Here is a 142,873-nt window from a genome sequence, read left to right as displayed (position 1 = left end):
TCCCATATGTATTGCTGATCAGTTTTATATTAGCAAAGAGTAAAAGTAAATAACTGATTTCAAGCAATATAAAACCTAGAAGATTTAGGGACTCTGATACAGAGTTTGTCTTTTCTGCAGTGATTTTAATTTTGAGAATTCTTTTCTTGGTCGTAGGAATATAAATAATATTTCTACTTTGTCTCACAGGGTTGGAAATACCAAGTAAGGAATTAACGTATATGATGCTGGAAACTTGTAGAGGCTCATGACTGAAAGGCCTGAAACAGATGTATCTTCCAAGTTCTTACCAAGAAAATGACTGTGAGGGCAATGATGGGTCAAGAAGACCAGTGGAAAACTCCCTAGGAGAGAGCCATAGAAAATGTACACTTCAGAAGAGAGATGTAATCAGAGAACTCAAAAAAGGAATATATATAATGTATGCCCTCAGAAGGGTAAAAAGATTTTTATTCATGTGCATGAGATTACTCAGATAGATGGTCATATATACCAGTGCCTTGAATGCAAGCAAAACTTCTGTGAAAACTTAGCTCTTATTATGTGTGAGAGAACCCATACTGGGGAGAAACCTTATAAATGTGATATGTGTGAGAAAACCTTTGTCCAAAGCTCAGATCTTATTTCACACCAGAGGATCCACAATTACGAGAAACCTTATAAATGTAGCAAATGTGAGAAGAGCTTTTGGCATCACTTAGCGCTTTCAGGACATCAGAGAACACATGCAGGTAAAAAATTCTATACATGTGACATTTGTGGCAAGAATTTTGGTCAGAGTTCTGATCTGCTTGTCCACCAGCGAAGCCATACTGGCGAGAAACCGTATCTATGTAGTGAGTGTGACAAATGCTTCAGTAGAAGTACAAACCTCATAAGGCATCGAAGAACTCACACAGGTGAGAAACCATTTAAGTGTCTCGAGTGTGAAAAAGCTTTTAGTGGGAAATCAGATCTTATTAGCCACCAGAGAACTCACACTGGGGAAAGGCCCTACAAATGTAATAAGTGTGAGAAAAGTTACCGACACCGTTCAGCCTTCATTGTACATAAAAGAGTTCATACTGGGGAGAAGCCCTATAAGTGTGGTGCCTGTGAAAAATGCTTTGGCCAGAAATCAGACCTTATCGTGCACCAGAGAGTCCACACAGGTGAGAAGCCGTATAAATGCCTGGAATGTATGAGAAGTTTTACTCGGAGTGCCAACCTAATTAGGCACCAGGCAACTCACACTCACACTTTTAAATGCCTAGAATATGAAAAAAGTTTTAACTGTAGCTCAGATCTTATTGTACATCAGAGAATTCACATGGAAGAGAAACCACATCAGTGGTCTGCATGTGAGAGTGGCTTCCTCCTAGGTATGGACTTTGTTGCCCAACAGAAAATGAGAACTCAAACAGAGGAGCTACACTACAAATACACTGTATGTGATAAAAGCTTCCACCAGAGCTCAGCCCTTCTTCAACATCAGACAGTACACATTGGTGAAAAACCGTTTGTCTGTAATGTGAGTGAAAAAGGTCTTGAGCTTAGCCCTCCCCATGCATCAGAAGCCTCACAGATGTCTTGACCAGGCGAGAAGCTGTAATACCAATATTAAAAATTATTTATGTATCAGAGAACTCATTAAGATGAAGACAAATCTCAGACTTTGCTCAGAGCTCAGAATTCAGTGGGGACCAGAGAGCCTGCAATTGGAAGTATGAGAAATTCTTTGCCCGGAGAGCTGCCCTAACAGAACACCTCATCCTCACTCCAGTGAGAAATCTACAGATGCCCAGAGTTTTTGAAAACTTTCCGTCTGAGCTCAAATTTGATCACTCACAAGAGGATTCATACAAGTGGGAAACCTTACAAATGCACTGAGTGTGAGAGAGCTTTCTACTAATGCTCAGCCCTTCTCGTTGTAAGAGAATTCACACCGGAGAACAACTTTTTAAATGCCTTCAGTGTCAGTCATGCTGCAGACAGTATGAACATCTCATTGGACCTCAGAAAACCCACCCTGGGGAGAAGCCCCAGCAAGTGTGAAAAAAGCTTCTAACAAAACTCTGACTTACCCATCAGAGAAGCCATACTGGTGAAAAATTGTATATTTGTCTTAAGTATGGCAAAAGCATTCATTGGAGAGCCTTACTTGGGTTTGCACCCAAAAAAAAAAAAAAAAAAAAAAACCAATCTGAGGAAAGACTGCAAATGTCTGAATGAAGAGTGCTTGTCAATGATCCACTCTTGTGGTACATCAGGGAACTCACATAAGTGAAAAAACCCATACTTACCTTGAGTCTGAGAAAACCTTTGGTAGAAGCTCCTGTCTTATCAGGCCCCAAAAAACCTGTTCTGCAGTGAGAGATTTAATTGTGGGTGAGAATCTATGTACATATAATATGTATGAGAAGAACTGTTCTCATAATTAGTTGACTCATATGGTAGAGAGGACTTTACATGAAATCAGTATGAAAATAGTTTTTTAGATACCCAGAAGCTTGTTCTGGGAGAAGCTAGGGCAGGTCAGAGTAGACCTGATGGGTAACTCAGGTAAAGATGCTTTTCTTTTATCTGAACCACTTAATGATTGCTTTACTTTTACTTTTTAAAAAATTCAGAAATCCAATAAAGGAAAGGACTGTAACCTTATGATAGAAGGTGTGGCATGTGTTACTGTTGGGGGAAAGGAGTATATTGACTTTGCCTTGGTTGATATTTTTATGCTTGTCTAGGATGGGACTAGAGTGTTGATAGTAACATGGCAGCCTTTTGCTGGCAGTGAAATGAACTAAGAAGCTAGGGAGTAGCTATCCTAGATCAAAACTCTCCCAATAGTTTTCCCTTTGCAGGAGCAATCTTATAAAGAGACAGCATACTCAGCTTTTTACTTAGTGTCAGTTGAGGCATACTCTCAAAAGTTTTTTCCCCTAAAATATCTTTCAAGTTATTGCTGGTATTTGGAATTTCAAGTTTAGAAATTCATTTCTTTTTAACTCAGAGTGCAAATTTCATATAATGGTTATGATGGTTTTAGTGTCCATATTTTTGTGACTTCACTTATCATCTCCTACAGCAATAGACACCCACAGTCAGCTCCTAGTAAAATGGCTACAGGAAAACTGAAAGAAAAGTTTAAGCCTGAGTAGGCATAGAGTAAAAAACGCATAATGATGCATTATTAATATAAGAGTAAGGCTTTTTTTATTTTGAGTATCCTGACTCCAAACCTAGTGTTCTTTTCACTCCATTATCCTGCTGTTTATAGCAAATCAAGACCCATAATGATACGTCTTTCATTTATTTCAGTTCTGCCAAGGAAAGAGAAAATACCTTTTAATCCCAGGGAAAGGATTGCAATCACCGCATTATAAGGTATATGGCATGGAATGCAGAATTCTAAATACTAGAAGGGAAAAGTAGTTGGCAGATTCATCAGAGGCTTAAGGATAACTACTTGTTTCCAATTTAAAAGTGTAATTAGGATTGTCTTTAATGATCTCTAGGAATACTATAATTAATCCAGAGATCTATCAATGGTCACATCTCAGTTTTTTTCTTCCCTCAGATTCAAAGACGTGTAATACCAATACTTCAGATTCCTATAGTATTTGGGACTTTGTAGACTAGTGAATAGATATTTTGTTGCTAGTCCAAATCCTCTGATTTTGGTTTGATTTGTCCTAGCAGATCCCTGAGCTTCAGAGAGTATTGCCATTTGGATTCATGGAGTTGGCAAACTGCTACACTGCTACCTTGTGTATGGCTCTAAGCTTTGATCCTAATGACTGGTTGATGATCATGATATTAGGGCCAGTGAATATAGCTCCTGGTGATAATAAGGATTCTAGGGTATTTTTTTTTTCTTTTAGAAAAAGATCCTGGAAGTTTATTTGATCTGACATGTTTTTGTAATATTTAGAAATAGCTCTTGTACCATGAAAAGTTGCCCAGTATGATAAGACACACAAGATGTATTTTTTTCTCTTTGGTGAAAATCATGCCTATCACTAGTATATGTTTGACATTTGTAGTATACTTAAAATAGTATTGGGTGTGAGGCATGGTGGTGATGAAAAGTAGTCCTTACGGCTACTTGTTAGTCATTAGAGAGAACATGGAGAAGGGGTCAAAGTTGGTATCATTAACAGGGCAATGACTTGACCCTTCTTTCAACTGATCTTACTGGTAGTTGTCTCTAGTTTTTAAGTAAATTAAGGATGGACCATCCCTCAAACAGAGAACTTTGGGGGTATGAAACAAGGCTGAAGGCTTTTAACCATGGGAGAAAAAGGTGTTGGTATTATTCATATAGCATAACCTGAGGTTGGAGAGGACCACTTGGGAGCCTGTAACCAAAACTAGAAGGTAACTTCTGGGATGGACGGAGGTTCCCTTGAAGCAGTGCCAACCTAAATCTACCTCAGGTAAGTAGTTAGATTAACTTTTTCAAGATTTCAGACCAAACAAGACAACTTGTATTCAGTTGATGTATTCCTATGCTTTAATGTTTTTGTTTGCCCTTAATTCGTAAATAAACATTTGTTCTGAAAAACTCCATTTCTGTCTCCACTGTACTGAGAGAAACAGCATTTCCTCTACACTTGCATTAGAATGAAGTGGTTAATAATGTGATACTTAGACCTGGAGGTAGAGATAACCATTGGACCATCTCTATAATTCCAGCAATTTTGGATGCTGAGGCAGAGAGGAACAGAAGGAATATTGTCTGTGCTCCGCTCTGGACATTGGATCCTTTTGGAACCTCTGCACTGCATTCCTTAAATAGGGCTAATAGTTTGAACTGACCATGTTTGAGGCCCTGCTGAAATTCATTAGCAGCAAAACCATCTATGGTTTTTTTGTGTGAGTGACACCGTCAAAATTAGGGAAGATTTTAAATTTATAATTCCTAGTGAAATCCACATTTGGTTCCAGTTCTTCCCTTCTTATTTGTTGAATTAGAGTGGGATGGAGATGGTATAAAAATAGTTGCTCTAATTTACCCACCATTATAAAGTTTGTCCTAGTTTATGTCTGTCTGCTCTACCAACAGAATAGATGCCAGAGTTTTAAGTGGCTTTCATTGTGAGAAGAGGATAAGAAGGAGGTATGATGTGGATGAAACAGGAAAGGGAAAAGGTACAGCTTTAAGTTTGTTTTTTCCTCCTGAGATTCATATAGAGTTGTGTACGTAGAACAAGATTTGCAGCCTTCATGCATATTTTTCTAACTTAAAGTGATATTACTCCCAACATTGAAGTGGACTATTGTGAGAAATATTTCTGGGAAAAATAATAACCGTGACCCCCAGAAGTAACTGAAAGAGAAATGATGTGTGCTTCAGTGTCTCTGGAGAAGTAGACAGGGAAAAGTGCTATCCAGCACACACACCATAAGTGTTTCTTGAAATGGTCTTTACATTGTTTACTGAGAAAAGAATCTCATAGTGCAATTGAAGCTTCTTTGTCCCTGAAACATCAGCTTGTGTCATCACTTTCCCCAGGCAGGGATTTGGATTTTAAATGAGTGAGAGAAGCTGAAAGCAGTTAACACTTGCAGAGGGAATCCTTCCATCTGGCAAAGGAAACTTAAAAAGTTGGGATAGGCTGGGTGTGGTAGCTCACGCCTGTAATCCCAGCACTTTGGGAGGCCGAGGCAGGCGGATCACAAGGTCAAGAGATGGAGACCATCCTGGCCAACACCTTATTCTTTGAAAAAGCTAATAAAAAAGATAGTCCCCTAGACAGAAAAGTTAATAGAAAATAACAAAAAGATAATGCAGAGAATCAGTAAAACCAACACCTTATTATTCTTTGAAAAAGCTAATAAAAAAGGTAGTCCCCTAGACAGGACAGTTAATAGGAAAAGCAGGAAAAAATAATTAAGATTTTTAAGTGGTGACATTTATGTATCTAAGACACTTGATGCAGACACTTAGATAGACTTGAGCAGAATGAAGCCAAACATGGTGGCTCATACCTGTAACCCAGTACTTTGGGAAGTGGAGGCAGGTGGATTGCTTGAGCTCAGGAGTTTGAGACCAGACTGGGTAACATGGCAAGACCCTGTCTCTACGAAAATTAGCCAGGCATGGTAGTGCCCACCTGTAGTCCTAGCTACTCTGGAGGCTGAGGTGGCAGGATCGCTTGTGCCCAGGAGGTAGAGGCTGCAGAAAGCTGAGATTGTGCCACTGCACTCCAGCCTGGGTGACAGAGCCAGACCCTGTCTCAAAAAAAAAAAAAAAAAAAAACTTAACCCGAATGGCATAAAGATTGAGCTGTATGATTGTTTTCCCTTAGAATACTGACTTTGTGGCCCCTTCATTGCTGTAATAGGTTCTGCTTCTGAAACTCAAGAGCTACAAAAAAAAAAAAAAAAAAAAACCCAGTACCCCTTTTGCTACTTTCTGCTATCTCCTTTCCCAGATGCAAGAACACAGACCAGTCTAAGAGCATGACAAATGGATTTAGGAAATGGAGATGGGCTGCAAATGCTGCTAAGTAATACAAATGCCATTGCAACATACACACTTAGCTCACTTCCAATTGAACTCAAATGCATGAGACTCCAAAGTGACAAGAGCAATCTTCTCCACCAAATAAAAACCTAGAAGTTAACCATACAGCAGAGTCAGTTTGGAAAGTAAGTCACAACCTATAGGGTTAAATAAAGCCCATCTGATGAGAATTTATGATTTTCAGGGCATGACTCTCCAAACCCCTTAGGAATTTAGGCAGGATAAAAAAATTGGAGTTTAGTCCTCACAGGTAATAATCACTAAATTGCAGAATTTTAAAAAACAGGTTATAGAAGTTGATCCTGCAGTTATGCAGCTTATAAAGTGTTGGAATGATTTCAACACATGGCATCCTGGGAATTGTTTTATTTTATTTTATTTTATTTATTTTTTGAGACAAGGTGTGTGTCTGTTGCCCAGCTGGAGTACGGTGGTGCAGTCTCTGTATACTGCAACTTTCACTTCCCAGGCTCCAGCCATTCTCCCACCTCAGCCTCCTGAGTAGCTGGGACTACAGGGACGAGTCACCACGCCCAGCTAATTTTTATAGAGATGGGGATTTTACTATGTTGTCCAGCTGGACTTGAACTCCTGAGCCCAAGCTGAAGTGATCTGCCCACCTCGGCCTTCCAAAGTGCTGGGATTACAGAACTAAGTCACTGCACCTGCATGCTTCTCTTTTTTAAGCTAGACTTGATGTCATGGGGAATGTCATTCTCTTTGTGAGCTATGCTCATATTTTCATTGTGAGTCTCAAGCAGAGGCCCATATGCCTACTAATAACCCACTTCTCCTTGGTGCACATGTTAGTGGCTTGTATTATAGGAATCCCCAAGGATTCTTAAGCTTTGGTCTTGAGAACTCTCATAAATTATGTTATTTTTAAGACAAATAGCTACACAGTGTCACGTGGCCTTTCCATCTGTTAGACAAGCCACATAAGCATTCTTTATGCCATCATCATTGGCCTTTGTAACCCCTATTGATCAGTGTTCAAAACTAGAAAACCATTGTGTGCCCTTTACTCTTTTTTGTTTGAATTCTTAATTACTCATATTTTCTAACTTAATTTTATCTCAATTACAGCCCTCAAGAATGAGACTCTATCCAGATACATTGTGAAATCTTGCTCTGTTTTGCTAACGGATAATTTTATTAGGTGATTCTTTCTCACATTCGTGGTGTTTCACATTCATGACATTTCCCCTGCTGGGTTTTATGTGCTGGACGAGTGGGTATAGATGCGTCCCCTCTACAGACATCACATGCAAATACAGCACCTTCACAGGTCAGGCCCCTAATTCAAAATGAACCCTGGGGCCGGACACGGTGGCTCATGCCTGTAATCCCAGCATTTTGGGAGGCTGAGGCAGGCAGATGACCTGAGGTTGGGAGTTCGAGACCAACCTGACCAACATGGAGAAACCCCATCTCTACTAAAAACACAAAATTAGCCAGGCGTGGTGGTGCATTCCTGTATCCCAGCTCCTCGGGAGGCTGAGGCAGGATAATCACTTGAACCCGGGAGGCAAAGGTTGCAGTGAGCTGAGATCACACCATTGCACTCCAGCCTGGGTAACGAGTGAAACTCCATCTTCAAAAAAAAAAGCCCTGGGATGAAAGCAACTAAAGAGACCATCATTTTGACCCTGTATTTCATTTTTTCCTGTGGGCTTGATATGATTGTTTCCTTCAGTCTAGGTTATTTTTCAAAAACTGAACCTGTTTTTGAATACTAAGAAGTTCATTGGAGTGAACTTTGCCTTTTTAAGTCCTGTGGTACTTCTTCGCAATGACAACCACCTCCACAGATTTTGGGCATCTGCTTTGAGAAAATGAGAAATCAACAACCAAAAAGAATGCAGTTCAATAATCATAATTAATTCAATTAAAAATATAATTATCTCGGCCGGGCACGGTGGCTCATGCCTGTAATCCCAGCATTTTGGGAGGCCGAGGCGGGCAGATCACGAGGTCAGGAGATCGAGACCATCCTGGCTAACACAGTGAAACCCCATCTCTACTAAAAATACAAAAAATTAGCCAGGCGACATGGCGGGCGCCTGTAGTCCCAGCTACTCGGGAGGCTGAGGCAGGAGAATGGCGTGAACCCCGGGGGGCGGAGCCTGCAGTGAGCCGAGATCGCACCACTGCACTCCAGCCTGGGCGACAGCGAGACTCTGCCTCAAAAAAAAATAATAAAATAAAATATGTATATATGTGTGTGTGTATATATATAATCATCTCAACTAATAAAGAATAAAACCTGATCATCCAGGCCAGACACAGTGGCTCAAACCTATAATCCAGCACTTTGAGAGGCCGAGGTGGGCAGATCACCTGAGGTCAGGAATTCGAGCCCAGCCTGACCAACATGTAGAAACCCCATCTCTACTAAGAATATAAAATTAAGTGGGCATGGTGGCACATGCCTGTAATCCCAGCTACTTGGGAGGCTGAGGCAGGAGAATCGTTTGAACCCGGGAGGCAGAGGTTGCGGTGAGCCGAGATCACTCCATTGCACTCCAGCCTGGGCAACAAGAGCGAAACTCCATCTCAATAAAACAAAAAAACCATAATCATCCATATTGTCTTGTCCTTAGAAAAATAAATCATAATTCTTCAAGCAGGAAAATAATATATACTAGTAAGAAAATTAAAATAATTGTTCTGAGTGAAAAAAGCCAATACTAAAGGTTATATACTGTATGATTCCATTAATAACATTCTTAAAATGATATAGAAATAGAGAACAGCTTAGTGGTTGTCATGTATAAGGGTTGGGGAGTGAGGTGGGTATAATTATCCAAGGGTACATGATGGATGCATGTGGTGATAGAAATGTTCTGTAGCTTGGCTGTATCATTGTCAATATCCAGGTTGTATGATTGTACTAATTTTGCAAAATACTAGTTACCACTGGAAGAAACTGGGATTTCTCTGTATGATTTCTTACAACTGCATGTGAATCCACATTTATCTCAACACTTAAAGGTTAAAAATTTTGAAACATTACATTTAAAACGTCTCTTTTGATCATCCTTCCTTAAATCAGTCACTTAATTCCTTTCCAAAGACAGTTTTATCACATTGTCATGTGTCCTTCCACAGACACTTGATATATATGCACATAAAAATATTAAGTAATATTTGGTAAGATGTAGAAATACAGTTGCACGATCTCACTTTACACTTATATGTATGTTTCCAAGAAAGAAAAATGCAGAAATGAGGAGAGATGATATCACTAGGTAGGTGTATAGTAACAAATAGACAATATATGAAACAATAATGGTAAGTGATTTACACAGAGTGAACAGCCTATTGAACAATAATATCACAAAATTTGAGAGGAAAGTTGTAAGACAAAAGTGTTCTAGTGTCATTCTATTGGGAGAATTGTAAACATTGATTAATTTTAATTATTTAATTATGGGTCTTAATTTATGACAAATGCAAAAAGTAATAGATATAGAATATAGAGCTTCTAAACAAATGGGACACAAAAATTGATTTTGAAGAAAAAAAACAAAGTACAGCCATCTCTCAGTATGCAGCAAATTGTTTCCAGGACCCTGTGGTATACCAAAATCTGGACTTACTCAAGTCCAGCAGTCAGCCCTGCAGAACCACGGAAACTAAAAGGCAGCCCTCCCTGTAGGCAGGTTTCACATCCCACAAAGACTGTATTTTCCATTTGTGTCTAGTAGGAAAAAATTCATGTAACAATGGACCTTGGTAATTCAAACCAGTGTGGTTCAAAGGTCAACTGTATGGCCATAAAAGACAAAAAATGAATCATATTTTATACTGAAAAAAATATTTTATATTGAAAAGAGAAAACTGAGTTCTAAGCTTGCAGTGGGAAAAGCTAAAAATCAACCTAAGTTACACCAGAGAATTTTCTAAAGACTCAGAAATTTATGACCATAGGTACTTCTGGATGTGAGGGATAATTGGTGAAGGGCTAAAATAAAGAAGAATGTATAAAAGCTGTCTCTCTCTCTGTCTTTCCAACCCTGGCAGAAAGAGGATGAAACAGATAGTATCTTGAATGAATGACACAAGGCACAGATGATGTGATGGGTAGCATGGAGTGGGAGGATGGAAATAGAATTATCACACAAATTTATTCATGCTAGCTACAAAATCGTGGCAGTCTTATCCAACTCTACTGCCAGATTTCAGGCTAGGCAGTCCTTACCTTCCAGGCATGTCATTGAAAGAGTTCTACTTGGTAAATCTGACCAAGTGAAGAGGAGAGATGTAAAGAAACGAACATCATCAATGCCGAAAACATGGCCCTGCCACATTATCCTCTAGTGAAGATCACTGTCAACAAGCCCCACTACATTTTAAATATTGCCAGTTTTTGTTTTGTCTTGTTTGAGATGGAGTCTTGCTCTGTCGTCCTGGCTGGAGTGCAGTGGCACAATCTCTGCTCACTGCAACCTCCACCTACTGGGCTCAAGCAGTTCTCCTGCGTCAGCCTCCTGAGTAGCTGGGATTTCAGGGATGCGCCAACATGCCCGGCTAATTTTTATATTCTTAGTAGAGACGAAGTTTCCCCATATTGGCCAGGCTGGTCTTGAACTCCTGACTTCAAGGGATCCACCCACCTCTGCCTCCCAAAGTGCTAGGATTACAGGACAGGCGTGAGCCATCGTGCCTGGCCTGCTGCCAGTTTTTAGCCTATGATTTTTAAACATGGATAGATCAAATAAGAAACACCAGGCATCTGAAAGAAATCTGAAATAAATGGATCGGAGAGAGAACCATGGATGACAGAATATTCAAGGAGAAAGTTATCAGTATGCACACACAATTAATAAAAGTTACGCATAAATGAAACAAGGAAAAGATGTTGATATTAGAAATATGATAGCAAAAATGAAAAATTCAGTAAATGTTTGGAAAATAAAGATGAGGTTTCAGACGAAAAGAATTTTGATAATAAGAAAGAGAAAAAAAGAATGTTAGAGGAACAGACCAGGAATCTCCAATGCCAAAGTATTTGGAATTCCAGAGAAAACAGTTCATTACATAAAGAAAAGAAATCTTAACCCTGAAGAATATGTTTTCAAATTGAAAGACCTGCCAATAGGCTGGGTGCGATAACTCAACGCCTGTAATTCTAGCACTTTGGGAGGCTGAAACCGGTGGATCACTTGATGTCAGGCGTTCCAGACCAGCCTGGGCAGCATGGCGAAATCCCATCTCTATTAAAAATACAATAGTTAGCTGGGCATGGTGGCACACACCTGTAGTCCCAGCTACTCAGGAGACTGAGGTGAGAGGATTACCTGAGCCCAGGAGATCAAGGCTGCAGTGAGCCATGCACTCCAGCCTGGGTGATAGAGTGAGATTCTGTCTCAGAAAAAAAAAAAAAAAAAAAAAAAAGGAAAGAAAGACCTAATATCTCAGAACTGTGGATAAAATGGACCCAATTAAGGCATGTCATCTTGAAATTCAAAACACTACGATGAAGAGTAGATTTTATTCACTTCCTCACAGAAAGATACAGATAATATACCAAAACTTAGGAATGAAAATTTTCTTCTTATAGCAACATTGAAAGCTATAAAGCAGTGATCATGCCTTTAAAATACAGAAGTAAAATGTTTTGTGGCCTACAATTCCTTAACCCATCAGATTTTTAATTAAATTTGAGGGTGGGCCAGGCGTGGTGGCTCACGTCTGTAATTCCAGCACCTTAGGAGGCCGAGGCGGGCGGATCACCTGACATCAGGAGTTTGAGACCAACCTGGCCAGCATGGTGAAATCCTGTCTCTACTAAAAATACAAAAATTTGCTGATTGCAGTGGTGCACACCTGTAATCCCAACTACTCGGGAGGCTGAGGCAGGAGAATCGCTTGAGCCTGGGAGGCGGAGGTTGCAGTGAGCTGAGATGGCGCCACTGCACTCCAGCCTGGACAACAGAGTGAAACCCTGTCTCAAAAAAAAAAAAAAAAAAGGGTAACAAAAAAAAATTAAAGGTCTCAAAAATATATCCCAAATGCACATTTTCTTAGAGAAAATTTGACAGAGTTTCTTGTTGCCCAGGCTGGAGTGCAATGCCACAATCTGGGCTCACTGCAACCTCCGCCTCTCAAGTTCAAGCGAATCTTGTGCCTCAGCCTCCCGAGTAGCTGGGATTACAGGCATGTGCCACCACGCCCAGCTAATTTTTGTATTTTTAGTAGAGACAGGGTTTCACCATGTTGGCCAGGCTGGTCTTGAACTCCTGACCTAAGGTGATCCACCCGCCTTGGCCTCCCAATTTGATGAGATTACAGGTGTGAGCCACTGCGCCTGGCCAAGAAAAATATTGAGTGATATGATCCATTGAATTGAGTGAAGAAACCAAGCCACAAGAAGATATGAGATAGAGGGAAAAGGAGATTTAGTACTGCAGAAACACAAAATAAATATCCAAAATAATGATAGGAGAGTTACTGGAAGAGAATGAAATCTAGACACAGACCTTACAACTTTCACAAAATTTAACTGAAAATGGATTATAGGCCTAATCTGTAAAACACAAAACTATAAAACTTCGACAAGATGATGTAGGAGAAAATCTAGGCACGCTTGATTTGATGATGATTTTTTTTTAGGAGTTTTGCTCTTGTTGCCCAGGCTGGAGTGCAATGGTGCCACCTCTGCTCACTGCACCCTCTGCCTCCCAGGTTCAAGCAATTCTCCTGCCTCAGCCTCCTGAGTAGCTGGGATTACAGGCATGCGCCACCATGCCCAGCTAATTTTGAGTTTTTAGTAGAGATGGGATTTCACCATCTTGGTCAGGCTGGTCTCGAACTCCTGACTTCAGCTTGATCCACCTGCCTCAGCCTCTTAAAGTGCTGGGATTAGAGGTGTGAGCCACCACGCCTGGGCAATGGTGATTTTTTTTTAGACACAACTCCAAAAGCACAATCCATGAAAGACATAACTGGTAAGTTGAACTCCATTAAAATTGAAAACTTCTCTGTGAAAGATCGTGTTAAGAATGAAAAGACAAGCCACATATTGAGAGAAAATGCTGGCAAACCATGTATTGATAAAGAACCTGTATTCAAAATGTACAAAGAAGGCTTTAAAAATTCACTAACAGAACAACCCAATTTTTAAAATGGCAAAAGATCTAAACAGACACCTCACCAAAAAAGATATACAGTTGACAAATTACCATATGAAAAGATACTCAACATTGTATGCCATTAGGGAACAAAATTAAACCAACAATGAAATAGCATTACACACTATTAGAATGTCAAAAATCCAAAACACTGACACCACCAAATGCTGGCCAAGATATGCAACAGTAGAAATTCTCATTCATTGCTGATAGGAAAAAGCCATATGATACAGCCACTTTGGAAGACATTTTTGCAGTTTCTTTTAAAGCTAAACATAATCTTAACATATGATGCAGCCATCCTGTTCCTTAATATTTACCCAAATGAGTTAAAAACATATGTCCACACAATAACCTGCATACAGATGTTTATAGCAACTTTATTTATAATTGCCAAAACTTGGAAGTAACCAAGAAGTCCTTCACTAGGCAAATGGATAAACAAACTGTAGTACATCTAAACAATGGAATATTCAGCAATAAAAAGGAATGAGCTATCAAGCCACAAAAAAGACATGGGGGAACCTTAAACGCATTCTTCTAAGTGAATGAAGCCAATCTTAAGGGGCTACATACTATATACCTTCAACTATATGACATTCTGAAAAGGATAAAACTATTAGAAGACAGTAAAATGATCAATGTTTTCCAGAATGGGGGTGAGTTGGGGGAGGGACAAATAGAGCACCGGGAATTTTTAGGTCAGTGAAACTATTTTTATGATACTGTAATGGTAGATATGTTACATTATACATTTGTTAAAACCCCTATAATGTACAACACAAAGACTGAACCCTAATGTGAACTATGGGCTTTAGTTAAATAATAATGTATCAATCTTGGCTCATCAGTTGTAATAAATGTATCACACTAATGTAATATATTAATAGAAGAAACTGTGGGGTGGTGTGGGGGCATATAGAATTTCTCTGTACTTTCTGCTCAAGTTATCTATAAACCTAAAAGTACTTCAAATAAAGTCTATTCGCCAGGAGTGGTGTCTCACATCTGTAATCCCAGCACTTCGGGAGGCCGAGGTGGGCAGATCACCTGAGTTCGGGAGTTCGAGACCAACCAGACCAACATGGAGAAACCCCGTCTCTACTAAAAATACAAAATTAGCTGGGTATGGTGGCACATGCCTGTGATCCCAGCTACTGGGGAGGCTGAGGCAGAATAATCGCTTGAACCGGGGAGGCGGAAGTTGTGGTGAGCTGAGATTGCACCATTGCACTCCAACCTGGTCAACAAGAGCAAAATGCGGTCTCAAAAAAAAAAAGAAAAAGAAAAAAGAAAGGAAAAAATAAAGTCTATTAATTAACATTTTTAAATTTTATTAAAAGATGAAGTCAAAAAATATAATATTTTAATGGTTGCTGAAATAGTTGTGTCCTTCTTAAAATAAAAATACTGATTTTCAGATATAAAGACTGACACAATAACTGTCAACAAATTGATTGCAAAAAAGATTTTGTCTCTGGCCTTAAATACCTTCATCATTAAGTGGTATTATATTATACTCTATGAGAAAAATTAAAGGCTCTGAAGATGTTATGCCTTTCCTATCTATTTCATCTTTACATATCCACTACTCATCTTTATACTGCTAGAAGTTAAGATTAAGAATCTAGTAACACTTTCCCTTATCTGATTTATTTTCTTTCTTTCTTTATCTTTTCTTTCTTTCTTTCTTTTTTCTTTCTTTCTTTCTTTCTTCCTTCCTTTCTTTCTTTCTTTCTCTTTCTTTCTTTTTTCTTTCTTTCTTTCTCTCTCTCTTTCTTTCTTTACTTTTTTCTTTTTTTTTTTTTTAAACAAAGTCCCTGTCTTTTGCCCAGACTGGAGTGCAGTGGTGCGAACATGGCTCGCTGTAGCCTCTGCCTCCAGGGTTCAAGTGATCCTCAGCCTCCTGAGTAGCTGGGCCTACAGGCATGCGCCACCACACCCAGCTCATTTTTTTAAAATTTTTTGTAGAGATGGGGTTTCGCCATGTTGCCCAGACTGGTCTCAAACTCCTAGGCTCAAGCCATCCACCTGCCTTGGCCTCCCAAAGTGCTGGGATTACAGACATGAGCCACTGCTCCAGGCCCACACAATATTTTAACTTCTGTTTGTGAACTACCCATACCCCTTATAGTTCTCTTGGAAACTCCTTTGGATAACCCTGATTTAATTTTGTTTGTTCAAGGTTCATACCTGAAAATAAAAACTAAAACTATCAATCAAGCTAAGCCAAAATTGACATATTCACTATTGGTATTTGAACCTCTTCCAGAAGCTAAATCAGCAAACAGCTAAATCAGTGTCTTCGACTGGAGGTGAAGACAGCCACAGTACAGGCCAAACCCTATTTTTCTAAAAAAATTAACTTCCCATCTCTTCCTTACTGATTTCTGCAGGTTCCTCTGGGGTGCATTCTGGTTTACCACAGAAAGCTAAAGAAATCTAATTTTGCTTATCTGTAAGTGTGCTCCTTGCTGGCCTTTGGCTGGTGGGCTTTTGCATTAAGTGTAATATTCTTTAAGTAAAATTATTAAACTTGTGAAAAAAACAGAAGAAAATCTTTGAGATCTAGTGCTAAACTAAGAGTTCTTAGACTTGACACAAAAAGTACAATCCATAAAAGTAAAAATTGGTAAATTTGCCAGATCTCTTGGTGTAATGATTAGCACTCTGGACTTTGAATCCAGGATTCACTGGGACCTGATGATCTTCATTCCTCAAAACTGTGAAGGACATCAAAACTAAAAATATATGTATGAGAAACTGGCATAGCCAAGAGGAGCCTAAGGAGATATGACAACTAAATGTGGTACCTTGGATTGGATCTTGGAACATAAAAAAGACATTAGGTAAAAACTAAGGAAATATGAATGCTACATCTATTAATAATAATGTGATAATAATGTAACAATTAGTTCGATTGTAACAAATGATTATACTGATATAATATGTTAATAATAGAAGAAATTATAATAAGAAGAAATAAAAGGCATCCAAATTGGAAAGGAAAAGGTAAAACCATCTCTATTCACAGATAACAGAATCCTCTGTGAAGAAAATCTCAAAGAATCCACAAAAGGCTACTTGAGCTGCTAAACTAATTTAGCAAAGTTTCCATTTTCAAGATCAACACACACCAATCGGTTGTGTTAATATACACCAACAATGAACAATCAGAAAGGGGAAATTAACAACCAAGTCCATTTATAATAACATCTAAAATAATTAACTGTTTAGGAATAAATCTAACCAAGAAGCTAAAGGACATGTATACTGAAAACTACAAAACATTGCTGAAAAAAATTTAAAAAAAATAAATGGAAAGACATCCCACATTCATGGATAGGAATACTTAATATTCCACTGCTAACACTACCCAAACTGATCTACAGATTTAATGCAGTCTCTACTAAAAATCCAACAGCCCTTTTCACCTAAATGGAAAAGCAGATTCTCAAGTGCATATGGAATTGCAAGGAGCCATTAACAGCCAAACCAATCTTGAAAAATAAGAATAAAATTAAAGGATTCAAACTTCCTGACCTGACTGAAACTTACTATGACACTCCAGTAATCAAAACTGTATAGTATTGGCATATGAAGATACAGGTCCATGGAATAGAATAGTGTCCAGAAATAAATCCTCAGATATATGACTAACTCATTTTTGATAGGGTGGCAAGAGAATTCAATGCGGAAAGGAGAGCCTTTTCAAGAAATGGTGCTAGAGACCCACATATTGTGAACTAAAGTTCTCTGAAAAGAGATTTACAGGAAAGTAACTTTTGTCCAGTGAACAGTTTGCAAACAGGGAGATGCAGCAGGCTTCAAAAACAAAGGTGTGTTCCAGAGGACAAAGAGAGGATTTTATAGCAAACGTTCCCGCCGAGGTTCCCAATTAGTCCGTTTATGCAGATTAAAGATTGAAATTTGCTTTAGTTCCCATGGGTTGATGCAGCTGAGTTCTGATTCATCAATACAGCTGAGCCCTGATTTGTTGGTACAGGTGAACTCTGATTGGTTGGCTCAGATGAGCTCTGAAATTTCCTAAGTTAAACAGAGATAGCGTTTTCAAGGAATCTCAGCGTACCAGTGTGACCTCTAGTCAATAAAAGGCCACTTGGCTCTATTTTAAATCTAGGCCCAATTAGCCATTTAAGGTCCATCTTAAAGGTTGGTTCTTTAAGGTTCACATTTGTTCACAATGTGAAAGATTCAAGTTAGACCCTTACTTTATATCATACACAAAAATTAAACTCAAGAGCGAAAACTATAAAACTTTTAGAAAAAGAATTGGGGGGAAATCTTTATGACATTGGATTTGACGATTTCTTAAATATGACAGACACCAAAAGTCCAGGCAGCAAAATAAATAAATAAATTGGACTTCATCAAAATTAATAACTTTTGTGTATCACAGTACACTATCATAGAAAGTAAAAGACAACCTACAGAATGGTAAAAGATATTTGCAAATTATATCTCTGATAAGAGATTCATATCCAAAATGTATAAAGAACTCCTACAACTCAGTAGCAAAAACAACTAGTTTTAAAGTGGGCAATGGACTTGAATAAACATTCCTCCAAAGAAATGTTAGGCTAGTCCTAGTATCTAATATCTAAGAAGTCTTTGTCTAATGTCAGGTCACAAAATTCTTCTCATGCTTTCTTCTAAAAGTTTTAATAGCTAATTTAGATTTTACATTTAGGTCTATGATTCATATTAAGTTAATTTTTATATACAGCATGAAGTTTTGGTGAAGGCTTGTTATTTTTACATACAGATGCTGAATTGTTTCAAAAGCAGTTGTTAAAAATACTTTATGTGGGGTGCAGTGGTTCATGCCTATGATCCCAACACTTCAGGAGACAAAGGCAGGAGGCTGCTTGAGCTCAGGAGTTTGAAACTAGCCTGGGCAACATAATGAGACCCCATCCTTACAAAAAAATGAAAATTAGCCTGGCATGGTGGTGCACACCTGTAAGTCCCAGCTACTTGGGAGGTTGAAATAGGAGGATCACTTGAGCCCAGGATATGGAAGCTGCAGTGAGCCATGATCATGCCACTGCACTCCAGGCTGAGTGACAGAATGTGACCCTGTCTCAAAAAAACAAACAACAGCAACAACAAAATACTTTATTTTTTCTCCATTGAATTTCCGTTGCACCTTTATCAAAAATCAATTGCCCACATTCACATAACAGTGTGTGTTCAAAAAGGCCTTTTCAAGTTTCACTGAAGATGCTACATTCAGAGTTTCATCCCTGAACTGTTTCTGATCTGTACTGTTTTCCAGTGCCATCTGTTTACCCACTGCTACCTCTTTGACTGTAAACGGCCTGTGATTCAGTTAGTATGTTAAAAAAAAAAGTAATCTTCAATAAAAATGCATATCTGAATCAGGAATTATGGCTGTAGATGCTGCTAAAAGAGACAAAGCTGCTCATGAGCAACTGTCTTCTGAATCTGTGTTTGACTTTGTATTTCTTTGCTTGTTATCTTTTCTATGGCAAAAAGTTATACTTTATTATTTTTTTGGTCCATTTTCTTTTTTAAAGAATAGAAAATTCCAGAACGTTTTTGTTGTTCTTTTTTGTGGCACTTCTCAAGAAACCTATCAAAGATCATGATGCTTTGAAAACCGGGAGAAATAAGGCCAGGTACATGCTCTCTGTTGTTCATCTTTGAACTGAGCATTAAATCTCTGCACAACGTGTATAATTTTGAAAGCATCCTTTTTTTTTTTTTTTTTTTTTTTTGAGACAGTCTTGCTCTGTCACCCAGGCTGGAGTGCAATGGCGTGATCTTGGCTCACTGCAACCTCCACCTCCTGAGTTCAAGCGATCCTTCTGCCTCAGTCTCCTGAGTAGCTGGGACTACAGGCACACGCCACCATGCCTGGATAATTTTTGTATTTTTAGTAGAGACAGGGGTGTCACCATATTGGCCAGGCTGGTCTCAAACTCCTGACCTCATGATCCGCCCACGTCAGCCTCCCAAAGTGCTGGGATTACAGGCGTGAGCCACTGTGCCCGGCCAAAAGCATCATTTTCTATAATGTCAGTCTGTCAATTTTAAATATATTCTTCATTCTATATTGACATGATTAGAACATTAATATGCAGACAGATTTTTAAAGAAAATGAGGATATGATGGAGTCCGTTGAGTTTTTGACACTAAAAGAATAAGTGAATTATTCTTAAATCTCTTAATATTTTTAGCTATGATGTTATGATTAAAATTATTGATTTTGTATGAGTTGACAATTTTCTTATTCATTTCCATTTTACATAGTAAATGGCCTTGCTCTAGATACCACACACATATTTTTGATAATATCATTCCAAACTCTTTCCTCTGTCTCTACTCCAAATAAAGTAGTATAATTTTCAAGGAAAAAAAATCAACTATGTGTATTTGTATGTGTCTATTTATGTATTCTCTGTTCTATTTCACTGGTTTGTGAGTCTATCTTTTCACTAATACCAAACTTTTTTTGCTGGCGGGCGGGGGGGATGGAGTCTTGCTCCGTTGACCAGGCTGGAGTGCAGTGGCACGAACTCTGCTCGCTGCAACCTCCGCCTCCCAGGTTGAAGCCATTCTCCTGCCTCAGCCTCCTGAGTAGCTGGGATTACAGGCATGTGCCACCATGCCCGGCTAATTTTTGTATTTTTAGTAGAGACCAGGTTTCACCGTGTTGGTCAGGCTGGTCTCGAACTCCTGACCTTGTGATCCACCCACCTTGGTCTCCCAAGTGCTGGGATTACAGGTGTTAGCCACCGCGCCCAGCCACCAAACTTTTAATGACTGTTTCTTTATAATAATTTTTATAATAGCTAGCTTGAGACCTCCAATTGTGTTCTTTTTCAAAATTGTTTTGGCCATTCTGATTCTTTGCCTTTCCGTATAAATTTCCGAATCATCTTGTATACATATACAAATAAAATAATGATGGGTTTTAATTTAAATTGGGTTACATTCATAGATCAGTTTGTGAGAACTAACATCTAAACTGTGTTTAGTCTTCCAATCTATGAACATGGTATATCCCTCCATTAATTTATCTGTTCTTTGATTTAGGTCTATAACACTTTGTAAATTTTAATATACAGACTCTGCACATGTTTATTAGATTTATATCTAAGTAATTTAATATTTTGGAGCTTCTGTACATAGTAAGTTTTAAAATTTTAGTTTCCAATTATTCAATGATAGTATATATGGTATTGATTTTTTATGATGAATTTGTATTCTGCAAACTCATTACTTATTGGTGCTAAGAATTTTTTTATTTTTTTGAGATGGAGTTTCACTCTTGTTGCCCAGGCTGGAGTGCAATGGTGCAATCTCAGCTCACTGCAGCGTCTGTCTCCCAGGTTCAAGCGATTCTCCTGCCACAGCATCCCAAGTGTGGGTGGAAACGTAAACCGACTGTCTTCAAGCTGACCCTTGAAGCAGGGATTAGGGAGCGCGAGCCCCCTGGACCCAAGCTCTGTCCGCCCCGAGGGACCACTGCACCACAGTCCCCAGACAGCGCGGCGCTCCTGGGCTAGCGCGCTGCGATTCCCAAAGAGCCAATGTCTGTCACCCGCACCTGCAGGAAGAGGGGCTAGAGCCCTGTCGCCGGGTCCTCAAACTAGAGAGTAAAAAATCAGCATCGACTAAACACACCGTCCGGCGGCACGAAAACACGTCAGGCAGTCTGGATCTTGGCACCACACTGGAAGGGTGAGGTCCCGCGGCGCTGCGCGGGTGAATGAGAAAGTTCTTGGGCTGGGAACCCGGCTACCGGGAGGCCCGCTGTGCGTTAAGGAACCTTCCCTGGCAACTTGCCTTTAGGGTCCGGACAGCGCGGAGGGACGGGTCCCGTGTGCCCGGGAACCCAAATCTGAGACCTCCAGCAGTTAAGCAGGAACGGGAGATGAAGCAGCCGGGTGGGCCTATCAGTCCTGATGCCCGGGCTCCTCTTTCACAGGGTTTATTTTCCTTTGGTGTCTCCCAAGCCCTCGCTAAGGCAAGTGATAAATGAGGTGGCTGGACGAGAAACTGGAGGGGATGGGGGTGGCAGAGCTGGGGCTGGGGACGCTCTTTGGGGTTGTCGCTATACCTCAGTGGTCCTTAGTGCCAATGTGCTGGGCGCTGGCTGTCTAGAAGGGCTCCAGGACCCCGGAGGACCCGTGCACATCATTCGTCCCTGACGGCCACCTGTCACCAGAACACTGTGCACTTCGCGCGGGGTCTCATCGGCAGCCAACGAAAACTCCTTGGAGGCAGTACCCAGCTCGAAAGCCCAGGTCCAGCCACATCACTCACCAAAGGTAGTTCTACATGGAGAAGACTGATCCCTCGACGCCGCTTTCCTAGGGGGACCAGGAGCTTTCGGAGAAGCCCGCCAGCTGCTGGCTCTCTAAGACCCTGCAGTGTTCAATACATTGATGTGTTTCGCCCCACGCCCTTCCACAGATAGCCAGGAGGTCACCCTGCAGGAGCCTGGTGACCATCAAGATTGCTTCCCCTGACCTCATCCAAGTGAGCCAGTTTCCAGTGCAAAAGCCAACTTTGAGCTAAGCACCCTTAAAGTTTCCAGACCCTTGTGGCACAAAAAATCAAACTGAGGCCCTCAGAGATGCAAAAAAATGAAGGTGGAAGACCCAATATTCCCTGAGCCAGGACAGGAAAACAAGTCTCCAGGAGACCAGATATTCGGCATTCAACTGTGATGGCCAATGGAATCCCTGTTTATTTGGTGCCCGAGTCCCTTGAAGCCAAACCTCCACTCCCAGAGCTCAGATGACCACTGGAATAAGAAGTCTCATCATCCCTCCAAGAGCCCCTTGACCAGCATATTCACGAGTGGTCCCCTCAGCTCCAACAGAAATGACATTGGCAGCTCCTACAGCTCTACTGGAAACATTTCAAAGGCAGGGAAGAGAGGAGGTCCCAGTTTGCAGTTTCACATCCCTCCTGATCTGCTCCTGATGTCTAAAGTACTCAGTATCCTCTTCCCCTAAAAAAGGCACAGAAGAGCTTGAACCCAGGAGGCTGAGGTTGCAGTGAGCTTAGATCGTGCCACTGAACTCCAGCCTGGTGTCAGAGCAAGACTGTCTCTCAAAAACAAACAAACAAATAAACAAACAAACAAACAAACAAAAAGGCACAGAAAAACATCTGTCGACAGTTTGCTGTATAGGGATTAAACAATGAGGTTCAGGCTGCAGACACTCCCTCACAGAAGAAAACAAAGCAAAACTCAAGGAATGCGTCGCCCACATCTGTTAGTTCTGGGCCCTGTGAAGGCAAAACTTTGCTACTGCCTTCTAAGCCATAGGGGGAGGGTATCCTGTCTTCAACTCCCCAACTTGGTTATGCAGTCACCGCAGAAAACTTGGACAAGAAAGCTGCACTCTGGTAGATCAACGAAGTCATAAAGGAGCAGACTGAGGCCACCAATCACTGTCCCTGAGACTGTGCCTGCCACTCAGCCCATCCTTTCTGTCACCCTACCTGCTGCTGGGACTGCTCCATTTCCAACTACCCCTCCATTTGTGAGCACTAATCCAAGCTGGAGAGCTTGAAAGTGATGCAGAATACCCCAGGCCCACCGGCCTTCCTATAATCCACTGGAGGGATAACCTGTGTGGCTGCTTTGCCTCAGGAGACATCCAGCTTGCTGACCCCTTTGGTGTCCTCGAAGTCAGAGACACTTCTAGGCACCTCTTCAGACTTGAGGCCAACAGTCACTTACTCCTGGTTGACTCCTGCTTCTACCACATTACTCATCACTGACCCCACCAAGTCACCTCTGACCCCTCAGGCTGACAGGTCTGCCAAGCTCCCAACCACACCTGCTCTAAACCAATTCCTGTAAGCATCCCAACCCTTAATTCTCCTACATATACAGATCCTTCTGGATCTTCTGATCCATCTATATTTAGGCTAGTACAGAAGCCCAATCTAAAAGAAAGAAAGAAGGCCACTTGGGATCTCCCACACAACCACCTGACAGTGAGGCCAGTGGCTCAGCATTTGGTAGCACAGCCCCATGAGCCTTCCTTTTGGAGAAATGCCAATCCTAAGGCACTGGTGCTCTAGGATAGGTCTGTCTAGCTCAGTCAGGAGTTCCATTTCTGGAGCATTCTTCAGTGAAGCAGGCCCTAGTAGGACCACTGGTGCGGTCAGCCCTTTGGGGTATACTTGGTCCTGAACATCCAGGATCCTTTATTCAGGGCACATGATTTCCCTTCAAAGGAGACAGCACCACAGAGTAAGCCTGGGTTTCGAAACCTCTTCACTGCTGCCTCAGTCAGAGTGTCCTGCTTAGAGTGGGCCAGTTAAGCAGCAGAAGTGCCCCTAGGGAGCCAATGCTCCCTGACTAGGGTTCAGTGGGACAAGGACCTGTCAGAGCACCAGCACCTTCATTTTCCATCAGTTTGGGATATAAGACAAGAGCTCAGCCACAGCTGCAAGCCCAGAAGCAACAACCTTTGGGAAATTTCCACAACTTTTCTGCCCATGCTATTGACATTTCTCTTTTTATTTATTTTTTATTTTTTGAGACAGCATCCCTCTGCCACCCAGGCTGGAGTGCAGTGGTGCGATCTCAGTTCACTGCAGCCTCTGCCTCCCAGATTCAAGTGATTCTCCTACCTCAACCTCCCGAGTAGCTGGGATTACAAGCGCCCGCCACCACACCCAGCTAATTTTTGTATTTTTAGCAGAGAAGGAATTTCACCATGTTTGCCAGGCTGGTCTCAAACTCCTGACCTCAAGTGATCCACCCAGCTCAGCTTCCCAAAGTGCTGGGATTACAGGCGTGAGCCACCATGCCTGGCCGACATTTCTCTTTTCAATATGTAAGCTCAGATAGGAGTCTTAACTTCCTGCTTTTCCCTGGGAATATGCTTGCCTGAAGAAAAGGGAAGACAGTCTTTCCTCACTTGCATCTTGGGGGTGGGAAATTGCATTTGCCTTTAATCTTTCCCTTCCTTGGTCTGGCTTTAAAGTGTGGTTTTCTTCCTCTGGCTTTTTTTGATGGGGTTTCGCCAGATTGGCCAGGCTGGTCTCAAACTCTTGGCCTTAAGTGATCCGCCCACCTTGGCCTCCCAAAGTGCAGGGATTACAAGTGTAAGCCACCAGGCCCAGCCCCCTCTGGCTTCGTAGGGAGCCTGTTTGTCCACATTTCACTAATTGTTCATACACAGTCCTTGGAGGAGCTGTTTCTAAGAAAATCTTGAATCTAGCTTATCCTTGGGAAACACTGATCATCCCCTGAGAGACACCGTGGATGCTGCTCCTGCTGAATCACTTCCTCCCACCAAGTCTGCACTGTCCCTTAGAAAGATGATGCTCAGGCCGGGCGCGGTGGCTCACGCCTGTAATCCCAGCACTTTGGGAGGCTGAGGAGGGTGGATCACCTGAGGTTGGGAGTTTGAGACCAGCCTGACCAACAAGGAGAAACCCTGTCTCCACTAAAAATGCAAAATTAGCCGGGCATGGTGGCATATGCCTGTAATCCCAGCCACCCGGGAGGCTGAGGCAGGAGAATCACTTGACCTGGGATGCAGAGGTTGCAGTGAGCCGAGATTGTGCCATTGCACTCCAGCCTGGGCAACAAGAGTGAAACTCCATCTCAAAAAAAAAAAAAAAAAAAAAAAACAACCAAGAAAAGAAAAGAAAAATGATGTTCCATCCCCATCCTCTCTCTGCCCATTTAGCCTTAAACACCTAGAGGTTTAAGGCTGTTAGCCTGGAAAACATCAGTCAGATTCCTTGCTCCTTGAGAAAGAACCTCTTAGACAGTTTTCCTACGATTTTGGAGTGGGCTGAATGCCCATTGCTGCTTACAGCTGTTACCTCCCCTTCCTTCCCCATCTGTTTTATTAGACTCATCTCTGTCTCCCCTGGTTTGCTTATGAAAAGGCTTTCTCTTGTGACTTTGTCTGACATTTGTGTGTATTTGCTCTTTGAGTTGGAGGAGGAATTGACTTGCATGAAAACTGATAAATTAGTTTTACACTGCCTCCATAATAAATCACCTGAAGCTTGGCAGCTTAAAACACCACCCGTTTATTATTTCACAGCACTTTGAGCCAGGAATCTGGGCACAGAGTATTCCAACTGGGTGCTCTGCTCAGGACCTCACGAGGCCAAAGTCAAGGTGTTAGCTGGGCTGGACTCGTATTTGGAGGCTTGTAAAAAAATTCTGCTTCCAAGATCGTTCAGATTGCTTGCATTTTTCAGTTTCTAGTATTCTTATAACTAAGGTTCTTGACTCATGGACTCCTTTATCTTAAGGCCAGCAATGGCTTGTCAAGTCTTTTTCTTTTTTCAAATATCTGGTTTCTCTTCCTTCTGCATCACTCTGAATTCAAAGTTCTCTGCTTATCTCTGCTTATAAGGGTTCATGTGATTAGACTAGGCCCACCCAGAAATCCAAGATGATCTTCCTATTATAAGATTCACAACGTTAGTTACGTTTGCAATGTCTATTTTGCCATGAAATGCTGCACATTTGCAAGTTATAGGGATTAAGACTTAGATATTTTTGAGGGAGTCATTCTGTCTACCAAAGATGGTATGTTGGTAAGAACTGAACTTTACTTCTTAACATATTCTGGGGCCAAGTTTTCAGGATAAAGAAAGGAGCACCATTTTATGTCTTCAAATATGAATTTCTGAATTGTCAAACCATGCATTGATTTTCATCAGTGAGGGTTTAGGAAACAGAGGAAACAGAGAAGGAATAGGGGCATGGCTGACCCTTGCTTCTTTTTCTCTTGGTTCTTGTCCATCTTTTTGACCTCAGTACAGCCTATATTACCCCTAGTGTGTGTTAAGAATTCTGAATTAATGAACATACTTTGGAATAATTGTCTTTTGTTTTGGGATAGAGTCTTGATCTGTTGCCCAGGCTGGAGTGCAGTGGCGCAATCTCGGCTCACTCTGCCTCCCAGGTTCAAGTGATTCTCCTGCCTCAGTATCCTGAGTAGCTGGGATTACAGGCATGTGCCATCATGCCTGGCAATTTTTTTTTTGTTGTTTTTTGTATTTTTAGTAGAGATGGGGTTTCACCATGTTGGCCAGGCTGGTCTTGAACTCCTGACATCAAGTGATCTGCCCGCCTTGGCCTCCCAAAGTGGGGGGATTAGAGGCATTCGCCACCATGACCGGCCTAATTGTCTTTTTAACACTTAAAGACCTTTCTCCTAACTTAGAATTATCCCCCATGCCCATACTCTCCCAAATAGGACAGGCTTGTTAGCTAGGTGGCAGCTTCCTGGATCATCTCAGCTCTGTAACCAGTGAAAATTCTAAGTTTGGATGGGGCATATTTATTTTCGCTTTTACCATTTTGATTTTCAAAAAAAAAACACGAAAAACATCCCAAGAACATTGAGGTTTGTTCTCTGTCCCTGAAGAGCATATATCCTAGTTGGTAACAAAATACCATGTCTTCAATATGACTGTAAAAACCTAGAAGTCTGTAATAAAGCATGAATACTAAAATAACTACCCAGATGTCTATAACTGAGGTGTGCATGATATAATGTAGTCATTTGGAGGACCTGGAGATTCATCCAGTCTGCAAAGAGAAAAACCTGTGGGGAAAGACTTGGGCCTGAAAGGGTGGGCAGGATTCGGATAGACATCAAGGAGAAATAAATTAGTCAGCAACTCAAAAACCACGTGAGGCATTTCAACATCAAGTTCATATAGGGAATTGCTTGCTCAGGTTTTAGAAATCTAAAACACAAAAAGGTAACACAGAGTTGAAAACTGCAGCAAACAGCTCCCACCCACTATGGTGGGGAATAAAGGAAAGGAGTTGGTATCAGAAACTAGAAAGTGAGAAGAGAGATCCCGGCATGTGGGCTTAGACCTCTGAAGAGAAAGTGCATCCTGGCTGCTGTCAGTACCTCAGGAGCTCCTAGGATTGGGGTCTTGTGGAGCTGAGACTCAGTATCTGAAAAGGAGACACTTCCTAGATGACCCTGGCATCTCTGAAGGTGCAATGAGCCTGGGTCTGCAGACACCTTTCAAAATCTGGAAAGTGGAACAAACTGTTCTATCACTGCCAGGGTGAAGGGCTGTTGCCCTGTAATAAAGTAACAGAGAACGAACAGGCTCCTGGGGCCCTCTAGTGTCAGAATCTAACAGGGAACCGCAAGCAAAAGAGAAATATGTTTTGCAGAGCCCAAGCCCCGCATCTCAAAGCCCAGTACTTGAGGGTGGATTCAGGGCTGGGACACAATCATGTGATAACTGGCATATATGACAACTGGCATCATTTTTATATTGAATTTGTGTGTTTATGTGAGTTTTCCTACTACAAGTTACCCCCACTGCAAGAAGTTTTAAAAGTTATTTCCAGACCTTATTGCAGAGGTAAACTTATACCTTTACATGTTTGTTGCAAAGTAAATTGAATAGAAATTAGAAAATGATTTAAAATGTCTTATAAAATTCCTTTTTCCCTGCGCTTAAGATCCAAATCTGAACTTCAGAAGACCTGAGCTCTAGATCTGCCTCAGTTATTGGAATATGTAGTGCTCATGCAAATATATACTGCTTATTCCCTCACACAACCCTAAAACCAGCAACACATTGCTTTACCCCATGGTCCTCAATGTTTCTTCCCGTATCCCAAATTATCATGCTAATTTTGACAATATACAGATGATTTTTTTAAAAAAATTAAATCATATTAGTAAACAAGTTATTTTAACATTTGTCTAAGAATTATAATAAACACAATTTATGACATAGAAATATGACCTGTGCACTTCCAAATTTCTCCAAATGCTAAACTGCTCATATCAGACTTCCACTGAAGTTTTTGTTATAGAAGACTAGATAATAACAATTACTATACTTATACTATCTCTTCTAGGATATAATGGAAGCACTAAGATTTAAAATTCTATCAGGCTTCCACTTGATCCAATTTTATAACTACTTAACTAAGATTATTTGCATTGAATAAGAGATAATTCAGAATTAGTTCACACAAGGGACCAAAGAATTCCTTACTATGGTTTCAGATCTTTGGATTGAGTTTTATTTGAAAGCTCAACTAACCCTAAGTGCGGGTTATATCTACCTTCAGGGTTTTCAAATGGGAGTGGAGGGGAGGAATACAGCAATTAGGAGAGAATAACTTGGCATTGTAAATGGAGAGTGTGTTAGGTCCTGGAAATCACTCAAGAGAACAAGCACTTGGGGAACATTCGTATATACTCTCCAAAGAAGGGCGAGCAAATGGAAGTCTTTGGAACATGAAATGCCCCTGGAGTTCATGAGAATGTTTCGGACTCTGACTGTGAGATGGCAGAACTATGCTTGAGCCAACCATTCCACTTTCAGGTGGGGGAGACAAGTCACTTGTTCTCATCAGGTACATCTTTCTAGTATTTCTATTGGACTTTATTTCCATTTAAGGTGTACTGAAACTTCTGAAGTCTTCAGATTCAGCAAGTCTATCAAAGTCAAAAGGCTTTTTGGAGCAAGATCTGGATCAGAATGGAATTGTTCTAGGGAAATCATTTGTCTTTTATCCTAAGTTTCTTCAGGTCCTCACAGGACAACTATGGATTCTAGATTTCTGAGCCCACCTAGCTTAACCTTCCTTAGTGATCTGATATTCCAGGGAAACATATTGTCCTGGGCCTTTCCCAAGTGGCCCTATTAGAACAGGAGCATGTGGATCCTCTTTCCAAAAGCCGCATGTGATCTTCGCTTCAATATACTTTGTTGGTTGTATGCATTTTATTTTCCTTTATATATAAAATATAAAATAAATATAAAATGCATACAACAAATTTTTAATTTTTAAAAAAATAGAGATGAGGTCTCACTATGTTGGCCAGGATGGTTCTGAACTCCGGCTTCAAGCAATCCTCCCACCTTGGCCTCCCCAAGTGCTGGGATTAAAGGCATGAGCCACGATGCCTGGCTCATTTTATTTTCTTACGTAACTAAGTTTTTCTCAGCAAGCAGACCTCCAGTTATCATAATTTTTCCTCATGGGAACTCATCTGGCTTTGTGAAGAACAAATAGTACTTTCAGGATTTTCTGTAAGACGTTTGGCCCATTTTCTGTATAAATGCAACTTTCATGTGCATGGCTCAGATCATCATCTATTTTGGGAAGTTTTTTTTCTCCATATTAAGTGGAGCAAACATTGTCCAGACTTTGATTTCATTCTGTTGTCATGCCACTAACTCTGCTGAAGGCTTTAAAAGTCACTTCAAATTGGGTGTTTTCTGTATGCATAGATTGTTTCCAGTTTGTATATATTTAATATGATCTGAAAGTGCTTCTTCTATATTTTTTTCAGCCAATTCAGCATATTTAATTTCTTTTTCCTCCAACAGGTTTTCAACAAACACTTGAGGTCGCATGATAAATTAGTTTCTCCAATGATTCTTTTGATGAATCATGAAAGAATGTCCATTTTCTTAAAAAAAAAAAGGGAAAAAAAGACTGTCCATATTCTAACTTATTATATACAATTCTAATTTACACCATCCATATTATCCTCTCCAAGTATAGCAGCGAGATTGGTCAGATTTATCCACTCTTGAGAAACTTGATCTAACATTCCTTATCAGTAGCATTTCTTGCATATGCACCATAGAATCCTTAGCCAAGAGACCCATTGGCCTTTGTTTAATGGTGTGTGTGTGTGTTTGCACACATGTGTGTGGTAGCATTGAATTCCAAAGAAAAAACTAAACAAGCCAACCAGAAGTCCAACATGGAATATAGTGATCCATAGAAAAGGGCATTCTACATTGAGCTACCAACCCAAATCTCTGAAAATGGCAAATACAGAATTCTTGGTCGTTAAATAGATTATGAGGTTTGTCTATTCCTAAATAATAGACATTTACATCCTTCCGAGATGGTATCTTCATCCAATCCCAGGGAGCACCTCTTCTCAAAACTCCCCATAATTGCTGTTGAAAGATCTATCCAGTCTCTTTTGTCTGTTTCAGCCTAGGTTCTCAGAGAGACATCTTTTAAAGACAAAGATGGATATATCAAAACTCCAACAAGCCATTCCAAAATATCATAAACAAAGAAGCCACCCTAACTTGCCTGTTTAATATTGCAAACCACATACCTCCCACTCCCTGGTCCCCTTACCCTGCTTGACTTTTTCTTTGCTCCGTAGAACTTATTACCTTCAAACATATACAATTTACTTATTTGTGTTTATTATGTGTTTCTCCCCAGCTTGAAAAATCCACCCTAGTCTCTGCTGTGTACTGTTGATGTATCCAAATGGCTAGAACTATGCCTAGCTTTTAGCAGACACTCAATAACTGTTAGTTGGGAGACTAAACGAATAGGGGACAACCAAGAGTCAACAATTCAAAGTTGAGGATATCATCCTAATGTAACCTGACTCCTGGGCTTAAATGTCACTGAAAGGACTAGAAAGACAAATAGGGTAGTGAATATCACCACATCCACCCACCCCCTACCCATCATCGTACTTCCAAGGTCAACCCACATATGCTTAAGAAAATGAGAAAAACAGGAACAAGTTTAGAAAATCCTAATATTCAGAATAAAACCCAGAAGAAAATGATTAGAAGGTATACATACTGGAGAATGAGGGGAAGGCAGAAAGAAAAAGAGGAAGCAGGAAGACAGGCAGAAAAGAAATGAAATAAAATCTGTCACCAGCTTACTCTTTAAAACACAAATATAAAGTATGATCGCAATTTCAGGCTCACAGTTTGGTGGTCAAGCACTAATGCATAGGAGTTTCTGGTTTCGTGTCCTGGGGTTTGGCCCCTTAAAGTACTATCCCTTAATATTTGTATCAGATTTTCCAGTAAATGGTTTTCCCCTCTGCTCTTGCTGGTGTCTCATTTAATATATTTTCTTCTATGCAACAGCCTTCCAGTGGCTTCTCTCTCAACGGAACTATCAGTGAAAACTTCCTTATTGAACCGAAAATAAATTCTGTCTGATGTCTTTCCTTTGATTCTACTCATACTTATTTTGCAAAACGCACCAGTCCCGCATCCTGCTCTCCACCCAATTAACACTCTTATGTTCCTCTCTAAGAATAATATCTGTATTATTATAAACCTCTGTGTTTTGTTGTTGTTGTTGTTTGAAATGGAGTCTTGCTCTGTCACCCACGCTGGAGTGCAGTGGCGCGATCTCGGCCCACTGCAACCTCTGCTCCCTGGGTTCAAGCAATTCTCCTGCCTCAGCCTCCCAAGTAGCTGGGATTACAGGCGCCCGCCATCACGCTCGGCTAATTTTTGTGTTTTTAGTAGAGACGGGTTTCACCATGTTGGCCAGGCTGATCTGGAACTCCTGACTTCGTGATCCGCCCGCCTCAGCCTCCCACAGTGCTGGGATTACAGCGTGAGCCATGGCGCCAAGCCTCTAAACCTCTGTTTTTAAAACATATTAACATAGGAACAACGAGAGTCAAAAAATAGGAAAACATTTTTCCAATACACGGAGAAGTAGCTTCCTTTCTAATGTATGGTTTAGACTGAAAAAAAGTAAAATAATCTTGTTCGAATGGAGATCTTCCACCACATTCATTTCTGTGGCACAATTGGTTAGCGCGTTCGGCTGTTAACCGTAGGGTGGGCGGTTTGAGCCTCGAGTGCTGGAATTTCTTGAGAAATGGTATTTTCTTCAGGGATTGTGTCTGGCAAATTAAATGAAAATCCAACCATTATTCTTCCCCTGGTGTTCCTTGGGTATCTTCATTTCCTTGTTTCTTGATTAAATTTACCAAGCTCCTTCTAAATGCCAGTAGATATGAAAGCAAATCCCATCTTTCTGAACCACTTGTTTTGTTTCCAGACTCCATCTCTCTCATGTGCTGGTCCATCCAGTAGAGGCCCCACAGCAAAAAGCAGCAGAAGTCACTCGGCCAAGGTCTTTCAGAGCTTGCCCTCTACACTGAGCTGGCGTTGCCTCTACCTGAATCAGTTCCTTGGGTCAGGCTTTGGACGTCACAAAAGACCACGAATGAAAGGGGTGGAGACCTCTAGCTAGGATATCTACAGGTTTCCTGTGACTGATATTTTCCTAAATTATCAGACTCTCAATTTTTTTCTTGCTAACAAAATGAATACCAAAGATGGTCTCTCTTAGACTCTGCAATTCCGCTTCTGAAAATTTTTACACAATAGCTATATTTGTACAACTAAAATTGACTCATGTCGGCATCATTCTTTTAAACACTTAAAAGAAAAAAAGATTAGAAGAAGCTGCACATCCATGCATAAAGTCCTGATTAAATAACCAATGATAATTGACACAATGTAATTGGAGGCAAAGGTGAAAAACAAAAAGAAGTTCTCTGAATTCATTTGCAGCCAATGTGCTGGGGGAGCTCACTGGAGTGTGCTAACCCTGATAGCCCAGGTCAGCCACAGACTGGCCACTACAATAACTGCCGAAGGTGGCTGGGCACACACCACGCAGCTGCAAAAGACATTGCCAGGTTTCCGATGGCCTCTCCCCTCCGCCTGCCTTCGTGTCTCCAGTTAACAAGGGGTGCGAAAAAAGTGTGGTTTCAAGGGCCCTGGTAACAGAAGATTGAAAATTTTTCATTTTCAATCTCGGCTCACTGCAACCTCCGCCTCCCGGGTTCAAGCAGCGATTCTCCTGCATCAGCTTCCTGCGTAGCTGGGATTACAGGCGCCCGCCATTACACCAGACTAATTTTTGTATTTTTAGTAGAGACAGGGTTTCACCATGTTGCCCAGGCTGGTCTCGAACTCCTAACCTCAAGTGATCCACCAGGCTTGGCCTCCCAAAGTGTTGAGATTACAGGCCTGAGCCACCACAACCGGCCAATTTTCATTTTCTTTAATATTCTGTCAGGTATTGATTTCAAGATGGGAGCCGAGCCCGCGGCTGTAATCTCAGCACTTTGGGAGGCCAAGGTGGGTGGATCTCTTGAGAACAGGAGTTCGAGAGCAGCCTGGGGAACACAGTGAGCCCTCGTCTCTACAAAAAATATTTTAAAAATTAGCTGGGCGTGATGGTGCATGCCTGTGGTCCCAGCTACTCAGGAAACTGAGGTGGGAGGATCGCTTGAGCCCAGAAGATGGAGGCTGCAGTGAGCCAGGATCGTGCCACTACATTCCAGCCTGGGTGATAAAGTGAGACCCTGTCTCAAAAAATAAAAGGGGGGTGGGCAGGGACCAGCAGATCTAATACTGGATCTTAAGCAATTCACTAAAATTCACATTAAGCCTCCTGGGGAACTGAGCATGTCCCTAGACTTCCACCAAAGGATTTTCCCCTCATAATTCTATTGTAATATAACAAGACAAATTGCAGGGAGATAGGTTTGATGAGGAATCACAAAAAAAGGAATTTCAGAGTAGCTGTAAATACGACATTTGAATGTTTTTAGGGCAGGGCGTGGTGGCTCATGCCTGTAATCAGAATACTTTGGGAGGCTGAGGCGGGAGGATTGCTTGAGCCCAGGAGCTCAAGGCCAGCCTGAGCAACATAGAGAGACCCTGTCTCTGAAAAAAAAAAAAAAAAAAAAGTTTTTAGGCACCTAGACATACCCTATTAAAGCCCTCTTACTCTACCAGGAGTCCCACCTCAACTTATTTGGAAAGAAATCAGCCCACTCCATTGCCATCAAATGCAGAGTCCCAGCTTCTCAGTCAGGAGTGAAACTAAGTTGAATCAGAGTATACACTGCAACCACAGGATCATGACTGAGAATTATTACTGTTTGCTATTCTTGATGCTAGATAAAATAAATCCACTCATATTGGCAGGTACACTTCATTCTCTAGTCTATAACGTGCATTTCTCATGAGTTTCACGTAATAAGCATTCACCATATGCACACTGGGAAAAGCTGGGGAAAAGGTGGGGAACAAACGATAAAATATTAAGAGGCAAATTGAGTCATATCTCTGAGCTCAGTTTTAATGGGGGAATAACAATATTATATAGTTGTGGATTAAATGAGTTACTTCATATAAAAAAACAAAGTGCTGTTTAAACAGAAACAAAATTGTGGATGTAAAAAAATTATTTTCCTTGGGAGGCCAAGGCGGTTGGATCACGAGGTCAGCAGATTGAGACCATCCTGGCTAACACGGTGAAACCCCATCTCCACTAAAAATACAAAAAATTCTCCGGGCGTGGTGGCGGGTACCTGTAGTCCCAGCTACTCTGGAGGCCGAGGCAGGAGAATGGCGTGAGCCCGGGAGGCAGAGCTTGCAGCAAGCCGAGATCGCGCCACTGCACTCCAGCCTGGGCGACAGAGCGAGACTCTGTCTCAAAAACACAAACAAAATTATTTTCCTACCCTCAATGGGCTTAAAGTCAAGATGAAAGTTCCTAGGATATTTTCTTCCACCCACTTATTCTCATCCCTCACTCCACCTGTGACTTACTCAGCTTGCCTGGCCGCAGGTGTGAGCTCTTTGTACAGAACTGTTTTGGAGATGGACCCTGAAATACCAGCCCTTGAACATACCGTTATCTAATGCTGTCCACCCTGGGAATGCAATTTCTTTCTTCATTCAAGAAAGTCTTAAATAAAACCCCAGTATGTCTACTGTACTTTCTAAGCTGTTAGCAACTAGAGGGAAAGTTTCTTCTTCGCTTTGTTATCTCTTTATCTAGCAGAAGTAGCAATGGGCACTTGGAATTCTGAATAAATGAATATGCCAGCCTGTCAAATTCTGATTCTGGATTTTTCTGTTTCACTTGAAGACATCAATGACCTGATGTCTTCACATGAAACAAACCCACAAGAAATAAAAACAGAAACAAGACAGAAGTTTCTAAATGGAAACGTAGTTTGTGTGCCAAGTATAAGAGGTATGTGGGTTGTGAGAAATGTTACACCAGCTTTACTGTATGGTCCTTTTTATTCTCCCCAGGAAAGTGCACCTATCAAGATCATAAGGTGGTTAGGGTATTTTACAGCCAAAGTAGACAAATCCACTCTACCCCATAAAACACAGATCATCACATTGACAGATGAAAAACAAAAACAGCACAAGCAAAATACAAATTATAATCATACTCTACCACTTCCTGAAACAGCCTGGAAAATGATCAGAATTTTGATCTACGTGAGACTGTGTAGACTGTTTATTGTGACACCTAGGTTTTCAGTTCCTTTTAGTGGCTAACACTGATTCTTTCAAGCCCACAGGGCTGCTTTGCCTCAGCCCCACCATATATAAGTGCACCTGAGGTGCACTGGTTCTCTACCAGGCTTTGCCCACCTTTACAATGGTTCCAACTCAACACTCCACCCACGAAGCATTGTTTGCAATTGTGGGAGCACTCCAGACTCTTTCAGACTTATTATTCTCCCAGTTTACTTTGTAGGAATGATCTGGAAAACTTGGTGAGGACTGACTCACCACTGAAGACTGTGATCATCAATCAGGTTCCCACTGAGAGAGGACTCTATGACCTGCCATGGCTCCCATTTCACCCCTTATATGCATCTACCACGATGCCTATCTTATACTAGTGGCCTGTAAAACTCTTAATACTAAGATGTGTTATTACCTACTGTCACTCTTTCCTCAAACAATGGCTTAGAAAATGCTGACCTAAGATAACTGATTGATAAACTGGGCTAAGATATTAGACAAAAATTAAATAGAAAAATAAAATCCAGGTTAAACAGTAAGGTGGGTGGCAGGGGGAGGGGGGCTGTAAGATCAGGAGATGAAGGTGAAGGGAACACAAGGAGATAAAAGTTGGAACTTGTCCAATGACCCCCCTCAACAAACATAAAAAGGCATATAAAAATATTTTTATTTCGTATAAATACATTAGGAAGAAATGTTATTTCTTCCCAATCCAGTCCACCCCATTAACTGTCAATTTTTCCTACATAAAAAAGATGCTAATACCACCCTCACCTGTGACTGCTAAACAGAGAAAGATTGCCTGGACTAGGCATTATCCCTCTAGTTGGAAATAAAGGCCCTTCCAGGGGACAGGAAGTGGGATTTTTAGGGGACCCTACAGACGTAGGCAGCCAAGAGTCAAACAAAACAAGCATATGCAATAGTCATAATCATGCTAGTATGACAGTATGAATTAGGTGACTCAGCCAGGCACATACAGGAGTTCCGAGTGGGGATAGTGGAAGCCCACAAAAATTCCACGTTTGGGCCATCAGTAGAGACACTTGGTCTGAGAAACACAGTAAAATGTCTGCCTGGGTAGTCACGATCATTCTAGTATGAGGTAGACAGGAAGCAGAGCAGGGCCAGGAAACGGAAGGGGCCACCCAGGCCCTCAGGAGTCCCTGACAAGGGAAGGTCCCTCCATGCTCCCTGAGGGTGGCGGGGCTCCAAAGATCCTGGCCAGGAGCCCTTTGTTGGAGCGGGCCTTGTCCTGGGCAGTCGCCAGGCGAGCCCGTTCACGCCCCCCTGGCCGTGCTGCTTTCCGGGCCCTCAGTTCCTGCTCAGTAGGACGCTGGGCAAATGTCCAGGAGCCATCTGGGCGAGCAGGGTCCCCATCGGCCGCAAGAAAGCGTTGTCCCCGTTCCACACTTTGAAGATAGAAGTCGGTCTCACGCTTGGCCTGAGCAACCTCCGCTCTCAAGCGCTGCCTGCGCACCTGGCGCTCAAAGGCAAGGTGCTCGCTGAGGTGGGACCAGGTGAAACGGTGCAAGTACTGTGGGCAGAAAAGAAGAAAAGATCAGGATAGTGCAGATTAGGGAGAAAGATGAGACTGGGGGACAAGGCCAATAAGAGGCCATGGGGATACTTGGGCCAGAGTTGGGGAGAAGGGAGGGTGAGAGGTGTGGCAGAAAGATCTATTTCCTCACCTTGAGGTTCCAAAGATCATAACGGAAGGGGCTGCGCCTGCGGGCACCCATAGGCGTGTTGTGTAGACTGGCCGCCACGCGCTTGGCTATGCGTTTGTCACGGAACTCCACCCATCCCTCGGTGTAGTCCTTGCTGTAGGACCGCTTTTTCCCTCCGGCAGCTGTTGCTGCCTTCTTCTTGCGTCTCACGAACCGGTCTGCGCGCCAAAGACGAAGACCCGTCAAGGACGCCTATGCAGCACTCACTCAAAAGCACCTCCCACTGCCTGCAACGTTCTTCACATCTGCCAGTGGGAGTCCCACCTGAAGAGTTTTTGCCCAGGAGGGAGGGAACTGTAAATCGCACCCTTTCCTCTAGCTAACTCAATTCTTTCCTTAATTGTCCACTCCTTAATCTGGCCGGCCCTGAACGCTACTTAAAACCAGCACAAGTCCTCAGCCTCAATGTAAAATTGAGGGTGGAAAGAGGAGGGGCGGTTGATCAAATAGTTTCTTGACCTAGGCAGCAATGCTAAAGGGTTATGTTCAGTTTTGTAGAAAAGCTGACGAGACTTTTACTCAGGTTGTACTCATGTAACAAACCAGTAAACAGGTCCGGAAAGAGAGGTGAGCAGAGCCGGGATGAGAACACAAATACTAACAATCCGAGAACTAAAGAGCCACCAGCCACACTGCGCTACCCACTCTTCCCATATCCCCTCCGCCCACCCACCCCAGCATCCTCGCAGACTGATTCACCAGCCAGAAGCCGAGCACCGCACTCCCCACCCCCAAAATCCAGCAACTCGTGCCTCAGCCCCACGCAGCGAAGCAACAGGACATTTATGCTTGCACCCCGCCAGCGAGCGACAACCTCCTCCTGTCACCGTCAGGGCCTGCATACTTACCCTCAGCCTGAAAGAAGACGCGTCCGACCTCGCCGTAGGCGCTGAGAAGGTTGCGGACGTGTAGGGGCCGGAAGCGCGGCGGGATATGGCCCAGATACACAATACCTGGCACTACACGCTTTTTGCTGCCACAGGCCGCTTCTTCGGATTCCTCCTGCTCCTCCTCCGCGTCTAGTGTCTGTTCTGTTCCTTCCAGCGGCTCTTGCTCCGTTCCGGCCTTCTCCGATTTCTCTGCCTCCATGTTGACTGACACGAGCAGCACGACGGCCGTAAAGTGCCTTGCTTGCCAACTGACGCAAAACGCGTGCGACGGCCTGAGACGAGGGGTCGGGGCCAAGGCGGTGATGACAAATGAATACAGTCGGGTCCAGGGGAAGGCCGAAAGGAGAGGGCGGAAGTGGGGTGTCAGGTCGGAATCCTGATTCAGAGCGTGGAAGCGGGATGGGAAATTTGGGTTAGGCTCAGGTTCCCGGTCAGATCTCCAACTCAGGACAGGCAGAACTAGAAAAGGCAGATCCCCAAATATAACCTACCCTATAGAACGCCTTGTCGAGACGCTAAAAGGCGGGTTGATGCCGGCTTTTTAGGGAATTTTGCTGAACAAATTTAGGGAAGTTTCTATGTGTTCTAGCGATCAAAATAGCATTTTACCCAAGGGCCCCTGGTGCAATTCCAGCTGAGGAATGACTCACCTTTTAAAGTTTATAAATTTCATTTAGAAATTTTGAGTTTTGAAGTTTTAACTATTTCTGGAAATTTACCTCGGAACTTTGAATATTTTAAAATTTAATTTTGAAAACAATTTAATTTTGGAACTTTAATTAGATTTATTTTTTGAAAATTTAAGTTGCGAACTTCAGTTTAATATTTTACAATTAGGCGGGGCGCGGTGGCTCAAGCCTGTAATCCAGCATTTGGGAGGCGAGGCGGGCGGATCACGAGTCAGGAGATCGAGACATCTGGCTAACACGGTGAAACTGTCTCTACTAAAATACAAAAATTAGCTGGCGTGTTGGGGGCCTGTAGTCCAGCTATCGGGAGGCTGAGGCAGGAGAATGGCGTGAACCGGGAGGCGGAGCTTGCAGTGAGCCGAGATGGCCACTGCACTCCAGCCTGGGGACAAGAAAGACTCGTCTCAAAAAAAAAAAAAAAAAAAAAAAAAAAATATTTTACAATTGATTTTGTGAATGTCTGAAAATTTAAATGTGTGACAATTATTTGAAGAATTTGTTTGGCATATATTACACATATGTATTGATACATTATCCATATGCATACTTATGTTGCAAATACTTGTCAAAGGCGCACAAGCCTCCAATTCTGGAGACCCCCGGGCGGCGCGCTTATTTCTGCTCTCCCTGAGTCTGTCCTCAGATTCCCCATCAGATCACAAACCACTTTTCCTTCTATGACCTACGCAACCACAGAACCGACCGGGCCACGGCGGTCCTCCTCCCACCAGGCGGCCTGCGGACCATCCCTAAGCCAAGCTCAGGGCAGTTTTCCCCGCGCGGGCTCGGGTCCTCAGTCTCTTATCGTCGCCCGAGGGCGCGACCAGCAGGGGGCGCCGTCCCCACCCGTGAGGCTTTTCAGTTCTTCCCATCCGCGCCAGCGACAAGCTGACTGCAAAGGACAGTGCTGGGAACCGCGTACAAATAATCCGATTAGCTTTCTGGAAGCAGCCCGGGGCGAGTTTGAGGACTATCAATATAAACCCGCCCTTGCTGCGGCCTGACGAAATTTCCCATCTCGCTCCAAGAGCGCAGAGTAGCCCAGAGGATGGAAGCAGGGAGTAAATGTGTCCACTATTAAAATCAGAGATGACAGTTTTTGCCAGTCCCCAAGTATATTTCTGAAGTAACAGGGCCCCGCACTCTTTCACGGAGTGTCTAAAAGTCTAATAATAGACTTCTCGAATTCAAACACGCCTGTTTCATTAACTTTATTGAAGAGAACTTTCTGTCAGGTGTCCACTGCTCCTTTTTTGAAGAGGAGCGGGGTACGATGAGAGCGATAAACTCCGTCTATTGCTATTTAATTATAAACACTGACATCTTCAAAACACGGTACAGTTAATGAAATGAGAACACGTGTTGGGGGAGCTTTAAAAGATCGGGAGCTAGGGGAGGGGCATGATGGATGCAAGAGTGTCCGTCAGTTGTGCCAGTGTGGTGGCTAATGGTAGTTCTTCATGCTATTTTATCTACTTTGTATATATTTGAAATTATCATTAATAAAATGTTTATTCACACCGAGTATCAATATAACAGGGGGTGCTAAAAGACCGTGGAACCGCCAAAAAAAAATATGAAGCCTTGGGGCAGCGTGTTCTTCCCGTTTCCCACGTTCCTCATGATCCCTTCTCAACTTGGTGAAAATCGAGTCCCACTCGACTGTCCGTGAAGCAACCCTTGTTAGCAATTTTCAAGGTGGATTATTTTCCTTCTCTGAGCGTCTTACAAATTCACGTGTAAGCAAGATGCACACTGCGTTCTCCAAGTTTCCTTATTTCAGGCCCAGAAGAGACCCTTTTAAAAAGGGAACTCCTCCGAGCCGGATTCGAACCAGCGACCTAAGGATGACTATATTCAAACCCCTACAGTCCTCCGCTCTACCAGCTGAGCTCTCGAAGGATGTTATTGCATACTTTTTGGATACTTTAGAGTTTACCTATTGCTTTTGACTATCCTGTATTCTTGTTCATTTTGAAAATATAGGGAAACCTGAGGAAATTTTCGAGGATATTAGAAATGTTTCAAAATGTTCTAAAATGTTCTCATCTGAGCAGGGATAGTGACTAAACAAGTATATGAACAATTCCCTTGAACATTTAAAATTTGTGGGTTTTACTGTAAAAATGTTTCACATAGGTCCAAAAAAATAAAAAATAAATAAATAAACAAAAACACACAAATATTCCATGTCCTGCTCCCTTAGAATAGATAGGACCATTGCCCTTATTGCGCGTGTTGTCCAGCTGTCCTGTCCGCTTAGCACCTCCTCTCTCCATAGGAAGTGAATAATAAAGACAAGGTTATCTTAGACAACTGGGTTGAAGCGGGGGGAGCTACCGCCTTGAAGCGAAGTTACTGCCCAGTTCATTTTGGAAACATTGAGATTCTCCTTTCTGAAGGGCAAGGAAAATTACACAATTCGTATAATTTGTAATTTGTGTTCGAGATACAAAACATGAGAAGTGCGTTGTGTGTGTACATATGTTTAGGAATTGAGCGGCTCATATAATATTGCACAATTGTAATGGGACAAATAAATGAAACACAACACTTCTCCCTCCCCCCACGATTTAAAAAAGAAATATAACATTCTATTTACAGGTGTCAACCTAAATAACAAAGAGAAGCTCTCTGAAAGAAAATGATGTTTATTTGGGAATAGAGCATTGCAATGAAAATACAAGTGCCATAGGAAACTATGTATATTCAGGGAGGTAAAGGAAGACAAAGGTGTTTGTTTGTTTGTTTGTTTTTGAGTTGGAGTCTGGCTGTGTCGCCCAGGCTGGAGTGCAATGGCGCAATCTCGGCTCACTGCAACCTCTGTCTTCCGGGTTCAAGCAATTCTCTTGCCTCAGCCTCCCGAGTAGCTGGAATTACAGATGCCCGCCACCACGCCCGGCTAATTTTTGTATTTTTAGTAGAGACAGGGTTTCACCATGTTGGCCAGGCTGGTCTCCAGTTCCTGACCTCATGATCCGCCCGCCTGACCTCATGATCCAGAATATAAAGTGCTGGGATTACAGGCGTGAGCCACCGATCCCAGCGATATAGATTTTTAAGGGAAAAAATGAGAAGGATTATATAACGGTGTTGAAGTAATGATCGTCTGCTACAAAGATGGATAGCAAAGAGGAAGCTAGTCCCAGGTTGGACAGGCAGTTGTGGGGCAGATGTCCTTGCAGAAGTATTTTTTGTGTAAGATTGTGATGGCCTATGCAAGGTTGTGGTTTTTGCAGTCTTTTGTGATAGTTTTTGTTATCAAGCATGGCCTTTTCCAGCTCTATTAATTAGCGTTTTTAGTTTGTTTTGTGTGTTTGTGTGTTTTAACAATAGTGACTCCATTTTGATTCTGACAGTTTTCACAAAAGTATGTTGTCATGCTTTGCTAATAAGTGCCTATCATGGTATTCAGCTTCCTGGTGCCTAACACAGAAATGAACACCAATGGGAAAAACGGGAAGGCATCTGGAGAGACTTTTCTTTTTTATAAAATTATTAAAATATATGGAAATTATAAATTGTGAAATTTATGGAAATGAGTGTTGGTGAATTTATTTATAAGAGATCATCACTTATTACAGTTAAAGTTCTCCATAATTGTAATCTTGACAAAAATACCGTTTTTTTTTTCAAAAGATCCTCTCTAGCGTTTCCCATGAGAAATATCTGCGGCAACATAACTAATATTTAATTCAGTTATTCAATTCATTGCCATGAGAAACTAAGAATATATGGTCTGGTAAATTCCTTTCCAATAATGTAACCTAGTCGGGGAAAATACGAGAAGCCAGAGAAGAGAAATGAGCAGATTCTTATGAGATGGTCTCCGCCCATATGAAGTGTACTAACTGAGCCTTGGACACCAAATGTGAAAACAGTTGACCAACCCTGCCATTTCACCACCAAACCCCAGGATCTCAGTTCACATGCTTTCTCAAATAAAAGCTTCACTAATTTTCACAGGGGGCAGCAAACATCCAGAAAAAAAATGCTCAGTATGTTTCTCATCAGTTGCTGCTATGCTCAGGAGCTCCCAGAGCCTCCTGCCTCTCAGTGACACGGTACTATAGAGTTGATTTTGATCAGGAAGAACTCCTATAGCTAATCTCATCAATTATTTTCTTTACCTATAAACTAATCTTAGCATAAGAATCCCACCTCCGGGCTGTTAAATTTGGAATTTCATTTGCCTGAAATGCTCTTTCCTCCTATAATCCCCAAGATTTGCCTCCTGGGAATACAAGAACAAGTAACTAGTACCTTTCCGCACTAGATTTCTGTATCACTTTGTGGGAAGACTTCCTTCTTCCTCTTCTTACAGAATCTGGTGTCAGAACTACCATTCTATTTATTCCCTCTTGTTGCAGACACAAGTTCAAAATGGGTTTATGGCTAAATCTAACTATCTGAAATAATTCTTGGAGATGTATCATTATCACTTGATTACAATCTCACCCTGTACCTTCTCTATTGTTTTAGCACCTTTTCAACTTGTCAATTGAATCCTACCTAGATGGTTTTAACTTCTCTTGAAGCTTACAGACCACTATAATATTCCTATGGAATAAAAAGGAACAAACTATTGGTAAACGTAACAACAGGGATGAAACTCATCTGCATTATGCTGAATTTAAAAAGCCAGATACAAAAGGCTACATACTATATTATTCCTATGATATTCTTGCAAGGGCAAAACTATAGGGACAGAAAATATCCATAGTTGCTGCTGGAGAAGATAGGGGAGAAATTAAGTATAAAAGAAACATGGTGATTCAGTAAGAACAAAATAGAAAAAGAGGAAGAGGAAGAAGAAGGAGAAGGAGGAGGAGAGGAGGAAGAAGAGGAGAAAGAAAGAAGGAAGAAAGAAGAAGAAACAACATCTTTCTTCTTTCCTCCTGGGAGGCTAGGCCTGGTGTCATGCCTATAATGGCTTAAGCCCAGGAGTTTCAGCCTGCAGTAAGATACGATGGAAGAACAGCACTCCAGCCTGGGCAACAGAGCATGACCCTGTCTATTAAAAAAAAGAAGAAGAAGAAGGAGAAGGAGGAGAAGAAAAAGAAGAAACATGCAGAAATTTGGGCGTAGGGTGATATTATTATTCTATATCTTGATTGTAATGGTGATAACATGACTGTGTATATTTGACAAAATTTGCTACACTAAGGAGAATGTACATTAAAAATGATGACTTTACTGTATGTAAATTGTACCTTAATCTAAAAAATGGGAAGAGTAACTTTCAAAAAATTAAAGTAGAAGAAAAGTAAAGTGTAGCTTAGAATTTAATTTTAAAATCAATGTAATCAGTGTAATCACTTTATTATCAGACTAAAAAGGAAAAGCCATATGATTATTCCAATAGGTATAGAAAAAAAATTGACAAAATTCGGATACATATGTTAGAATTTCTGCAAACTATAAAAGACATATTTAAGAATTCAACAGCTAATATATTTAGTGGTGAAAAACTGAATGTTTTGGCCCTAACATAAGGTCCAGAGCAAGGATGTCCACTCTCACAACTTCTATTCAGCATTATCCTAGAGATTCTAGTCAGTGCAATAACGCAAGAGAAAGAAAAAAATATAGATTAAAAGGAAAAAGTGAGACAATCTTTATTTGCATGTAACATTATTGTCTACGAGAAAATACTGAGGAAACTTCTACAAAGCTACTACAACTGATGAGTAAGCTTACCAAAACTGCAGGGCACAAATATAATAAATTGTAATTACATTTATTAATAGATTGTTAACAATAAATAGTTAGAAGTTGAAATATAAAATACCATTTGAAATAGTATAAAAAATATGGAACATTTAGAGATAAATTTACTAAGATGCAATGAAAGCAATGCATTGTTTCCAGAACAGAAAATTTAAACAATTTTCAGATATCAATTGCAATTCTTTCAAATTGATTGATACATTTAATGCCATGACAATCAAATCTCAGTGATTTTTTTTAGAAATTGGCAAGCCGAATATAAAATGTATAAAATGTATACGGTCAAAAGATGCAAAATATCCAAAACAATTTTGCAGAACAAAGTTGGAAGAACACTACCTGGTTTCAAAACTTACAACAAAGCTACACAGAGTCTAGAGATAAACTTACATGATTATGATTAATTGATTTTTTGACAGAGGTGCCAAGGTAATTCTACAGGAAAAAGATAATATTTGCAAAATGATGCTAGAAAACCTGAATATCCATATGCTAATAAATGAACTTAGACCCTTACATCACACAATGTACAAACATTAATTCAAAATGAATCAAAGACTTAAATGCAGGGACTAGAACAACAAAACCTCTAAAAGAAAACATAGAAGAAACTCTTTGTGACTTTAGATTAAGCAAAAAGATTTTAAATGGGACACAAAAGCATAAACCATAAAGGAAAAAATAAGTTGAATTTCATCAAAGTTTAACAAAAAATCTGCTCTTCAAAAGATACTGTTAAGAAAAGACAAGTCAGGCCAGGCATGGTAGCTCACGCCTGTAATCCCAGCACTTTGGAAGGCTGAGGCTGGCAGATTGCTTGAGTCCAGGAGTTCAAGATCAGCCTGGGCAACACAGCGAAATCCCCTCTCTACCAAAAAAAAAAAAAAAAAAAAAAAAAGTCAAGTCACAGATTAGAAAAAGATACTTGGAAAACACTTCCCTGATGAAGGACTTATAACCAGAACATACAACATTACAACATACTCTTGCAACTCAATAATAAGACCAGACAATACATTTTTTTAAATGGACAAATGATTTGGACAGATATTTTACAAAAGAAGCTGTACTGATGGCCAATAAGCATGATAAGATATGTAACATCACTATTCATTAGGGAGATGTAAATTAAAGCCACAATGAGATACTTTACACACCTCAGAGAATGGCTAAAGTTAAAAAAAAAAATGGTGAGAAATTAACAGTGCCGAGTGCCGATGATGATGTGAAATAACTGAAATTCTCATATATTGCTGGTGGGAATACAAACTGGTCCACCTTGAAAAACACTTGTCAGTTTTTAAAAATGAAATTATACATATATTTGCCATAACACTACATGAATATTTATAGTAGCTTTATGCATAACTGCCAAAAACTGGAAACATCCAAGTATCTATCAGCTGGTGATGGATAAGTTTTAGTAAATCCACATAATGGAATTCTGCTCAACAATAAAAGGAATTAACTACTAATATATGCCACATTGATAATTAATTTTTTTGAGACAGAATTTTGCTCTTGTTGCCCAGGCTGGAGTGCAGTGGCGCAATCTCGGCTCACTGCAACCTCTGCCTCCCCGGTGCAAGCGATTCTCCTGCCTCAGCCTCCCGAGTAGCTGGGATTACAGGAGCCCGCCACCATGCCAGGCTAATTTTTTGTATTTTTAGTAGAGAGGGGGTTTCGCCACGTTGGTCAGGCTGGTCTCGAACTTCTGACCTCAGGTGATTTGCCCGCCTCAGCCTCCCAAAGTGTTGGGATTACAGGCGTGAGCCACCGTGCCCGGCCTGATTTTGGTTTTTATACTTTTGTCTTTTCTCTAATTGCATAAATGAAATAATTTGGGACCAGGCACCATGGCTCATGCCTGTAATCCCAGCACTTTGGGAGGCTGGGGCGGGTGGATCACTTGAGGTCAGGAGTTGGAGACCAGCCCGGAGAACACGGCGAAACCCCGTCTCTACAAAAATTAGCCGAGTGTGGTGGCACGTGCCTGTAGTCTCAGCTACTCGGGAGGCTGAGGTTGGAGGATAACTTGAACCCGGGAGGCGGAGGTTGCTATGAGCCGAGATCGCACCACTGCACTCTTTAGAACCTGGGTGACAGATTGAGACCCTGTCTTAAAATAAAAAAAAAAAATCGAATGTATCCCTTTGTAGTTCTTTTTTTTTTTTTTTTTTTTTTTGAGACGAGTTTTGCTCTGTCACCCAGGTTAGAGTGCAGTGGTGCGATCTCGGCTCACCCCAATCTCCGCCTCCCGGGTTCAAGCGATCCTCCTGCCTCAGCCTCCCAAATAGCTGGGGTTACAGGCTCCTGCTACCGCACTCGGCTAGTTTTTGTCTTTTTTAATAACGATGGTGTTTCACCATATTGGCCAGGCTGGTCTCGAACTCCCGACCTCAGGTGATCTGCTCTCCTCAGTCTTCCAAAGTATTGGGATTACAGGCGTGAGCCACAGCGCCCAGTCAATGATTGACTTTCCTTACGTAACATAATGCTTTAAGATTTATCAATGTGGTGGCCCTTTCGGAGGCCGAGGCAGGCGGATCACCCGAGTTCAGGAGTTGGAGGCCAGCCTGCCCAACGTGGCGAAACCCCCTCTCTACTAAAAATATAAAAAATTAGCCGGGCGTGGTGGCGGGCGCCTGTAATCCCAGCTACTCGGGAGGCTGAGGCAGGAGAATCGCTTGCACCGGGGAGGCAGAGGTTGCAGTGAGCCGAGACTGCGCCACTGCACTGCAGCCTGGGCGACAAGAGCGAAATTCTGCCTCAAAAAAAAAAAAAAAAAAAAAAAAAATTATCAATGTGGCATATAGTAGTAGTTAATTCCTTTTATTGTTAGCAGAATTCCATTATGTGGATTTACTACAACTTATCCATTCACTAGCTGATAGATCCTGTCCCTACTAAAAATAAAAAATTAGCCGGGCGTGGTGGCACATGCCTTTAATCCCAGCTACTCGGGAGGCTGAGGCTCGGAAGACTGAGGCAGGAGAACCGCTTGAATACGGGAGATGGATGTTGCAGTGAGCCGATATCGTGCCATTGCACTCCAGCCTGGGCAACAAGAGCAAAACTCCGTCTCATAAAAAAAATAAAAATAAAAAAAATAAGTCAGATCAGGGTTGCCAGGGGCTGAGAATGGATAGCAGCGATCGACTGTAAAAGGGCATGAGACAGTTTTGGGAAGCAAAGGATATGTGTTTGTGTTTGTGTTGGTTACATCCAGCATACATTTGCCTGAACTTGCTGAAATGCGCACTTTCTCAACACTTATAGACAGCTGTCAATTTTTTAAATTTTAAATGCACGCTTTGAAAGTTTTACTTGTACAAAACCGTGACTTATAAAGTAAAAAAATACTTTATAAGGTGTACTTTATAGGTTGGTGCAAAAGTAATTGCGGTTTTGCCAGTAAAAGATGGGAAAAACCACAATTACTTTTTGCCATCTTTTACTGGCAAAACCGCAATTACTTTTGCACCAACCTACTATATGACTAAGAAACCTTGTCTCTACTAAAAATACAAAAATTAGCCGGGCATGGTGGCGCATGCCTGTAATTCAAGCTACACGGAAGGCTGAGGCGGGAGAATCACTTGAACCAGGGAAGCGGAGGTTGCAGTGAGCAGAGATGCTACCACTGCACTCCATCCAGCCTGGGAGACAGAGGGAAACTGTCTCAAAAACATAAATAAAAAATAAATAAATAAATAAATAAATACTCAGAAAAACACAGAACCAAATAAATGAGAGATATAACATATTTATGGATCAGAAGATTTGATACTGTGGAGCTGCCAAGTCCCTCCAGTTAATTTATGGATTCAACACAATCCCAATAAATATCCCAGTGGGTTGGGGTTTTTTTTGTAAAAATGGGCAAGATTATTTTACAAAATTCACTCGGAACACAAATAACTCAGAATAACAGCAGCCATCTTAAATAAGAATAACAAAGTTGGAGGACACACACTATAAGTTTTCAAGATTTATTTAAAAATTAAGTAATCAAGACAAAATGTGTTGGTGTAAGGACAGGCCTGCAGATCAATGGGACAAACTAGAGAGCCAGGAAGCGGACTCACACACATATTGACAATTGATTTTTGAGAAAGCTGTCAAAATAATTCAACGGAAAAAGGATAGGCGTTCAATAATTGGTACTGGTACAATTGGACATTCATGTATTTAAAAAAATCTATGGCCCCACGTCAGCAACATATTTAGTAATTAAAACTTTATCATAAAATTGTAAAACTTCTAGAAGAAAATTTGTGTGACCTTTGGTTAGGCAAAAAATTCTTTAAATGAACACACACAGATACAAAGCTATAAAAATATAAATTAATAAATTAGACTTAATCAAATTTAAATGTTTGCTTTTTAAAAGACACTGCTTAGGCCAGGCACAGTGGCTCACACCTGCAATCCCACCACTTTGCGAGGCAGATGTGGGAAGATCACCTGAGGTCAGGAGTTCGAGACCAGCCTGGCCAACGTGGTGAAACTCAGTCTCTACTAAAAATACAAAAACCGGCTGGCATTGTGGCAGGTACCTTCATTGGGCATTGGAGCGGGTGCCTGTTGTCCCAGGTTCTTGGGAGGCTGAGGCAGGAGAATCACTTGAATCCGGGAGGCAGAGTTTACAGCAAGTGGAGATGTAGCCACTGCACTCCAGCCTGGGCAACAGAGCGAGACTCCATCTCAAAACAAAAACAAAAACAAAAAATAAATCAAATAAAAAGTAAAAACAAACAAAAACAAAATATTGTCTAAGATTTAGGAGAACTAAAAGAACTATTTGTTATTTTACCCATAATAATTATGTTCTAATGTATTATACAACAATACAAGTTTGTTTTCACCATATTTTGTCTCCAATGCTTTTGTTCTGATGTTTTCATATTATGTACAATATTTTTAATTGCACTAAGTTTCAGATTTGGGAAACTTGCCTAGGTGCTTTTATGAAAATCAACATAGAAACTACTGCAATCCTTTATCAATGAAGGGACCACCATGGTTCAGAGATGCTAGACTTCCAACTGGCTCATGTTCTAATGGACCTTTGTGTTGTCTCCCGTAAGGAAAAGCTAAGTGTATTTGGCTTTTAGGAAGGAGAGCAGCCAGAATAATTGGTGGCCCTATGGTGCACTATGATGGTCATATGGTCATTCTGATCCACAGTCTTCTAGTAATGTAGAACGTGTAGATTGTAGTTCTTACTTCCTCAGAAATAGATGTGGACATATGACACATTTGTTTTGGAAAATGAGGTGTCCCTTCCAGATGTTTGAGAGTCAGTGAGCAATCCATCAGGTCCCTTTTTACCTTACCTTGACAAAATAATTGATTATTTTGATTGTAGAGGATCTACAAATCAGGGTTTTTTAGTGAAATAGAGACCACCAACCAAATCATGATAGGTTTTTATGACACAGAAATAGGAGTTTATGGTTATAAGCCACTATGATTTGGCGTGGGGGAGAGGAATTACTTATTATTGAAGCATAAGCTAACCTATCCAGATGAATACATCCAGGAAATTCAAAAGTATGAATTCATTAAGAAGCCCAGATTACTTTCTAGGTAAATACCCAACAAAATTGTGTGAACTTGAGCACTAAGAGATATTCTAAAAGTGTTCATAGAAAACACGTTTTTAAATACACATACATATTTTAATATATTAATATCAATATTTCCCAAGAAAAAGCTTAGTGAAGTATTGCCAATGGTCTACATACAGCTTAATGTCACTTTATATTATGATAAGCTTAGGAAAATGTCTAAAGTTTCTTTGGTTCTTTGTGGTAGAACTCTAGAACATTTAAATGTATTGAGCTAAAAGTAGGAAAAATTTCAAAATTGGAATGAACACAGATCTAAAATTGGGACTTTAAAATACTATGGCAGTTTTTCAAGCCTGGAAAGTTCAGTCATTAGGATTACAGCAAAAATAATTATTAGACACAAGAGGCATTTCACCTACTTTGTCTCTTGCCCCCATATGCAGCCATAGTGACTGTCCTTGTTCTCCTTTTCTCCCTTGCCACAGCACCCGCAATTCAGATTGCTTTCCTTTTTCCCTCATAGCTTCTACCAACGATTTGCTTCTTTGGGGACAGATCTTCCCTAAGACAAATAGAAAATTGTAGCATGAATCACCAAATCTTAGCCTCTTAAATCCTTGCTGTTCCTGAAAATTACCATGCAAGATCATTTCTTAATGTTGAGTTTTATGCCTAATTATTATTAGTAAATAGACTGAGCATCATGTTCTATGGAAAGTTACATGACTATCTTATATACGCATGCTGTATCTGGTCTAAAGTTTCTATTTTCATGGCTAAAATAGCTACAAGGAACTTGCTCATTGTCTTGTCTTCTACTTTTATTCCCAATGGCAGGCAGGGCTTCCTAATACTCCTAACTCTTTCTAATCCAGCAGTAGTTCTTCAACATCAGTGTTCCTTTTGTACAACACTGGTTTCAGTTCTAGGAACATCTCAGGCTCTCTAAGATATCTGAGCCTTTTTTAAACTGTTTATTCTCCCAGGAATGACCTGGAAAATGTATTGACCACTGACCAACTTTTATTATTATTATTATTATTACTATTATTATTATTATTGTGTGTGTGTATGTGAGACGGAGTTTCGCTCTTTTGCCCAGGCTGGAGTGAAGTGGTGCGATCTTGGCTCACTGCAACCTCCGCCTCCTGGGTTCAAGTGATTCTCCTGCCTCAGCCTCCCTAGTAGCTGGGATTACAGGCATGTGCCACCACGCCCGACTAATTTTTGTATTTTTAGTAGAGACGAGGTTTCACCATGTTGGCTAGGCTGGTCTTGAACTCCTGACCTCAAGTGATCCACCCACCTCAGCCTCCTAAACTGCTAAGATTACAGGCACGAGCCACAGCACCTGGCCACTGACCAACTTTGAAGACCAAGGATCAAAGATCAACTCCACATTGAAGATGTTGGAGCCTCACCATATTACCTCTGGTGTCCCACCAAGAAGCCCTACCCATTATCCCCCTGACCTTCACCATGTCAATGTCCACCAGGCTGATTTCTACCAGCCAGTACTTTCATCTCATTGCATGAGAGCTTTCCCCACCTGCTGATCACACTTTGCCCACATTCATGGCAGGCCAGATGTTCCACTAAATTGGGGGTTTAGAACAGCTCCCAGGCAATTTTTGGTAAATGGTGTATGACTATCCCAGCTCCCTTACCCTTGAAGTTTGATCATTTTTAGGCATATTTTCAACATTGTTTCCCAGAGTTCCTCTTCTGAGGATTAAGAGGGGTTAAGAAGGATTAAGCTCGAATAGCCCAGAGTGGTATTCCTTGGTTTCTTTTCTTTTCTTTTTCACTTTGTTTTTTCCACACCAGTGTTTTCTGGATTAAACCACTTGCCCCTAAATCCTTGAATAAACCACCCCACCCCACCCCAGAAAAAAACAGTAGGTTTTTGAAAGGTTATCCAATATGCTGTGGAAGAATAGGTAAGTAGTCAGGGGCAGAAGCAGGAAGGCAAGATTGATTCAGGTGAAAATTACAATGTCTCCAAAAGGAGTTGTGGCAGTAAGAGTGGTGAGATGCTGTAAGGTCATGGATATGCAGTGAAGATAGAAGCAACAGAATCACCCAATAAATTGATGTGGAATGCGACAGAAAGACGACTCAGGATGACTCCCAGGTATCTGACCAGAGAACTTTGAAAGATGGAAGGGAGTGAGGGTGACTGTGGGTGGGACAGATTTTGGAGGGAATGAGATAAGGAGTCCAGTTTTGATGATTACTAGCTTCTAAGTGGAGATGATGAGTAGGTAGGAATTCATCAGTCTGCAGTTTGTGGGAGAGTCTGGGCTGGAGATACAATAATGTGAGTTATCTGCACAGAAACAGGTTTAAGTTCATGACTCTGGAGGAGACTCTCAAAGAATTGGGTGTAAACAGATAACAGAAGAGGACTAAGAACTAAAGCCTGGGGAGAAAAACAATATTAAGGAGTCAGGGAGAAGAGGAAGAACCAGTAAAGAAGACTAGGAAGAAGCTATCAATGAGGAAGGAGTAACTCAAAGTGTGATGCCCCAGAAGCCAAATGAAGAAAATATACCAAGGAGAACTGAGCATCCCAATCTAATGCTTCTACTGATGAACCATGTAAGAAAAGGCAGAGAATTGATCATTAGATTAGCAACAGTGAGGTCCATGGGAACTTTGAAAAGAGCCGTTTATGTTGAGATGAGAGACAAATTGGAGTAGGTTTAACACAGAGGACAGGCTGGATGCAGTGGCTCAAGCCTGTAATCCCAGCACTTTGGGAGGCCAAGTCAGGAGGTTCGCTTGAGACCAGGAGTTGGAGACCAGCCTGGGCAACGTGGAGAGAGCCCATCTCTACAAAAATTAGCCACAGGTGTGGTGGCACACACCTGTAGTCCTGGCTACTCAGGAGGCTGAAGTGGGAGAATAGCTTAAGCTGAGGAGGTTGAGGCTGCAGTGAGCCGATATCACGCCACTGCACTGCAGCCTGAGTAACAGAGCCAGAACCTGTCTAAAAAAAAAAAAAAAAAAAAAAGACTGAGTGCAAAGACAAGAAAGACCAAAGACCATTCTTTCAAGACATGTGAAGCAGTAGCTGCCAGAGGATAAACAGTAAAGAAAGGTTTATTTCAAGATCAGGGAGGCTGGGTACGGTGGTTCACGCCTGTAATCCCAACACTGGAGGCCAAGGCGGGTGGATCATGAGGTCGGGAGATCGAGACCATCCTGATTAACACGGTGAAACTCTGTCTCTACTAAAAATGCAAAAAATTAGCCGGGCGTGGTGGCGGGCACCGGTAGTCCCAGCTACTCGGGAGGCTGAGGCAGGAGAATGGCGTGAACCTGGGAAACAGAGCTTGCAGTGAGCCGAGATTGCACTACTGCACTCCAGCCTGGGCAACAGAGCGAGACTCCGTCTCAAAAAAAAAAAAAAAAAATCAGGGAGAAGTTTATTTCACTACCAAAGGATAACAAGTCCAGAAAGGTTAATTTCAAGGTCAGTTAATTTCAGCCAGTCGCGGTGTAATTCCAACACTTTGAGACGCTGAGGCAGGCAGATCACCAGAGGTCAGGAGTTCAAGACCAGCCTGTCCAACATGGTGAAACCCAGTGTCTATTAAAAATACAAAAAAAATTTAGCCAGGTGTGGTAGTGGGTGCCTGTAATCCCAGTCCCTCCAGAGGATGAGGCAGGAGAATTGCCGGAACCCAGGAGGCAGAGGTTGCAGTGAGCCGAGATGGCACCACTGCACTTCATCCTGGGCGAGAGAGTGAGACTCTGTCTCAAAAAAAAAAAAAAATTCCAGAAAATGTCAGACACTGTGGTGTGTGCCTGTAATCCCAGCTACTTACGAGGCTAAGGCAGGATAGCTGGAGCCCAGGAGTTCAAGTCCAGCCTGGGCAACATAACGAGACCTCCCTGCCCCCATATCCCTCCCTCTCAAAACAAAACAAAATATCAGGAAGAAAGTCCCATTAAATATACTAAAATGAAAACTTTTTCCTTTTTTCCACAGTCTCTCTCTTGATTTATCATGGTGTTTTATTTGCTATTTAATGTCATTCTAAGTAAAAATTAAACTTTTACATTATTAGTTTTACTGTTAATCTTTGTTGTTCAGTGCCAATTTTAAATGCAAATACAAGGATATTTAATTCCTATTTGGAATCACTGATATTCCACAATTTATATTCAATAGCTCAATACAAGCCTATATATTTAGTTCTTACCCCAACAGTGGAAACACTGCCTAAAACTAACTCATTAATTAATTCACACACATTCTACCAATACTATCTTTGGCTTACTGATAAGGAAAGACTAAAAGGAAAAAGAACTATGGGTTGCCCTATCTTTCCATTTCCTCCTCTGTCAATATTTTCAGTGTAAGTGATTAGTTTATGCAGGGACGTAACTTGAATAAACAAGGATATGATGGGCTTTTTCTTAGACCTTGCCATTGCCTTCTTTCTGCACCCTAAGCAAGTTTTGGTTTGAACATAAACTGTGGCCTCTGGGGGCTGTCAGCACCTCCACTTCTTTTAGTCACAGAGGTAACATGTTTATATGTGCTTTGAGTCTTAGCATCATGGTTCCCCCAAATTTTGTGCTCATGGGGCATTGCCAATGCTGTATGTGAAAAGAGTGGCAAGGAATTGAGGCTGCCACCTGACCTGTCTCCTCTGTTCATGTGAAGGCTCCATTGTCCCACTGGACAACACATTCAAAACACAAATTCAACGATTATATTATCATGAATCTCAAGATGGCAACAACAGAGTATTAAACCAAGAGCTGATCTTTCTGAACACAAAGCCCTGTGCAACTGCACAGGCTGCATATGCATAAAGCCAGCCTTGAATGTAAAATATCAGGAAGTGAGGGGGCAGAGGAGATGATGTAGGAATGATAATCAGGACAACAGCTGGAGTGTCATCCTTGAGAATGGGATGGGATCTAGTGCCCAGGAGGACAAATACAATTATGTAAGAGTATCTGTAAAATCAATACCTCTACTAACTTGTTTAATCAAAGTAAATTGTCCATTAGCTTGGCATACAAATAGGGATCCACCATTCACACTTGATCCTGAACCTCTCTTTCTGACAGACCTTTGCTTCCTTGACAGCCTCTATTTAGGAGGCTAGAATAGTCTCTGGACTCAGACTAGCATCTTCCACGATGCAAGACAGTGGCAACAATCACTTTTTAGAAACCTAGAATGTTTCTAAATGAATGTTTCCATTTCTGCTGCCAGCATAGTACATCAGTATCACCCTTCACTGTCTCTCATGTAACCTTTTAGATAACCTCTCTCCCTTTCCCCCAAACTCCTTTTCCATCCCCCTTTCCAACAGTATTCCCCACTCTCATGGTGCTACTAAATGTTTTATAAAAAACAAATCTAAGAGGGTAACTATATTTGATAAACAGCTGTAAAGCCTATCTATTGCCCTCAGAATAAAGAAAAAAGTCTTGGAAGTCTTAGCCAGAGCAATCAGGCAAGAGAAAGAAATAAAAAGCATCCAAGCTGGGCGTGGTGGCTCACGCCTGTAATCCCAGCACTTTGGGAGGCCGAGGTGGGCAGATCACAGGAAGTCAGGAGTTTGAGACCAGCCTGACCCCATGGAGAGACCCTGTCTCTACTAAAAATACAAAATTAGGTGGGCGTGGTGGCACATGCCTGTAATCCCAGCTACTCCGGAGGCTGAGGCGGGAGAATCACTTGAACCCGGAGGTGGAGGTTGCAGTGAGCTGAGATCTCACCATTGCACTCCAGCCTGGGCAATAAGAGTGAAACTCTGTCTCAGGAAAAAAAAAAAAAAGCATCCAAATAGGAAAAGAATAAGCCAAATTTTCTCCCTTTGCAAATGACATAATACGATACTCAGAAAACCTTAAAGGCGTCTAGAACTGATGAACTACCTTGATAAAGTTTCAGGAAACAAAATCAATGTACAAAAATCAATAGCATTTCTATACACCAATAAGGTCAAGCTGAGAGCCAAATCAAGAATGCAATCCCATTTACAATAGCCACAAAAAGAATAAAATACCTAGGAATACAGCTAACTAAGGAGGTGAAAGATCGCTACAAGAAGAATTACAAAACACTGCTGAAAGAAATCAGAGGTGACACAAACAAATGAAAAAACATTCCATGCTCATGGATAGGAAGAATCAATATTGTTAAAATGGCCATACTGCTCAAAGCACTTTACAGGTTCACTGCTATTTCTATCAAATTACCAACATCGTTTTCCCCAATTAGAAATTAGAGAAAACTATTTTAAAATTTATATGAAATCAAGCTGGGCACGGTGGCTCACGCCTGTAATCCCAGCACTTTGGGAGGCTGAGGTGGGCGGATCACCTAAGATCAGGAGTTTGAGACCAGCCTGGCCAACATGGTGAAACCCTATCTCTACTAGAAACACAAAAAACAGATGGGTGTGGTGGTTCACGCCTGTAATCTCAGCTACTCGGGAGGCTGAGGCAGGAGAATCGCTTGAACCTGGGAGGCAGAGGTTGCAGTGAGCCAAGATTGTGCCACTGCACTCCAGCCTGGGTGACAGAGCGAGACTCCATCTCTAAATAAATAAATAAAATAAAATCATATGAAATTAAAAAGAGCCCAAATAGCCAAAGCAATACTAAGCAAAAAGAACAAAGCCAGAGGCATCACACTACTCACCTTCAAACTATACTGCAAAGCTACAAGTAACCAAAACAGCATGGTACTGGTACAAAAACAGACACATAAACCTGTGGAACAAGATAGAGAACACAGAAATAAAGCCGCACAACTATAACCATCGAATCTTTGACAAAGTTGACAAAATAACAAGCAATGGAGAATGGGCTGTGTTCAACAAATGGTGCTGGAATAACTGGCTACCCATGTGCAGAAGATTGAAATTGGACCCATACCTTTCACCATATACAAAAATTAACTCAAGATGGATTCAAGATTTAAATGTAAGACCTCCAACTATACAAATCCTAAAAGAAAATCTACGAAATACCATTCTGGACATCAACCTTGGCAAGTAATTTATGACTAAGTCTCCAAAACCATTTGCAACAAAAACCAAAATTGTTAAGGAGAATGTAATTAAACTAAGGAGCTTCTGCCCAACAAAAGAAACTATCAAGGGGCCCAGTTCACTGGCTCACACTCGTAATCCCAACACTTTGGGAGGTGGAAGTGTGTGGATTACTTGAGGTTAGGAGTTCAAAACCAGCCTGGCCAGTATGGCAAAATCCCATCTCTACTAAAAATACAAAAATCAGCCAGGCATGTGGCACACTCCTGTAGTCCCAGCTACTCAGGAGGCTGAGGCATGAGAATCACTTGAACCTGGAAGGCCAAAATTGCAGTGTGCCGAGGTCACACCACTGCACTCCAGCCAGGGCAACAGAGTGAGACTCTGTCTCCAAACAAACAAAACAAAACAAAACAAAACAAACAAACAAAAAACCATCAACAGAGTAAATAGGCAGTCTACGGAATGGAGAAAATATTCACAAATTATGCATCCAACATAGCTCTAATGCCAAGGATTCATAAGGAACTTAAATAATTCCATGAGCAAAAAACAAATAACTCCAATAAAAAATGGGCAAGAGACATGAACAGAAACTTTTCAAAAGAAGACATACATGCAGCCAACAAATATATGAAAAATGTTCAACATCACTAGAGAAACACAAATCAAACCTCAATGAGCTACCATTTCACATCAGTCAGAATGGCTGTTATTAAAACATCAAAAATAATGGATATATGGCAAGGTTGCAGAGAAAAGGGAATGCTTACATTCCCACTGTCGGTGGGAATGTAAATTAATTCAGCTACTGTGCAAAGCAGTTTGGAAATTTCCCAGATAACTTGGAACTACCATTTGACTCATCAATCCTACTACTGAGGATATACCCAAAGGAAAATAAATCATTCTTCCAAAAAGACACATGCATCAGCATGTTCGTTGCAGCACTATTCACAATAGCAAAGACACGGAATCAACCTACATACCACTAAGGGTGGAATAAAGAAAATGTGGTACATATACACCATGGAATACAACACAGCCATGAAAAAGTACAAAGTCCCGTCCTTTGCAGCAACATGGGTGCAGCTGCAGGCCACTACTGTAAGTGGATTAACTCAGGAACAGAAAACCAAATACCTCATGTTCTCTCACTTGTATGTAGGGAGCTAAATATCAAGTACACACAGACACAAAGGTGAGAACAATAGACTCTGGGAACTACTAGAGGCAGGAGGATGGGAGTAGGATGAGGGTTGAAAAACTATCGGGTACTATGATTACTACCTTGGTGATGGGAACATTCACACACCAAAACCCAGCGACACGCAATTTAGTCACGAAACAAATCTGCCTATGTAGCCCCTGAACCGAAAATTTAAAAATAAAAAAGTTCTCAATTTTTATTCTTCATTTTCTGTACCTAAAGAATAAAAAAGTATTGGCCAGGCGCGGTGGTTCACTCCTGTAATCCCAGCACTGTGGGAGGCCGAGGCGGAGGAATACTTGAATCCAGGAGTTCGAGACTAGTTTGGCCGACATAGCGGGACCCTCCCACCACACCCGTCGTCTCTCCAAAAATAGCTAGGGGTGGTGACTCGCGCTTGTAGTCCCAGCTACTCGGGAGTCTGAGGTGGGAGGATCGCTTGAGCCCAGGAAGTCCAGTGAGCCGAGATTGCGCTGCTGCACTCCAGCCTGCGCGACAGAGCGAGATTGTCTAAAACAACAACAACAAAACCACACAGAGAAACAGAGAGAGAGACAGAAGAAAAGTAACAAGATAACAGAGGACCCCAAAAGTCATCGTATATCCTAACCTCCAATAAAAACTGAAATGAAAACCTTGGGGCCAGAGTGCTCCTGTCATTCCCCACACCTCCCACGCGCCTTCTTAACTGAACTCCGTTGCGGGCGTTGGCTGTGGTTTGCTGGTCGAACGTCAACTCGGGTCGGGGATGGAGAGGGGAAGTGGGAGTAAAAACTGCATTTAATGATCAGTAGCGGGAAATAAGAACGGCATCGAGAAACCAAGAGCCAGCCAGCAAGAGACTCAGGGAGGGAGTGGAGGTGAAGAGTGTTGCGAGGTACACAAATTTCACAAGGAAAAAGTGAAGCCTCAGACTTCCTGGAAACGCTGCTTTTCATCTACGCAGGTGCCCTTCGGTGAAGCTACCACGTTTCTAGTTTATTCCTAAAATTTTTTACGCATGTAACCAAAAATGGTTTACTTGCGCATGTTTGAGCATAAAGAGCCGTCTGACACATTTTTTTGTCTAGATCCTCATTTTCATAAAGAACGTATTTTCTGGAATTATGATTTTCATAAAGAACGTATTTTCTGGAGTTATGAGCCTGATAGGTCAAAACTGTCGTCCTTCGAGCCGGATTCGAACCAGCGACCTAAGGATACCTTGTTTAATGAACCTACAGTCCTCCGCTCTACCAACTGAGCTATCGAAGGACACACAATCTTACACTCTCTAGACACGTAGTTCTGCGTCCTCTAGAATCCCCAAAATAATGTGCGTCCTGAAAGTTTCTGGGTTTTCAAGTCTTGTTCCATTTAGGAGATTTGGTTTTAATTAATTATATTAATGTTCATTTTTTTAACTACTATCGGCTTTAAAGCAGTATTCTCATACACCGGAAGTATTCTGTGTAATGTTCTAGGTAATTGGCTTCATGGATTTATAAATATGTAAAAGGCATTGGGTTTTATATTGAAAACATTAGGATATTTATGTATAGCTCAAACCAAAAACTTTACTGGAATCCCCCGTCCTCCTCCCCTAGATATACACAATCTCCCAGATTACGCCCTCTGTCCTGATGTTTTGTCTGATTAACTCCACCTTTCTGCCTTAAAAGTGTCTGGATTTGCTTGAAAAATACTATGGCTTTTGTATTTGCTGATAAAATGTATTTCTTGATAAATACAGACAACTGGGTTGATGAGGATCCCAGGGTTGTGAACAAAGCATTCTGGTATCATTGCAGTTCTCCTTTCTGAAAGTCGAATGATAAATTGTGTGTATTCATAACTGTAGTGATGAAACGTGGAAGTGTCATCTGTGCAAGTATGTGTAAATCGGAGTGTATATTACATAATCATGGTGGAGCAGTTAAAATGAAGCAAAAACTCTTGAAAATTTACGTGGAAATATAAATATTCGTTTTTCAAAGCAAATTGTCCAACATAAACAGAGGTTCTGTGTAGATTGTTGTCTGCTCAGCTTCCTTATACCTAAGGAAGAAATGGGGAATATGTTAAAACTATCTCGCGAGAAAAGGCTTTAAAAGGAAAAATTCCAAATTTTTCTTCAAATGGCAAGTGCCAGTGCCTCTTGTCAGAAATGTTAATAGCATACAGTTGATATTGAACTCTGTAATTAAGTCACTTGCATGAGTAACTAAGAAAATAGTATATGCTAACTTTCAATGTTTCTAACCTAATAGAGAGCTAGCAGCTAGAGAGGAGGGATCCCAGGATGTGGACAGTCTCTCCTGACATTATTGTGTGTCCTATCTGTGCCTTAGGCACCAGGCGGAAAAGCTACAGAGATGCCAATAAGAAGTGAAATTTCAAGACGGGGCTGCTACAAAATTATTGTCTCTGTTAGGATTACTGGGGTGACACCTAGAGAAAGAGGAAGGCCCCAGAAAGAAAACAAGTTCACTTTCCCACCTCCAGCCTTGGAGTCTCCAACTTCTCTTTTGGCAAGGCTTACCCATAGGGTCAAGTGGTAAAACTGCAATGTGATTAACAGAGTCCTACTTCCTGTATCACAAAGGGGATTAAAGAAGGGATTAAACAGCAGTCTAATACATCTTCCTGTCTAGATCCTTATTTTCATAAAGTTCGTATTTCTGGAATTGCCCGGATTAAACAGCAGTCTAATACATCTTCCTGTCTAGATCCTTATTTTCGTACAGTTCGTATTTCTGGAATTGCCCGTAGTTCAAAACTTTCGTCCTCCGAGCCGGATTCGAACCAGCGACCTAAGGATGCCTTAGCTGAATGAACCTACAGTCCTCCGCTCTACCAACTGAGCTATCGAAGGACCCATGATTGTTCACCTTCTAGAATTCCTAAAATAATACGTGTCCTGAAAGTTTCTGGGTTTTCAAGTCTTGTTGCATTAAGGAGACTCAGTTTTAATTATATTGATACTCATTTTTTAAACTACAATCGGCTTTAAAGCAGTTTTTTCAGACACTGGAAGTATTCTGTATAATGAATCCATTTGTGCTGCGTATCAAAATACCTGAGACTGGGTAATTTATAAAGAGTAGAGGCCAGGTGCTGTGGCTCGCACCTGTAATCCTAGCACTTTAGGAGGCCAAGGTGGGTGGATCACTTGAGGTCAGCAGTTCAAAACCAGCCTGGCCAACATGGTGAAAACCTATCTCTACTAAAAATACAAAAATTAGCTGGGCATGGTGGCTCACGCCTATAGTCCCAGCTACTGGGCAGGCTAAGGCAGGAGACACCGGGCAGCAGAGGCTGCAGTGAGCCGAGATTGCACCACTGCACTCCAGCCTGGGTGACAGAGCAAGACTCCATCTCAAAAAAAAAAAAAAAAAAAAAAAAAGTAGAAATTTATTGCTCACAGTTCTGGAGGCTGGGAAGTCCAAGATCAAGGTACCAGCAAATTCAGTTTCATAGATTCAGTGTCTGGTGAGACCTGCTTTCTCCTTCCAAGATAGCACCTATATTTGTGCCCTCACATGGCAGAAGAAATGGAGGGCAAAAGGGAGAAACATTGTGTTCTCATATGGCAGAAGAAAGAGAAGCCCCCCCACAAAAAAAGTGGCAGAGCTGTGATGGCCAAATGACTTCCTAAAGTCCCCACCTCTTAATACCATCATACTGGTTCTTAGATTTCAGTATAATGAATTTTGGAAGGACACAGACATTCAAGCTATAGCAGGCTGCTATGACAAAAATACCACAGACTGGGTGGCTTAAAACAACAGGAATTTATTTTCTCACAGTTCTGGAGGCTGGGAAGTCCAAGACTAAGTTGCCAACTGATTTGGTTCTTGGTAAGTGCTCACTTCCTGGCTTGCAGATGGACACCTTATTGCTGTGTTTTCACATGGTTTGAGTACTCTGTCTCCTCTTATAAGGAAACTAATCTTAGGGATCAAGTTGCATCCCTATGACCTTATTTAACCTTAACTACTTCTTTACTCCAACTAAGTCACTTTAAGGATTAGGGATTCAACACAGAATTTTAAGGAAACACAATTCAGTCCATAGCAGTGGGTTTGGAGTTGAGAGTCAATAGTTTAACAACTGCTAACAACTGTTAAAACTTCCATGTGAACCTTAAGTTTTTTTTTTTTTTTTTTTTTGAGAAAGGGTCTCCGTCTGTCACTCTGTCGCCCAGGCTGGAGTGCAGAGGCATGATCACAGTTCCACAACTTCACCCTCCTGAGGTGATCCTCCCACCTCAGCTTCCCTAGTAGCTGGGACTACTACAGGCACATGCTACCAAGCCTGGCTAATTTTTGTACTTTTTGTTGAGATGGGGTTTCTTGACCTTAATTTACTTCTGTGGAAGCTAAGAAGTTGTAAAATTTGATACCTAATCCAATGTTGCTAGAAACCAGAACTCCCAATTCAAAAGCCCTAGGCAAACCAATTGCTCCCAGTTTACAGTCATGCCAATACACAACCCATGGTTCTGAACTATGGGATTGGGCTAATTTTCTTTCACCTCATTTCCACACCGGCACTCCTAATAGAGTCATAGAAAATAAACAGAAAAGAGTAAGGGGAGGCCAAACTGACTGGGTAAATTCTGTCCAGGGTTGAAGAAGGAGAAAGCACCTAGGTGGTGTGAGCCTCAAAGCAAGGCTGACTTTGAGCCAAGTTCCGAGATGAATGGTAAGTTTCTACACATGCTTAGAACATCTCAGTTGGTTTTTTGTTTGTTTATTGAGAGAGTCTCGCTGTGTCGCCCAGGCCGGAGAGCAGTGGTGCAATCTCTGCTCACTGCAACCCCTGCCTCCCAGGTTCAAGCGATTCTCCTGTCTCAGTCTCCCAAGTAGCCGAGATTACAGGCACCCGCCACCGCCCACGGCTGATTTTTGTATTTTTAGTAGAGACAGGGTTTTGCCATGTTGGTCAAGCTGGTCTCGAACTCCTGACCTCAAGTGATCCAGCCGCCTCAGCCTCCCAAAGTGCTGGGATTACAGGAGTGAGCCACTGCTCCTGGCTAATATCTGAGTTTTTAACTCTTGTCTAAAATGGTGGGGGCAGGAAATTGGGAGGTCTTCTTCCAACAGAGTTATCCACTTTTTGTCAGCCCTGATTGCAATGAAAAAGCAAAAGAGAAAAGCAAGTATTAAAGGTTGTCTTCAGGTCTTTAAAAGACCTACTATGCCCTGCACAGCATAGTCACTTTCTTAAATAAGATATTTTGTCTTCTCCACTTTCAATTTTTAGCATCTTGCCCCAATTTCATTGAGACTAGAAAATAAAAAGAGGAAGTTTCTAATGATGGAATTTCTGGAAAAGAAGCAGTTGAAGGTGCAGATGTTGGGTGAAGGCTTTTGTATGGCTTTTCTGAGAGTGATGGGCCTCCAGTAATGCCCAACGGATCCTCCTTTTCCCAACTAGCTTCTGCTGAACAGTACCTAGCACCTGGCACCTGGCACAGTACCTGGTACTCAATAGGCCCAGAAGAAAAAGTGGCAACTAAAGCATTTGTCTTTGTGCAAAGACTCTGCCTCTAAGTCTGCAGCCATAAGTATATTCGCTTCTCTTGCTAATATTTACCTTAGAAAAATAATTTGTACACCCCTTGATAGAAATCAGGACTACAGAAACCAGAATAAAAAAATCAAATGGGACGCACGCCCTCTCGTGGCCACAGGTCCTCCGGCAGTGACAAAGGCAGACAAAAGCGGATTTTTTTTTCTGAGAGGGAGTCTTTGTCGCCCAGGCTGGAGTGCAGTGGCGCGAACTCAGCTCATTGCGACCTCTGCCTCCTGGGTTCAAGTGATTCTCCTGCTTCAGCCTCCCGAGCAGCTGGGATTACAGGCGTGCGCCACCACGCCCGGCTAATTTTTTGTATTTTTAGTGGAGACGGGGGTTTCACCATATTGGCAGGCTGGTTTCGAACTCCTAACCTCAAGTGATCCACCCGCCTCGGCCTCCCAAAGTGCTGGGATTACAGGCGTGAACCACCGCACCCGACTTTAAGGGATATTCGTAGATCCACAAAGACGCTGGATAATCTGTTTCTGGAACCAGATGAATAGACGGAAATTTTAGGGGTGCGGAGAGTGGTGGAAACTATTGGTTAGGCCAAGGCCGAACGTCATTGCTTGAAAAACTTGATTTTCCCTTCTGGCTGCATCCTCAATTTGCTTCCAGTTCCCAGTTTCCGTAGATGTGATTCCAGTGTTGTTAAACTCTTCCCGGATCCCCAAGACAGCTGTTTCTATGGACTTCGGCTCCCTGGTTCACCTGCACTCGGTGGTCTTCTCCAGACGGGATCCGACATGGTAAAACAGGTTATAGATGGCGCTGAGAGGCGGAAGTCATGCTGAGGCTCTTTAGTCACCATTGATACACAGTTCTTCATTTTTTTCCTATTGGCTAGTGACGAAAGTCAATTGAAATAGCGAGAGTCCTGAATTACTTCCAGATATCAAAGAGGGTAAAGGATGTAAAAGGTGCTTTTGCGCAAGGGGAATTAGCTCAAATGGTAGAGCGCTCGCTTAGCATGCGAGAGGTAGCGGGATCGATGCCCGCATTCTCCAGTTTTATGTCGTTTCCTCTCCCACCTTACCCTTTGGCCTTTACTCCTATCTTTCTATGAATATCCTGCTGACACATAAGCAGCTAACAACACACTCCCGTATCGTAATGAGGGTGGTCTTTCCTTCAAGCTCAAGATTCTCTCACCACCCATGAAAACCCATCTACTCGGTGGTTCCCTAGTAGCTGGATTCTTCGAATTTCTCTCACGATTTTCAGTTCTGAGTGTTGGCCTCTGCCAGGTGCATTGGCAAATCTATTATAGACTTCGATCATTTATGTATTACATTTTTATCAGAGCAGACTGAGGACGTATTACAAATTTTTTTCTTTTCCTTTTTTTTTTTTTTTTTTGAGACAGACTTACTCTGTCGCCCAGTCTGGAGTGCAGTGGCACGATCTTGGCTCACTGTAACCTCCGCCTCCCGGGTTCAAGCGATTCTTGTGCCTCAGCCTCTGGAGTAGCTGGGATTACAGCTGTGCGCCACCACATCGGCATATTTTTAGTAGAGACGGGGTTTCACCATGTTGGCCAGGCTGGTCTCGAACTCCTAACCTCTAGTGATCCGCCCGACTCGGCCTCCCAAAGTGCTGGGATTACAGGCGTGAGCCATCGCGCCTGGCCCTGTATTACAAATTTTAAAAGATTTTTAAATTTACATTTTTATTCTTAGAATCCATTTCCTACATGTCCGACCTATTGAGGACCATCTCAAGTTGTTACAACTGTAACAAATGCACTCCCATTATCTCAATAAGATGGTGGATGGGCCAGGCGTGGTGGTTCACTTCTGTAATCCGAGCACTTTGGGAGGCCGAGGCAGGCTGATCACGAGGTCAGGAGTTCGAGACCAGCCTGGCCAACATGGTGAAACCCCGTCTTTACTAAAAATACAAAAATTAGCAGGGCGTGGTTGAGCAAGCCTGTAATCCCAGCTACTCGGGAGGTTGAGGCAGGAGAATGGCTTGACACCGGAAGGCGGAGGTTGCAGTGAGCCAAGATCACGCCACTGCACTCCAGCCTGGGCAACAAGAGCGAAACTCTGTCTCGAAAAAAATAAATAAAATATATAAAAATAAAATGATGGAGAGCCAAAGTGTATGTACGTATGTTTGAGGGTTTTTGTTTTGTTTTGTTTTGTTTTGACATTCACTCTTCCTCTTCTGAAGTCATCTTGCTATATCTTGCCGGAGGGTGGGGGTGGGGGGGTCTACTGCTGTTACTGGTGCTGGCACATGGGAGGAGAATTGTGACAGAGAATCTATCTGGACTGAAATCTGTTGTGCCTTGGCAAGAAGCTTAGTCCAGGACTATTTAACAAATGTTGCATTCAAGCCCCAAACATTACCTTTGAAAACACCCATTTGTTTTGTTTTGTTTTGTTTTGTTTTCTGGCTGGGTGCGGTGGCTCGCGCCTGAAATTCCAGCACTTTGGGAGGCCGAGGTTGGTGGATCAACTGAAGTCAGGAGTTCCAGACCAGCCTGGCCAACACGGTGAAACCCCGTTTCTACTAAAAACACAAAAATTAGCCCGGCGTGGTGGCGGACCCTGTAATCCTAGCTACTCGGGAGACTGAGGCGGGAGAATCTCTTGAATCCGGAAGGCGGAGGTTGCAGTGAGCTGAGATGGAGCCACTGCACTCCAGGCTGGGCGACAGAGCGAGACTCCGTCTCAAAAAACCAACAAACAAAAGGCCATTTTTCTTTTGCCCCCAACCAGCTTTCAAAAAGCAAGTTCGTGGGGAGCTATCAGTTGAGATCCATCTCCAGCCCTTAATAGGAGTGGCTTCCAATGCGTTTTGGGCAGGGCTCTCCAACCACCACCCTAATTCAATAAGCCTGGGCTTCTGTGTTTTTTGTTGGTTTTCCAGGTGGTTCTGATATCCAAGTTTGAGAATTATTTTCATAAAGAATAAAAGTTTGGAAACATGGGAAGGAACATACAAGAAATTACCAGGCACAAAATCCTCAGAAAACGCTTCCTTACTTTGATCTAGACAAAGATATTTGTGATTAAGAACTCTTCCATAGGTATCTGGGATCACATTTTTGAGACACAAAAGGGTAAAATGGGATTAATATATTGTAATTAGATTGACACAGAATTAGCAAATATGTACCATTGTTATGCCAGATCTCTACTTTGTGAGCTAATTCCTTATGTGGGTAGGAAATCCTGTCCATTTTTTCCCTTATGTATTATTTTCTCCTAAAATCATTCTCTTCTACCAGTGTTTTTCAAAACTTGCAGTACATGAAAGTCACCTGGTGAGCTTTTGAAACTACAATACCTGAATCTTACCTCCAAAGAAACCCAGGCATAGATGCGTTGTAAAATCTCCCCAGGTGATTCTAATATAGACCACATATTCTCAGCTAGGGTCGAAAGCCATTACCATGACAATTAAAAGGAAAAGGGGGAATAGACCCCCTGAATTTCATCCCGGCTTCAGATGTGTAGGGCTCAGACGCTAGTGGTTCAGCTTGTAACTGATTCTCAACGATTCAGAACTCTGAACACCAGGGGACGCGCGTGCCCCACCAATTACCAGTTGCTCCGAGTAATTCCCACCAGCCGCCCCTTTCCCCCGGCTGTGGATCCGGGGTTGAGGGGTGGAGACGCCTCTGTGGATCTCTAGACCAGAGGACCAGTGTCTAATTCACTTCCTCAGTGCCCAGGCTTCTAAGAGGGTTGGATTATATGAATTATAGGGATGAATTCTTGATGGCGCGTGTTAAAAATTGTTACGGAGAATAATAAAAAATTAAAGAGATTCACTGCACATCCAGAATAGTTTTAAATAGATTCTAATCGAGGATATGTATAAGGGAAATACGCATTTCTGAGAATGAATTTTAAAACTTTACGCAAAAATAAAAAAAAAAAAACTGTGAACTCCTTCGAGCCGGATTCGAACCAGCGACCTAAGGATATCTAGGGAAACAGCCAACTACAGTCCTCCGCTCTACCAACTGAGCTATCGAAGGATTCACACAACTTCTACTTCCCGCTGGGGATGCCATTTCTGCGCAAGGTTGGGCAATCGTGGATGTTTGCCGTCCTATTTACCTGCGTTGTTGATGTTCTTTTGGCATCCAGTACCCCTTCGGAACTGACTGATATTCAGAGGCCCTTTTCTCTGAAACAGGGAGAAAACGGGAGCACCACCTTCACTAGTTTACAAAAAGAAACATAAAATGTTAAGGAGGCACAAGGAACTGATAAGAATTTAGCAATGACCATCTTTTGTTGTGATGAATGCATTATATAACCAATTTTAACCTCTACCTAAAAATAGAATTTGAAACACTTTAACACTGCAATTTCAATGAGATTTTATGTAGATAACTGACAGGAGGAAGAGAAGGAAGAGCAGGCTAAATAATGCAACTTCGAAAGCATAATTTTTTTTTTTTTTTTTTTTTTTTTTTTGAGACAGTCTCGCTCTGTCGCCCAGGCTGGAGTGCAGTGGCGCGATATCGGCTCAGTGCAATCTCCACTTCCCAAGTTCAAGCGATTCTCCCGTTCTCCCGCCTCAGCCTCCGAGCAGCTGGGATTACAAACGCAAGCCACCACGCCCGCCTAATTTTTGTATTTTTAGTAGAGATGTGAGTTTGCCATGTTGGCCAGGCTGGTCTCGAACACTTGGCCTCAAGTAATCTCCCGCTTTGGCCTCCTAAAGCCCTAGGATCATAGGTGTGCGCCCACAGCAGCTGGCCATCACATTCTTAACTCAGCAAAAACCTATCCATGCGGGTGCTAAAATGATACATTTTTAAATGATCAACTTTAACACAAGGTAATATCATTTCAAATATTAGTTTTGCAAAGTGTAAGATTCTTGTCTAACTTTCTATGACTCTGAAGCTCATAATAGCTATTATCCTCCCTTGTTAATGAAGAAATCCACTTGTGGTGGAATCTGGTATCCCAAATCTGTTTCATTATGGCCCGGCGCGGTGACTCACCTCTGTAATCCCAGGACTTTAGCAGGCCGAGACGGGGAGATCACTTGAGGTCAGGAGTTCGAGACCAACCTGGCCAAAATGGTGACACCCCGCCTCCCACTCCGTGTCTGTTAAAACTACAAAAATCAGCCGGGCGTGGTGGTGGGCGCCTGTAATCCCAGCTACTCGGGAGGCTGAGGCAGGAGAATCATTGCAACCCAGCAGGCAGAGGTTGCAGTGAGCAGAGATGTTGCCACCGCACTCCAGCCGCCCCACAGAGCAAGACTGTCTCAAAAAAAAAAAAGAAAAGAAAAGAAAAGAAAACAGAAAAAAAGAAATCTGTTTCATTCTTCTTCATGTTCCATTAAAGATAATTACCTTGTCATATAAGGAAATATGCACAAGGCAAATGACCCTTCTTGTGGAAGTAGGCCATTGAGCCCAATGTTCACTCCTTTATGGCATACAGACTTTTTTTTTCTTTTCTGAACAAGAATTGAAAGTACATTTAACTTGGCCATTAACCTCCTCAAGTCCATGAAACATTTATTTGAGTAGGGCGAGTCTGGATGAATTAAATGTAATGTTTTACCTCCTCTCCAACCTCAATTGCCTGAATAAGTTATCCTATTTCGTAGATGTATTTACCATTATACATTTGGTCAAAATACACTTTTCAAATGGTTAAATGTATGATTCGTATACGAATATGAAATAAACACTTGTCAAAGGTTTAATTCACTAATGAGGGAATCATCAAGATGGTAAAACTGGTTCGAAGAATTTATTGATAGTCACTGAAAGAAGCAATGCTGTAAATTAACATTGCTAAGTGAGGTAGAGAACTGGAAACTGCCTTATAGGACAATAAAACTGTTACTGTTTCTACAGGAAGGAAAATAACTAAATATCAGACAAAGTTCATTTGCATCACCACAGTTGTCTACAAGTTAACGACGTTCCCTTACAAAGCTGAAAAAATACACTAATCAGTAAATAGTAAACTAGGCCGGGCTTGCTGGCTCAGGCCTGTAATCTCAGCAGTTTGGGAGCCTGAGGTAGCTAAGCCTTTTGAGACCAGGAGTTCGAGATCAGCCGTGGCCAACATGGTGAAACCCTGTTTCTACAAAAAATACAAAAATTATCGGGGCGTAGTGGTCGGGCATCTGTAGTCCCAGCTACTGGGACTGGCTAAGGAGGGAGGATCCCATGAGCCCAGGAGTTTGAGGCCACAGTGAGCTATGATTGTGTCACTGCATTGCAGCCTGAGCGACAGAGCCAGACCCTGTCTCAAAAATAAATAGTAAGCCAAAACAATGGTACATGCTCATGGAGCAGTAATTTCTCTAATGGAGCAATTTTGCCTTCACAAGGGTCATCTGACAATGTAAGAAGACATTTTTAATTGTTGTGACTGAGGAATGAATATAGTAGGTAAATTGTTGTGACTGAGGAATGTAGTAGGTAAAGAACAGGAATGCTAGTAAACATCCTGTAATGTATAGAACAGCCCCCACAACAAAGAATTATAATATCTAGTCCAAAATGTCAAAGCGCTCTATTGAAACTCTGCTCTAGAGAATGAAAATAAGATAATCCTGGGCCTGCAGTTTTCTAATTGGCTCCCCTTGTCCAGATTGGTCCCCTTGGTTCTGTTCTCCACACAAAATGCCAGCAAGTTCTCACTGAGAGGTGTCTGAGGTCTACAAGATTGGCACCATTAAAAGAAGTTCCCCGGGCGCGGTGGCTCACGCCTGTAATCCCAGAACTTTGGAAGGCGGAGGAGGGCGGATCACGAGGTCAGGAGATCGAGACCACCCTGGCTAACACGGTGAAACCCCGTCTCTACTAAAAATACAGCCGGGCGTGGTGGCGGGCGCCTGTAGACCTAGCCACTAAGGAGGCTGAGACAGGAAAATGGCGTGAACCTGGGAAGCAGGGCTTGCGGTGGACCGAGATCGCGCCGCTGCACTCCAACCTGGGCAACAGCGAGACTCCATCTCAAAAAAAAAAAATAAAATAAAATAAAATAAATAAATAAATAAAAATAAGTAAATAAATAAATAAATAAAATTTAAAAATGCAGCCCGTGTGGCAAACTAACATGCGGTTAATTCGCAGATTTGATTTTCATTCATTCGGTAAAGGTTTACTGCATACCTGCTGCGGGCTGATGGAAAAGGCCCTGCGAGCGCGTGGTCCCTTGAGTCCCTTGAGGGTGAGGAAATCAGACGACCGACCTCCACGTGTAGGGGAGGACGTGGTGCAGCAGCGCCAGATAACGCCGGAAGAACCCCAAGTGGAGGCTGCTTGGGTCCTTCAGGAGTGAGTGAAGAACCAATTTCTGTGGCATGTGTTTCAACAGTAACCGTACTGTAATACTTCCTAAAAAGAGCAAATATGTATTGAACTAACTGTATACATAGACCCTTTTGAACACAATTTAAAAGTACACATTTTAAAAGTAAATAATGAATTTTGGTAGTAGAAGTTACAGCAACATGACAGGCTATTTACTCGTATGTATGATGTAATGGAAAGAACCCAGAGAAGCATTGGAGCCACTTAGTCCACTTTTGAATCTATTTCTCACTAGTAGTATGACTTCCCTAACTTCCTCATGCCTTATGCAAAATGGAGGTGATGATAATGAAGATAATACAGATCCTAAGGGGATAGTTGTGAATATCAAATGAAATAGAATTTGTAACGCACAGTTCTCAGAGTGTGCTGTCCACTGCCTTACTCACAGGCTCAAACAGGGGAACCCACAGAGGGTACTTTGAAAGCCTTTTAACTGGGCCTTATCTTTGGTTAAATTAGAGTATAAAAAATTCAAGAATAACACCATCGGAAGCATACGAGTAATAATGTAATCATTAAAACAAGTCCCAAACAGTACCACAAAAAAAGCTAAGTACACAAGAATTTAGACTATGTAAGAGATCAGATTTGGTTGAGATTAATTAAGGAAAGCCTCCTAGATGGAGTTATAGTCCTTAGAGAGGATTTTTTTTTTTTGAGACAGGGTCGCACTCTGTTGTTGATGCTGGGGTGCAGTGGTCCAGGCTGGGGTGCAGCGGTGGGATCATAGCTCACTAAAGTCTTGAACTCCTAGGCTCAAGGGATCCTCTCCCCTCAGCCTCCTGAGCAGCTGGGATTAAGGCACATATCATCATGCCCAGCTAATGGGCTGGTTTATTTTGTTTTTGTATTTTTGTAGAGACTCAGTATGTTGAGTCATAGGTCTCACTATGTTGCCCATGCTTAGATAGGAGTTTTGAAGAAGTGATTGATCAGAATTGCTTTTTTTTTTCCCTGAGATGGAGTCTTGCTCAGTCACCCAGACTGGAGTGGTGCAGTGGCCCGATCTTGGCTCACTGCAACCTCCACCTCCCAGGTTCAAGCGATTCTTCTGCCTCAGCCTCCCTAGTAGCTGGGATTACAAGCGCCCGCCACCGCGCCCAGCTAATTTTTCTATTTTTAGTAGAGACAGGGTTTCACCATGTTGGCCAGGCTGATCTCAAATTCCTGACCTCATGATCAACCTGCCTCAGCCTCCCAAAGTGCTGGGATTACAGGCATGATGAGCCACTGTGTCCGGCCAGAATCACTTAAAAAAAAAAAAAATAGAGATGGAGTCTCACTATGTAGCCCAGGTTGGTCTCAAACTCCTGGGCTCAAGCAATCTTCCCATCTTGACCTCCCAAAGTGCTGGGATTACCAGCGTGAGTCACCGCACCCTGCCCAGAATCACTTTTGACAAAAGTTAGTAGTGACATTTTGAATAGATTCCTGACAAAAGTTAAGTAGAGACATTTTGAATCCATCCCAGGATTATGTATATGTGAGCAAGATCTAAAAGTTACTTGATTTTTTTATTTGTGTTTTTTTTACTTTGGTCTTGGTAGTCAAACGAGTGAACATTTCAGCTGTTGTAATTTTGAGAATAAAAGTACTAAAAGGAAACAATATGTACACAGCGGTGACCTGTATATTCACAGACATGTATTGATCACTATTCTAGGTCCTATGCTAAGTGCTGGGAACACACAGAAACAAGACAGCCTCTGTCCTCAAAGGCTGTCAAAATTTAAAAGCTCAAAGAATAAGTCATGAGTCAGTTATGGAAATAAAGGCTTTTGGCTTTGCAGGTCTGATTCAGAATGCTTGGAATTTAGGTTTGTAGAACCTTTCTGGTTGGTGATTTACACCATACTGTAATAAAAGTGTATTTTGCTTATGTAAACATATGTCTTTTGGAAAAAGTCCTGGGACTCTCTGAACTCTAGACCCAAGTAATTATGAAAATTAGGAAATATGTGCTGGGACACAGACAGATACTAAAAATGATTACACAAGGCAAAGCTAAATTAATCATACTTGCCAACAAATTCCCTGCTTTAAGATAAATTTCTCCCCGGTATACTATATAGCTTAATTGCAAGTATCTAACATGAAGAATGCCATAAGATGGTTAAAACATGCCTTATACATACCAGCAGACATCAGTATTTCTAGAAGTTTTTCAGAGTAAAATTTTATCGTTTTTTTCCCTTGAGTTTTTTTTTTTAATGATTCATAACTTCTCCTTCCCCCATGACTTTTGGTTAAAGGTATTTTATGCTAGAAGTGTAAGATTTTCAAAAAGGAAAAACCAAAAGAGCTAGGAAAGTAGGAAAAGTGAATGGTAAAGTCCGTAAAATTTTGCTAGACTTTAGATAACTGTCAGGAAAACATCTAACATTTCAAAGTACCTGATATATTTAGGCATTATTTATGTAGCCTTCACTAACTGAGGTCAGGACTTTCTGTCTTGTGTTCAGTTAACCTTCGAGCACATAGTATAGGGCCTTGATTGACTGTGGCAGGGTTTTAATAAATGATAACAGTTATTAATGCTTAATAAAGAAATTTTTGGCTGGGTGCAGTGGCTCACGCCTGTAATCCCAGCACTTTGGGAGGCCGAGGCAGGAGGATCACCTAAGGTCAGGAGTTCAAGACCAGCCAGGCCAACATGGTGAAACCTTGTCTCTGCTAAAAAATACAAAAATTAGCTGGGCATGGTGTTGCATGCCCATAATTCCAGGTGCTCAGGAGTCTGAGGCAGGAGAATCGCTTGAACCCAGGAGGTGAAGGTTGCAGTTGAGCCGATCACATCACTGCCCTTCAGCCTAGGCAACAGAGCGAGACTCCATCTCAAAAAAAAAAAAAAAAATTAACCCTGGGGAATATGGCGAAACCCCGTCTCTACAAAAAATACAAAAGTTAGCTGGGTGTGGTGGCATGTGCCTACAGTTCCAGCTACTCAGGAGGCTGAGATGGGAGGATCACTAGAGCCTGGTGTTAATGGTGGAGGGTGTCCAGCTTCTTGGTGTCTTGAACAAAGAACTGGACAGAACGCACAAACAGAGCAAGGAAAGAATGAAGGTTTTATTGAAAATGAAAGTACACTCCACAGTGTGGGAGTGAGGCTGAGCAAAGGAGCTCAAAGGCCCCGTTACAGAGTTTTTGTGAGTTTAAATACCATCTACTTGGGGTACGCCCTATGTAAATGAAGAGGATGAAGTACAGTTACAAAGTAATTTACTCCGTGTATGCCCTGTGGAGAGGATATTTCCTATTATAGCTGAAGTGTGAGTTGGCCTTATATTCCTTGACTCCAGACCCTATTTTTCTGCCTCACTGGGAAGTCGAGGCTGCAGTGAGCCAAGATCGCGCCACTGTACTCCAGCCTGGGCAACAGAGGGAGACCCTGTGTCATAAATAAATAAATAGGAAGAAAGCTGAGTGAGATAGCCTATTTTCTGATTATCCCCAATTCTCCCAGCTACATTACCTTTCATACTGTCCTGCAAAATAACGTAGTGATGTTTTGTTGGAAAGCGTTATTACAACATGGCTGTTCCAGACCCATCCCCACTCCTGGTCTTGCCTCACAGAGTAACCCTAATGAGATAGGGCAGGATATCCCTCCACTCCCTGTCAAGATCTCGTCCTGTACTTGTCTAATAGGTGTCAATGAGAGGTATCCGTTTTCTGACCTCTTTTATATTACTGTTTTTCCTTTCTGAAGTCTCCTTAGAGTCTATTGTTTCTGCATTTAACATTGTTATACTTTCACGTGATAATGCATGCCCTCTAGAAGGGTGCCTACTCTTCACAGGGCAGCAGGAGAAAGACTGAGAACCAAGTGAAGGGGGAAGCCCCTTATAAAAACCATTAGATCTGGTGAGAACTTACTATGAAGAGAATATCATGAGGGCAATCACCCCCATGATTTCATTACCTCCTACTGGGTCCCTCCCATGACACATGGAGATTTTGGGAACTACAATTCAAAATGAGATTTGGGTGGCAAAACAGCCACACCATATCACACCATATCACCAGCTTTATAAACGGTTAACAAGGACCTGAGGGTAAGGCTTATCAGATGAAGGGCTAGTATTCTTACTGCCTGCTTATTACAGCTATCACAATAATGTAAACACACACAAAAATGGGCATCGTACTCCCAGAATGTTGGTTTTTTCCCTACCTCAAGATGATTTTATAAAAGTCTTCATAATCCAGTTCTTGGTTCATAAACACAGTAATTCAGAAGCCGCTTTAGTCTTCCTGGTCTCTAAAATGTATATCACTTTTCTTAGATTAATTATAAATTAATTAATTGATTGTCATGCCCACATCTTAGGTGATTCTGATGTCAACTGAAGCGTTTTAGAATTACCAGTGTGAATTTTAAAAGTACAAGATTGTTAATAAACTATTATTTATCTGTAAGTAGTCTTGTGAACTTTTATGGCATTAGATGTGTCTTTAACCAGTTCTTCCAGTCTTTTCTGTTATTTCCTGGTTGTTTGCCTATCACAATTAATAATTTACATTTGAAAAGAACCATATTTTCTAAAATGTATTTTTGCTAAATGTTAGTTCCTTGAGTATCAATAGTTCCTTGAGATGTTAATAGATGTTATTTGGTTAAAAAAAAAAAAAACATTGACTCCATTCTCTTTACTAGGCCTACTTTAAGTAATGAGCTGTAAATTTCAGAACATTAGAAGATAGATCAGTCGAGATTTTTCTTCTTTTTATTTTCCTTCTATAAATAATTAAATATTAGCTGTGTTTTCAGCTCTCAGCTGGTAAGAACTTTGCCTTTTTTAGATGTTGGTGTCCTCTTTCAGTTAACCCATATCCCATTACCCTGCCAAACCTCACTAGTATTAAGTTATTATTTATTAGCATATAGTGGATACAAGGTGCTGCCACTGTACATGCTTTAATACCTAGTTTCTCAAATTTCGCAACAATCCCAATCCAATTTACTGAGCCATTTTCTTTTCTTTCTTTGTTTTTTCTTTTTTCTTTTTCTTTTTTTTCTTGAGATGGTCTGGCTCTGTTCCCAGATTGGAGTGAGAGAGGAGACCACTTCTCATATTGTCTTATGCTTAATTTCTTGTTTGCTGAAAAGGTAGAAGTTTAAAGAATAGGCAGAAGTGAAATTCATAGTCAGACAGCCCGGCACCATGTCTCGGGCCTGGTAGTTAAAATTCAACCCCTGACCTCACCGCTTGTGGTATCTATAGATTCTAGACATTGCATGAAGAAGCATTGTGAAACTCCCTGTTCTGTTCTGTTTCGTTCTGATTACTGATGCATGCAGCCCCCAGTCATGTACCCCTCGCTTGCTCAATTGATCACAACCCCCACTTCACACAGCCCCTTTAGAGTTGTGAGCCCTTAAAAAGGATAGGAATTACTTATTTGGAGAGCTCAGTTTCTAGGACGTGAGTCTGCCGACGCTCCCAGCTGAATAAAGCTCTTTCCTTCCACAATCCAGTGTCTGAGGGATTTTGTCTATGACTCCTCCTGCTACAGGAGTGCTGTGGCATGAACATGGCTCACTGCAAGCTCTGCCTCCTTGGGCTTAAGCCATCCTCCTACTCAGCCTCCCGAGTAGCTGGGAGTACAGGCACCTGCCACCATGCCTGGCTAATTATTGTATTTTTTGTAGAGACTGGGTTTCAACATGTTGGCCAGGCTGGTCTCGGCTTCCCAAAGTGCTATGATTACAGGAATGAGCCAGAGCGCCCAGCCTGAGCCATTTTCAAACCCAGTATGTTCAGCCTCTTAATATGAATCATTAGCTAGGAACTTGCCTTGCTGTAATCTCATCCATACACAAATTTTACATGACTTTTGACATCTGAAGAAGCTCCTTGGATTAAAACAGAAATAATAAATGAGAACATGTTCTTAGGCTTGTCCCTAAAATAAACTCTTGACTAAACTTTCTTCCTTTACAAAAGAATACAAGACAATGTTTTGGGATTCTCAGAAATGACAAAAGGGACACAATTATCACAGTTTTTAGTTGTGTCATGTTTTTTATGTTACTCTTGAAGGAGGTTATTTTCACCCTATAGTTTTTTACTATGAAAAGTTTTAAATTTACAAAAAGGAGTTGAAATAATATTGCAGTGAACAATATATACACTCCATAATCAACAATTGCTAGTATTTGCCATACTCGCTTTAGATCAATCTTTCTTTCTTATGTATGGACACACACAGCATGTACATTTCTTTTGCTGAACTGTTTGAAAATAAGTGACAAATGTGATGACTTTACCATTTAAACACTTCAGCAAGCACTCTTACATGTAAGAGCATTCTACACAGCACAAAATTATTATCACTCCTAGGAAAAGTAGCAGTAATTTCATTGTATCTAATAACTGGCTTATGACCCAATTTCTCTAGTTATCCCAAGAATATATTTATGTATTTATTTTTTTGAACTAGAATTCAGTATACAGTCACTCATTACATGTGACTGTAATGTCTTTAGTCTCTTAATATTTTTATAACGTTGACTTTTTAAAGACCATTTGATTCACAGTTTTGTTGCATTTGATCCTCTATGTTCTATAAATTGGAAGGTATGTCTAGAAACTTGATTCAATTCAACTTAAAATATTTTTGGCAAAAGGATTTCATAGATGATGCTGGTATTTCATATTGTAATACATTAGATGGCCCAAATATTTTCAATTTTCATTTTAGATTGCTTTTAAGATGATATTTAAAATCATATATCCATACAAGGCTAACTTTTTTTTTTTCAAGATGGAGTCTCACTCTGTCACTCAGGCTGGAGTGCAGTGGTGCCATTTCGGCTCCCTGCAACCTCTGCCTCCTGGGTTCAAGCGATTCTTGTGCCTCAGCCTCCCAAGTAGCTAGGATTAGAGGTGCGAGCCACTGAACCCAACTAATTTTTGTATTTTTGGTACAGACAGGGTTTTGCCATGTTGGCCAGGCTGGTCTTGAACTCCTGACCTCAGGTGATACACCTGCCTTAGCCTCTCAAAGTGCTGGGATTACAGGCATGAGCCATTATGCCCAGCAGGCTAATTTTTTTTTTTTTTTTTGACAGAGTTTCTCTCTTGTTGTCCAGGCTAAAGTGCAGTGGCGCGATCTCAGCTAACTGCAACTTCTGCCTCCTGGGTTCAAATGATTCTCCTGCCTTAGTTTCCCAAGTAGCTGGGATTATAGGCACCCACCACCTTGCCCTGCTAATTTTTGTATTTTTAGTAGAGATGGGGTTTCACTATGTTGACCAGGCTAGTCTCGAACTCCTGACCTCAGGTGATCCACCCGCCTCAGCCTCCTAAAGTGCTGGGATTACAGGCATGAGCCACCACGCCTGGCCTCACTAACATTTTTTGATGCTATTTCTAGCACTCAAACCCTGGAATTATTTACAGAAGCATAAAGCAATGCACAATGCTTTATGCTTTTTTATTTTATTTAATTTTTTTGAGACAGGATCTTATTCTGTCACCTAGGCTGGAGTGTAGTGGCTCCATCACAGCTCACTGCAGCCTCAAACTCCTGAGCTCAAGTGATCCTCCCACCTCAGCCTCCCAAGTAGCTGGGACGACAGGTGTGCACCACCGCACCCAGCTAATTTTTGTATTTATTGAAAAAGAATTTTTTTTTTTAAATATAGAGACAGGGTCTCCTTATGTTGCCCAGGCTGGTCTTGAACTCCCGGCCTCAAGCAGTCCTCCTGCCTTGACCTCCTAAAGTGCTAGAATTACAGGCATGAGCCATTGCACCTGGCTGCATCTTCATTTCCTATTGCCAGACAATTAAAATATAGCTGTGGATGTAATTTTTGTTAAATCAGTCACATTCACCCAGTAGGTATATGGCAATTTTCTTTTTTATTTATTTTTTCTTGCAGTGCTCTATACATTCAGAGAAACTTCTCTAGTAACAAAGCATAGAAACGATCACTGAAAGTAGTCTTGATGGCAACTTTCTTGAAGGCAGGGACTATATCATGTTCATATTTTTATTAAATGTCTAGCAATGAAAACCTGCTTAATAAAAATATGTTTGTCAGTTGTTTTGAAAGACACTGTATCTTTTATAAAGTAGACTTAGAGAACAGTCAAGTCTCACTGTACTCAAGAAAAGTTACTGTGGTCAAATTCATCCGTTTTATGTTAACTCATAATTCTCAGTTTCATGGTATATATACCAACAATACACCCAAATCCTAGGGAGTCCATCTAGTTAGTTAGTTAGTTTGTTTATTTATTTATTTAGAGACAGGGTCTTGCTCTGTCACCCAGGCTGGAGTGTAGTGGTGCAATCATGGCTCACTGTAACCTCCGCCACCTCGGTTCAAGTGATCCTCCCTCCTCAGCCTCCCCAGTAGCTGGAACTTGACGTGAGCACCACCACATCCAACTAATTTTTGTATTTTTTGTAGAGATGGGATTTTGCCATTTTGGCCAGGCTGGTCTCGAACTCCTGAGCTCAAGTGATCCACTCACCTTGGCCTCCCAAAGTGCTGGGATTACAGGCGTGAACCACTGTGACTGGCCCCATCCAGTTTAATACTCGTGATTTCCTGTGCCCAACTGTACGTGCTATTTATCTAAGTAGATAAAATATGGAATCATTTTAAAACTGGATATAACATATCACATGGAGCAAGTGATAAATTACTGATAATATTTAGGTTACTGAGTAAAGAAAAAAGGGTCTGTGGTGCCTTATGCCTGTAATCCCAGTGTTTTGGGAGGACGAGGGGAGAGGATTCCTTGAGCCAGGGATTTGAGACCAGGCTGGGCAACATAGGGAGATCTACCAAAAAAAAAAGAAGAAGAAGAAAGGAAGGGTTGGATGGCAGAGGACAGACAGTGGTAATTTGTCACTGTGTTTCCAGTGTGCTCAGAGGTGAGCATTCTTTCAATGCAATATCCATGTTCTGGGGCTCCTTACAGATGATGTGGGCTGCAGACCTGATATATGAAGTCTTCACAGTGATATAACTCTTGTCATTGAACCCCTTTTACTCTGATTATATAGTAGAGAACATTTGCCTTGTCTTTCGAAGTTTGAGGGCAATTTTTAAAAAATACACTGGGCCGCTTAACACTTTATTCATTGGTATCGATGTATAAGGTTGGTGTTCTGACCTTAAAGATATCCTTGACTATTCTTCTCCCTCCCATTCAAATCTACCAGGAAATCTTACTGATTCAGCCTTCCAGATAGACCCACTTCTCCTCTTTCCCTGTTAGCACTCTGATCTTTCTTAATACTTTTTGTCACCAGGAGCCTCTTAATTGGTTTCCTTGTTTCTATCATTGTCCCCTTAAGGTCTTTTCTCAACACAACAGTTAGAATTATCTTCTTAAAAGGTAAGTTAGATTCTGTTTCTCTTCTGCTCAGAACCTTCACAGACTTCCCATCTCTCAGTCAAATCTAAAGTCCTTACAAGCCCAGAAAGCTCCATATCTTTTTGACTTCCTCCCCACCATTCTTCTCTCATACTGCTGCAGCCACCGGGAATGGCAGGAAAACATGTAACATCAAGTTTCTCAACCCAAAAAGCTAATACCTTACACCTATTATAGAAACGTGATGTTTTCCATAAGGCATTGATTTCCTGTGGAATTCTAGACTGAATAGGCAGCCAACTTGCTATATGTATCATAAAATTAAAAAAAGGATCTTATAAAACAATGGTTTCTAAACCACTTGAGATTCAGATCCTGTGAGTCTGAGTTAGGGCCCAGGAATCTAAAATTTTAGAAGTGCCTCAGGTGATTCACGTTTACAGCCAGTCTTGGACACCTGAGCTAGAGCATTTTCTTTATATTGTCCTGAGACCTGAAGAGATGAGAACTATGTTAGTGAAGTGAGAGGAAGGTATGTGGCTAATTGGGCTTTTGAAATCAACGAAGAGGTGTGTGGTATGCTTTTTTAACTCATGGTCATGGGTCCTTCCTGCCTCCTAAACCTTTTCTCCTGGGATTTATGCTTCAGAATCAGCCCAGGAACTCATTAAATATACAAGAGCTCACGCCCTACCAAAGACTTACATAACCTGTATTTAAGTATATCTGGTTTTACAAAACCTCTAGGCCAGAGAAGTGTATCCACACCAGGGAGCACTGAGACTAAGTTCAGCTAGAATTTCAGGGAGGGCTGGAATGCGTCAGTCAAGTCAGTGAGGCTAAAATGGTCATGATCACACAATTCCATTCTTCCAGAGTGATGAGCTTTAATAATGCCCTTTTTTTTGGACAGCAATGAGGAACCTGAAAACGTTTTAGGATTAAAAACCAGAGCGCCCAACGTGGGGCTCGAACCCACGACCCTGAGATTAAGAGTCTCATGCTCTACCGACTGAGCTAGCCGGGCTCACAAAGAAGTGGTTCTTCCCTAATATACTAAGAGAATACATAATTTCTTTTGTATGGTTAGGATTCTGGATTTCATGTTTATGTTAGTTTTATAGGTAAAATGAAATGAAACTCAAAGGACGTAAACATTACCTGAATCATTAGCATGCATTCCAGTCACTTTCTCTACATCTTCCCTCTTTTCCCCATTCTCACAAATTTGTGTTGATAGGCCTTAAAATGTTTCCAGGACCTAAAAGTCAGTGTCATTGGATGCTTACCAGAGTGACCCCTGCACTGGCGCTCCCAAAACTCCAGATCCGGTTACCAATGTGGCTCCAAGCATAGTCCCAAGGACCTTAGGTCCTCGAGCCCAAACAATTTCCTGGACCCTCTCTGTGGCCCAGTGAGGCGTTCCCCTCTTGTTCTCATAACCCATCAATTCTTGCCCCTCCTGCCAAGCTATGTGGATATGGCCCTCAAGAAAATGTCTGCGGTGTTCTCCCACCTTTGCAGGACCCGTATGTTTGCTCATTTGTTTTCCTTCATAATCAATGCACACATAGAAAAGGGGGCAGGGTTGCAATTATATTTAATATAAAGTATCTGACAACGAGTACAATATAGGATGCAGTGATTTTTGTATGTTGTGTTTACCGCCAACAGCAAAAGTGGATTCAGCACAACAGATTAAAAAAAAAATCTACTTAATGAGTGTACCAATGGTACGCTCCAGGAGGAGAGAAAAAATGCTCCTTCTCAGAAGAAAGCAGAACCGTGATCTGTGTGACAGGGTAGTACTTAACGCTGTAGCAACGAGGAAAGTCGAAATAACTCAAAGTTTCCTAACACCTTGACTCCTGATCTTCCCATTTAAATCCATCCTTTGATGTAATGAATCAGTAATAAATAGCATTGAATTAAGATGTGACCATTTTATTTCTAACATATTTCACACGAACACAATCGTGGAGTCGGAACTTCTAGAAGATCCGGAAACGTTTGCCTTTGCAAAAGTCTGTAGAGCGGACTAAAGAGAAGCAAAAAAAAAAAAAAAGTCCTTAACTAGAGATCGCGACTCACTTGTTGGGTTCGAACGCATATCAATGCCACAATTATCGGCACTTCTAACTGGCCAGTTTTAACTTAGAAACTAAGGTTGGGTGAAAGCGGCCAGATTCAGAAGCAAGGGACAAAACTTGGGCTCGTCCGGGATTTGAACCCGGGACCTCTCGCACCCTAAGCGAGAATCATACCCCTAGACCAACGAGCCGCCTGATTATTGGTTATTTTAGACGCGTTAAATATTTACTAAATTTCTTTTTTTAAATGTACGTGTAGCTATATGCAACTATAATTGATAATACCTTTAATTAATTTTGTTAAAAAAATTATCAGGTCAATGAGGCTCTCAGAATTTCTCCGAATTTTCCCTCAATCCAATCCCAAGGACTGTTATCTCAAAGGGCTCTTGACACATCCTTTCTGAGAAACAGCTGTGGCGTTTGTTTAAAACGCAGAAATCTGGGTTCCTTCTCAAATCTGAGTCAAAGTCTCTCTGGAGGCGAGGCACAATAAGTTTCGTTTTTGACAAGCGCTCGAGCTCACCCACAGGTGTGGGGCTAACAAAGCCCACGTGGAGCTCGTGACTTGAGATCAGCATTTTCCATAGAAAATAGTAAAACACGTGAAAATTCACTCGACAGGCTATACAGCTGTGAGGTCGTAAATAAACAGAGGACATTAGTTGTACAAGGAACGGGGAATATTTAACATCAAGATGTGGACTGAGTAGTTATTCCTGGCGTTGGCCAACCTGGACCAACTGGTCCAGGTTGCTGATGTGGAAAAGGTAGATTTTGGAAAGGGGCTTAGTCCTTTCTTGGGAAATCAAAGTAACAAGAAAATGTTTCTCTCGGAATGGAATTTCTGTCTTGATGTGTGAGTGTTGATCTTCCCAAGTAGGGATCCTTAACTGGGCAATCAGGGATAATGAACACTGCCTTCTCACACTTGCCCCGCATTTCATTATCTGAAGATTTATCCGTTTTCAGACTATTTCAAGGACAGTGTTGGGGCACTAAACAAATTGGTGACACTGTTTTGCCCTCTATTGAATTTAAATCTAACTCCTAAAATATCCTGCTGCTTTTCTGCTTCTCATGAGCAAACATTTTGAGCACCATGACTTAAGAAAACAAGACCTCTGGACTTACTACAACGATTTGGACTTCTGGCAAAGTGTTAGTTATAAAGGTTAGCACAGCCTCTCTCGTAGTAACAGTCCTCAGACAATTGGTTTTTCCTTGTCTTTTGCCGTAAGTTATGTGATGGAAGAAAAGAAGGCTGGCCCGTGCGGGGATCGAACCCGCGACCTTGGCGTTATTAGCACCACGCTCTAACCAACTGAGCTAACCGGCCACCTACCTCTTAGAAGTCTTTAGAACTGCTTCAAGAAGTTCATCAGTGTTATTCCCCTACGGGAGACCGGTGCACTAGAGCAGCCAAATTCGCCCTTGCTCAGCTGAGATTCATCCTTCTGCCGATATTTGTCCTATTTTTATCATCCTATGACGCACAGGACTAACAATAGCCGGTCTTCCCTCCCCTTTCCATGTTCTCAAGCCAAGATTATTTCTGCCCTAAAGGCAAACCATATTAATGGGTTCCGGGCAACTTTCCAGGTTGCCCCTCTTCTGTCATCTCCCCATTGGGCATGTTTTTCTGTGTTCTCAATTCCATTTGTTTCACATAGTTCAAAATACTTCAAAGCAATCTTACTCCTCGTGCTCCATGTACAATTCTACATACAGTGGCTAAAACAACGCCATAAAAAGTTAAAGAAGTGGAAGATACAAAATATAATTATTTCACATTTTGAAATATAGTTTCTAATAGCATTGGGCAGATAGGATAAAAGGACTTGGAGATGCCGGGGATCGAACCCGGGGCCTCATACATGCGAAGCATGCGCTCTACCACTGAGCTACATCCCCAGCCCTAACAAACGTTTCTTTGTAGCTCTCCCTAGTTGTTTGTGAAAGATTTCTGTTACCACTCCACCGCCCCGCCACCGCCGTCCTCCCATATCTGTCCCCGTCCCCATCTCTGTCCCCAAAATTCTAAGATTTGCGGACTGCTGAAACTAAATTCTCTTTTATTTGTCGAACAAAATCCTGAAATGGTTAATGGGGCAGCATCCATCAGTTTTCAAAGTGTGGAAAACCTTCCAGCCATCAGACACACTTGTCAAATACTTAACCTACTGACCCAGGGATAGAACTATTGATAACTACCTGGAAATCTGACTAGAAAAAGGAGAGTGAGGACGCTTCTTTACAAACTTCTTTAATTTATTTTTCCTTTTTTCAAAGAAACGAAATATTGAAAACCAAGGCAGGTGAAACAAAGCACTGCTAAATCAAACAGTTTTCTCTATCTTTCGTCTCACAATAGCTTCCGTAAGTACGTCGCCGAAAAGATGATTCAATTACTCCCCTTTACGTGCACCAGCGTCAGATCAGGTTACTTTTGAAAATGTTTTGTTTGGGCCCAAGTTTAGAGAGAGGATTTGAGACATTTGTCTGGGAAGCCTAGGAACTGAAGGCGAGCATTCTGTTAGTCCTTGACCGGATTGAATTATATGAATACATATATATGCGTGTAGAAAGATAGGTAGATAGGTAGGTAGGTAGATAGATACATAGATGATAGATAGATAGATAGATAGATAGATAGATAGATAGATAGATAGAATTTTGGGGGGATGTTAGTATTGATTTGTAATATGTTTAGACCTCGGTCTTGGACCCTCGTTATGGCTGAGCTTCTGTGCTGTTATTAGCAAGAATTTCTAAATTACCAGCTCCTTATTAAAATCGCAGCTGAACCTTCTAAAATCACGTTCTAGGTCAGATACATAGATTAATAAACCAGGGTTGATGTAGTTTGGACATTTTGTATGAACCTTGGTAGCTCAGTCAGTATGGCCACGGACTTTTAATCTGAGGACCCAGGTTTCAAGTCCCTGTTTAGGTGTCGCTGTATTTCTCCTTTTTTATTTCCATTTCTTCATTTTTAACCCAATACGTATAGTATTCTTTCCTTATCAGCGGGAGATACGTTCCAAGACACACAGTGAATGCCTGAAACCTCGGATAGTACCATAGTATACTATGTTTTTTCGATCTGATAACCAGGATGAGTACTAAGTGACTAAGGTGTGGGGAGCGCATACTGCGTGGATAGTCTGGACAAAGGGATGATCCTCGGGCGAGTAGGAGACTTCTTGACGCTACTGAGGGGAGTTATTTGAAACTTACGAATTTTTCATTTCTGGAATTTTCATTTAATATTTTTGGACCACGGTTGAAGGGGGTAACTGAGACAGCGGAAGGGAAACTACGGACAAGGCGGGAGAGGTTACTGCAGTTAGAGAGAGGAAGGTTAAGGTCAAGTCACAGGCTGATATCCCCGAATAAATGGAGGACTCTTGAGCTGACCATAGGTCTCATAACCTAGGAGATGTTTAGAAAATAGATGGGCCTTTTGGAAAGGGAGCCACAGCGCACAAAGCTTTTCATGTGCAATAGGAGTAAAAGTTGCAATAACAATGGCTACAAGTTGTTACAGGTTAAACTCTTTCTTGAAAAGCAACAAAAATGCACAGGCTTCCTCTTTTCTCCATTAGTGTGCTCCTTTCTGATCCCCTGCTTTGCTGATCCCTGGGGTTGCCCAGGTAAACAGACGTGGTTCGTCACCCAGACCTTGGGCCTAGTGGCAGTAGCTTTCATTTTTTTGGTGGTGACCTACAATTTAGTTTAGTTTACATCGTCATTCCATCATACATATGTAACAGAAACAAAAGTTGCATGAACTATTCCATACTCTTACCACACACACTGCATTCTGATTATTTCTGATTCTAGTCTATTCTAACTGAAATTTAACATATCTTTCACTTACTAATACAGGTAACAAACCACAATTGAAAGAGAAGTAACTATGACTCTTGTCATCAAGAAAAATCACATATTTTTGGCCGGGGGTGGTGGCCCACGCCTGTAATCCCAGCACTTTGGGAGGCCGAGCTGGCGGATCACCAGGTCAGGAGATGAAGACCATCCTGGCTAATACGGTGAAACCCCGTCTCTACTAAAAATACAATAACAAAATTAGCCAGGCATGGTGGCGGGCGCCTGTAGTCCCAGCTACTCGAAAGCCTGAGGCAGGAGAATGGGGTGAACCCGGGAGGCGGAGCTTGCAGTGAGCAGAGACCACGCCACTGCACTCCAGCCTGGGCGACAGAGCGAGACTCTGTCTAAAAAAAAAGAAAAATCACATATTTTTGTATCACAATACAGTTGTTACAAATACCCAAGACAACTGTTCGAAAATTACAGCAGTCATAAGACGGGTCTTGATGTTTAATATTTAATGCATTATTGAGAAGCACACATTACTCTATGAAATTATTTTAATCTTTTGAAAACTGTTTTGTAGTACAATTGTCTTTCTTCAAAATCCTGTGTATTTTTTAAAAGCTTTTAAAAATACAATTTTGAAAAGGGCTCCATGGGCTTCATGCTGGGGCCAGAGGGCTCCCTGGGAGCTAAAAGATGAAGAAGCACTGCTGAAATTCGCCATCTGGGAGGAGACCACCGTCGGGTGCCCGCCATCCCCTTCCGCCTGAACTCCACTAATGAGGAGGACTAGGTGTTAGCGCTGAGGCGGGAGGCCGGAGCAAGGTCTTTAAAGGTCTAAGGTGAAACTCCGGGTGGGAGCTCAGTCAAGCCTCCCCTACCCAACTGGGGATCAGTGCGCCAACCGGAGCAGGCTCCCCAGGCGACACCGAGAGGCGCGGAACTCCCAGGCCTAGAGGGCGTCGGAAGTACGTCCCAGAGCGGAGCAGCCAGAGGGGCGGGGCGTCGCGGCTCTGGGGCCGCGCCCTCAGGTATCCAGAGTAGGGCTCTTCCAGGCCATATTGATGACCCAGGATGAAAGCCGTTGGAGAATTTTGAGAGAAGAGGGAGGTATTTTTTTTTTTTTTTTGAGACGGAGTTCTCACTCTATCTCCCAGGCTGCAGTGCAGTAGCTCGATCACGACTCAGCAACCGAGGGAGGTACATTTTAGCGGGGTTTCTGTGAGAGGTATTCGAACCAGAGCGACTCCATTTCGAGTGAGGGCTAGAAAAACGAGGCCAGGACTTTTGATGGGCTGCATTCCCAGAAAGTCAGGCATTCCTAGCCTCTAGATGTTTGTGGTTAAGGGAACAAATTAATAATGTTTACTAAACAAACCCAGACTTGGGAGTGTTCAGATGTCCCCGTATCTGGAAAACGAAGGCATTCCAAATTTTGCTTTAAAGATAATAATATAGATTCTTAGAAAATATAATAAGAAAATTAATCCTTTATCACAAACCCTTGTAGCAGAGCACATCTCCCCATGTATACGAGTATTGTATCTAGGGTGGACGCTTTCCTCCGCGTTTCAGGAACACCCTGCTCTGTCTATGGAGTAGCTGTATTTTCACTACTTAACTTTCTTAATAAACTTGCTTTTACTTTGCACTGCGGACTCGCCCTGAATTCTTTCTTGCGTGACAGCCAAGAACCCTCCCTTGGGGTCTGGATCGGGACCCCTTTTCTGTAACACAACCACTATTGAGAAAAGAAGGTAGTGGTGCAAGGACAGATACAGAAAAATAAATTTCCCTCCCTCTTCTTTCCAACTCTTCCATGCTCAGTGTCTCAGATGTGAGGGTCAGAAATTTGGTTATTAAAAACTCTAGGCCGGGCGTGGTGGCTCACGCCTGTAATCCCAGCATTTTGGGAGGCCGAGGCGGGTGGATCACGAGGTCAGGAGTTCGAGACCAGCCTGGCATATATGGTGAAACCCTGTCTCGACTAAAACAAATACAAAAAATCAGCCGGGCATGGTGGCAGGTGCCCGCAATTCCAGCCACTCAGGAGGCTGAGACAAGAGAATCACTTGAAGCCGGGAGGCGGAGGTTGCAGTGAGCTGAGATCGCGCTATTGCACTCCAGCCTGGGCGACAAGAGTGAAACTCCGTCTCAAAAAAACAAACAAGCAAACAAAAAAACTCTAGATCACTCAGGCTGATATATGTCTAAATTTATGTTTGTCTAAATGTAAAGTTAAATGAGAACAATACTACTCAGCTCATAGGGTTTTCGAAATAAAATTTTTCATATAAATCACTGGGCACACAGTTTGGCAACAACACTTAATAATTCTCTTTTATTATAGTCAGAAACCTGATATAATTTGGTTATTCATCTTAATTTTTTTGATCCAACAATAATTTATTGAACATCTACTATGCATCTAAGATGACAGCAAGAGGGGGGAAAAAATGAAAGTAAACATCTACTGTGCACATCCATATGCACTATCCATATTCTCTTAACATCTTCATAAATGTTATTATTCTTACTGGAAGCCTTTTCCCCACTCCTTGCTTGACCAGCTCCTTTCTGTTTTCATTTTGCTGGTCATATGTCAACATACTCCAGGAAGTCCTCCCTAAGGCCCCTTCATGCCCTGGCATCAGGGTTCGGGTCTCTTGCTGTGTTGTAACAGAGAGCACACTGCTGTATGGTGACCTATCTCTCTATCCCATTCAACTTGGTTTTTTTTTTGGGACGGAGTTTCACTCTGTCGCCCAGGCTGGAGTGCAGTGGTGCCATCTCAGTTCACTGCAATCTCCGCCTCCCCGGTTCAAGCGATTCTCCTGCCTCAGCCTCCTGAGTAGCTGGGACTGCAGGGATGCGCCACCACGCCTAGCTAATATTTTGGTATTTTTAGTAGGAGACAGGGTTTCACTATGTTGGTCAGGCTGGTCTCAAACTCTTGACCTCAAATGATCTGCCCGCCTTGGCCTCCCAAAGTGCTGGGATTACAGGTGTGAGCCACTGCACCCGGCTCTCATTCAACTTGGAGCTGAGAACAGGGAATATTTCTTTTATCCTTGATACTAAACTGTTGTCAGGCATAAAGTGCAGATAAATGTTTGCTGTTTATCAAATAAAATGGAGTGGGAATAGTTGAGCAGATGAAGGATGGTAATACAGCATGACAAAGTAGAAATGCCAGCAATTCACTATTACAATGGAAAAAAATGCTATTATGTAATTCCAGTTTTACTATATATGCTACTTACTGGTTTCAGTAAGGGCTCCATATGGAGTGGCCTGGGTCTCAGTTTTGTGGAGTAATTGAATCGTCTTTTTTTCTTCAGTTTTTCAGTGGCGATGTAAGATTCTGGGAAATATGAATTTTTTTTTCAAATCTCCAACAGAGCTTTATGCATCAATATGCTAATTAGGTAAATTGCAATACTAGTCATTTCCATAAAGTATCTCTAATTCTTTTCAAAACCTTGCAAAATAGATATTAGTTCTTGCTGTTACTGAGGAGATTGTGGCTCGGAAAGGCTAAGCAATCATCCAAGCTTAGCATTATTTACTGCCAACTCTCTCAGACCTCTTCACGGTTCCATACCAGGTCCAAATCAACATGTTTTGCCTAGATTGCTGTGACAGCTTACAGTCTATTGCTCATGCAGCAGCCATACTCACACACACATATATAAAACACCTCAGATTGTGCCATTTCTTTGCTCAAAATGGCACCGGGCATGGTGGCTCATGCCTGTAATCCGAGCACTTTGGGAGGCCAAGGCAGGCTGATCACTTGAGGCCAGGAGGTTGAGACCAGCCTGGCCAATATGGCAAAACCCCATCTCTTCTAAAAATACAAAATAATAATAATAATAATAAAATTAGCCGGGCCTGGTGGTAGGTGCCTGTAATACCAGCTACTCGGGAGGCTGAGGCAGGAGAATCGGGGGCGGAGGTTGCAGTGAGCAGAGATGGCGCCACTGCACTCTAGCCTGGGTAACACAGTGAGACTCCATTTCAAAAAAAAAAAAAAAAAAAAATAAAAAATGCAAAGACACGGCCGGGCGTGGTGGCGCACGTCTGTAATCCCAGCATTTTGGGAGGCTGAGGTGGGTGGATCACCTGAGGTCAGGAATGCGAGACCAACATGGCCAACATGGTGAAACTCCGTCTCTACTAAAAATACAAACATTGGCGGGGTGTGGTGGCGCGCACCTGTAGTCCCAGGTACTCAGAGGCTGAGGCAGAAGAATCGCTTGAACCCGGGAGGTGGAGGTTGCAGTGAGAAGAGATTGCACCACTGCACTCCAGTCTGGGAGACAGAGTGAGACTCTGTATGGAAAAAAAAAAAAAAAAAAAAAAAAAAGCAGACACCAACACTTAGACTACGCTGAGCATTAGAAAAAGAAATTACAGGTGTAACAAGGACTAAGAAGAAACAAAATTGTTTGTATACACAGAATATATGGTTGTCTATGTAAAAAAAAAAAAAAAACCCACAAGAATATGCAGATACAAGAATGAGAGGTAGCAAGGTTGCTGGATACAAAAATTGAAATCAGCATTAGCTAAAAACAGAAAATGTGGTAACTAAAAATATACCATACGAAGTAGTGTTAAAAAGCATAAAGTCCCTAGGAAATATTAACAAGAAGAACTTCATGGAGAAAATTATAAACTTTATTGAAAGATACTTCAAAGGCCTAAGTAAATGGAGAGCTGTACCATATTCATGTATTGGAAGATAACATTGTAAAGATGACATGATTTACCAGATTAATCTATAAATTCAATAAAAATCCAATCAAAATTTCAATGTTCTTGGGTTTGTTTGATTTATAAATTGTCGGTCTAATTCTAGAAGTAATATGGAGGAACAGTTGGCTAAGAATAGCCAAGACACTCCAAGGAAGAAAAATTTTGTGGTGATACTGGAGACAGAGGTGAAATTGGTTACAATTATGAAAAAATGTGGAGGCATCTTGGTTTTTATCAGACCTTTTCCTAAAGTTGCAATAATCATGACTGTATTGTACTGCTACAAGATTAGACAAATTGATGTCAGTCAGAATAGAAACCACCAAAAGACCCACACACGTACACAAAAATTTAATTTATGAAAGAGGCAGTGTTACAAATCACTGGGGAAAGGATGAACTTTTCAGTAAATAGTGCAGAGACAACCACTTCGAAATATGAAAAATGTTAAATTGAATTTCTAACTCATAATTTTCACAAAAATCAGTTCAGGACAGACTAAAGACAAATGTGAAAGGCAAAATTATAAAATTTCCACAAGGCAGTAAAGAATATATTTATGACTTTGGGTAGGAAAGGATCTCCCCCCAAACCAACTTGTATTCAGCTTTATATGATACTTTTTAAAAACATTTACTTTCAGCAGGAAATAGGCAACAATCTATAACATTTTACAATTTCCAAACTCCCCTCCTCCAAAAGTCACTGTAAAAGTTAACAACATACGTCGCTGCTGTTTTGAACAAGAAAGATTTTCAGAGAGGGTGGACACTTCACATGAGGCATGTATGAGCTTTTCACAGGCCCACTTTGACATGGAGGGAATAAAGTAAAACCAGCAGGATGAATCCACAAACTGAAAACAGGAATCTTGGCTCTTTTAAGTGACACCATCTTGATGTCATCAACAGAAAGCCTGAGTTTTGCTACCTAACACAGTTGATTTTAGGATTGCCAAGGCCACATCAAAACTCTCGGTTTAAGGAAGTCAAGTCTATGCTGATGGCATCAGGGAAAGAGGAGACACGAAGTTTTGGTTCCCCACACTGTAAGGCTTCCGTGCCAAAGTGGCTGACATGTGAATGTCAGAGAATCTCTCCTGGGAATCAAGAACAATCTTCAAAAACCAGGACAGAAAATCCTATTTTCCCTTATTTCAATTCAGTTTCTGAGATACACCCTATTAGTGGTACTTGCCCTTTCCACAAAAGACAACAAGTGTCCTGTGTGCTAACAACATAACTTAAAAAAGAGAGCCAAAATTCTACAGTTTTATAAAACTTGATTTAAAAAAATAGTATTTCAAACAGTAGAGTCACTATAAGTACAGAGCTATCAAAAATGGACATTTCACTTGGCATCCCCAGTGCCTTCTGCTTTCTGGGACTGGAGTGTAGAGGCATCTCGGTTTTTTGCAGGGTTGTTCCCATCCTTGCCAGCATCTGCTTTCCCCTTTCTCCCTTTGGGAAGCTTCTCTCCCTTCTTTGCAGAGGCCTTTTTAGGCCTGGGCTCTGGTTTTGGAGGAGCTGGTTTAGCAGACAACCGTGCTGATCTCCTCTGTGGCTCATCCTTCACCTTTGCTTTATCACCTTTAGCATCTCCTTTTGCCTTTCTCTTGGGCATGGTGGCAGCAGTGTCGGCAGGTGGCTTGAGCAGTCCTGTTGGGTGCTTCTGTCCTCCTCACGCTGCTCCTCGAAAGATGTCTTTAACAAGACACAAAAAGTGTAAACCATAAAGGGAAAGACTGATCAATGTAAACATTAAAAATCAAATTTGACTATATTGTTAATAATTTGTGTATATCAAAAAAGATAGCATAATAAAAGTAAAACAATAAGTACCAGCTTGGCAAAGATATGTGTAACATATATAATGGACAAAATGTTAGAATCCTGAATACATAAAGCATTCCTATAGATCCATGAGAAAAGGACAAAATGAAAATTTTAAAACTATGGCAAAAAATGTTAAGAGGCACTTCTTGGAAGCATGAGTGAGGAATAAGCACCTAAAAATATATAAGAAGTACATATTAAAAGCATAGGATATAACATTTCATATCCATCAAATTGAGGAAAACCAAGTTGTCTGACAATATCAAGGGCTCAGCTGATATGGAGCAATCAAAACCCTTATGTACTGCTGTGTGTGTGTGTGCCAATTAGTGCATGTGCTTTTGGAAACAGTGGTTATTTGTAAAGCACTCTGCAAACAGTGGTATTGTGTAAAGCAATTTTACTTCTAGGTGTTTACTTAGAGGGATTCTTGGAGGTGTGGACAGGAGATCTCCACAAGAATGTTTCTAGCAACACTGTAATTTCAAAAACCTGTAAATCACCCAAATGTCCTTCAATAGTAGAAGGGATACATATATTTTGGTAGTATCTATAAAAGGGAATACTATTCAGCAGCAGAAACAAATAGATTACAGCTAGGTTAAAAAACAAGGATGAATCTCAAGAATATAATGCCAAACAAAAATAGCAAGTTGCAGAAGAATATGTACACTATAGATCCATTTACACATGTAAAACTATGACATGTTGAGGCCACAAACATATAGTAAAACTTAAAAAAAAAAGGGATAAATAAAAATTGGACAGTGGTAATCTCTTGGGAGTTGGGAAAGGGATGTAGTCGGTGAAGGCATACAGGTTAGTCCAGAGATGGTGGAGGTTGCGTTCTCTTCTTTAAACTGTAGGGGAAGCACATGGCTGGAGTATTATCTATGTCTTACACAGAAAAATTGTTTGTGTCTGCTCAAGAATTAATAAAAGTACTAAAAAATGTGGGTAGCCCAGAACACAGATTGAGAGCCACACAGGTAGGAAATAGAAAATAGTTTGAGTTTGAGTAATTAGGACTTAGGCCTAGGGCTGGCATTCATGGGCACTGTGTGACTTTTTTAAAGCTTTTGTCTATCATACCTTCTGCCCCACCCTTGAAAACATTTTCTGGGAAATTCTGTAACCTTGTGAGTGGCCACCATTCTACAACGTTATTATTATTTTTTTAATCTTGTCTCCAAATTGCTCCAGTTTTTTTTTTTTTTTTTTTTTTTTTTTGAGACGGAGTCTCAGAGTCTCACTCTGTCACCCAGGCTGGAGTGCAGTGGTGCGATCTTGGCTCACTGCAACCTCTGCCTCCTGGGTTCAAGCAATTCTCCTGCCTCAGCCTCCTGGGTAGCTGGGATTACAGGTGCACACCACCATACCCAGCCAATTTTTGTATTTTTACTAGAGACAGGGTTTCACCACGTTGGCCAGGCTAGTCTCGAACTCCTGACATCAGGTGATCCACCTGAGAATTGCTTGAACCTGGGAGGCGGAGGTCGCAGTGAGCCAAGATCGTGCCCCTGCACTCCAGCCTGGGGGACAGAGTGAGACTCTGCCTCAAAAAAAAAAAAAAAAAAAAAGGTAATTGTGCCACTGAGACATACAGTTCTACTGATCGAACTACACCTGACCTGCTCTCTTCTGAAGAAATCCTTGCCTAGACATTACATGGATTTATTGCTAATTTTTGTCTTTTTCCCTTTCTTTCAAATGCAACATTAAGGAATCATTTTAACAATTTTTAGGAAACAAAAGGAGCTACTCTTACAATGAAGGAACCAGTGAAAATCACTTCGTCTAATGGTAGGGTGACTTGATTTATACCTGTTGCCCTAGTATAATTATTCATAATGTTCCCTTTTACTTTGAAAAGTGACCCAACTTGGGCAATGAATAATAAGGTTACCCCAAATATTCTGTATATATTTTTAGAGGCCTTTATGTTATCAGAGAATGAGAGTGTTTAACCAAAAAGTGAGATTTGGCCTAGCACACATTTCCCTAAGAATGGATACTCCATACCATTCTCCTTTCATCTCACTCCAAAATTGTTTCTCAGCCCATTTCCTGGTGTGAGAATGCTCACACAATCTCTTTTCCTGGGTTCAGTCTTCCTCGAGTTAGATCCATTGAAGTCCATCCCAAGTAGGGGGGCCATGATCTCCACATGTCAAGGGCCAAAATACAGCAGGTGACAAAATAAAATCAGGAAAAATAGGCCCCTGCCTGGATGCTGTATCTGAGTATATAAATACGGATTTAATTCTTGAAACTCACCTTTAGGAAGCTGATTAGGAGACCAGGTCACTGACTCCCTAGAGACCTTACAAATGTAGGAGACAGATGCACACATAATGAAAAGGGACCAGAGAGATGGGTAAAAGCTCTTATCATTTCCATAAAGAACAAGGGGGTTGGAAAAGGAAGGAGCTCTCACCACACAGTGGTTTTAACTTAGAAGAAATTATTTGAGGTGGCGCAGAAGAGATTTTTAGATAAATGAAACTCTTTTGTATGCTACTGTAATGGCATATATTATAAAATGGTAGATGTTATGCACTTGACAAAACCCACAGAACTTCATACAGTGAGTGAACCCTGATGTAAACTATATATTTTAGTTAATAATAAGCTATCAATATTAGTTCATCATTTGTAACAAATGTACCACACCAGTGCAAGTTGTTAATAACTTAGGAGAAACTGAGGTGGGGGAAAGGAAGTATGTGGAAACTCTCTGTATCTTCTGCTCAATTTTCTGTAAACCAAAAATTGCTCTAAAAACAGGAAGTCTATTAATGTAAAAAAAAATGCATTTTAAGAGTTCAAAAACTAATGTTAATGATAAAATATAAAAGTCATTACAAATACTCCTTCATGCATGTGGAAGAAAAGAAAAATTATTAACTGGCAGATACATCTTACTAGTAATTGTTTAATTTTTGGAAACATAGAGAAATGACTTTCAGTAGTATCATCAGGGCAAGAAATTATCAAGACAGATACTGAAGTTATTTTCCCAAGACATGGCAACAATTTTAAAAGTTTTAGAAACATAACAATTCCCCTTTGTTAAAATAACTCTTCCAATAACATTATATTAACAAACAACAGAGCAAGTCAGTGAAAGTTTTGAATCAGTCGTCTTCATTGCACAGAACTGGACTGAAATTCTCATGAAATCTCTCATTTTAACTCCTCATTTAACCAGATTGCTGTAGGGGAGAAGAAACATCTGCTTCATCCTTCTTCCAATCCTTTTGTTAGCATGAAGACTTGAATTTTTATCATTAGAAGAAGATTATGATGTTTAAATTAACTGGCAAAAATAGCTTTAAAAAAAAACTAATAGTGAAATAAAAAGCAAAATAGGGTATTATGGGTGGGCCCTAATTCAATATTACTGGTGTACTTATAGGAAGAGGAGATTAGGATACAGACAACATAGAGGAACACATCTAAGGACGTAGTGGGAGGTGGCCATCTGCAAGCCAAGGAGAGGCCTCAGAAGAAACCAAACCTGCCGACATCTTGATCTTGGACTTCTACCCTCCAGAAGTCAAAGAAAATTAATTTTTGTTGTTTAAGTCACCCAGCCTGTGGTACCTTGTTTTGGCAGCCCTAGTGCACTAACATAGGAGGGAACAGTGTAAGAATTTAGTGACTCGGGCAGGGCGTGGTGGCTCACGCCTATAATCCCAGAACTTTGGGAGGCCAAGGTGGTCAGAAGTTCGAGACGAGCCTGGCCAACATGGTGAAACCCCATCTCTACTAAAAATACAAAAATTAGCCAGGGGTCGTGGTGCGTGCCTGTAATCCCAGCTACTAAGGATGCTGAGGCAGGAGAATTGCTTGAACCCGGGAGGCGGAGGTTGCAGTGAGCCGAGATTGTGCCACTGCACTCCAGCCTGGGCAATAGAGTGAGATTCTGTTTCAAAAAAAAAAAAAAAAGGAATGTAGTGACTAGGGAAACATCTTGGATTAGATTAATTTGGGGGTCTCACCCAGCTCTCAAAATATATTTTTCCATGTTTTTTCTCTTTCATAGCAAGCAAATCCATGGACCAAAACGCCACCTCATTCAATACTCATTTTCACCTCATCCCTAGCAAACACAAGGCACATTTTAGCAGCATCTTTTTGTTCACTCGATGGATACGGAACTGGGTTTCTGGGAGGTAGTTCTAATTTGGGTTTTAGCCTCAATCCCACCCCAAAATCAGAAGGTTCCCCTCTTCCTCCCTGCCGCTTACTTAAGGAGAGATCGTGTTTGGGGGGAAGATCTGGAAGAAAGTTAAGAACACCAAGCTTAGGAAGGAGAGAATAAAGGATATAATTAAAATACAATAAAAAATGCACAGGCAAATGCTGGGCGCGGTGGCTCACACCTATAATCCCAGCACTTTGGGAGGTGGAGGCAGGTGGATCACTTGAGGTCAGCAGTTCAAGACCAGCCCGGCCAACATGGTGAAACCCATTTCTACTAAAAATACAAAAATTAGCTGAGTGTGGTGGCATATGCCTATAGTCCCAACTACTTGGGAGGCTGAGGCAGGAGAATCACTTGAGCCCGGGAGGCGGAGGTTGCAGTGAGCCAAGATTGCGCCACTGCACTCCAGCCTGGGTGACAGAGCAAGACCTGGTCTCAAAAAAAAAAAAAAAAAAAAGATTCATAGGCAAGATGCAGTGCACTACAGAAGCAAGAGGTCACATGGTGTCAGTCACTCTCCAGGGCCTGTTTGTTCTTCATCTTCCAAAGTATTAGAGACGCAGCATGAGTGTCCATGGAGGTTAAGTGAGAGAGACTGGGAGATGCAGTGGTAGAAAGGAAAGATGAGAAGATGCAGGGTGTCTAAAAGGGTAGGTTTGCTGCTGCAGCTTGCCAGAATGCATCTGGTTTAAAGAGAAGGAGTGAGCCATAAGCTCCCAGTCACCCATCTGTAAAGGTTGGTTAGGGGCATACTCAGCTTCCAGGCTAAAGTATTCCTGCTAACTGGCATCAGAGAAAGATGAAGAGGATAAATCCTTGTCATCTCCTAGGACCCTGGAACCTTTGCCCCCTTTCTGGGCACCACAATAACTTGCTTATATTTCTGAGTAGTACAGAGGGGATTTTAAATGAAAATGTATTAGACAGGTTGCTGTTGAGCACATGCCCAAGTTTATTGTCTTGCTAACCAAGATATTATCTTGCTAGCCAAGGTGTTGCCTTGTTAAGGGAACCAGCAAGATGACAAAAGAATGGACCTTTCAAGTCAACGTCTACTCAAGCAGCCTGTTTAAGAAAATGATAAAAAGAAAACAGCTCATTAAACATTGTCCTTTTCTTTTTTTTTTTTTTTTTTTTTAATTTTGCGGACCCACCAAAGAATGCAGCCCTTCTTTTCTCGTGGTCATAAAAATATCACATTCGGTCAGGCGCCGTGGCTCATGCCTGTAATCTCAGCACTCTGGGAGGCCGAGGCGGGCGGATCACTTGAGGTCAGGAGTTTGAGACCACCCTGGCCAATGTGGTGAAACTCCGTCTCTAACTAAAAATACAAAAATTATCCGGGTGTAGTGTTGCACACCTGTAGTCCCAGCTGCTCGGGAGGCTGAAGCACAAGAATCGCTTGAACTCGGGAGGTAGAGAGAGGTGGAGGTTGCAGTGAGCGAGATCGCACCATTGCACCCCAGCCTGGGCGACACAGTGAGACTCCGTCTCAAAAACAAACAAACAAAAACAAAGACATCACATTCTTATCAGTCATTTGAGGGAACCTGGAGCAATATGATCTGAGATGCTAGGCTTGGCTAATCCCTAGAAAAAGTAGTAATACATCTAAGAAAGAAATCTCTCTTAGGGAACACACGAGGCTGCCAGGTGGCACAACAAAACTTTCTCATAAAAGCGTTTGATTAATCCAATTAACTTGTAAGCAAGCCATGTGGCTAGCAGAGGTAAGAGGCCAAACACCAAGGCACAAGTCCTGATTCTAAACAAGTGCTGGTCCATTTCTTGACTTTGGGATCCATTTTTTCTTTGTGATGGGATAGCAAAAGGTCAAAGTGGAGGAAGACTCAGCCCTTGGGTGTCTCCTCAACGAGGGTTTCTCGAAGGTAAATTGGGGAGGAAGGGAGAGCCCACGGCAGGTCAGTCCAACCTGCCAGTCACCACCTCTTCAAGGCCACAGCCCTGCGGGAGCAATCCTTTCAAATCCCCTTCCTTCCTTCTTTTAGAACGCCCCTAGAGCGCCGATTAGGACTTACCCCGTCGGGCCTGCGGCTCTCTGTGACCCCACCTCTGGATTCAGCTTTTCCCAGGGATTCACACTCGGAGCTCAGGAGAGATGCTGCGAGTACTCTGGAGGTGGGAAGACAGGCGGGGCTGACGGGGCCCAAGGCCCCTAATCATGACCGGGGCCAGCTGGCAGGAGGGTCCTAAGTATACGGAGGGCGGCGGGACCCCCACCATGCCCCTCATTTTCCGGGGTAGCGCACAAAGTCTGTGAGGCACTTACCCGAGTCTCGTGGCCGTCCGAAGGGCGCGGGAACCCCAGCTGAGGCCCGTGACGCGCCGGAGCCCTAGGCGTGGGCAGGGCCAGCACCAGCCCTAAGATAGAGAAGAAGAGCGGAGCCCGGCACCGCCAGGAACAGGAAGGCGAGGGAAGGTGAGGATGCGCTTCCGGGGCTGCAGGCGGGGAGCCGCCCCGAGTCCAAGCCGGAGAGAGCCGGTTCTCCCCCTGGCGATACGTGTGTGAGCCTCTGAGGCCCGCCCTAAGCACCGCTGCCCCGATCTAGCAAGACAAGAAGACAGGAAATTTATGACGGCCTGAAAAATCTTTAAAAGATATACACTATAAGAATTTACTTAGTAGTAAGATGAGGGGGGGGAAAAAAAAAAAGTGTTTCCGCCCGGTTTCGAACCGGGGACCTTTCGCGTGTGAGGCGAACGTGATAACCACTACACTACGGAAACCAACTGGAGGCTTGTTTCTCAGAGCAGGTAGTTCTTCCTACCTAGTAAATACACTCCGTGTTTCTTCGGAGTGTGAGTTTTGCTGATGTGCGCATGCGTCTCCGTACCGATCTCTCAAACCAGAAAAACCAATGAAAAGCTCAGACCCAGCCTCCCCAGTGTTCAAACTGAAGCAATAGAATTTATTCTACAAATGACTGAATAGGGAAAAACACAATAGAGACTTTAATTTAATCTCTGAATGGTCCTTCGTTCTTCGGCCAAAATGGCCAGGCAAGGCTGGGCACGACTTAGGTAGGGCGAGCGTTTCTCTGACGTAGTTGGCGTTACCACGTGGTCAGTGGCAGAATGCTACGCAGAGAAATGATAACCCCATATGTTGTCGTGAGCGGCCCCTCTTGCTTCTGAGACTTCCAGGCAAATTTACCTTTCAGGAATTTCCTTACTCCTGAGGAGTCGGAAAGTTGTAAAACGAATCTGCCTGTACCGAGCCAGCCAGGAGTCGAACCTGGAATCTTCTGATCCGTAGTCAGACGCGTTATCCATTGCGCCACTGGCCCTGCACGTGCGTTGGTGGCGAGGTATTTTATAAGAAACTAGGTTGTACCCGTAAAGTCTGGGTGAAGGCCTGTAAGCCGCGTTTGCCCGCTGGTCCAGGCTCGCAGCGCATGGACTCCCTGGTAGCTACTTCTGCACACGCCCCATAGCCTTCATTCCTTTCTCTGTCTCTGCCGGCTGAAAAATGGCGGTGAAAAGCAAGCCCTGCATCCTCTCTGCCCCAATATCACCGCTCCATTAATGTGTTCGTTCATTCAACCAGTATTAGTGTTCAAGGCACTGCAGATAACGGTGAAGAAAACATGACAGACCCTTGCCCTCAAGATTACATGGCAGTGGCGGAAGCGGACAATAAAGCACTAAATAAACACAATAATAGTGATAAGCGATTGGAGAAAAATAATAATAAAACAGGGAAAGAGGATAGGAAAGGCCAGCAGTGAAAGTGATGAATGAGAGATAAATGCTGATATCAGGAGAAAAGAGTGATCTGGAACAGGGAAAAATCGCTAGGGAAAAGGCCTGGAGGTGGAAGCAGGCTTGGGAGTTATGTTGAGGAGGCCAGCGCTCAGTGGAGAGGAATAGGAGATCCTGGGAGACCACCTCCAGCTTTATAGGCCCTTGAAAGGACTCTGGCCAGCTTTACAGGCCCTTGTAAAGACTCTGGCTGGTATTCTGTAGGAAACTGGAAGCCGTTGTACGGTGACGTGGTCTGAGTTTTTATTTGTCTCTCTGTGGGTCTTTTTTTTTTTTTTCTTCAAATATTTTACTAAGCAAAACTGTGCTAGGCATCCCTCACTGCATGCTGCTTCTACTGCAGGGCCTTGATCTCAGAATTTGACAGCTTTATAAGGAGCATCATCAACCCGGACACACATATGAATGTTCACTTGTTCATTTTGAAAGCAAACAAACGTCTCATATTTGTGTGTTTTAGTTTGTCCATATTTCTGAGAATAAATCATCCCCATGCCTGGTGAGCATTTTAAATAAGTTGAGGTCTACTAAACAGAAGTAAAACCGCCTGATATTGAGAATATACACGTTGAGATTAGAAAATATTTGTTTTCAGTTCATAAGTTTTCAACAGCCCTTACAAAAAATATTCTGCTCTTTCTACATAAACATTAAGGTAGACCTAGGTTATGGATTCCTCCCTAGGCAACAGCATGGGGATCTGTTCGTTAGGTTTTGTACTATGGACCCCAAGGGCAGCTTGGTGATTCTGGATTCTATCTCAGAATAATACTTTTAAATATACAAAAGAAAAGATAAATATGTAAGATTTCAAAAGAAAACTAATTATGTTAAAATAGGTTACCAAAACTTTTTTTTTTTTTGGAGACAGAATTTTGCTCTTATTGCCCAGGCTGGAGTGCAATGGTGCGATCTCGGCTCACCGCAACCTCTGCCTCCCAGGTTCGAGCGATTCTCCTGCCTCAGCCTCTCAAGTAGCTGGGTTTACAGGCATGCGCCACCACGCCCGGCTAATTTTGTATTTTTAGTAGAGACGGGGTTTCTCCATGTTGGTCAGGCTAGAGCATCCCTGGAAGTCACAGGTCCCACCTAGCACCTTAAAAATGAGCTTTAACCCAGCTGGCTGTAGGCTCTGTCCACATTCACTCTCCTTAGTGTTTGTCTATAAAAATTTATCTGTGTTTTGCAGGCTTTGAAGACCTCCCTTGGGTGCCTCAAATTTCTTAGCCATGTTCACTACAATAAATGCTTCCGGCTGGACGCAGTGGCTCACGCCTGTAATCCCAGCACTTTAGGAGGCCGAGGTGGGCGGATCACGAGGTAAGGAAATCGAGACCAGCCTGACCAACATGGTGAAACCCCGTTTCTACTAAAAATACAAAAAATTAGCCGGGCGTGGGTCCCAGCTATTCGGGAGGCTGAGGCAGGAGAATTACTTGAACACGGGAGGCAGAGGTTGCAGTGAGCCAAGATCGCGCCATTGCACTCCAGCCTGGGCAATAAGTGCAAAACTCTGTCTCAAAAAAAAAAAAAAAAAAAAAAAGAGAAAAAAAAAAAAAAAAAGAAAAAAAAAAAAGAAAAAGAAATGCTTTCGCTTTGTTTTTGGAAATCTTTCTACATCTTTTCTGACAGTTCCAGTTTCAACTTCCCGTCTTTTCTTCAGCATATATCGGAGAAACAGAGTCCAGATATATAAATCTAGATATGTATCTATATATATCTAGGGTGAGGACTGGCAAGTCTGAAACCTGTAGGGTCGTAGGGCAGGCTGGAAACTCTCAGGCAGAAGCTGATGCTGAAGTCTTGAAACAGAATTTCTTCTTCCTTAGGGAGGCCTTTGTTTTGCTCTCAAAGCCTTTTAACTGATTGGATAAGGCCCATCTACATAAAGGAGACTCTTTTAAGATTAACTGATTGTTAACCACATTTACAAAATAACTTCACAGAAACATGTACATTAGTGTTTAATTGAATAAGTGGGTAGCCTAAGTTGACACATACAACTATGACAGTGGTGGACTCTTCTCTGTGTTTCAGTGCAGTTTTTTTTAGTTTCACTCCCAGGCACATGGAAAACTGCACCATCTGCCAGTCTCACATTGTTTTACATGACTGTCGGCAGTCTGTGACACAGCCACTTGCATCCTCTCCAATTTCAGATGTGTGGAGCGGAGCCAACGTGAGGGTTCCATGGTTCCTAATCACAGTCGGAACTGAATAGAAGATACGGTTCACACCAAGAGTTCTGTAAATGATTGCTCAAAGTCTCAATTTGCTTCCAAGGCTCATCTCTGGCTAAACAACTCCTTTGACATTCTAGAAATTCTGTGCAAACTTCGTCAGCTGCCAGTCAAAGGAAAAACCAAAATAAAATACTATTGTCTCTGCTGTCTGGGACCTGCCACAGTTGGATTAAAGCCATATTAGGTGTGACTATGCTATTTATGATGATTATATTGGCTCCAAGCACACTAATAATATGATGGCTAATCTTATAATAATAAAGTATTAAGTGCTTATTTCACGAGTCTCAATCAAAGTGAGTGCTGAATTCATAGACTTGCATCTTTTTTTTTTTTTTTTTTTTTTTTGAGACGGAGTCTCGCTCTGTCGCCCAGGCTGGAGTGCAGTGGCGCGATCTCAGCTCACTGCAAGCTCTGCCTCCCGGGTTCACGCCATTCTCCTGCCTCAGCCTCCCGAGTAGCTGGGACTACAGGCGCCCGCCACCACACCCGGCTAATTTTTTTGTATTTTTAGTAGAGATGGGGTTTCACCGTGTTAGCCAGGATGGTCTCGATGTCCTGACCTCGTGATCCGCCCGCCTCGGCCTCCCAAAGTGCTGGGATTACAGGCGTGAGCCACCGCGCCCGGCCGACTTGCATCTTTTTATAAAAATGAAAACTCTAGTCGGCGTGATCTTTTACTGTTCCCCTCATCACATATATAAGCAAAGGTACATGCCAATGTCTGCCTTAGACTGTGACAGAGAAATCCTTCAAATACTGATACAGCTAAGGAATACTGAAATGTCTGTTTCAGCATAATCACCAGGACAACAGATTTCAAGTAAAACAGCCAAATATAATTACAGGTTTCATTTGGGAAGTTACTTTCACAGCTGTGCCAACAATTTGTATACTCTTCAGAATTTCATTAAACCCCTTTATTCAAATTATACTCCCAAGATCAGATTTATTTTTAATAGAGAACAGAATAAGTTGGAAACACATAAGCCCCCGTGACAATATAGAAATTTTCTCTCTCTCTCTCTCTCTATATATATACACATATATACATACACATACACACACACACACACATATATATAATGCTAATTTGACACATCAAACAGATCCTTTGGACAAGTATTAAGACAAGAAAGCTTTTCTTTCTGTGTAGCTATACCGGGAAGGGAACTTCTTTATCTCTTTCCAAGATTAAGTTGTTAATTCTTAAATCTTGCATTTTTAAGAAGCAACTCTGGAACCCCATTTAGTTAATCTTTAATAAGCAAGAAGCAGGTAGGTGGAGCCCAATTTTAACGGAAAGAAATGGGGTAAGGAATGACTGGAATTTTAATCTAATTCCAGTTTAATTTAAAAGCCATGAAATAAGAAACAAATAGCTTGCTTCCTGCTAGGATCAGTTCTTGGTGCCGTAAGTGTTCTGGTGTAAATGCATTACACGACTCGGAGGAGTGTTCTGAAAATGTGGCTGGCTACCCGCTCTCCTACCCTCTTCTCCCTGAAGCCCGAGGTCATACTTTACCCACGTTAGGATGAGCTGCTTGCTATTTGAGGCAGTTTCTCGGCGGACTCTCCTGTTCGCCCGGGGGCGAAAGTCAGGCTATTGCCAGCGTTTCCCTCACCCCCCACCTCCCCAGCGCGAAAAACTTCGTTATCCTGCAGCTGAGCGGTTTCTTAGGTCTTTTGGGGCGAAGCCAAGGTTAGTCTTCAGTGTCTGAAGAAGCATCTGGCTGCTTTCAAACCTCAGTAACAAGAAAGTGTATCAATGCACAGAACAAAGGCAAAGATCATCTCTTTTCAATGCTGATTTGTAGCGTGGTGAGTACGGTGGCTCCGTGGCTTAGCTGGTTAAAGCGCCTGTCTAGTAAACAGGAGATCCTGGGTTCGAATCCCAGCGGGGCCTGTCGTAGTTTTCCTGCTTTCAAAGTACCCACGGAACCGTTAAAGTATAACGTAGCGTGAAAAGTTATTTTCACCTATGGGACTCTATCAAAGTGTTTTATTTGCGTCCGGTGTGAAACCTCCTGGTTTACGAAAAAGAAGCAAAGATAAATTTGGCCTTCTTCTAGAATAATGAAATTCTGAATTTCTTGTTTTTCTTACATTTTTTTCCCACATGTTATATTCTTACAACATGTACGAGAGGAACCAGGGAAAGCGGAAGGCAAACACCAAATTTAAACTACAGGCAACTTCATAATCTCTAGTCATTCTATTTTCTTTCCTGGGGAAATCTTAAACAGATTCATTGTCAGAATCTGCAGGTAATGTTTTGGAAGGTCAGTCTTTGGAATGATTGATAATCTGTTGTTGAGAAGGCTGTAGCATCTCTGAAAATTCACAGCAGACAGTAAGATCTGGCCACATAAAACAAGCTGTGATTCGCTATTTTAAAAGATTGCGTTGTACTCAGAGTTTTTTGGAAAGGAACAAATCAAAGCAAAAACAAATATTTGTCACCAAGACTTGAGAAAAGAAGCTGTCAGAGAAGCCTCCATTTGCTTAAGGGGCCCACTAGAACAGGCTGACTTGAAGAAGTCCAGGAAGGGTTGAGATAGATGCCTTCTCCCAAACTCTCCAAGACGAAGAAAGAGAAATTGAGAAGTAGGAAAGAAGTCAGCTTTACTCTTAGCAGAAGTTCTCCACATAGAAACACAAGACCAAGGAAATGAAAGTTCACTGTAACTATTACCAACCCTCTCACCCATCTCCCAAGACCCAGCCCACAGCTCACCTGGCACAGAAAGTTCCACTTCTCTGGCTTTTGCTTTCAGAGCATATTATTTTATGTAGATTGTCAAGGCTTGAAATATGATTTCCTGCTCTAGCTCTGGAGACAAAATCCCAACACTTGGAGGAATAGCTCAGAAGCAACTCTACTTTTATGGAGACTTTCTACTCCCATTCTGCAGCTTAATTCCCCACTTTTCTTTTTTGTTGTTGTTGTTGTTGTTTTGAGACGGAGCCTCGCTCTGTCACCCAGGCTGGAGTGCAATGGTGTGATCTCGGCTCACTGCAACCTCTGCTTTCAGGGTTCAAGCGATTCTCCTGCCTCAGCCTCCCGAGTAGTTGGGATTACAGGAGCCCACTATTATGCCCGGCTAATTTTTGTATTTTTAGTAGAGACGGGGTTTCACCATGCTGGGTCAGGCTGGTCTTGAACTCCTGACCTCAGGTGATCTGCCCACCTTGGCCTCCCAAAGTGCTGGGATTACAGGCGTGAGCCACCGCCCCCGGCCAATTCCCCACCTTTCTTTATAAACATCAAGCAGCAATGGAAAGGCAGACCCTTTTTTTTTTTTTTCACTAGAGCCTTCCATCTTCTGTTCTTTTTCCCTAGGCCCAGATACAAACTTCCCTCAAATGATAGGACAGGCTGAGTCACTGGTGCAGATGTTAACACTAAATCACTAATTCATCCCCTTACCAATCCTGCCTCATTTCCACTCTCCTGCTCCATCAGCTCCAGAAATACCTTTATAGGAGGCTTGTAGCCAAGTGGCCCTCAACAGATTGCATGGTTTGTACTACTGAGTTGGCAGCAGTGGTACTGGCTACTGAAGCTATTGAATATTCCACGTGATGAGTCTCACCATCTTTCCCAAAAGCCTATGCCTTCCTAGTTCTCCATATATGGATACATCATGGAAACAATTTATGTGTAAAAGTGGAAATGGTTTGCAATCAGATGCTTGTTTGTCTAGTGAGTGGCTATTTGTCAATGGCCAATTATTATGTGGCAGTTACCATGCTAATCACACATGGGTGAAGAGGCTGATGGGAAGGGAAAACAATTTAATGGCAGTTATAGTATAGTGAGATGTAATACTATTGGGAGTACAGGGTGCTTTGAGCCACATTTGCTTATTTATTTATTTATTTATTTATTTATTTAGAGATGGAGTCTCGCTCTGTTGCCCAGGCCGGAGTGCAATGGCGCGATCTTGGCTCACTGCTACCTCTGCCTCCTGGGTTCAACGATTCTTCTGCCTCAGCCTCCCAAGTAGCTGGGACTACGGGCACCCACCACCACACCCGGCTGCTTCTTGTATTTTTAGTAGAGACGGGCTTCACCATGTTGGCCAGGCTTGTCTCAAATTCCTGACCTCAAGTGATCCACCTGCCTCGGCCTCCCAAATTGCTGGATTACAGGTGTGAGCCACCACGCTCGGCCCCACATTTGCTTATTTATTTATTTTTTTTAGGGACAGGGTCTGGCTCAGTTGCCCAGGCTTGGGTGCAATAGCACAATCCTAACTCACTGCAGTCTTGAACTCCTGGGCTCAAGCAATCCTCCTGCTTCAGCGTCCTGAGTAGCTAGGCCTACCAATGTGTGCCACTACGTGTCTGCCATCACGTCCAGGTGATTTTTGTGTTTTGTTTGTAGAGACAGGGTTTCATAATATCGTCCAGGCTGTTCTCCAATTCCTGGGCTCCAGACATACTCTGGCCTAGGTCTTCCAAAGTGTTGGGATTACAGGCATGGGTCACTGCGCAGGCCTGCAGCCTCATTTGAAAACAAACCTGTCTGTGTGGGGCTGGGTGCAGTGGGGATCACCTCTGTAATCTCAGCACTTTGGGATGCTAAGGTAGGAGGATCACTTGAAGCCAAGAGCTCAAGACCAGCTTGGGCAACACAGTCCATAGCGAGACCACATCTCTACATAAAATAAATTAGCCTGGCATAATGGTATGTACCTGTAGCCGTAGCTACTCTGGAGGCTGAGGCGGAAGGATCTCTTGAGCTCAGGAGGTTGAGGCTGAAAAAAACAAACAAAACAGAAAAGCAGACAAACAAAAACCCTGATTGGGCGAAGGTGGAAGGAAGACTTTATGGAAGAAGTGATACCCACACTGAGCCACGAGGGAGATATAGAACTTGTCAAGGCAAGAGGATAGATGTGGGAGAAGGAGTAGAATAGACGCCCTGGGCAAAGGGAACAGTGTGTAACTAAAGGTGAGGAAGAGAATGCTCAGTTCAGATAAGTGGAGAGCAGTTAGGTGAGGGTATATGCAAGTCTTAAAACTGTTTTTTGTCTGGAGATAGCCGGAGAACATTTGACTTGGCATAAGTGTCAGGTGTTTCATGCTTTCTTTTAAAAAGACAATGCCTTACCAAAGCAGTTTGGATGGCATTTGAATTTACAAGTTGTGGATTAAGTAGGGCCTCTAGCTCAGCTGCTGAGGTTCTCCTATGGGCAGGTGGAGCTAGAAGGGACTGTGTTTCCCACTGCATTCTAAGTAGCAATGCTCATCTACTTGCTTCATATCTGTCTGAGCTAGCCTGTTTACTTCTCAAGGCAGGGGCTGTGCCTGTCCTCTTCACTGCTGTATCTCCAGAGACCAGCACAGGGCCTGGCCAACAGCAGTGTGATGATTAATAGTATGTGTCAATTACAGTGGTTCATTAGATACTCAGATTACACATTGTTTCTGGCTGGGATTGGTGGCCCAGCACTTTGGGAGGCCAAGGTAGGAGGATCGCTTGAGCCCAGGAGTTTGAGACCAGCCTGGCCAACATAGTGAGGCCCTCATGTCACTACAAAAAAATAAAAAATAAAAATTAGCCAGGTGTGGTGGTATGCACCTGTAGTCCCAGCTACTCATGAGACTGAGGTGGGAGGAATGCTTGAGCCCAGAAGATCGAGGCTGCAGCGAGCCCTGGTTGTGCCACTGCACTCTAGCCTAGGTGACAGAGCGAGACCTTATCTCAGGGTGTTTCTGGATGAGATTATCATTTGAATCAGGGACTCAGTAAAGCAAATTGCCCTCCCCGGTATGATCCCTCCCATTTGTTAAGGGCGTTAATAGAACAAAGGTTGAGGAAGGAGGAATTCACCTCTTCTACCCCTACCCCACTGCTTTACATCTCATTTTTTTCCTCTTGCTCTTGGACTGGGATTTACATCATTGACTCCTGGGGCTTTCAGGCCTGATTGAGACCCAGACTGAATTATACTACCTGCTTTTCTGGGGCTCCAGCTAGCAGATGGCAGATTGTGGGACTTCTCAGCCTCCTCCATAATTGTGTGAACCAATTCCTTATCATAAATTACTGTCTGTCTCTCGATAGACAGGCATAGATAGATAGATAGATAGATAGATAGATAGATAGATACATACATACATACATACATACATAGTTAATAGATAGATAGACTATTAGTTCGGTATTTCTGAAGGACCCTAATACAAGCAGGTACTCAATTATGGAAAAAAAAAATACAATGTATCAGGCATTTGTTGTTTGCCAGACACTCTTCTAAGCTTTTTACATATTCCAAGTCATGTAATCCTTACTGCATAGTTATGAGGAAAGGTGCAATTATTTCCTCCATTTTAAAGAGAAGGGCACTGAGGCACAAGGATGCAAAGTCAGTTTCCTGGAAGGTAAGTAGCTGGCAAGTGGCAGTGTCCAGAGATGGGCCTAGGCAGCCTGAATTGAATTCGACTAATCTGCTGGCCTTCCAAGCACCTTTAAGTGTTATTTCTGCTACCCTAGGGGGTACACCTATTTGCCATTTCCTCCTTTCTCTTATGTTGCCACCTCTGAAAGAGGGATTCAAAGCCATGTTTGATCAGAATGTCAGGGTAGGCAGAAATGGAGTGAATATGTGGAGTGAATACTTGGGCAATAAGGGGGAACTTTGTTCTTTTCTAGCCTTGCTGATGATCTTTCTAACACATATCAATTCATTTTTCTTTCAGTGCATGCTTGAATCTTTTTGTGAAGTTTGAGGGTTTTAGGAGAGAAAGAGAGCAGAAAAATTTTGAATATCAGTGATCATAAAACAGATTCACTCTATATTCTGCTTTGGTAACTCGGTAATTAGATTGAATTTCTTTTTTAAAAAGGAATAATGAAGAGAAAATTCCAGTCATCTGAGGTTTTTGATTAATTGAGGCTTTGCAGAAAATTATGAGCTCAAAATAGAAACATTGCCTATTCATGTTTCTAACAGTAGCTATTAATGCTCAAGATGATCAGGCTAGACATTAGGAAACTTCAATTTGAGGAATACTTCTGGAGATGTCATTAAACATGAACTTCTGTGTGTCTACATCATGCTCCCTGGGTCCCAGGTCCTGTTCTGAACTGCAAAATTAGTAGATTGTCAGATCACATGACCTGCAATGTGTTCCTGCTGTATCTCAAGGAAAATCTTATACAGCCTTATAATTGAAATATAGGAAGATGTTCATTGATGGAACCCTTATTTGTAGTGGCAAAGTAGAAGAGTAGGTGACTTCACATTGCAGACCTCTATGAGGCAATGAAAATAATTGGTTTAGATGTGCACACAGCAACATAGTTCAAAACTGCGGTACCAATGGAATAAGAAAGAGATCTATGATGCAGTATCACTTATGTAAATTAAAAACACATTCACCCAAACCAATCATACTTGTTCTATAAAAGCATATAGAAAGAAAAGGATGCCTTTTCCAGTGATTTTTTTTTAAACAGGCTTTTAAAATAACCTTTATTTTAAAAAGTTAATATGTTAATATGTCATTATAGGAAACTGAAAATCACAAGAAGCACAGAACAAAGTCATTCAGAATCACAAGCAGTTTATAGTTTGACGTGTTCTTCTAGGTCTTGTGTGTGTAGGCACAACATCCAATCTTACGGGACTGAGATTGTACAGTATGTATCATGAGTTTTCACACATCATTAATATTTACCAATTCAAAATCCCAAAGCTTTATGAGTATTTTGATAAACAAGAATACACTACACCAACTCAATCTGTTAAAAAAAAAAAAATGTAGTCCTACCTTTCTTGGGATAAATTTCATAGAAGACAAAAATGGCAACATGCCTTTAGATAAAAGCATTGGCAGAGTTCTGATTTAAATGCTGCATTCCCTTAATGCTCAATTTAAAATGAAACATACAGCAACAGAATACACTAAGTATAATGTTTCTAAGATAATTCATTAGCAGAGCTATACCATTATAATATTAGCAAGGTATATTTCCATTGAATTACTTAATGTATTCCTATAGTACAGCCAAAAGAATGAACAAGTCCTGATATATACTGCTCAGAGGCGGTTTAACAATTCCATGTCCAAGATGCATCTTTTCTGTCAATTATAACAAAGGTATTTACAAATTGGCTAATTCACTAGCTCTAGTTTTTTTTTTTTTTGAGATGGAGTCTCGCTCTGTTGCCCAGGCTGGAATGCAGTGGCGCGATATCGGCTCACTGCAACCTCCGCCTCCCAGGTTCAAGTGATTCTCCTGCCTCAGCCTCCTGAGTAGCTGGGACTTCAGGAGCGCGCCATCACGCCCAGCTAATTTTTGTATTTTTAGTAGAGATGGGGTTTCACCATGTTGACCAGGATGGTCTCAATCTCTTGATCTTGTGATCCGCCTGCCTCAGCCTCCCAAAGTGTTGGGATTACAGGCGTGAGCCACCATGCCTGGCCCACTAGCTCTAGTTTTTATCATACGTTGTCACCTCAGACATTCATAAAGGTTAAATTTTGCAAAATAATGAACTTTGTCGACAATAAACACAGGCACTTCACTAAAAATGCTCATATAGACCTGTGGTTATCATCTAAAACCATCTTCTAGATATGGAGATACTAGCAAAGAGACCTTCCTTTCATCCTTCCTCTTCTCCCTCTTCCACCATCCCCAGTGACTAAGTACAGGACGTCTAGCTCCAAGAAGTGGACCAATAAAGGTCACTCCCAGAAGACAGGCCTTCCTAAAAACTAACAATAGGACATTCACAAAGGGACTGATTCACTACATCTATTTTTAACATACTTTGAGCATTAAGACTTGTTTATCCTTTAATATACAATATTAACACAATAAAATGCACATATAGAGCAATGATTAGACCATCTGAACTAATCTAACTCAGGGGCACAGAACCCTTCTCCCTGTATACCTCTTCCTCCTCCCCACCCCACCACGCAGTGAATAGTCAGCATAGACTCCTAAGCATCAAGTTTTAACAATTCCATTCCCAAATGCAACCACTCCTAGGACGTACTGAAAACAAATGCTTAGAGGGGTGTTACTCTAGCCCTCTACTTTTAACCTATGTTGTGCTTTTTTTTTTGTTTTGTTTTGTTTTTTTGAGACGGAGCTTGCTCTATCACCACGCTGGAGTGCAGTGGCATGGTCTCGGCTCACGGCAACCTCTGTCTCCTCTGTAGCTGGGACTACAGGTGCATGCCACCACGACCAGCTAATTTTTGTATGTTTTGTAGAGATGGGGTTTCACCACGTTGGCCAAGATGATCTCGATCCCTTGACTTCGTGATCCGCCCACCTTGGCCTCCCAAAGTGCCAGGATTACAGGAGTGAGCCACCGCACCTGACTGTTGTGCACTTTTAAACACCTAGAAAGACTAGATGTTTCAAACTGCACTTAAGTTTTCCATTATATACACAGTGGTATTGAATAAATGGCGTATATACATAACATAGACTATAATTTGAGTGTCTTCTAAATAGGAACATTCTGGCCTAGAACACTTCCCTTTCTGACCTCTACCAACCCGGTTGACAGCTATAAGCCATCTGTAATGCTTAGGGGGGGATTTTAATAATTTTACTTCTGTTTTTAAGAAGTGTTCCTTATGAATTTTAACACAGTGTACTCAATGTATTAGTTTACTAACTCTACTTTTGCCATACACTGGCAACCTCTTTAACATCGACTAGATGTAAATTAGGACTCCTATGTCTGCTTATATACACAGCACAATAAACGAAAATGCAGACATAAGGGACAATAGTCAATGTGCCTCATCATAAACACATTGGACGCTGGTAGAAAGCCCTTTGAACTTTGTGCTCCTTCTTCCCCCTGAACCAGCACAAATATCATAATGTGTACTTCTCAGATAATTGATCAATTTCCAAGACAATATTTCATATCAAAAGGATAACTACAAAATGTGTTACTTACTACCTCTACTTTTAACATACTTTATGCACTTCTAAACATCTAGAAAGACTAGATATTTCAAATAAGGACTTAAGTTTGTCCACTATATACATAGCACTGTCGAATAAACTACACACATGTAACGATGGTTATATCTGAAAGTGTCTTCTAAATAGGAACATTTTGGTCTAGAACCCTTCATTCCTTCCAACTCCTCTCCACCACCAATCTGGTGGATATAGGCACATGTGTCACTTTGAGCTAATGTTATCATTTCACTTCCAAAAGTCCTTTTCAGAAGACAGCCTCTCTATGAATTTTAACAAAGTGTACAAAATGCGTTAGTTTACTAACTACTTTTATCATACATTGGCAACCTCTTTAATAGCTACAGACTAGATATTATAAAATCAGGAATCATTTGTCCAGTATATACACAATATATACAGCATAGCAAAGTTAAATGAAATGCATGTAACATATAGGCAATGGATTAAGCTGAAATTTTCTAATAAACAATGGAAAACACCTTTTGCAATTTTTTCCCTCCTACCTCCCAGGTGGTTCAACAAATCCACTTCCGAACAGCATTTCCCATCAGTTTTTAAAAGCTATTTACAAAAAGTGTTATTCTACTACTACTTTAAAATACATCAAGCACTTCCAAATATCTAAAAACTAGATATTTCATAACTTGTCCACCATGTACACAGCACTGTTAAATAAAACTGCACACACATAACAATGATTATCATCTAAGGTATCTTTTAAATGTGACCATTTTGGCCTTGAATCATTCCCTCTTCTCTTCCTTCTCTGCCTTCAATTCAGTGGACAAGTACACGCACGTGTAATGCTTAGAGATGGCTGAACAAACTCCTATGCAAAAGTGAATTACAGAAGACAAGTTTTCCCATGAATTTCAACACAAAGCATACAAAATATGCTAATTTTACTATTTGTCATACACTGGCAACCTCTAGATGTTAAAAAATTAGGACTATTTGTTCATTGTATACACTATATACAGAGCAAAACAAAATGCACAAAACATACAGAAAAATGGTGTCTGAAAATGTCCAAGTATGAACACACTAGCGTATTATCTTTTGCAATTTCTTCCCTCCCACCTCCCCTAAACCATTGAGCAAGTATAGACAGTAATATACTGCTCACAAAGGTGGCTTCGCAATTCAATTTCCAAAAGTATTTCCTATGAATTTTAGCAAAAAGATATTTACAAAGTGGTATTTTACTACCTCTACATTTAATATACATCAGGCACTTCTAAACATCTAGATAGACTAAATGTTTCAAGTAAGGAGTTAATTTGTCCACTATGTACACAGCAGTCTTGAATAAACTGCAAACATGTAACAACAGTTATAATTTGAAAGAGTCTTCCAAATGTGAACATTCTGGCCTAGAACCCTTCCCATCTCCATCAACCTAGTGGGCAAGAATGCTCAAATTTTCAGAAGACAATCTTTCCTAGGACTTGTAAAACAAAATGTACAAAATATATTAGTTTACTAACTCTAGTTTTGTCATACACTGGCAACCTCTTTAACATCCAGAAAGACTAGATGCTGTAAATTAGGACTCGTTTGTCCTTTATGTACACTATATACATAGATAAGTAAAACAAAATGCACAGACATAGTGATTCATCTTGCCTCGATGTAAGCAGGATGGCACAGAGCTCTCTGCACCTCCCCCTCCTCTCTCCTCCCCTGAACCACTGCACAAACACAATGAGTATTACTCAACAGGTGATTTGGCCATTCCCCCCAAAAAGCAACATTCCTATGAATTGTAACAAAAAGATATTTACAAAATGTGATTTTACTACCTCTAATTTTAACATATATCAGACACTTCAGAATATCTAAAAAGAATAGACATTTCAAAAAAGCTTAGCATTGTCAACTATATACACAGTAGTGAGGAAGCAAATGCACACAAAACAATGGATAGAATATGAAAATGTCTTCTAAATATGACCAGTCTAGCATAGAACCTTCTTTCCTTCTCGGGTCTTCGAGCTCCATGTCATCTAACCCACCGAACAAACGTGAACGTATCGCTTCTAGAGGCCGTCTAACAACTTAATTTCCAAAAGTCATCTCCAGAAGACATGTATTTTCTATGATTTCTTTTAAACAAATGAGAATTTACAAGATGTGTGACTTTCTAACTCTATCATACGTCGGCAACCTCTTTCCACCTAGAAGGGCTAGATGTGACAAATGTTGTTTCTTTCCCCAGGCTGGAGTGCAGTGGCGATTCGGACGCAGGCCACGCCTTCTCTCTCACCACTAGTGTCATGATTGGTACCACCAGGGCCCTCTCCAGCCTATAAAGGGGCCCAGGTAAAATCTTTCCCCAGATGGGATCTGGGTGGCCCCCGGCATTTTCCAACGGGGCCCAAAACCGTTAGGGCCTGTTCATTCTACCATTTCTCTCTTCCGACAGCAAGGTCTGGTAGTACGAAGAACAACTGCCCGATCGCCGCTAACCGTTCCACCCGTCGTCGTTCGGGACTTCGCTCACCTCCCAGGCCCGTTAAGGCCTTTGTCCGTTGTCGTTAGGACTAAGCAGGTCTCGCCGAATGGCGACAGAGTGGTCACCCGGGACCCAGATCTGGCGGCTCCGTGGCCTTAAGAGGCGGCCGAGCCTGCCTGCGTCCGTAGGCCGCCTTCCCGGGCCCTCTATGCCCTAACGCCCTCCGCCGCGCGGCGTTCGAGCGGCCGCCACGCTTCCCGGCCCGCCACTCCCGCCACCACCCAAAGGCGCTGCGTCCAGGCTGCTCGGCGAGGGTTTCGTCCAGGCCCGGCAGGCTTGGGCCGGGAGACCCGACGGCCGGCGGGGTCCGGGTTGGGAGAGGCCGCCGCCGCCATCAGTCACCGAGGTACGGTAGGGAAGAGAGGTTCGCCGCCGCTTCAAGGCCTGGGCCCAGCCAGTGGGCAGCCACAGCAGAGGCCTCCGGTATCTGCAGGGCAGAGGGCGCGGCCTGTCTCGGGGCTCCCTAGCTCACCCGCCGACCCGGGCCCGGAGGGCCTGCAGGGCCCTGGAGGAGCGGGCCGCGCTCTGCGTCTCTCCGCGCTCTCTGCCAGACCGGAACTCTCGCAGTAATTTCTTATGGGGAGTCAGGATGAGGTGGGGAATGAGACTGAGGAAAGGGAATTAAAGATATCTATAACTAAATAAAGAGGAGCCCTGCAGTAATGTAATGAGCCATGAACTGAAGAGTAACATTCAACTCTGCCTGTGAAGGAGGGAGAAGGAAAGACAACTAGAGACAGAGGAGAAACGGAGAAAGGAGGTGAGATTTCAAAACACCAGTAGGTTCTGAAATTATTTTCGGAGTACAGAGTACTTTTTGCTATCTTTGGAGTGGCTAATAAAAACAAAGAGTGCTTTTATTCCTGAACTTGGAAAATTTAGTTTTTAAAAAGAGAGAAGGCCGTGTCACAAAGAAAAGGTAGGGAAATGTAGCGTAAAGTTAAACTCGATTTGTGTGTAAATACTAAAAGTTACAACTTGTCAGGAGTGGGATTCGAACCCACGCCTCCAGGGGAGACTGCGACCTGAACGCAGCGCCTTAGACCGCTCGGCCATCCTGACCAGCTTGTCATACATTCTTTTCAAAACTCACTTCTGTCTCTACCTAAACTCTTATTAGTTCCCCCTCCACCGACCCCACCTCCCCTAGTCCCCACCCCCGCCCACCCCTTTGTTTCTCTTTTTCTCAAGATACGGGCATTCCTGGGTTAAAAGGTAAGCCGCCACTCCGCGAACTGCCTCGGACGGCCACCCGGGGTTGAAGAACTGCACAGGACCGGTTGTCGGGGCCCCAGGGCGGCGTCTCCCGAGTGAACGCCGAGTTGCTCCCAGGCTACGCGGGGAGGGCTGCGGCGGGCCGGGCGGCGGGCGAGAGAGGGCGGGTCGGGATGGGGGGAGCGGGACGGGGGCGTGGGGGCGTGGAAGGGGCGGGGTGGGGCGGGGCGGGGGCGGGCGTGAGCTAGCTCAGGGCCGAGTGACTAAGGCGGAAGACGGCGATGGCGCCCTACTCTCAACTGAATTCTAGTTAAAATAATGGCAATCCTGTTGAACTCAACCTTGCTAGAATACCTGGCTTAAATTTACACTTAACTCCCAGGAAGTTTTAGGCTTACTCCAGTTTTTTGCTGGAACAAGGTGCTCCCTAATCCCTCTCCTTTGCGTTCTGCTGCAAATCTCCCAGCAAGTGGTTACCCTTGGCAGGACGGGTGGAGAGGGCAGGGAGCGCGAGAAGGCTGGCTTGTCTTGCCTCTCGATCGGAGTTTATGGAGGATTTGTGCACTTTTCGGTGTGGATGTTATACTGTAATAAAAACTTTAAAAAGCAAAAGCAAAACCAACAACAACAAAACTGGGGAGTAGCTTATGTATTTTACTAAACCCAGCGCAGCGGGTACTTGATAGAAGGCCTCGAGCACAACAGCTTTTCTAAACATAAACAAAGGTCAGAGGTGATCTACTTCAAATTTTGTTAGCAAGGGTTAGCAGTCAGGATGCCATGGTCGGAATATCACTGACTGGAAGTCAGGGGACCTGAGTACGAATTTCAGACAGAACTAGAACTGGTCACTAACTACCTGGAGAATCTTAGATAAGTCTTTTGCTTCTGCGGACATTAGAAACAGCTTTCTTAGACACCTATAATAGTTTCGTCGTGAGTTCAGTTGATAGAATACAATGGTTAATCCCTTAAATTAAGCATTAAATCCCCATCTCCAGTGAATCAATTAGAGGCAAATTCTGTTCTACCCAGGTGTACGGATTCAGAAGTTTAGCTATGTCCAACATGGTGACTATGGTTAACAACAACGTTATTGAATACTTGAAAATTGCTGAGAGTGGATTTTAAATGTTCTTGCCACAAAAAGAAAAAATAAGTATGTGATGTAATGGATATGTTAATTAGCTTGATTTAGCCTTCCCACAATGTACACATAGAACAAAACATCATTTTGTACATCATAAATATATAGATCTTTATTTTTTGATTTTAAAAATATAAATAAGTAAATTAAAAAGTTATGAGGATAGAGTCCCACAGTAAGTGTTTAATAAGTCCTCTGCAAGGCCTCTAAAATGCAGTCACCTCTGCTCTTTTCACAGGATAGTGGTGGATACCAACTTTGGAGACAAGAGAGGAGAGAGACAATTCATTCATCCAACATACAGGAAATATTTATTGGGTACCTACTATGTGCCAGGCAGCGTTCTAGGTGCTGGTGATCCAACAGTAAACAAGCAGACAGAATAAGCTTCACCATCGAAGGGCTTACACTATAATGGGGCAGTGAGCCCAAGAAACATGAAATAAAATGGACAGAGCTGTGCTCCCTTCGGCAAGCACTTACACTAAAATTGGAGCAATGCAGAGAAGATTAGCATGGCCTTTGCACAAGGATGACAGGCAAATTTGTGAAGCATTCCGTTTTTTTTTTTCTTTTCTTTTTTTTTGAGACAAAGTCTCGCTCTTGTCGCCCAGGCTGGAGTGCAGTGGCGCGATCTCGGCTCACTGCAACCTCCTCCTCCCAGGTTCAAGCGATTCCCCTGCCTCAGCCTCCCTAGGAGCTGGGATTACAGGCGCCCGCCACCATACCCGGCTAATTTTTGTATTTTTAGTACAGACGGGGTTTCACCGTGTTGGCCAGGCTGGTCTCGAACTCCTGACCTCAGGCGATCCACTCGCCTCCGTCTCCCAAAGGGATGGGATGACAGGCGTGAGCCACTGCGCCCGACCGAAGCATTCCATTTTTTTAAAAAAAATGAATAACAAATTAAAAAAATAATAAAATGGAGAGAAGCTGAGACCTCTAATAAAGTAGTTATTTTAACTCCAGTCTCTAGGCCTCATGAGAAATCCCAGCTTAGTTCCCCAATGAAAAATAGAATTGCCCTCTAAAGAAAGAGAAGTAGGGGAGGAAAAGCCCAATTTAGAAACAATATATGTATGTATTTTTTGAGATGGGATCTGGCTCTGTTGCTCGCGCTAGAGAGCAGCGGCATGATCTTGGCTCACTGTAGCCTCGAACTCCCCAAGGAGGAGTACAGGAGCAAGGATTACAGTAGCTAGGACTACAGGCACATACCAGCTGGCCTGGCTGTTTTTAATTTTTTTGTTATTATGTTGCCCTGGCTAGATAGTTTCATAAAAGGTTGAAAATGACCAGGCGCAGTGGCTCACACCTGTAATCCCACCATTTTGGGAGGCCGAGGCGAGTGGATCACGTGAAGTCAGGAGTTCGAGACCACCCTAGCCAGCATGGTGAAAACCCATCTCAACTAAAAATTTAAAAAAAAAAAAAAAATAGCCAGGCGTGGTGGCACATGCTTGTAATCCCAGCTACTTGGGAGGCTGAGGCAGGAGAGTCGCTTGAACCCGGGAGATGGAGGTTGCAGTGAGCCGAGATCGTGCCATTGCACTCCAGCCTGGGCAACAAGAGCAAAATTCCATCTCAAATAAATAAATGGTTAAAAATATAGAAAGCAAAATGAAGGCCAGACGTGGTGGCTTCACGCCTGTAATCCCAGCACTTTGGGAAGCCAAGGCGGGCGGATCACCTGAGGTCAGGAGTTCAAGACTAGCCTGGCCAACATGGGGCGTTCCAACTCCGTCTCTACTAAAAAAAAAAAAATAGCCAGGCGTGGTGATGCATACCTGTAATCCTAGCTACTTGGGAGGCTGAGGCAGGAGAATCGCTTCATCCTGGAAGGCGGAGGTTGCAGTGAGCCGAGATTGCCATTGCACTCCAGCCTGGGCAACAAGAACGAAACTTCCACCCACCCCCCCACTCCCCGCACTCCCCCAACCCCCCACTCCCCCAACCCCCATCTTCCCCCACCCCCCATCCCCCCACTCCCCCACCCCCCGCTCCGGCTGGCTTTGCCTAGGCTCATTTATGCCCGCCATTCAGCCAAGATGCTAAGCCTCTGTCTTCATAAAATCTTTCATTCCCAAGGAGGCTAGACGTGATGGGAAAGCAGTTCCCCGAGGTCATGCCCCAGTGCGCACGTACTTATCGAACTTCCGCTTGCCTCACATTGGCCAAAGCAAGTCACAGGGGCCAAACCAAAGGCAGTGTAGGGACGGTACTGCAAGGGTGGGGCCCAGGGAAGAAAGGTTTATTGGGTGTATTTGTGCAACCATCTACCACAGTAATCTTAAAGAATAGTGAGAAGAAACAAAATTAAGAATTGAAAAACTAAGTTGTAAGACACAAAATTGAAAATTAGGTGAAAGATGAGAAGAGGATAGAGAGTGGGTGTTCATACAAATTTCTTGAGGTAAGCTGTTTTCTGGTGAAGCGTGGAGTTTACTCAACCAGAGGGTATAAGGGCTCAGGGCTCTCAAATAAGATTACTAGATGAAATACAGGATGCATAGTTAAATTAGAATTTCAGATAAACAATGAATGACTTTTTAGTTTAAGTATGTCTAACATTAAAATACATTATTTGCGGCCGGGCACGGTGGCTCACGCCTGTAATCCCAGCACTTTTGAAGGCCGAGGAGGGCGGATCACGAGGTCAGGAGATCGAGACCATACTGGCTAACACAGTGAAACCCTGTCTCTACTAAAAATACAAAAAATTAGCCGGGTGTGGTGGCGGGCGCCTGTAGTCCCAGCTACTCAGGAGGCTAAGGCAGGAGAATGGCGTGAACCCGGGAGGCGGAGCTTGCAGTGAGCCGAGGTTGCACCACTGCACCCCAGCCTGGGCAACAGAGCGAGACTCCGCCTCAAAAAAAAAAAAAAATACATTATTTACTAACTCTCAAAGAGGCTGAGTCAATAAAAGCCTACTTGGGAGGCAGGATTTGGTCTGTCCACACGTGTGTCTGAAAAACATCCAGCAGCCATCTCTCTCATGTAGTTTAACCATACTTTCCCTGACCTCCAGGTCAGTTTCAAACTTCCTTGAACTTTGAGCATACTCATAACTTAATCTGTCGGTTGATATTTATTGAGCAACTAATATGTGCCAGGTGCTTTATTTACAAACAAAACGAAATCCCTGCTTTTGTGGATTCTTGCCTCTGTGATGAAGAAAGACTATAAAAAAAAACATATGCATATAGTTTCAAGTATTAATAAGTACTTTTAAGAAAAATAGTAATTGTGCAGTTTTCCCAAAAGAAAAGTAGTGCAGGGTGACGAGTCAGAAAGTAGAAAAGTGGGAAGGGCGGGGTGCTATTTTACAGAGAGTGGTTGGAGACATCATTTGAGCAGAAACCTGAATGAAATGGGGGGTGAGACAAACACATATCCAGGGGACACACAGAGGGCACAGAAAGGGCAAAGAACTTGAGGAGAGAATAAAGGAGCAACAAAAGGCTTCTGTGTCTGGAGAGAAGGAATAAGGGAATGAAAGAGATGAAATTGCAGAGATAGCCAAGGACCAGATGGTGTTAGTAGGGCTTGAGTTTAATCCTGAGGCTGCATTGGGAAGCCATTGGAGAATTTTAATAACATAATCTGATTCGTCTTTGAAAACAATACTCTGGGCAGGGCACAGTGGCTTATGCCTGTAATCCCAGCACTTTGGAAGGCTGAGGAGGGCAGATCGCTTGAGCTCAGGAGTTCGAGACCATCCTGGGCAACATAGGGAGATCCTGTCTCAAAAAAAAAAAAAAAAAAAAAAAAAAAAAAAAAAAAAAAAAATTAGCCAGCCTGGGCGACAGAGTGAGACTCTATTTCTTTATTTCTTTTTTTTTTTTTTTTGAGACGGACTCTTGCTCTGTCGCCAGGCTGGAGTGCAGTGGCATGATCTCGGCTCACTCCAACCTCTGCCTCCCTGGTTCAAGTGATTCTCCTGCCTCAGCCTTCGGAGTAGCTGGGACTACAGGCACACACCACCACGCCCAGCTAATTTTTGTATTTTTTGTAGAGATGTGGTTTCACCATATTGGGCAGGATGGTCTCGATCTCTTGACCTCATGATCCGTCTGCCTTGGCCACCCGAAGTGCTGGGATTTCAGGTGTGAGCCACCACGCCTGGCTGTGAGACTCTTTCAAAACCAAACCAACCAGACCAGACCAGACCAGACCAGACCAGACCAGACCAAACCAAACCAAACCAAACCAAACCAAGCAAAACAATACTCTGGTCTTTGTGGGTAACTGACCCATAGAGGCAAGGGTTGAAGCAGGTGCTATATAAAAAATCCAGGTAAGAAGTGATGATGGCTTAGGGAGCTAGTGGTAAAGAAGGAAAGAAGTGCTCATGTCCAGGATATGTTTTGAAGGCAGAGCTGACAGGACTTACTAGGCATTTGGAGATGGAAAATGAGATAAAAAGAGGAATTAGTGCTTATGCCTATATTTTTGGCTCGAGAAAATGGATGACAGAGTCATTAATGGAGTGGAAAAGATTAAGTAAGGTGTAAATTGGTCAGAGGGAATCTAGAGTTGTACTTTGGTCCCCTTAAATTTGAGGTACGTATTATTTGTCACAGAGAAGATGTTCAAGAGTCAGTAGAATAAGTAAGGCCATTCTGGAAACCACATTGGGGCCAGAGTCATCGATTCAGGAGTAGTGAGCCGATAGGTGAGAGTTAATGCTGCAGACCGAGAGAAAAATTCAGTCTTCAGCAGGCTCTTGAAAGGATTAAAAGGCTTTAAACAACAATAAACTAGTCAGCCAGAACTACAATTCAACAACTACAACAATGTAACAGTGTCTCACTGTGGTTATTACAATCCGAAGCCACTGTCCTGGCACTTGATTATCTTCCACTGCTATTTTGCTGTTTGAATGGAACTGGTGGCTGCCTTCACCTCTCTCTCTTAGAAGAACATGAGGCCAAATTCTTGTACAGTCCAGTACAAGGTCTTTCTGTGGCAGTAGCTTGATGTTATGTTAACTTTCTTTTTTTTGAGACGGAGTCTCGCTCTGTGGCCCAGGCTGGAGTGCAGTGGCGCAATCTCGGCTCACTGCAAACTCCGCCTCCCTGGTTCACGCCATTCTCCTGCCTCAGCCTCTCCGAGTAGCTGGGACTACAGGCGCCCGCCACCACGCCCGGCTAATTTTTTGTATTTTTTTTAGTAGAGACGGGGTTTCACCGTGGTCTCGATCTCCTGACCTCGTGATCCACCCGCCTCGGCCTCCCAAAGTGCTGGGATTACAAGCGTGAGCCACTGCGCCCGGCCTATGTTAACTTTCTTACCTCCTACTTGTTCTAAGTTGTATACTGCGTTGTAAACTAACACAAGATTTGCTCAGCTTATAGGATTGTTTGAAAGTCATTTTCTGGACAATGTACTTTGTACCTAACCAACAGCATGGACCCTGGAGTCAGATGGCCTAGAGTCAAATCTCATCTCTGCTTACTCTCTAGCAGGTGATAGAAGCCATTTTATCTCTCTGTTCCTCAGACTCTTTATTTGTAAAATGGAGACTGCACTGATACCTACGTACCTCCTAGGGGTCTGAAAAATGGCAGGAATTACAGCATGCAAAATACAGGACCTGATGCATAATAAGTACTTTGTTACTGTTAATACTATGAGTATGCATATTCAGTCGCTACGTAAATGCATTTTGCACAATGATCAAAATTTGGAGATATTTCTTGTTCTTTCTTTTTTTTTTTTCTTGAGATGGAGTCTCACTCTGTCACCCAGGCTGGAGTGCAATGGTGCAATCTTGGCTCACTGCTACCGCTGCCTCCCAGGTTAAAGCAATTCTCCTGCCTCAGCCTCCTGAGTAGCTGGCGCCACAGGTGTGGGCCACCACACTCAGCTAATTTTTGTATTTTTAGTAGAGACGGGGTTTCACCATGTTGGCCAGGCTGGTCTCAAACTCCTGACCTGAGGTGATCCACTGTCTCAGCCTCCCAAAGTGCTGGGATTACAGGCGTGAGCCACCGCACCCAGAGAGATATTCCTCTAGAAAGACTCTTGTTACTTCAATCCCAAGTAGATGCATAATATTTTGAAGCACACATCTAGTCTGTTCTCAAACATTAAAGTGCACATCAATCACCATGTTGTTAAAGGCAGTTTCTGATTCAGGAGTTCTCAGTGGGACTTAAGGTTCTGTGGTTCTAACAAGCCAGTCCAGAATCAGCATGAGTAGCAATGCTTTAAAGTATGCATGGAATCCCTATGCAGTGCTCTCCTCCATGGTCAGCCAGTCTTCTATGATGGATGATTGTTGCTCATCTGACCTTTCCTTGGAAGCTCTTGGCACCCCATATATATAATATATAATATATAATATGTAATATGTAATATATAATATGTAATATATAATATATGTGTGTATATATTATATATGTGTTTATATATAATATATATGTGTGTGTGTGTATATATGTGTGTGTATGTATATATATCTATATATATTTTTTTAAATGAAAGGATAAACCCAAATATTGGCATTGGTCATATTTGAGTGATGAGATTTTGGACCATTTTTACTTTGTAAAATATACTTTCATGTATTTTCAGGAAAATAAGTTATTTCCATTTTAAAATAATACAATGAGAGCAAGAGTAAATGTGTATGTAGTTGGGAGTGGGCTGTCAGGGACTATTGCAAGAGGGGGATTTGAGGAAATAGGAGTGCTGTCTGGAGGCAGAAGAGACATGACTCAAGATGTATGGAGGAATGGCATGGAAGAGCTGCTATTGATTAGGGAAGAGGGAAGTTGTTCAGTTATTTTTCTCACAATCTGAATGTCTGGGCTTAGTTACCTCATAGTCTCTGTTAAATACAGGCAGTCTCCCAGAAACATGTGACTACCAGAGCTGGCATTTGGCAGTGTGAAATGAAGTCAGCTATTATTATTTTAGGGGTATGTGCATTTTTAGTATGATTTTTAGTTGTAGGGTGGAAAGGTGTTTGTTTCTAGATTAAAAATAAAAACAGACATTAGCAAATACTTCAGTTAGTTTCAGTGCTTTTGAAATCATAGTGTCACCTACTTTGCCTGGGTAACTAAGACAGGCTTTGGTAAAGCATTGGCGATGCAACATTTCTTGGCTTTTAGAAGATTTGGAAATAAGGCCAGACATACTGAGACTGATAATTTCCTTATCTCTGGGGCACCATTCTTATAGCTGGTGCCACCAGGACAGGGAGCCAAAGGCAGGTTCTTAGCTCTATCACATAAATTATTTTATTTATTTATTTATTTACTTTTGAGGCAGTGTCTGGCTCTGTCGCCCAGGCTGGAGTGCAGTGGCATGATGTTGGTTTACTGCGACCTCTGCCTCCCAGGCTCAAGCCATCCCCCAACCTCAGCCTCCCGAATGGATGGGACTACAGGCGTGTGCCACCACGCCTGGCTATTTTTTATATTTTTAGTATAGACAGGGTTTTTCCATGTTGACCAGGCTGGTCTCAGAACTCCTGGCCTCAAGCGATCCGCCCACCTTGGCCTCCCCAAAGTGCTGGGATTACAGGTGTGAGCCACCGCGCCTGGCCCACATAAATTCTTTCTAAGGGGTGTGTCTGGCTGGAGCTGGAGGGAAAAAGGAAGGACATGGTATCTCCTAAGAATCTACCACAAGCTCAGTATTGCGCCCAGTGACCATTTTCCTGGAAGGTCATGGGGAAAAAGGAAAGAGGAGGTATAGAGCTGATTATAATCTGTGACTGTTTTTTTTCCCTACTCTCAGAGGGGGATTTCTGTGGCAGTCCATCTATTCTGGGTGAGATTTAGAGATACATTTTAAGATATACATTACACATTAAATCAGTAAAGTAACTGCCTGAGGTTCTTAAATATTTATTATTTTTAATAGAATGATTATGAATTGGTTTTATTTTTATTTTGGCATGAGATCTATTCAGAATGGGGGTAAGGAAGGTGTTGAGGTAAAGGCTTGTATCTAAATACACACTTGAATGTAATGCATAACCCCAAGCGAATTCCCATTTGACCCCCTTTTCTCTCCCCTCAGCTCCAGAAACAAGCCCATTTTCCTCTTTCTGGCTGATACCATCCATTCTTCAACTTGAGAGTCCTCTTCTCTGTGGCCCACACTAGAATGCAATGCAGGCTCACAGCTTCTCCACTGCCTACTTGCCCCTAAAACAAATAGAATGCTTTGGAGGATTTTAATATTGCAGAAATAGATGCTGGATTTAAGCAAGTAAGTGCAGGAAGGATTATAATGTATTCTGAAAGTATTATAGTGGTATTTACTTTCATAATACATCATAATGTATTATAAATAGATTGAGCAATTTCTTTTAGCTCCTTTTTTAGTCTCTTTCTTCTTCTTGGAATCCCAGTTTCATTCAAACATCCCTTTTAAATCTAGGGACTGATGCTACTAAGCCTCCTCCTTCCTTCAATAGACTTTACTCTTGATTTTATCCAAACTATCCTGCAAATACACGTTTACTGATTTATTATAAAGGATATTACAAAGTATACAGATGAACAGCCAGATGGAAAATATGTACAGGGCAAGGTGTGTGGGAAGGGGCATGCAGCTCCGAAGCTTTCTCTGTGCACACACTGCCCTCCAGGATCCTCCGTGTGTTCAGCTATCCAAAAGGCCAGAGTGCCAATGGCTACCTACCCTCTGCCCCTGTTTGGGTGGTGACTCCATTTCTACTACTGTAAAGGTAACCTGGTCAATGGTATAGGTAAGTGAAGCCACCTCTTTAAATTAACAGTACTTTTCCAAGAGGAGGAAATATTTGGGAAATCTTTAATGGTAAGAACTTGTAATTAAAAGAAAAAAAATGGGGTGGGTGATCTTTGGATATTATTTGATATAGTTTGGATCTGTGTCCCCACCCAAATCCCATGTTCAATTGTAATCCCTAATGTTGGAGGTGCAGCCTGTTGGGAGGTAATTAGATCATGGGGGCGGTTTCTCATGAGTGGTTTAGCACCATCCCCTCAGTGCTATTTTTTTTTTTTGGAGACGGAGTCTCTCTCTGTCGCCTAGGCTGGAGTGAAGTGAGTGGCATGATCTTGGCTTACTGCAACCTCTGCCTCCAAGGTTCAACCAATTCTCCTGCCTCAGCCTCCCAAGTAGCTGGGACTACGGGCCTGTGCCACCAAGCCCGGCTAATTTTTTTGGTATTTTTAGTAGAGATGGGGTTTCACTATGTTTGTCAGGCTGGTCTCGAACTCCTGACCTCGTGATCCACCCGCCTCGGCCTCCCAAAGTGCTGGGATTACAGGCATGAGCCACCGTGCCCAGCCTAAACTTCTTATCTTTATAAATTACCCAGTCTCAGGTATTTCTTTACAGAAATGTGAGAATAGACTAATAAAAAATTGTTCCTGAGTTGAGATTCTGTATTCCTGCTTGAAGACCCTTGGTAAGTAGTTGTTCCCTCATGAGGCATCAGACCCCATGTGCACCTGCCCTGGTGAGCCCACTGCCATCAGGCCTAGGGATGGGTCTTAGACCACATACAATGGCAAAGCTTTAGACAGCTGCATTCCCATGCAGGTTTCTTTCCCTGTGTTTTATTTCGTTTCAGTTGATTTAAAAAAAAGAAAGGTTAAGAGGCTGCTTTCAGCAATCAGACAAACTTATTTATTAGGTAAAGATGATGAGCAACGTCTATCCTGGAAACTGGAGAATACGATGGAAACGGAAGATGTAAGCCTGGAGTCCATTGGCAAGAGAAGCCACATGTGTAAAGGAAAGTGCTCAGGGGCAAATACACAGGTGCCACAGTCTAGCTGCACTGAACACAATGATGCAGCATTCAGGGGACCCCGAGGAGAGGCAGCATATAGGAAAGCTGGGTAGGGAAAGAGTGAAAGGTGCACAGTGTGGAAATGGAGGCAGTTGAAGCTAACTGAAGGTGTGTGTAAGGGGTTTGGGCATTGAGATGAGGGCTGAAGTGACACAAGGTTGAGATGGTGACTGATCAAGTGGTGATATCACTGAAGGATGATTTCTAGGAATGTCTTTGAAATGGAGAGATGCTATAACAAAAAGAAGAGGACAACTGGAAACTTATGGAGTCAACAAATTAAGGGTGGAATGACTTCCAGGCAAGGGAGAAAAAGGAGGGCGCAGAGAAAGCAACAAGATACAAAAGACAGCTGTGCAAACAATTTTTGAGTTTTGTCAAAAATTCTCTCTTCTATCACACTTTTTGCCTGACCCTTCATCCCTGCTCATCTCAGTTCCTCTCTGCTCCCCCTTTTCCACAGCTCAGCACCCATAGAAGTGGGGCCAGTCTCCTCTGTCCTATAGGACATGGCTTAGAAAATTTGAGATATAGGCTGTGAAAACTCTGTGGAAGAGCCAGGTGTCCATCATGTGCCTGGATTCACCTCACTTCCCTCCATCATAATGTTCCCTCCAAGTTCCTTTATGGGATTTCAGCCTGAGATTGTCCTTTCGCAGCACATTTTGAATTTTCCACTTGCCTAAAGCCTGTTATTCCACATACCCTTATCCTGGATACCAAGATATTTCAACCACAACCCCATGCTAACCTGACCCAATCTCGATCCCTAATCTGTCCTTTGAGTTTGCTCCAAGTAGTTTCCTATAGGTTCTAGTCTTAAGGGATTAGAACACTAGAAGCAGTTTGAGTCACCCCTCCATCCTCCAAATATTGGTACAGAAACAGATTTGGAAGGTGCAATCCCCACCCTCTCTAGCAGCAGCAATGCAACCTTCACAGGATTAATTTATTGCCACCCAACAGGAAGAAACAGGCTGGGTAAAGCTGGCAGGTGAAGCCTCAGAAGGCTATGGAGGAGAGGGGTTAGAGGAAAGGAAAACAGATGAGCACCTTAAGGTGCCCCTTGGCTGGGTTGGGTAGGGATTAGCTTAGAATGGAGAGTGTCTGCATCCCTAGGGGCAGAGTCCTCCCCCATGGGGGACAATGGGATCTCCTTAGAAAGGTCCTGGGCGTTAGCAATGACTGTGACCCCCTCAGGCCCCTCAGCAATTGGGCAGATGGTCAGGGGCTTTTTACCGCTGGACCATAGGCAAAAGAAGGGCCGGAGGGGGCCAGAGAAAGAGACATTGGAGAAAGTATAGATATTAGATCCATCATTCATGTTGTAGAAGGAGATGTCTCCTGATTCATAGTCTAGGAAAATCCCAACCCGGTGTGGGGGCCCTGCCAATGGGAGAGGGGTCCGGAGAGGAGTGAGGGCCCAGTACCCATTTCCATACAACTCTACAGCCCAGAACCCATTCTCAGGAGTCATGGGGTCGAATCCTTTCTTCATCACATTCTCCCTACACACGCCGATTGCCCAGTCAGTCCTGTCTCCCACCTCTACCTCCCAGTAATGCCTTCCTGAGGTGAAGGTCTCATGGCCCAACACACAGGGCCAGGAGTCAAATCTCTCTGGTTTCTCAGGCAGTTTCTGACGTGAGTCTTCCAGTCGAACAGATTTTGAATCCTCATAAAGAAAGAGGTGGGGATGAGCTGTGTCTGGGTCCAGAGTCACATCAACTGGAGAGAAAGAAACAGCAGGTCTGACATCAGTGAATATTACAGGTTGCAGGACTGTCTTTCCTTCTCCTGAGAAACAGAACACTGTTGTAGGAGTTGACAGGTCTCCTGGAGGTGGGAGGATGTTTGGCCTGCTCAGGCGTCTCCATTCACCACAGGATCCCCCCTTACCAGCAGCCAGAGGGTGATGTAAGAGCTGACTGTGCCGAGGGCCTAATGGGACTCTGCCGGAAGTGCCATCTTCCGAGGGTTCTCTATGTGCCTCACAGAAACTGTTGAGGCCATCTGTCATCACCGTTTCCCTTCCTGTCCTCATCACTAAAGTGTTAGTGTTTTCATTTCCAAGTATCATAGCACTTTGAATTCCTAGGGTATAGAGCCTCAGAGCCCTAGAGAAGTTCAGAGCCACTGACCTGCATGCAATGTAGCCTTTTTCCATTCTGCAAGAAAAGAGAAAGATAGTCATTGACAGGTTATATAATAAGAGAGAAAATTCTGTGGGTGAAATAACAAGAAGACAGAACTTACTGAGTTCTTCCAGGAGTCTCTCTGGAAAACAAACAAAAATACCTCAATGGCTTTCTATAGTGGACGTAAAGGAGGGGACGAAACTCATGTGGGAAACACACAAAGGAGGAACTGTTTAATTCATGACTACTTGAATATTGAAGCATTGCCAATAAATCAAGAACAAAGATTTTGTTTTGCCTTGTTTTCAAAGAAAGATGCAGGAAGTTCCTACATATTGGAACTGGCTTGGGATCAGATTTTTTTTTTTTTTTTAATATAGAACCTCATTCTGTCTCCCAGTCTGGAGTGCAGTGGTGCAATCTCAGCTCACTGTAACCTCCACCTCCCAGGTTCAAGCAATTCTCCCACCTCAGCCTCCCGAGTAGATGAGACTACAGGTGTGGGCCACGACCCTGGCTAAATTTTGTATTTTTAGTAGAGATGGGGTTTCACCATGTTGTCCAGCCTGGTCTTGAACTCCTGACCTCATGTATTCCACCCACCTCGGCCTCCCAAAGTGCTAAGATTACAGGCATGAGCCACTGCGCCCGGCCTCAGATCTTTAATAATAAGATTGGTAGTGAGTAATTGAGTTAAAAGTGGGAGTAGGGTCTGAGGGTGGGTAGTGAGTAAACATCAGCCCTGATATCTTGATTAGACTCTGCCTATGCCCCAATCTTCTGTGCTTCTTCATATTGGCATCTGTGACTTCAGGAGTCTTATGATTTCTTCCAATTTTCAGAATTCTAGAATCAAGTATCTTCTTTTTTTGAGACGTAGTCTCACTCTGTCGCTCAGGCTAGAGTGCAATGGCACGATCTCGGCTTACTGCAAACTCCGCCTCCTAGGTTCAAGCAATTCTCCTGCCTCAGCCTCCCGAGTAGCTGGGATTACAGGCACCCACCACCAAGCCTGGCTAATTTTTGTATTTTTAGTCAAGATGGAGTTTTGCCATGTTGGCCAGGTTGATCTCGAACTCCTGACCTCAGGTGATCCACCTACCTCGGCCTCCCAAACTGCTGGGATTACAGGCGTGAGCCACCATGCCCGGACTCAAATATCTTCCTGTCATCCTAAAAGAAGTCATTCTACAGGACTTGGATCCAGCCTGCCTCTGAAGCACTCCTGACACATAGCCCTTGTGGATTCTATGGTTTACCTTTAGAGCTGAATTCATTCCTCCTCTCTCTGGATCTTTCGTTGTACAGTCTCCAAGAGAAAAATATGGACCCAATGGTGAGAAATCCTAGAGCCATCAGGATGACAGCCACAGCCACTATCCACGGAGTCAGCCTTGGGAGGGAGGAAGCTAAAACAAAATCCCCAAGAAGGACATTAGTTGAGAAATTCTGAGCAAGTCCAGCTTTTCTCCAGATTCCAAAGGAGGGTAGAAGAGGTGATGGCCTGGACCACTCTCGTCCCTCATATAGAAAAAATATAGTCACTCCAATGCTACTCTAAACTTTTGAGAAAAAAATTGACTTCAAGCAGGAGTCAGCAGAGAAAGAGAGAAATGAAGAGTAATTTTGGGACAGGACCTGTGAAATAATAAATATAATGGACCAATTCATGTCATTATGGAAATTTTTCCTTAACTATCAGTGTGGAATGGGAGCCAAGAGGATGAAGGAGGTAAATAAGGAAGGGGAAATGTGCCTCTGTATGTAACAGAATGGGACTCATTGACCAAAGAATATGGAAAAGTTTCTGCCTGAACCAGAGACAGTATCTGGGGAATAATGAGAGGATTTGCTTCCCTGAGGACCCTGGAAACCTAGACAGAGCCCTAGCATGGGATGGGAGGGAGAAGTGAGTATGGGTGGAAATGGCAAAAGTAGAAAAATAGCTTTAAGTCTTTTTTTTTTTTTTTGAGATGGAGTCTCACTGTCACCCAGGCTGGAGTGCAGTGGCGTGATCTCGGCTCACTGCAAGCTCCACCTCCCGGGTTCACGCCATTCTCCTGCCTCAGCCTCCCAAGTAGCTGGGACTACAGGCACCCACCACCATGCCTGGCTAATTTTTTTGTATTTTTAGTAGAGGCGGGGTTTCACCATGTTAGCCAGTATGGTCTCGATCTCCTGACCTTGTGATCTGCCTGTCTTGGCCTCCCAAAGTGCTGGGATTACAGGCGTGAGCCACCGCGCCCGGCCAACTTAGTCTTTTTGTTTACTTGAAGAGAGAAGGCTCTGGTTCAGGAAGGCCTCCAGGGACAAAGCTTCTCTATCTCACTTAGATCTCCTAAAATGGAAAATCTGGAATTTCACTGGGTGTGATGGCTCCCACCTATAATCCCAGCACTTTGGGAGGCTGAAGCAGGTGGATTGCTTGAGGCCAGAAGTTCAAGACCAGCCTGGGGAACATGGTGAAACCCTGCCTTTGCTAAAAATACACAAAATTAATTGGGCACGGTGGTGTGAACTTGTCGTCCCAGCTATTTTGGAGGTTGAGGCAGGAGAATCGCTTGAACCTGGGAAGCAGAGCTTGTAGTGAGCTGAGATCATTCTGTTGCTGCACTCCAGTCTGGGCAACAGAATGAGACAATGTCTCAAAAAATAAATAGATAAATAATCTCAGATTTATTTGAGATCAAGGTAGGTTTATGTCTTCAGTATCTTAACTCTTCTAATAAAGTTGGTGGGGTTCCCTTAAGTCACTGGACAAGAGCTTAGGTGGGGAAAGTAGACAACTCTGCCATGAGGTCACATCTGGGCAGGTGTCCCAGGTGGTGTGGCTCTGAAGCTGTGTCAACATAGGAATCCAGCAGCATTGGTTCCACTAACCTGGTATGGATATTTCTACTTCCTTCTCCTGGCCAAGAAGGAGATTCTGGATGTAGCAGGACACATTTTTCGCAGAAGTGTCTCTGATGGTCACTGAAGCAGCCACAGTGAACAAACCTTCTTCATCAGGATTCCTGGACTCTGATGTAGATGGAAACTTCTCTCCCTTGGAAGACCTCCACTGCACCTGGGGCTCTGGGTACCATCCCACTGAGGTGCACTCCAGCCGGATTTCTCCATTCTCTTGAACTTGCATACTGATGTAAGGGTCAGAGCCTAGAGCTATGGAGAGAGAATCTAGACTTAATGTTTTAGTGGACCCCTTTTGGGAGCCTTATAACCATAGAGTTACATAGTTTGAGAAAGAGAGAGACAGAAAGGCACAAGTGGACTAGTAGTGGGAAGAACTCATCTCCATATTTCAATACACAAGGAAACTGAGGGCCAGGCACAGTGGTTTATGTCTGTAATGTCAGCACTGAGGCAGCATTACTTGAGTCCAGGGGATCAAGACCAGCCTGGCAACACAATGAGACCCCATCTCTTTGGGCATGGTGGTTCTTGCCTGTATTCCTAGCTACTTGGGAGGCTGAGGTTGGAGGATTGCTTGAGTTCAGGAGTTCAAGGCCGCAGTAAGCTGTGATGGCACCACTGCACTCCAGCCTGGGTGACAGAGTGAAATGCTGTTTCTAAAAAAGTTTTTTTTTTTTTTAAAGGACATTGAAGTACCAATAAAAGGAATTTCATATACCTTACCAGAAAGGGATGCCTTGTTGGGATCAAGCCTTTGAAATGTTTGCAGCAGTTTGGTGGGCAGACTTGGGGGTGCTTGTCCATCCAGCAGGAACACTAAGACCAATAACTCAGAGGTGGGTTAGTGGTCTAGGCTGAGAGCCTCAGAGCTGGCCAATAGCTCTGTGGTTGAGAGCATTATGAGAAGACTTTGGTGGGGAGGAGAACTAGGACTGGGTATTTAAGGATGAACAGAGGAATATCCTTGAGTAGAGGATTGGCGATTATTTGGCTTGAGATTATAGTTGACAATTTAAGCTTTCTTTATCTATGATGTTGATTCAGAAATTTTCTTAAATGGTCTCAACTTTATATTCCCTCACATAATTGTGGCCTGTTTTATATAAACATAAAGCTGCTTTTCTGGTGTGTTCAGCCTATTTTTTTCTCTAATTCCACATGGTACAGAAAAACACTGAGCTGCATAAAAGAGCTCTTAAACACATTTCCACAACCACTGGTTAAAATCCACATTCCAAGAATGTGTATATACAAGAATGTATATTCTTTTCATGGAAGGAGCTGCCACTTGCAGCAGATTCTCAATGGTGTCTGCCACTCATAAAAGGTGACACATTTTATGCCATCAAATCTCTAGGTTTTTATAATCAACCTTTAAGATACTTCTTCCCTAAAAACAAAATGTCAAAATTTTAATTATACATGATGCTGCAACTGGGGGACTCTGTTGTGAAGCATGGACCCATGTTTCACCCAAGTATTTTTCAAACTTTATGTTTACTTGAATATATATCTATGTATATGGATATATATAATATACGCATATAGATATAGATAATATATGCATATATGATATATATGTGAAAGGCAATATATTTGTATATTATATGTTTTAGATCAGTTTAAGGCACAGTACAGTATCTAATAAATCTATAATGTTTTTAGAATTGGCGAGGTCATTTCTCATATATTGTCTAATTTTATTTTATTCTTTTTTTTTTTTTTTTTGAGACGAGTCTCACTCTGTTGCCCAGGCTGGAGTGCAGTGGTGCAATCTCAGCTCACTGCAACCTCTGCCTCCCAGGTTCAAGCGATTTTCCTTGAGTAGCTGGGATTGCAGGTATGACCCAGCTAATTTCTTTATGTATTTTTAGTAGAGATGGGGTTTTGCCATGTTGGCCAGGCTGGTCTTGAATATCCTGATCGAAAGTGATCCACCCGCCTTGGCCTCCCAAAATGCTGGGATTACAGGCATGAGACACCACACCCCACCTTTTTTTTTTTTTTTTTGACAGCACACTCTATTGTCCAGGCTGGAGTGCAGTGGCAACCATCAGCTCACTGTAACCTTGAACTTCTTGGCTCAAGAGATCCTCCTGCCTCTGCTTCCCAAAGCGCTGAGATTATAGGAGTTGGCCACTGGTCCCAGACTATTTTATTCTTGAAAAATAATCTTAGATAAAAACATCCTCAGTTTTACAGTAAAAATCAGAAAGAGATTTGCTTGATGTCATTCACTAGGAATTGAGAAAGTCAGACCTCAATGCGTACTTTCCTCCTCAAAGCTTATTATTTTCTTTATTGTTTCCCTTTGAATTCTGGCTTGAAGCAAAAAAGGGAACAAGAACAGAATCTTTTCTATATGAATCAGGAATGTGACAAATGGCCATACTCTCTAATCTTAGGATGTCAGTCTTTAGAGACTAATCCATAAGCCAGCCTTAAAGTGTGTGGTATGCTCACCACAGCCATAAGATGTGTAATGGTGAGAAATAAAATTTAAATGTACAATTCAGGGACTTGATGAAGTAAATTATGGTGTACTTGTATAAAAGAATGTTATATAACTCTTACATGTATTTAATTATTTCATAAAGAAATGCTTACCCTATTATTGAAAAAGGGCTGGAGATAATTGAAATAAAGTTCTACAATAAAGACATTACACTGTTCTCTCCATGTTTAACTCAAAACCCTTTCTCACTGATTTCCTACTGTAGGACCTTCAGTACCTTCTAGCTGTGGAGTCCTAATCAGGGGAAAGCAAAGAGATAAGGCAGATAAGCTACAAGTCTGCCTTTCTTCATGGTCCAGTACACAGCCCTCTTGTGCAAATAACTCACAGTCGTCCTTCCTGTGTCCAACTATCACCAAACACCTGCAAGTTAGCTCACTGCAACCTTTGCCTTATAGATACTGCACAAAGCCCTCTTCAACAGACAGCATAAAAACTATTTTAGAAATTCTCCAGCAAGCCTTTGTTTCCTGGCAGTCAGCTTCTCTTTTGCTGATCTTGCCTTTTGCCTCCTCGCAAAGTATTTTCATACTTTTAAAAGTAAATCTGCCTTTCTTTACAACTGTCTTGGTAAATTCTTTTAGCCCCCTCACCTCCCGCCCAGATAGTCGTCCCTCCCCGGCGACATCAACCTAAAAGAGATTTTGAGAATGAATCTGATGGTTTCCAAAGTAACTGATCCATACGAAAGTGTATACAGCAAGGGAGTCGTCGGAGAAAGTCAAAACCCGTCTACTCACCAGCCACCTTCAGATGCACCAGGGCTTCTTCGTAGCTTCCATCCTCCCTGATAAAGCACGTGTACTCCCCGTCGTCAGAGACTCTGACGCCACGGATCCTCAAGGCCACGCGCCCCTTGGCGATGCCGTCCTGGACCAGCGTCGCCCGCCCGCGGTACTCGGGCATCTGCTCGGCTTCCTGCTCGCGCCCGTCCCTATGCACCAGCACGGCCGGCGAAACCTTCTTTCGGAACCAGCGCAGCTCCAGGTGCTCGGCGCTCGCGTTCGGGGACAGGCGACAGGGCAGCTCGGCGTCCTCACCCACAATGGACAGGATGGGCTCCGGGGGTCCAATCACGTCAAAGGGAGCTGCCGAAAAACGAGCGGGATCAGACGGGATGTGGAGATGGGAACTGCGGACAGACACCGACCAGATTCTCGCCAAAGCGCAGTGCCCCGCGCTCTCTTACTCCTTTGACAGCTGTTTGTCTGGATCCAGTGGAGGTCTCCAGGGAGAGCCAAGTGGGATTGTTTATTTTACATTTATTGAGATATTTCAACTATGCAGGCCAGAGAGAGAGAGAGACCTACCTGAATCCAGTTTAGGCAGCTGGAGGAGAATGAGGGTGAGCAGACATCTGGGGAGACCGGAGCTTGCGAAAACTGCCATCTCCCACCCTTCTGGAGCAGCAAGATAACTGATGTGAGTCCCTCAGGAGCTTCAGCCTAGTAGATGAATGGACAGGAGACAACTACCGGCTCTGTCAACCCTCCGCTTTCCAAAGTCCTCTCCACAGTTCTTTCCAGCAGCAAGTGTTCTGGTCATTTGCCCCTGAAACCTCCTCTCAGCCTCTATCCCCAGTATGGATTTTTAGTTTACGCTGTGGTTATCACCTTCCCACCCACTACTCTAACTCTAAAACTTAGGAGAAGGGAACTGTGAGACATAACACCCATTAGTTGGTTGCATATCGATGAACAAATCTTGGAATCACTGCACTAAAAAAAAAGTCTCCTATTTATTTATTTATTTATTTATTTATTTATTTATTTTTGAGACAGAGTCTTGCTCTGCTGACCAGCTTGGAGTGCAGTGCCATGATCTCGGCTGATTGCAACCTCAGCCTCCTGGGTTTCAGCGATTTTTCTGCCTCAGCCTCCGGAGTAGCTGGGACTACAGGCGCGCACCACCATGCCCGGCTATTTTTTGTAGTTTTAGTAGAGACGGAATTTCACCACGTTGGCCAGGCTGGCCTCGAATTCCTGGCCTCGTGATCCACCCGCCTTGGCCTCCTAAAGTGCTGGGATTACAGGCGTAAGCCACCGTGCCCAGCCAAAGCCTTTTTTCAAATACAAGAATTTGGTATTTGCTTTTGGCAATGATAATAAAGATAAGGATATAAAGGCGGAAATGGAGTCCAAGGAAATGAATTGGAGGAGAAGAGAGAAAAGATGGGAAGAGATGGAGCAAGAAGCAGGAGTTGAAGCAAACAAAAGGGCTTGAAGAGTAGAGGGCCTAGGACCAAGGAGAAAGGAGCTGGAGGGAGAGAAGTATGCTGTGCCCTCCTGGCTGCTCACTCCCTCAGGGAGCTGAGAGTAACCACACATACTGACCTGGGTGATCTTGGAGAAAAAGGCACAAGAGGCCACTGCTACCAAGTGAGAAAGCTGGCTGTGGCCCCCGGGGCAAAAGTTAAAAGCCAGCAGGAAAAGGAAGGAGGAGGTGCTCTCAGGAAAGCCTGCCTCCAGGTGGCCTGGTATATTCACTTTGAGAAAAAAAAAGGGAGATGAAAAGTTTTTCAGAGAGATGGAAAACTGAATTTGTGGTCTTCAGCTCAGAAATCAAGATATGCATTGATGAGCTGGACCAAATGAAAGGCAGAAAAGAGAAAAAAGGAAGAGAAGCAAGGAAACACACAAACGAGATGTGATGGCATCAGCCAGTTATTTCCTCTTTCCAAGCCTCAGTTCTTTGATCTCTAAAATGGTAATAATATTGATCATACCTTTCTTGAAGAGGTGCTGGGAGGATTAAATGAGATTAAGCAGGTAAAATGCTTAGCACATAGTAGGAACTCAGCGGAGGATAAATTGTTATTCTATTATTATTTCTGTGGGTTGAAAAATGAAAGCCCAGAGGCCAAGGTAGCAGTAGCCTCTGGCTATAGCTGTCTTCGTTATTGGAGCGTCCGTCCACCTTAGGTGCTGTGTCTGTTGGCACAACTCCATTAAAGGCCAGTCTTAACGGTAGGCTGTGAATGTGCCAGCTCATAAAGTGTAATTCTGTTTACAGGGCCCCAAAGTTGCCTCCCTGACAATTATTTCTCTTGAAGCAACTCATCATGAGGCCTACAATTCCTTAATTTATACTAAACCTACCTCTCATTGTTATGAAAAAATTTAAAAATACAGAAAAATATTTTTATAAAATGGAGGTCACACTTAAATCTACTAATGATAGCCTTAATTCACATTTTGGCCTATTTCCTTCCAAGATTTATTTTATGCTTATGTATACCATAAAAGCAATCAATTAGACTTTTTGTGTAACTCAAAATATTGTTAATAGTTGTATAATTGCCATGGTTGTGGGACATTTGGGATTTTTTTTCCTATTGTAAATAATACACTTTATATATGTCTTTATTTACAAATTGGATAATGTCCTGATAAGCTGTTTGATAAATTTCCAGAAATAGAGTCATCAGATCAAATGGTATAAGCATATTTCTTTTCTTTTTCTTTTTTTTTTTTTTTTGAGACAGAATCTCACTCTGTCGCCTAGGCTGGAGTGCAGTGGCATAATCTCGGCTCACTGCAACCTCCGCTTCCAGGGTTCAAGGGATTCTCCTGTTGCCTCAGCCTCCTGAGTAGCTGAGATTTACAGGCACGTACCACCATGCCCAGCTAATTTTTGTATTTTAGTGGAGACAGGGCTTCACCATGTTGGCCAGGCTGGTCTCGAACTCCTGACCTCCAGTGATCTGCTTGCCTTGGTCTCCCAAAGGGCTGGAATTACAGGCGTGAGCCACCATGTCCGACCTGGTATCAGCATATTTCTACAGTCCCTTCCTGAAATGTTAAACCCATCACACCCTCAATGGAAGTGCCCTCACCTAATCCCTGGTAGCACTGAGAAGTTATTATTTCACATCCTTACTATTGGGATGGGTCAAGTTAATTAAATTATTATTTATTGTGCCTTTATATGACAGCGAGGCTGGAGTTTTTTATGTGTTAATTAGACATTTAATACATTCTAGAAATGAGATTTTCAGGCCAGTTGCCCATTGTTTTCAAGACTGGTCCTGGTGCTAGTTCTTAGCAATCTGTGTGAACTTTTAATAACTTAAAAATATCAATCCTGTATTATATTTGTAACAAACATTCTTCCCGGTTTTGTTATTTATCTTTGAGTTGGAATTGTGATTAAGACAAAAGACAGTTGCTCCATTTCACCCACCAAACTGCCACGAGAATGATCTTTCCCAAATGCAAATCTGATCATATCACTTTTTGCTTAAAAATCCTTCCGCATCTCCCTAGTGACTTCAGCATCAAGTTTATGCACCTTAATCTGGTTAGGAAAATGCTGTAGGTCTAGCTTGATCTGGTCAAGAAAATACTCTGGCAGTCTCCTTGCTTCTTTCCTGAGGGCCTTTTCTCCATTCCCCTTCTCGTTCCCTGCTTGTCCACCCACAGGCTGAATTTGGAGTGGGTGTGGTTACCTCAACCCACAATGCCTCTCAGGCCTCCAGATAGCAGTGCTTGCCTTCCCTCTTCCAGAATATTCTGTCCCCTCTTAGCATTTTTTTTTTTTTTTTTTTTTTGAGATGGAGTCTCACTTTGTCACCCAGGCTGGAGGGCAGTGGCACAATTTCGGCTCACTGCAACCTCTGACTCCCAGGTTCAAGCATTTCTCCTGCCTTAGCCTCCCAAGTAGCTGGGACTATAGGCGTGCCCCACCACACCTGGCTTTGTTTGTATTTTTGGTAGAGGCGGGGTTTCCCATTGTTGGCCAGGCTGGTTTTGAACTCCTGACCTCAAGTGATACACCCGCCTTGGTCTCCCAAAGTGCTGGGATTACAGGTGTGAGCCACCGCGACTGGCCTGTTCCCTCTCATCTTTATGATGAACTCCTATTCTTCCCTCAAAAGCTCATGTAAGGGCTGCACCTTCTGCAATGTCTTTCAGACATTGCATCAAACAGGTGCAACCTCACTTCTAGGACTTCTCCTGATTAGCCTTTGTCCCCTCCAAGAGAAATAGGCTTTCCTGGAAGATGGGCCAGGTGTATCCTGTGACACTTGGTCCCTTTCTCATGGCAGACACCTGATCTGAGCCCTAGTTTCAGAAGCAGATGTGTTTATTGTCATCTTTTGTTTCCAAGCTTATCTTCCCCTCTTAAACTGAGCTTTCCTAGTTCTTACTCCCTGTCTTCTCATCAGCATATAGACTGAAATAGAATTTGTGGCTTCATTCAAACCCATCATTCCTTAGCCTTCCTAGTTTGAAAGGCTCCTGTCCCATTTTCCTCTTCATGCTTAACTTTCTGATCATATCACCTATAATCTATTTCCCCTTCCTCATCTCACTTCTCTTATCAGCCCCATTCAATGAGACTTTTGTCTCATGCTTCATATTCTCATAAGACATTGTTTTCAGGGGTAAAAAAGAGCTTTTACTTGCAACTAAGGGAGCCATACTGAAAAGAAAGGGTCTTGGGGAAAGAAGAAGAAAGTACTTAGAGCTCAAGCTATTGCATAACAGACACTATTTTGATTGGATAACATCTGGGTCATTTTGACAGAAACCAAGTCATCAGTCTTACACAATGAAAGACAGAATCTCTGAATTTCCCAAGGTTTAGAGAACAGAACCTCTAGGATGCCCCTGCCTGTCATGGTTCCTGATCGGGAGAGGCCTTGTGAGGTGGTGCTGCTCTTAGGAAGTTCCTGCTCTTCCCAGGCCCACTGGGAAACAGAAACAAAAACTTCTTCTTAGACATGAAATCATTTGGGCTGAGGAATATAATATGCTTCATATGGAACCTAACGATAAAATGTCAGCATTTGTTTCCCCTCCCTGCTTTTCACTATAACCTGTTCAAATTTTGCAGTGTTATCCTCTTGTCTAATTCAATGGTTACTCTCATTCTCATCTTACTTGACTTTCATCACTGAGGCAACCATTTGAGTCTATTTATTTATTTATTTATTTTGAGACAGAGTCTTACTCTGTCACCCAGGCTGGAGTGCAGTGGCACAATCTCGGCTTACTGCAACCTCCTGGGTTAAAGCGATTCTCATGCCTCAGCCTCCCAAGTAGCTGGGATTATAGACATGCGCCACCATGCCTGGCTAATTTTTGTACTTTTAGTAGAGATAAGGTTTCACCGTGTTGCCCAGGCTGGTCTTTGAACTCCTGACCTCAAGTGATCTGCCCTCCTTGACCTCCCAAAGTGCTGGGAATACAGGTTTGAGCCACCAAGCCCAGTCAACGTCTTTTCAAGTGTGATTCAGTTGTTTTATGTGGTACTTATCTACATATTTCTCAAGACAATATCATATTCTGTCAAAGTTTAAAAAAAAACTCTTTATATGTATTACATGTATTTTAAAAAAAAAAACCAAATAGGACAAAGAGCTTTTAAGAAATGTCAGTCCCACTTCCCACTTCCAACCTATTACTCCTGAATCCCCAGAAACAGCTTCTTTAAGTGCCCAGTTGCTTTATCTGGTACTTATCTGCATATTTCTAGAGACAATACCATATTTATGCTGCTATTTTTCTATATATCCATTTCTAGATATTACTTTTCTATACTGTATTATGATCAATTATGATTTAGCTCTCTTATATCACCAGTAGTAATACATCACAACTTCTGTTCCATATTTCCAATACTGTGGCTATGTAACTATAGTTTTACGGGACCAAGTATCATATATGATTACATTTATTTTCATGTACAACCTCTTGTTTTTTTAGGAGTAGGGAGGGGGTGAAATGATTCATTTTTGTTCCTTTGTTTAGTTTTCTTTATTCCCCTCACAGGTTTTTCCCACTCCGCTAATTGACTCTAAGCACAGTTTCCATAGTCAAGCATATCAGGTAATTTATCAATCCCCTCTCTTCATTCTTCCCAGAACAGCACTTGGGTCTTACTTAAAAAGAGATTCTGATTTAGTAGGTCTGGAATAGGACCAGGATTCTCACTGCTAGTTGCTCTGGTCCACAGGTCTATAGGGCAAGATCTACAGCCTACAGCTCTGTTTTTTCTTTTTTTTCTTTCTTGAGTCAGTGGAG

General features: G+C 42.4%; 4 protein-coding genes, 2 long non-coding RNA genes and 14 other non-coding genes across 22 annotated transcripts in view; 4 read left to right on the top strand and 16 right to left on the bottom strand.

Moving 5' to 3' along the window:
* The window catches only part of ZNF322 (zinc finger protein 322), a 25,653-nt gene extending 21,105 nt beyond the window's left edge, over nt 1-4,548 (top strand). For 2 of the 3 annotated variants that reach the window (XM_030817432.1, XM_030817431.1), the window contains exon 3: nt 190-4,548. In XM_030817432.1, coding sequence (XP_030673292.1) covers nt 365-1,573 — 1,209 coding nt within the window. In that variant the 5' untranslated portion in view covers nt 190-364 and the 3' untranslated portion in view covers nt 1,574-4,548. The remainder of the gene's footprint in view (nt 1-189) is intronic. The other variant, XR_004031379.1, reaches the window with a different exon arrangement.
* Nucleotides 4,549-28,688: 24,140 nt separating this feature from the next.
* On the bottom strand, nt 28,689-32,598 carry LOC105740225. Its single transcript, XR_001116246.2, has 2 exons — nt 31,755-32,598; nt 28,689-30,667 (listed from the first exon to the last, which is right to left on the bottom strand). It is a non-coding gene; the product is annotated as an uncharacterized LOC105740225 (long non-coding RNA).
* A 3,832-nt stretch (nt 32,599-36,430) lies between these two features.
* ABT1 (activator of basal transcription 1) lies at nt 36,431-38,638 on the bottom strand. The gene is made up of 3 exons (XM_003263303.4): nt 38,364-38,638; nt 37,477-37,673; nt 36,431-37,322 (listed from the first exon to the last, which is right to left on the bottom strand). Exons 1-3 carry the CDS (start codon nt 38,602-38,604, stop codon nt 36,942-36,944), a joined length of 819 nt encoding a protein of 272 aa, XP_003263351.2. The 5' UTR covers nt 38,605-38,638; the 3' UTR covers nt 36,431-36,941.
* Nucleotides 38,639-40,907: 2,269 nt separating this feature from the next.
* TRNAY-GUA lies at nt 40,908-40,996 on the bottom strand. The gene is given in 2 exon segments: nt 40,908-40,943; nt 40,960-40,996. It is a non-coding gene; the product is annotated as a tRNA-Tyr (tRNA).
* Nucleotides 40,997-59,803: 18,807 nt separating this feature from the next.
* Nucleotides 59,804-59,892, bottom strand: TRNAY-GUA. Its single transcript is given in 2 exon segments — nt 59,804-59,839; nt 59,856-59,892. It is a non-coding gene; the product is annotated as a tRNA-Tyr (tRNA).
* Nucleotides 59,893-61,402: 1,510 nt separating this feature from the next.
* Nucleotides 61,403-61,492, bottom strand: TRNAY-GUA. Its single transcript is given in 2 exon segments — nt 61,403-61,438; nt 61,456-61,492. It is a non-coding gene; the product is annotated as a tRNA-Tyr (tRNA).
* A 900-nt stretch (nt 61,493-62,392) lies between these two features.
* On the bottom strand, nt 62,393-67,721 carry LOC105740235. The gene is made up of 2 exons (XR_001116255.2): nt 67,509-67,721; nt 62,393-65,043 (listed from the first exon to the last, which is right to left on the bottom strand). It is a non-coding gene; the product is annotated as an uncharacterized LOC105740235 (long non-coding RNA).
* Nucleotides 65,135-65,207, top strand: TRNAA-AGC. The gene has a single exon. It is a non-coding gene; the product is annotated as a tRNA-Ala (tRNA).
* Nucleotides 67,722-68,103: 382 nt separating the features above from the next.
* Nucleotides 68,104-68,194, bottom strand: TRNAY-GUA. The gene is given in 2 exon segments: nt 68,104-68,139; nt 68,158-68,194. It is a non-coding gene; the product is annotated as a tRNA-Tyr (tRNA).
* Nucleotides 68,195-81,813: 13,619 nt separating this feature from the next.
* Nucleotides 81,814-81,886, bottom strand: TRNAK-CUU. The gene has a single exon. It is a non-coding gene; the product is annotated as a tRNA-Lys (tRNA).
* Nucleotides 81,887-83,068: 1,182 nt separating this feature from the next.
* Nucleotides 83,069-83,140, bottom strand: TRNAP-AGG. Its single transcript has one exon. It is a non-coding gene; the product is annotated as a tRNA-Pro (tRNA).
* Nucleotides 83,141-84,214: 1,074 nt separating this feature from the next.
* On the bottom strand, nt 84,215-84,288 carry TRNAI-AAU. The gene has a single exon. It is a non-coding gene; the product is annotated as a tRNA-Ile (tRNA).
* A 503-nt stretch (nt 84,289-84,791) lies between these two features.
* Nucleotides 84,792-84,863, bottom strand: TRNAA-CGC. Its single transcript has one exon. It is a non-coding gene; the product is annotated as a tRNA-Ala (tRNA).
* A 6,587-nt stretch (nt 84,864-91,450) lies between these two features.
* On the bottom strand, nt 91,451-100,082 carry HMGN4 (high mobility group nucleosomal binding domain 4). Its single transcript, XM_003263300.4, has 2 exons — nt 99,886-100,082; nt 91,451-93,253 (listed from the first exon to the last, which is right to left on the bottom strand). The coding sequence occupies exon 2, from the start codon at nt 93,171-93,173 to the stop codon at nt 92,901-92,903; it is 273 nt and encodes a 90-aa protein (XP_003263348.1). The 5' UTR covers nt 93,174-93,253; nt 99,886-100,082; the 3' UTR covers nt 91,451-92,900.
* A 188-nt stretch (nt 100,083-100,270) lies between these two features.
* Nucleotides 100,271-100,343, bottom strand: TRNAV-CAC. Its single transcript has one exon. It is a non-coding gene; the product is annotated as a tRNA-Val (tRNA).
* Nucleotides 100,344-100,830: 487 nt separating this feature from the next.
* On the bottom strand, nt 100,831-100,903 carry TRNAR-ACG. Its single transcript has one exon. It is a non-coding gene; the product is annotated as a tRNA-Arg (tRNA).
* Nucleotides 100,904-105,453: 4,550 nt separating this feature from the next.
* Nucleotides 105,454-105,527, top strand: TRNAT-AGU. Its single transcript has one exon. It is a non-coding gene; the product is annotated as a tRNA-Thr (tRNA).
* An 11,564-nt stretch (nt 105,528-117,091) lies between these two features.
* On the bottom strand, nt 117,092-117,174 carry TRNAL-CAG. Its single transcript has one exon. It is a non-coding gene; the product is annotated as a tRNA-Leu (tRNA).
* A 1,759-nt stretch (nt 117,175-118,933) lies between these two features.
* On the top strand, nt 118,934-119,041 carry LOC115836426. The gene has a single exon (XR_004031510.1). It is a non-coding gene; the product is annotated as a U6 spliceosomal RNA (small nuclear RNA).
* Nucleotides 119,042-128,090: 9,049 nt separating this feature from the next.
* BTN1A1 (butyrophilin subfamily 1 member A1) lies at nt 128,091-138,234 on the bottom strand. The gene is made up of 8 exons (XM_003263298.2): nt 138,179-138,234; nt 137,156-137,290; nt 136,586-136,933; nt 133,298-133,579; nt 131,677-131,826; nt 130,536-130,556; nt 130,421-130,447; nt 128,091-130,007 (listed from the first exon to the last, which is right to left on the bottom strand). Exons 2-8 carry the CDS (start codon nt 137,232-137,234, stop codon nt 129,334-129,336), a joined length of 1,581 nt encoding a protein of 526 aa, XP_003263346.1. The 5' UTR covers nt 137,235-137,290; nt 138,179-138,234; the 3' UTR covers nt 128,091-129,333.
* Between the last annotated feature and the right edge of the window lie 4,639 nt (nt 138,235-142,873).

The sequence above is a fragment of the Nomascus leucogenys genome, chromosome 8 (assembly GCF_006542625.1).
Source record: "Nomascus leucogenys isolate Asia chromosome 8, Asia_NLE_v1, whole genome shotgun sequence".
Lineage (NCBI taxonomy): Eukaryota > Metazoa > Chordata > Mammalia > Primates > Hylobatidae > Nomascus > Nomascus leucogenys.
Note: the sequence above shows the minus strand (reverse complement) of the source record. Positions and strands in the feature narration are given on the sequence as shown.

Bases quoted from the DNA above. Each gene is read 5' to 3' on its own strand.
- BTN1A1 (XM_003263298.2), bottom strand. From the start codon at position 137,234: ATGGCAGTTTTCGCAAGCTCCGGTCTCCCCAGATGTCTGCTCACCCTC. The intron at 130,448-130,535 runs GTAAGTTCTGTC...CTTTTCTTGCAG, and splicing joins GAGACTCCTGGAAGAACTCA to AATGGAAAAAGGCTACATTG. The intron at 130,008-130,420 runs GTCAGTGGCTCT...CTTTCTCTCCAG, and splicing joins AAAGGCTACATTGCATGCAG to TTGATGTGACTCTGGACCCA.
- ABT1 (XM_003263303.4), bottom strand. From the start codon at position 38,604: ATGGAGGCAGAGAAATCGGAGAAGGCCGGAACGGAGCAAGAGCCGCTG. The intron at 37,674-38,363 runs GTAAGTATGCAG...TTTGGCGCGCAG, and splicing joins CGTCTTCTTTCAGGCTGAGG to ACCGGTTCGTGAGACGCAAG. The intron at 37,323-37,476 runs GTGAGGAAATAG...TTCTGCCCACAG, and splicing joins ATGATCTTTGGAACCTCAAG to TACTTGCACCGTTTCACCTG.
- HMGN4 (XM_003263300.4), bottom strand. From the start codon at position 93,173: ATGCCCAAGAGAAAGGCAAAAGGAGATGCTAAAGGTGATAAAGCAAAG.